The 112,907-nt window shown below is 31.9% G+C and overlaps 4 protein-coding genes across 5 annotated transcripts; 3 read left to right on the plus strand and 1 right to left on the minus strand.

The window, feature by feature from the left end:
* The first annotated feature begins 455 nt into the window (after nucleotides 1-455).
* LOC143073311 (calcium/calmodulin-dependent protein kinase type IV-like) lies at nucleotides 456-16,974 on the plus strand. Its single transcript, XM_076248746.1, has 12 exons — nucleotides 456-620; nucleotides 3,111-3,189; nucleotides 4,090-4,152; nucleotides 5,166-5,248; nucleotides 5,692-5,764; nucleotides 9,868-9,906; nucleotides 10,643-10,694; nucleotides 11,097-11,171; nucleotides 13,419-13,494; nucleotides 13,835-13,952; nucleotides 14,860-15,018; nucleotides 16,725-16,974. Exons 1-12 carry the CDS (start codon nucleotides 529-531, stop codon nucleotides 16,827-16,829), a joined length of 1,014 nt encoding a protein of 337 aa, XP_076104861.1. The 5' UTR covers nucleotides 456-528; the 3' UTR covers nucleotides 16,830-16,974.
* Nucleotides 16,975-23,283: 6,309 nt separating this feature from the next.
* Nucleotides 23,284-44,225, plus strand: LOC143073312 (calcium/calmodulin-dependent protein kinase type IV-like). The gene is made up of 12 exons (XM_076248747.1): nucleotides 23,284-23,431; nucleotides 26,974-27,052; nucleotides 28,763-28,825; nucleotides 31,250-31,332; nucleotides 32,422-32,494; nucleotides 33,340-33,378; nucleotides 34,645-34,696; nucleotides 36,007-36,081; nucleotides 38,792-38,867; nucleotides 40,033-40,150; nucleotides 40,509-40,667; nucleotides 43,341-44,225. Exons 1-12 carry the CDS (start codon nucleotides 23,340-23,342, stop codon nucleotides 43,416-43,418), a joined length of 987 nt encoding a protein of 328 aa, XP_076104862.1. The 5' UTR covers nucleotides 23,284-23,339; the 3' UTR covers nucleotides 43,419-44,225.
* A 9,866-nt stretch (nucleotides 44,226-54,091) lies between these two features.
* LOC143073313 (small ribosomal subunit protein uS11-like) lies at nucleotides 54,092-63,892 on the minus strand. Its single transcript, XM_076248748.1, has 9 exons — nucleotides 63,810-63,892; nucleotides 62,553-62,629; nucleotides 61,017-61,218; nucleotides 60,099-60,226; nucleotides 58,837-58,862; nucleotides 57,912-57,986; nucleotides 56,787-56,852; nucleotides 54,894-55,008; nucleotides 54,092-54,168 (listed from the first exon to the last, which is right to left on the minus strand). The coding sequence occupies exons 2-8, from the start codon at nucleotides 62,617-62,619 to the stop codon at nucleotides 54,901-54,903; spliced, it is 672 nt and encodes a 223-aa protein (XP_076104863.1). The 5' UTR covers nucleotides 62,620-62,629; nucleotides 63,810-63,892; the 3' UTR covers nucleotides 54,092-54,168; nucleotides 54,894-54,900.
* A 236-nt stretch (nucleotides 63,893-64,128) lies between these two features.
* On the plus strand, nucleotides 64,129-75,920 carry LOC143073314 (F-box/WD repeat-containing protein 5-like). 2 transcript variants are annotated; one of them, XM_076248750.1, is made up of 8 exons: nucleotides 64,129-64,221; nucleotides 66,850-67,102; nucleotides 68,213-68,384; nucleotides 69,131-69,323; nucleotides 71,735-71,859; nucleotides 72,819-73,234; nucleotides 73,719-73,931; nucleotides 74,481-75,920. In XM_076248750.1, exons 2-8 carry the CDS (start codon nucleotides 66,939-66,941, stop codon nucleotides 74,692-74,694), a joined length of 1,497 nt encoding a protein of 498 aa, XP_076104865.1. In that variant the 5' UTR covers nucleotides 64,129-64,221; nucleotides 66,850-66,938; the 3' UTR covers nucleotides 74,695-75,920. The 2 variants fall into 2 exon arrangements, with proteins under 2 accessions (XP_076104865.1, XP_076104864.1); XM_076248749.1 differs by having other exon boundaries at nucleotides 66,850-67,098; nucleotides 68,209-68,384.
* Nucleotides 75,921-112,907: the final 36,987 nt, after the last annotated feature.

The raw sequence follows: 112,907 nt of genomic DNA on the forward strand, positions 1-112,907 counted from the left end.
GTTTATTTTTATGAAACAAAGACATGAATATATGATTGAATCATGAATGCATATATATAAAGCACTATATGTTGAGTACAATGTCACTGAATCATATTGAGTAATCTAAGATACGACCAGTATTAATACAATAATTATACGTCACAGGCACTTGTTTCTGTCAATATGGAGTTTACTATCCATACCAGTATGTGTACGGGTAGGGATAGGTAAACCCCATATTGACAAGTGCCTGTGTATAGATCTGTATAGTATACCGGTATTGATTATTCAATGCAATTATCATGTTTTGTCATTTCTTTTGACCAAAGTATTTGCCTGGCTTTCTTTAGTTTGTGATCATGTTTGAAAATAATGAAAATGCCTTTTAACCAATAGCAACAGAAAACCTAGTATCAGTTTCACGTTTTACACATTTTATATTTCCCGCGATTTTTTCTTTTTCCATTCGGAACTTGTTTAGTATCCACGTGATTATCTTGTTGACAGCATCGCAACAGAAAGAAGCTTTCTGAATTTCTAATCAAGATGCCAGAAAAGAAACAAGAATATTGGATACCAGAAAGTATTAAAGACGTATCGTTTGAAGAAAAATATGAAATCCTGACAGAATTGGGAAAGTATGTTTTCTAAGGGGTACAAGGTGCCCGTGAAGAACGTTAGTTACCGCATTATTTACATCTAACGATTACCTCCCTTGAAGGCTTGAAATATGTTTTTGCCCCCAAAATTTGTTTTGTATGGTCAACTAAGCTATAAATGCAGACATGTTAATAAAAAAGACTTTAAAATTATGGTTAGTGAGAAGCGTTTATCCGAATGTATTCAGTGTTACCAGTGATCGTGATGGCATGAAAAAAGGGGGACATTGTCAGTGCATTCATTTTTCTGCTAGTTCTAACTTGACTTTGAAGTGAAGTGTCTAATATTTTAGATATTTCTAGTATGGGAACAGCTTAAAACTATTATGTTAAAAGGACCAGAATATCTGTCTAATTAATTTAATGGGACTAATTAGATCATGCAGAGAAATTTATACACATGATTTAGACAATATTCATTATAAGTCCAGCAACTTTTGAAAATTATAATCGGCTGTGGGCAGTGATATTGCACATTGGTAGTTATTACCTGATTTTACATATCGCATAAACAAATATTACAAATTGAAAATAGAATGTTTTTTTTTTTTTTTTTTAATCATCATTGTTCATGAGTTAGAAAAAAAACCCATGATAAAAGATAAAAATTGAATGATTTCAATTTATTTCATGCCATCATAAAATTCATAGAAGAACTTAAACCTACCATGCCAACAAGTTGAACAACTGGTTGTCGAGCCTTCGACTTTAGTCGAAAAAGCGAGACTAAGCGATCCTACATTCCGTCGTCGTCGCGTCGTCGGCGGCGTCCACAAATATTCACTCTGTGGTTAAAGTTTTTGAAATTTTAATAACTTTCTTAAACTATACTGAATTTCTACCAAACTTGGACAGAAGCTTGTTTATGATCATAAGAAAGTATCCAAAAGTAAATTTTGTAAAAATAAAATTCCATTTTTTTCGTATTTTACTTATAAATGGACTTATTAGTGTTTTTGCGAGGAAACATTACATTCACTCTGTGGTTAAAGTTTTTTAAATTTTAATAACTTTTATAAACTATCCTTGATTTGTACCAAACTTGGACAGAAGCTTGTTTATGATCATAAGATAGTATCAAGAAGAAAATTTTGTAAAAATAAATTTCCACTTTTCAGTATTTTACTTATAAATGGACTTAGTTTTTTTGCCAGAAACAAAACATTCCTTCTGTGGTTTAAGTTTTAAAATTTTTATAATGTTCTTAAACTATCCTGGATTTCTACCAAACTTAGACAAAAGCTTGTTTCTGATCATAAGATATTATTCAGAAGTAAATTTTGTAAAAAAAAATTCACTTTTTCCGTATTTTACTTATAAATGGACCAGTTAACATAACATACAGTCTGCAGTTAAAGTTTATAAAACATTCATTAGATTCATAAACTATCCTGGATTTTTTACCAAACTTGGAAGCTTCTTTCAATCAAAAGACAGTATCGAGAGGGAAATTTTTATTGATGTTTTTCCTCATTTTTGTTGAGTCTGCGATTAACAGCAAAAGTAGGCGAGACACTGGGTTCCGTGGAACCCTTACAAATTTCTTTTAGAATAAATGTGTTTATCTCTGATGCTAAGACCCTATAGGTGAATCAATATTAAGGCCAAATAAAAATATATGTGTGGTTCCAGTAACCCTACCTTCCCTACTTTTTCACATCAAAAATAGCCTACCCTAAAGATTTTATTTTCTTTTTTCATTAAGCACAGTTAAAGTCAGAATGTTGCTCCCATAGACTCAATGTAAAAAAAAACCATAAAATAAAAAAAAAATCCCTAACTACCTACCCTAACATTTTTTCAGATGTAATTGGAACCACACATACTTTTTTATTTGGCCTAAAGCCTAAATATGCCATATTTAATGATCTGACCACGGTAGTGTAACTATACCAATCTTAATAAGTTTGTTTAAAGGAATTTGCTGGCATTTGAGGTGAATGCCAACATTTTTGGGCTTTGTAGAGAATATTACAATAAAAGATTGGATGTGCCAGAAATACTTTATCATATAAGATGTCTGCACCATGTTGATTTATATTTACAAATGATGTCCTTGTAAATGTTGTACCAATGATAAAATTTAGTAAATGTTTTGACATGAATAAATGATGAATAACAACAATTACAATAATTACATGTACAAATATCATATATATCTACTATTTAATAGATTTATTTAAATTGTATTAAACTGGACCCAATTAATTTGTGAACTTGATTCCATCTTTTTAGCAGTCAGATTTAACTGGTACACAATGTAGAAATGGAAATGTCTAACAAACAGTGATTTTGATGAGCTTTTACATGTTTTAATATAGATAAAATTTGCTTGTGTAAAGAATAAAGAGATGGTAGATATTATAGGCACTTCAATACATGGAAAAAGGTACTTGTAGTTTTGAATTTATGTATTAAGAATATTTATGTATGCATGATGCTTTCATTACAAATTTGTATTTTTTTTAGAGGAGCTACTTCTGTAGTGCACAAGTGTAATGATAAAGGAACAAGTAAGGCTTGGGCTGTCAAAATAATAAACAAACGGGTACGTAAATTACAAGATTTTACAATGGTTTGTTGATTATAAGTACAATTTATGTGTAGAGAATTATAGACACAATAAGTTTCACTTGGTTGACAGGGTCAGATGCATTGAGGATTTGTATGTTTTTAAAAAATGTTACAGATTTATTAATCTGTTAATTGGATTTTCAGATGTAAATCTAGGTCTTGCATTTGTAATTAATCTGAAAAATTAATGAGTACTGCTTAAAATTTTGTGGTCAAACATGTTCAAAGCTTTCATTTACTCTTTGTACATGGTCACATGTTGTAAGGTTTACATTATGAGTATTTTTTTCACAACAGTTTTAAGGAGATCAGCAATACATACATGAACTGCTTATAGTTATTGTGGTAGGGATATATACATTGTCTATATTGCAGTTTAACCCTAGACATAATGATAACTACCAGAAAGCCATTACATGTAAAATAAGAATTTATCTTCAATTTGGAATTATTGTTTATTTCCTACATTGGAATTAAGTAAGCTTCTAGATGTACATTTTACAGTCAATATTTAAAAATTCATTACATTATAATACATTTACATGTTCTTCACTTTTATATGCTAGATTTTGATTGGTTATTACATACTAGTATTACAGATAAGATACATGTATATTGTGGATTCATTATTCTTCGGTTGATATGTTTACCCTGAATTCAAATATTCAATTTTTTCTAAATATAATGGCTTATACATTTGTGTATGCAGACTCAGCAAAATCAAGAAATCAAATATTCATGAAAAACCTATTGTTCCTCAATTTAAAAAATTGGTATCCACAAAAATAAATGAATCTACAGCTTCTGTTGAGTTTTGATACTTAACACGTATATATGTTAAATATTTTAAATGTATTGAAATTTATAATTTTAGGTTGACTTTAAAGTTATCAATACAGAAATTGGTATTTTACTGAAATTGAATCATCCAAATGTGGTATGTACACTTTTAAATGCGTGGTGTCAGACAATTTTTGGCAAGAACACTCATACATTTGGTTATATCAATAACAACAATATAAATAGAAACTTAATCTAGCAGACATTACTGTTTTTATAAGGGATGGCAAGGATTACTCTACAATTTCAGACGAAAGACTGTTAATTAACTGTCTATTTTTTGTTACAAGTAGTGCACATGAAAGCATTCCCTCGGAAGGAAAGAACGTTGCTGGTACCACTATAACAAATACTATCCTTAGGATAAACATATGTATGTTGTTATTTGATTTTATTTAGTATTACAATGGGGATATTTCCTGTGGGGTTACTTCCTATATTTTTAGTGGTATGAGTGTGCCACAAAACAGGGTCCTTTTTTCATGCCCTGCTGGTTAGAACAGGGTCACTTTTTCATGCCCTGCTGGTGAGAACAGGGTCTTTCTTTTTTAAGAAAGTATTTGTTTAGAACAGACTGGCTTATTTAACTGTTTAAGATACATTCTAGAACCCGGGTCTTGAACTGCATCTATTTTATACGGTCTAGAACAAGGTATACATTTTCTGAGCATGTATAGAAAAGGGTATGTTTTTCAACATTTTTGTTTAGAACAGGCAAGGATGAATAACTAAGAACAGGGTATATTTTCAATGTTTTCTGGTTAGAACAGGGTATGATTGGGCAAGTGCTGTCGGCACAGTTATACCAGAAAGGATAGTCAGTAACCCCCCTGGGGGATATTTCAACCGAACTAAAGTAAGTGGAAATGTTAAGAGAAATATCTCAAGATGTATAACAGGCAAACAAGTATCCGATTACTAAAACTCTACTCAGGTACTCAGCCTTCCGAGGGAGTACTCGAGTACTCGTTGCCATCCCCAATAAAAACACATGTGCATCATTCATTTGTACAGATAAAGTATCTGAATTTTATCTATGTTTACCTCATTTCCTTTGTTTCAAGTATCTTATACATTTTGCTTGTATTTATATGTTTATTTGCATTTTAGATTAGACTTAAAGAAATATATGAAACACCCCAACATATATATCTAGTGTTAGAGCTAGTGAAAGGAGGGGAACTATTTGACAGGTAAGGAAACCAGATTAAATTAGTTTCTAAAATGAAAAGTTTGTCATTGCTGCATAATGATTGACCTTCCACCACAACAAAAGTTAATCATAGTTGTCATAGATTTTGAATAGCAAGAAAAACAATTAGAATAGTTTTTAAAAACTGGAATAATGCTTCAGAACTTATACAGAGATTTCATAATTTGAGTAGTACATGTGTATTATTTGAGGATTGCTATTGTTGATTTTGGCCTTAAAACCAGGTTTGCAATATACATGATAGATCTGTATGTATCCATAATTTCTATTTATAAAACAAACTTGATTCTATATAATTAACTAATATGCAATTAAACTCAGATATTATAGTATGTTTTTAGGATAGTGACAAGAGGATTGTCTGTAAACATACATTGAAGTATTTATTTTAAAAGTTGCATAACAATTAAAATATGTTTTCAGGATAGTGACAAGAGGATTTTACTCTGAGAAAGATGCAGCTGCTGCAGTAAAACAGATGCTTATTGCTGTACAAGTAAGATAGCCATTACACATAAAATAATCCAGGTCCTTTCATTACAGTGGTACCAAACACCTTGACTAAAATTAAATATTTACTTTGTCCCTTTGGTAAAAATGTAAAATAAAATAAAAAACTTGAACTCCATACTTTATCGGAAAAATTTCATTGGATATATAGCAGTTTGTGACAAACACTGATTTTGACCATTGAGAAGCTTAATATTTCCTTAACAATACAACTTGATTTAAATGTTAAGCTGATTTTTACAGAGTTATCTCCCTGTAGTGTTATGTACCAGCTTGATTAGGCTCCTACTCACAACCACCTGAACTCTATTCATATTAAATTCAAATAACTACATTTAGATTCAATATTCAAGATTTATTAGGAAAACACTCAGACACAGATACATGTGTAACATGAGGTCATACATAATAGCATTATAGAAACATATATACAATGTACAATGTGTTACAAGAGGTCATTAACATTAAATATGACAGAAATGAACATGTGATTAACATAGAGAATAATACATGACAAAATCGGTATCATATGTCGTATCATCCCGAGACACCAATATTAGCCCAAGGGCTTTAGGCCTGAGTGATGATATTGGTTGAGGGTGATACGGCATGTGATACGGATTTTGTCATGTTTTATACACTTTAATCATATTTCAAGGAGAGTTACATTATATGAACTGTTCACTGGGTTACCTTCAGTTCTACTTTTGTCTTGTTTTAAAAGCCTGAAAAGAACTGCTCAATTACTTATCCAAATCACCTGGGTTACCTTACAATTTGCGTGCAGTTGTTTTAAAAATATTTTGTTTATTGTTGTATTTTTATGCAGTTAAGCTGCATTATGCGAGCACCCTAGATTTGTGTTCTACCCAATAGTTGCTGAAATACTTGCCATTATTATTTTCTAGCTGGCTACTATGTTATATATAACTAATTGAACACGTTTTTAATACTTTTTATTCTGGATTACAAAAAATATGACCAGAAAAACCTTAAATGATCGTCGAATCAGCCAAAAGTTTTGAAGTTACACATAAGAAGTAGTCCTCATTAAGAATCCTTGTGTAGTTTATTATGACCTGTGCTTTTGGCTAAGATGTCAAAGAACAATTGTATGAAATATTAAATCACCGAAAATCTCTAAAGACAATAGTTTAGATTTCCCAAATGGCAAAAGTCGTAGGAATATTGTTTGTCATCAATATGTAGTACAACTACGTCAGTAGTCTATTTATAAGTTCAACTGTTTATGCTGTTGGCGGCAATTTCAAATTAGAATCTTTTCAACTTTGAGGCAGGAGTGCAAATTAGCGGTGATCCGAGGTCTGCAACCTTCCACTTTTGCATGCGGAAATTCGACTTGGTTTCAAGCTACAAAAATGTACACCCGACGGAGTCAACTTCCAATTGAAAGAAAATAAGAAATAACTTTGCAAACCTTTTCACCAAAGTCTCTAAATAAACGATCTAAAAACTATCTTCATCATAATTCATGACAGCGATGTTCATTTTGTGCAACCGCTAGCTTTATACGGAATATTGCCGACAAATAATGTGTAAATTCGAGTAAAATCGTATTTGATTGACAAAAACAACATTGTAAACACAATAACAATGACTGCAGTGAAGATAAAATTTACAATATGGGATCCGATTACGGAAGCGGATAAGGGTAATTCCGGGTTCTGGCGATCTTCTACAAAAAAATCCAGACAGGTGACAAAATACATTTATGCATGGTAAATGAATATAAACACTAGAATTGAAAACCAAAATATATGTAAATGAAAGAAAAAGCAGAAAATATTTTATACAGACACTCAAAATTACTTTTTGAAAAATTTTAATGTCAAAATCCAATACAATGTGACAGCTGGGAACAGTATATCTAACAATATATATGTTCATGGTCACAGTATAAATTTTCTTTATCTGTGATAAATGATGATGATGCATGTGAGATGCTTTTAAAGTGTAAACATATTACTGCAATTTTGAAGGGGTATTTTTGTCTCAATTTTGAAGTGTCAATTAAAGTGGCTGGAAGTTTCTTACTTTACTTTCACAAATAATGCAACTATATTATATACATGTAATACTTAAATGTAAGCAAATCATATGATATATAGATGACGTCCTTTAGGCCACTCTACCCCCTCCTGTTTGATAACTTGGAAACGGTCGAGATCCCCACCCCTGAACCATATATTGAAGTTCTTAGTATAGGACAATATAATAAATCAAATAAAATATAAGGGGAGTCCCTGGAGTCACACACCCCCTCTTGTTTGAGAACTTGGAAACGGTCGAGATCCCCACCCCTTAACCATATATATTCATGTTTTTATCAATATGAAAAATCAAATCTCCTCAAATGAAATATAAGGAGAGTCGCTGGGGCCACCCCACCCCTCCTGTTTTAGAATTTAAAAACGGTCGAGATCCCCACCCCTTAACCATATATATTTAAGTATAGGTCAAAATAACAAATCAGATGAAATATAGGGGGAGTCCCTTGGGTTACCCCACCCCCTCCTGTTTGAGAATTTGAAAACCATTGAGATCCCCACCCCTTAACCATATATATTCATGTATGGGACAATATAACAATTCAAATGAAATATAGGGGGAGTCCCTGGGGTCACCATACACCCTCCTGTTTGAGAACTTGGAAATGGTCAAGATCATCACCCCTAAAACTTTAATACTTATTTATGGGACAATATAACAATTCAAATGAAATATAGGGGAAATCCCTGTGGTCACCCACCTCTCCTGTTTAAGAACATGGAAACGGTTGAGATCGCCACATCGAAACAATATATATTCATGTATGGGCCAATATAACTAATTGAATGAAATATAGGGGAGTCCCTGGGGCCATTCTACCCCTCCTGTTTGGCAACTTGGAAACCGATGAGATCCCCACCCCTTAACCATATATATTCATGTATGGGACAATATAACAAATCAAATGAAATGCAGGGGAAGTCCCTAGGGTCACCCTACCCTTCCTATTTGAGAACTTGAAAACCATCGAGATCCCCATCCCTTAACCATATATATTCAGGTATGGGACAAAATAACAAATCATTTACATTTACTTTCGGCAGGTCAGTCAGACCTCACCTTTGATCCCTGTAGCAGTGAACATTTGTCTGATTCGTGTCTCATAACTTTTGTACTATAGAACACAAACTCAGTTTTCTTTCCAGGGAAACCAGTCCATTCATACTATTACATGTTTGCACTAAGTCAACTTGTACTACTAGCAGTCAACTAAAACCAACGTTAACTACCAAGTAGGCAACTGCAGTCATTTCAAACTTGTACCATAAAAATATGCATTGCTATATGCATTGTTTTTGAAACCTTAATAACATATAAATTATTTGCCTTAATAATTAATTCATTAGATAAACGTAAATGTACTATATATGAATGTTTAATGTTGAAGCAACATTGCCACAGTTTTCATAATTAAGTTTGCCTTGGTTTTGGGATTTTGGTTAACTGCCTTCAGCGCTTACAGGGCTTTGATTTTGTGTGTTTTGTATTTTTTACAGTTTCATTTAGTGTGCCAAAAAATATGAAAACTTGACTTTCGTGACGTCACATATACATACCAAACAATGACGTCATTCAATAAATTGCGTCACGCACGAATGACAGTACCTATTTTGAGGAAAAATATTTCTTAAGCTTACATGTACATAAATAAAAACTGACTGTAAAAAAAAAAGAAAAAAAAAGTAGGGGTGTGATAAAGGGTATGCGATAAAGGGTGCACATCAAAGTTGCGCGATATGGATTAAACAGCAGGCTATTTATCACATATTCAAAACTACTGTATTTACTACTCAACATATGATAAAATAGAATAATACTCTTATTATGCCATATCAACTACCTGAAAAAATCTTAAGGATATTGAGGTTTTTCAGTTGAATCACCATCTTGCTGAATTTTCTTGTTCATACTTGTTCATACAAACAAGAAATGGGCCATAATTAAATTACATTTGTCTATTTTTATAGTTGTATAGCTTAAAAACTACTAATATTTATAAATTATTTGTCTTTTTTTCAGTATCTACATCTGAATGGAGTGGTGCACAGAGATTTAAAGGTAAGAATGTTGAGGTGATTGATAGAAGAAACCTTGGATTTTGGAATCATGGGAATTTGATGTTTTGTCTTTAAGTTTTATAGCAAATATATTCTTTATTTTTTGGTATAAAGTGGTTAATTTTTTTTTTTAACATACATGTACCATGAAAAAGCACTGAAATCTTGATTTTGAACCTGTAAATTTTTGGTCATGAAGATTTTTTCAGTTATGATTGTAATGATTGAATGATTTCAATGCCAAAATAAGTTTGTCTGCTCTGTGGTCGGTTGTTGTCGCTTTGACACATTTCCCATTTCCTTTCTCAATTTTATTGATTTTAACACATGTTCTGTAAATTTTATGAATTATTTACCAAAGCTTATATTACTCTGCTTAAATGAAATTTGAATTATTAAAAATATAAATAGAGATGTGATTATGATTGCCAATGAGACCATTATTCACCAGAGTCAAAATTAAAGCCTTCATCAATGAGCAAAACCAGTACCATACATTGAGTTATAAAAAAGACAACAGGGAATCAGAAGTTCAAACAAAAAATAATGAATAGAACTAGACAGTTTGTTTTATAACTTCAGATGCTCTATACTGTATTGATGGTACATTTTATTAATTTGTTAACTAAATATATATCATCATCATGTCTGTGAAATATAATTTGATACATTTTCTGATTATTAGGATTATTTATGATTAAGACTGAACCAATAATTTATTGATAACTCTTTTTTAGCCTGAAAATTTATTATATGAAGATCTCAGAGAAGACTCAGCTCTCAAAGTTGGTATGTAAAATATTATACATTCACTCTAAGAGTGGGGGCTTTATTGCATTCACCTGATTGGCTTGTATGTTTGGTTGTCCAACAAATATTCCTGTCAAGCTTTTTTCATTTACTACTGAACAGAATGACTTCATACTAAGCAGATAACAATGATGAGTTTCAAGTGTGAGCTTTTCTGTGTGTGTTGTAGCACCTATTTCCTGTTAATCAATTGTTTGAACTAGAAGTGGGGGTATGTTTACCAGGACCACTTACTTATTAATTTGAGTTCAAAGTTCAGGATTGGTTCAAAAATAATTTTCTAGCGTGAAGATTCCATGATACAATATTTGTGTCCATTTTTTGGCTATTTTTTTTAATGATTATATAAGATTACTTTATTAATTAATTTGAAATTTTCAGCTGACTTTGGATTATCTAAAATATTAGACCATGAAGTACAGATGAATACAGTTTGTGGAACCCCAGGTTACTGTGGTATGTACTGTAAACAGGAATAGAACTTTTAATTACACAACTGTTTTTTTTCCTGTGAAACTTTTTATAACCATTACTATTCATTTTACTAGGGAAATATTGAATTTTATCATCCCTAACAAGAGTAAAATCTTTCAATACTGAGAGAAAAATAAAGTACAAACGATTTTTATATCATATAAAAAATAATTAGTTCCATCATTACAAACTAATTTTCAGAAGACAGGATACCTAGGAAACATATAAAGATATTTATCATATATGTTTAGTACAAAATACAGCAATTTTGTACATCTAATAAAGGTTCTTTTTTCCTGTCTGTATCACCTACCCTGTATCGCATACCCCGTATCGCATGGCTAAACCAGTATCGCATACCCCGTATCGCATAGCAAAACCTGTATCGCATACCTGGCATGACGTCACAATTTGAATGATGTCAAAGTTTGACCTATGACGTTCAGTTGCTGTATCCTGGCATAGGAAAAAAATGAGTTCCCCCCTAAAAAAAAAATGTCCTATCATTTCAACTAAAATCGATATTTTTTTCATAAAATTATTACCCAGTAACTTTACGAGCAATTTATATATAAAAAAAAACACAATAAGATGTAGAAATATATGAACTTTTATTGTTTATTTGGTCATAATTTTCGTGAAGTTTGTTTTCATTACCTGATGGATTAAACACAAATGCAAATTTTTACGGTTAAAATTTTGGTTAGAATATATGGAGATATGCAAATTTTTCAAGAAATATTGGTCTTGCTGTTCACCTCTTCAGCAAATTAAAATGATCATGAATGATATCATTACCAAATAAACAATAAAACTTTAAAAATTTCTACATCTTATAATTATTTGATAAATGTTAATTTAAGTTGAAATAATAGGACAGTATATACATATCGTTAGTGGATGCATTTTAATACATGGTCTTTAACAGGCAGCACTCCTTTTGCGCCAATTACTGTTTTTCAGGGGTATCATTTGCGCCAAAAAAAAAATTTCAAATGTATCAATTGCGCCAGTTTTCGGAACTCATTTGCGCCAATTTACCTGAACACATATTGATCGTACATATTAAAGATTAATATATATTAAGTATGATTTTTGTGTTATAAATTATTATTCGCTAAATAATTGTTACTCTTGTTGGTGAAAGGTGAGTATAAGTAATAGGATACCATTAAACTAAAGGTATGCATATAAACAAACAGGTAAACACTGATTATAAAAAGTGTTCAGTGACGAATATAAAAGAATCAGTTTAAAAGAAGTCTTTGCGTTGATAACATGAATGTTACTATAAAGAATTAGAATCGAATCGAGGGAAGTCAGTTGTTATGTTAGATTACCCTTAATTTCGTCAGGCTTTTATTAAGAAAAGTGGAGAAATAAGATGGCGATGTACTACAAAAAAAAACTGCAGTGCTACAGCTTACAAATTCTAGCCTTTAACTTCTTAAACAGATATATATGATGTCCAACTGTACATAGTTTTATATTTTAAAGTTAATCATTAAATGGACTTAAAATGACTTTAACTCTGCCAGTGAAAACTGCAAGTCCCAAGCCCGGATAAAGGAAGAGGGAAGTCATTTTTCTTTAAATTGGCGCAATCGTATATTTTATTTTTGGCGCAATTGATACCATGTAATTTTAAAACAGGTGGCGCAAACGTAGCATTGGAGAAAAAAAGTTGTGGCGCAAAAGGACGCATTTTTGGCGCAAACGGATCTCTCCCCTTTAACATATATTGAGAATGTAATAAGATTATAGGGGGCATAACGATGTGGATATTAAGCAAACAAGGATGTCTATTAAAAAATTTCAGCTGGAAAAATACAAGAAAATCATATAGAATAACAATGGAGAATGGTAATGGGGAATGTGTCAAAGAACAACAACCCGACCATAGAGCAGGCAACAGGTGATGTCCACCAATGGATCTTTGCTAGCTTATGATTTCAGATGATTTAAGACAAAAAAATGGATATTCCAAAAATCTGATTCTATTTAAATATATGATAAACAGAATAATACATGGCAAAATCCGTATTGCATGCTGTATCACCACTCGACCAATATCAGCTCTCGGGACCTTAGGCCCTTGGGACTGATGGTGATACAGCATGCGATACGGATTTTGCCTATTGTATTATTCTATATGTATCTATTCATTTATGGTAATATATATGTTCTTATAAAGATTTTAAATTTAAATACTACTTCATAATATTTCAGCACCAGAAGTATTGGCAGGAAAAAAATACACACCAGCAGTAGATATTTGGAGTTGTGGAGTTATTACATATATCTTGTAAGTGACTTTTTTTTAATTACAATTGAGACTGAACATACAGCAGTCAAAAAAGAGATTTTTACACTTAATGACACTTAAGTTGACCTTCTATATTCTATATCAAATCAACAAAACTACAAATTGAAGCAAAAATTGAAGAACATATATACTGCAGCTACTTAGTTACATGCTCCTGGTGATGAAGCCTTGCGTTCCTGGTGTTTTTAAGCTTTTAAATTCAGAAAAATACATTCAACCTGTAGTGTTTTTAAAGTGTTGCATCATTTTCCAAGGATTTAAATTTTCTCATTTTGGTTTTTAGGTATAATTTGAAACATTTTTTCACTCTCCTTTTCAGGTTATGTGGTTATGAACCATTTTATGAAGAATCAGAAAGAGAAGTTTATAAAAGAATACTGAAAGGAGATTATCATTTTGATTCACCATTCTGGGACAGTATCTCATGGAATGCTAAGGTTAAATATCACATTGTAAATTCAGAAATGTTTTGTTCAACAATAAACAAATAAGTGAGATAATCATGTTGCGGTTTTAGGTAATGCTGCTTAAAATTAATAATGTAATTTAGGGAAATTTAATTGATAATTTTCATTTATTGTAAAATTATTGAAATATCCCAAAATTTTCTGAATTTAAAGTAATAATTACATGGTACTCTACTTGCACCATTCTTCCCTTTATTTTGCATTTTGACATTGTTTATTTGCTGATGACTTGTTTTTCATAAGACTCTCAATTAGTTTAAGAGTTTTAACCTTTTAGATTCAATCCTGATTAATTGAATGATGAGAAACAATTTATAAATCTGACAGATTGTCTGAAAGACCACTCTTGAGTTGTATTGCAATAAACACTTTTTTGTTTAAATGCAAAAACAAACTAGTATGAAGAGAGGCTTAATAATTCCTAAAGTCTAAAACTTGTAAAGAAAGTGTAACAAAGTAAGAGTGGAAGGTATTTTTTGCTAATCGAAAAAATTATTCCGAGGATAATTAAGGTTCAGAGGTTTGTAGACTTTGAAACTTATTAATAATAATCTTTATTTGTCATATAAGTAACATTATACTTGTGACATAAACAAAAGTAGCAACAACAATAAAATAACTGAGTTGAACGCACACTTATCTGTATATATACAAGTAAAGCTAACTTAGAGTCCCCTGTCCTCAGCTCTAAAGACTGTTTTATAAAGGAACCTGTTTTTTTCACTTGGTTTATATTAGAAGGATTTAGTAGGACTACTAGTTTTTGAGCATCAGATAGATTTGGAAACATAGGATTATTTATTAATGCAAATATAATTATGTTGATGGGGTGCACAGTTTTAACATAACTTGTCAAATTCTCATTATTTCTATACAGGATTTAATCAGCAAAATGCTCCAACTTGATCCCAAGAAAAGGATAACAGCTGATCAAGCTTTACAACATCCATGGGTCAAAGGATCAGCAGCTAAGAATGAACATATGGCTGAAGCTCAGAATAAGATCAAAGAATTCAATGCAGCCAGAAAGATGAGGGTAAATATATAAGCATCATTAGAGATGCAAAAATATGGGATTTTATAATAATAGCAATAGATAAACATTTTTTACAGATATTCCATATATTTGTGTTATAAATAAAAAATTGAGAAGATAGAACTTCAAATTTACCGAGTTACATGCATACAAATGAAGATTGTAAAAATTGAATTATGACACCTTTTAGCTTTTTATACCTACATATGAACATACTATTTTCTGTGTCAATTAATATAGGATAGTTTTGATGAATTCAATAAAGCCCATTTTTATTTTTATTTATAAAAGTTGTAATTTTCTACTAATGGCAGTTCAAATTATTATTCAAAATCTAAAATCTTGTCTGTACCTTTATCATATCCAATTTTTAGCTAGAAATAAAAAAAAAATTATTATGATAAAATCCAAAATTTCATCTTTTGCTTTATTTGTTTTCTTTAGGAGGAAGGTATGACTTCTAAAACTTGCAGTCAAACTCCTAACTCACCTGATTTAATTTTGAAAAGTTTCCTCTTAACAAGTTTTGAAATTGACACTACCACTGGTGTTATTTTCCTTTGTTTTATACGACACTGAAATTGGTACACTGATTAGTTTTGATTTAATACTTACCTTCTTATTAATTTTGAGTTGATAATAATGGGAGATGGGGAAGCAATTTACTGTGTAAATATATTGTAACTCCAAAAGTCTAATTTGCAATTTTCTTTTTAGGAAAATATTTCTTGTATATCCATGCAGATTTGTCATTTTGACAGATAATGTAATTCAATATGTAACTTTATTCTTCTTGATCTACCAAAAACATAATGTAACTAGTTTCAAGTGGTGATAAATATATACTCTCCTCTTTTCTTTCTTTTTTGTTCCATAACAGAGATTGCCAGAAAGCAAAGTTAAAGCAATAAGTTGGGATCTTGTTCTTAAAACTATAGTTGTTGGCATTGTGATGAACAAATATTTTTGTGTAATTTATCAATAAAGTCTACAGCATTTGGACCTATGTAGAATTTTAAGCTTCTTCTTAACGTATATTCAACTTGAATTAATTCATTAAAAATTATAAATGTATAGAATTTCATAACACCTGTCCCAGATTAAAGTTTCCTTTTTTTTACAAAAAGGAAGAAAGAATTCATTTAAGGTGGTACCTAACACTACAGGGAGATAACTCTGTAAAGTCAGCTAAACGTTTTGATTACGTTGTGTTGTTAAAGGAATATCAAGCTTCTCAATGATCAAAATTGGTGTTTGTCAAACTGCAATATAACCAGTGTAATTTTTCTGACAAAATGGTTGGTTCAAAATTTTTGAAATTTTTATATTTTTGTTTAAGGGTCAAAGTAAATACTTTTTAAAATTTTATGAAAATTAAACGAGCCAAATTAATTTTAGTGAAAGTGTTGGGTACCAGCTTAAAATCTGGCAAATACAAAAATTCAAAATATTTTTAATATTCCTGTATTTTGGAAATGCATGACTTAAATGTATACATACATATATTTGATAAACCATTGACTTTGAATTAAATTTCCTCGTAATTAAATGATATGTCTTTTTAAAATTCTAATAGAACCATTTATTATGTAAGATTTGAAAAATTGCAAAATATCAATTTCCTTTTTTTGATAAATATCTGTTTTTAGATAAAATGTATGCTTTTGGAAGCTGATTTGTTTGGTAACATTTTGTTTTTATTGCAGGCAACAATGGATGCAACGTTATTAGCTGCTCGAGTCGGCCGTGTACAAGAACTCCTCAGTTCAATCAGTGATGTATCACAACAATCGGTGCCTATGGAAATGTAGTTGTATTTGTAATGACTGTGAAATTAACACATTGAATACTTCACAATGGTTTGCAATCATCATATCATGGAAAACGTTGACTCCGTCCAATTCTAAAGAATTTTAGTGTGATATTTGATCATTTATCTGTCAGAATAATATCAAGAGAGAGAAAACTATGTATTCTCTGTCTTAGACAATATAAAGGACAAGGGTTATATTTTTTGTTCTAACATTAAGCAAAAGTAATGGAACCTATTTGCTGATTATCCATTTTGTAAACAAAAAAAATGGTGAATTATGATAATTTTTAATCATAATCCCATGTCTGAAAAAAGGTTGAAATACACTCAAAAGAAATAGTGAATTAAATTTCAAAAATAATTTGGTTTTTCAAAATTCTCCTGTTTTCTATTTGTACATTATTTTGATTTATCCTTTTGTAAATTAAATGGAATAATAAGATCTTGTAAAAAAATAAATATTCATGTATATTTTTAAGAAGATGTTAATTATGTTAGATCTATCCATTTGTACTTATTAACTGCAATTGACAGTAACAAACATCATAAAAAGTTGTTATTTTTGCTTAAATTAAAGCACATGTCATGATGTCATAGTATTGTTACATAATTATAATATATTAAGATTAATAGAAGTTTAATGAAATGTTGTAATCATGGCAAATTTATTCTTGAATATTTCCTAATTGATTTGAAGATGTATACATTATGGAACTACTTTGATTGAACGTGTCTTTTGTAAATTGCAGATTTGATATACATTTTATATTTTATTGCACTGTTATATCGCCTTTGGAGTGATTATTGTTGAAGTGTTCTTCTACAAGAGTGTCTCGGTTTAACAAGGAATAACTACAGTAATAAGAATTTTTTGCCAAATAAACAAGTGATGTAAAAAAAATATTTTTGATTTTTTCAATCAATGGTAGATCCAAACAATTCATTGTCATAGGATGGGGTCGCAACTGCCAGCTAGAGTGGGGATTTTATGACATTTTGTATTTTTGTATTTTGAGATGTCCTTTATTTTTGGGTAGGCCTGGGCTGCATTGTGTTGTATCTACTACACACATTAATATATAAAGAGCCCAAATTATATTCGAAATTATTGAAATACTTATGATACAATAAAATTGTATGGTTTTCTGTATCATAAATGTGCTTTTGAATCTTTTTCAGTAAATTTTTTTTTTGGTAGATTACGTACTTTAATTGCATTTCTACTCAATGATTTTTTTTGTGTGTTTGAACTTAGGTTTAATATTCAGACACATATTTTGCTATAAAGAAGTGATACTTTGTCAGCTGGCAACTCGAAACTGACTAATGGAATCTTAGTGCATCATTTATATAGTTTACTTTGATAATTGTATATTAAAAAACTTTTCAGTAGTTTTTGTACATATCTAACTTTACATAGGTTTTTTTTTAATATATTTGATATTTATAATTGATTTTGTATACAACATGTTCAAATATGTTTTTATTCTGTGATAGTTTGAATATCTTTTTTCTTTCCATTTATTTTTAAAACATTTTTTTTTTTATTGTATTTACAGTACATAGGCAAGAAAATTTAAATGTAATATTTTATTGGAATAAATATTTGTTATCTAGTTGATTTCACTGTTAGTTTAACTATTTAACGAGGAATACTGTGTAAACTGCTATAAACACAGGTGGTGTTGAGTTGATCTTTGTCGTTACTGATGGATCTTTTGTGGAACAGTCATGTATGTCCATGCAGCATTTTAATCTTAGTATCTTTGATGAGTTTATCTGCATAGATCATCAAGAATGACAGAAAGATGTTATTCCAAGTAAACTTCTAATGTTACATTCACAATTTAAACACTAGCATGTATTACTTTACATTTTTGCTTAGTGATGTATAAAGAGTGGGGGCAATAGGGGGTATGTTAACAACACCTCGATTTTGGCAAAAACAGTTAACAAAAATGTAAAAATGCTGATAACAGTTAACAAATTGGGTTGAAAACAGTTAACAGCTTTAATTTGTCTCAGATAACAGTTAACAACACATTGAAAAGGGCCAAAACATGTTAACATAAAAAGGTATTGCCCCCCCTCTATAAATAAATATTCATTTTGAAATATACCATGGAAGAAAGTTTTCAATAGAATATTGACATAATCATATAATCCAGCCAAATTTCAGTGCAATGATAAAACTCTTTATTTCATGCAATGTATTAAACATTCCCACATGCTAATAGACCTTTTCAACAACTCTCGACACCGACTAATGACACCTACAGTTCACAGGTAAAATTGAGGGGTTATCTCATAGACAAAAACGTCTGATTATCATTACAATATATAAATTCGGTTTGGCGGTATATTCAGCTACAGAAGATATAAAAAATATAAAAAGTAAATAAAAATATTTCTCTATCATACAATATTCTTAATACATGTATTTACACGACATTTCATGTTTAATTACACCTTATGTAAGAATCCTGGATTTTGATTGGTTGATAGCTAGTGTATTTTTCACCAATTTAACTGTTAGCAAATGAGTATCCGACTGGACACTTGTAACGTCACGATCATCAATGCGTTTTTGAACATTAACATTCGGTGTAATTAAACAGACATAGCATTTTTTGAGGGGTATTTGCGAAAAATAAAAGTCTTGAGAATGAATTTCCCTTGCCTTACGGCTCGGGAAATTTAACATTCTCTCGACCGGTATTTTTCGCAAATACCCCTCCTTAACATGATATATCTGTTTAGAATTGATTAAAGAATTACTGCAATCTTTCCGCATCCTGATCAGCTTTTTCTTCAACTTTATGATTATGCCGCATGCCAATAAGACTGTAAAAGTTTTTCTGAAAATTTCTGAGAATTTCTGAAACAATATTAATACTGGACTGTCTGTCCGTCTGTTATCACACTTGTTAACACAGTCGAGACTTTTTCAAATGATCTAAACCTTACCCGATGTACATATTCAATTTTGGGAGGGGTAGAAACATATTGATTTCAAAGGTCGAATGAAAAGATCAAGATACCTTGTTAAAGTTGGTGTATTTCCTTCTTGAATAAGGGGAAATGTATCAACATTTAAGCAGTACATACGTGCGTATGGAATTTATAATTAAACATACTAGTTACTATAGAACGTTGTCTATTTATCGTAGAGCCATTCCCCTGTTCTCAAAAATGACCTCTGAGTTTCTTGCAAGAAGCGGGAATTGCTTAGTAATAGAGTTAAATGGGGTCCGTGTTAATCAAGTATCGTTGATTTTATATGTTACACTGTCATTGCTATATTTTATTTTATTGTCAACGGGTCAGAAATTATTTCGCTGTTTCTTTTTTCCTTGACAAATCTTTTCCGGTTTTATGATCTTTAAATTTTTTTTACTAATGATTCTTTTCAAATTTCGTCTATGACCATGCCTAAGGGAGTTTTTTTTTTTTATCTAATTAGATTAGTAAAATCCCGTCGCCTGTTTTGTACGCCTGAAACAAGTCCTGAAAATGTTGATACTGTGTACGGCCTCACACGGTGGAAATTATGCTTTGATTTCATATTTGATTCCTTTTTAGTCGATCAAAGATTTTTGTTGTTTTTTTGGTTTTTTTTATCTGTTTTTTTCTTCTGTTTTTTTTCACCGTACAGAAAATGAGTTAATCGTTGTTTTTTTCCCTTCTAAATTCAAAAATGCCATTTTACTCTGTTGGAAGGTTATCATTGTCACTCAAATAAATTTCAAGCATTAAATCTTTTAGTGATGTATAGTATTATTTTCAATTTTTATTTTTGAGACGACCCCTCACATCTTACCTGTCGTAGTCGTGCTCAACTGTAGGTGTATACAATTGTTGAAAAGGTCTAGTAATATAAGACCAGGGAGACAGATTTTGAATGTGACCTATTTTCATACTGGAACCATCCTTTATCTTCACTTCATTGTGAAGGTGACAAGACAGGGTATGTTTTGATGGAGATTTAAATCAGAATTAGTTAAGAATGAAAACTGTGCAATGTCATAAAAATTACAGTCCTTCAAATTACAGGGCTTATGATCAAGTGGAGTAGTTAATCCACATGGATCACTGCTTGTCAACACTGAGATCGTCAATCGAAACACGTTTGTGGTAAGGTGTGTTTTATTCCAATCTTGATTGACTAGTAATGGCTGTTTTCCTTCTGTCTCTTGCTTCCTCTGCCAGTAAGAATTAACCGCCATGATCGAGCTTGTAGTGCTGAAAGTGGTTAAACACACCAGCTATCAATGGATCAAATTCCATTATCTTAGAAATTTGATATCAATCTTCTTTCAGAAGAGAGCCGGACTCTTCTCAAATGTTAATTACTATTGCTCGTTGAATCCTGATGTCCTTCCTCCACCACTTTGAGATCCAACAGTAGCTATTTACAATATTTATATAGAAATTAAAACTGTATATATGGGATCTATGGGGTTCCAGATGTGTGTAGCTCATGTCAAGGCCTCAGTCAGGATGGTTAAACTGTCCTTGAAATCTTCTGGTGTAGCTGATGTGGCTCTTTCAGGTAGTGTTTCATTCCCTAGTTGATCTTGAAAAGAATGAGTATCTGTACTGGTCTTTTAATTAGAGATTACCAATGATGTATGACATCCTCTGGTCCGTGAATCTCCAGGTTTGTAATATTTAGTTCGGTCAATGTCAACAAAGGACGATCCTTGAATCATCGATCTTAAAGGGGTTCCGAATTAAATCTCTTCATTAGAGAGCTGACATAACCTGGGGATTCGTCTTGTAATCATTGTAAACGAACCTTCTGCTCTCGTCTGCACTTGCTCTAGTTATAGATTGTTTTGCTAGGGGTTCCGAACAGTGGAAGCATATATACTTAAGAGTTGGTCTTACTATAGTGATGAAGGCATTGGCTTTAACATCGCCCTAGGTTCATTCTTTGAGAAACCTTGATGCCTTACCTACTGTCTTTACTAATTGATGTGCGTTTTCCTCTGTAGGTCGTGATAAATGGTGACTCCAAGGTATTTTCCACTTCATGCATCTAAAATGCAAACATGTATCGGTGAGTTCATCTTGTTGGTAGTTCCCCTCAAAATGCCCTTCTCGAGATGAAAATTCCTCTGCCTTTTTGTCTCTTACTCTAGAGAGTTTGTTTATGTCGTCTTGTAGTGTCTGGGAGTCTTTGTTGTTCTTGATCTTCCTTTCAACGAAGCAGTCCTCTGAGAATAACCTTGTCTTAAGTAATGTAGATTGTGTCAGGTCGTTTATGTAGACCAGGAATAAAAGTGGGTATCATAACCCCACCTAGGACTATCTGATATTAGAACTAGGGGTTAGGATGTTTGCCCTTCAAGCAAGATTGGTTGAAAGTCCAGAAAGTCGTCATATTGTGAAGGGTTAATCCTAGTACTCCGTAATTGTGCATTTTCTCGGAGGAGTCTCTTGTGAGGCATTTTGTCAAACACATTATGCGAAACTAGCAGGATATTCCTTTGTTTTAAATGTAGGTTCTTGCCAATTTCATCAAGGGTAATCAGGAGGTGGGTTTCGCATGATCCTTTTGTTCTGAACCCGTGTTGTTGGTCAAAGTGATTCATGATGGTGCTGTTTACAATATGTTCCAACATGTTACATCAGACGAAAGTCAATGTAACTAGTCATTTTTATGCCCCACCTACGATAGTAGAGGGGCATTATGTTTTCTGGTCTGTGCGTCCGTTCGTCTGTTCGTTCGTCTGTCCGTTCGTTCGTCCGTCCGTCCGTCCGTTCGTTCGTCCGTCTGTCCCGCTTCAGGTTAAAGTTTTTGGTCAAGGTAGTTTTTGATGAAGTTGAAGTCCAATCGACTTCAAACTTAGTATACATGTTCCCTATGATATGATCTTTTTAATTTTAATGCCAAATTAGAGGGTTTACCCCAATTTCACGGTCCACTGAACATAGAAAATGATAGTGCGAGTGGGGCATTCGTGTACTGGGGACACATTCTTGTTTTTTAAAGCTTTGTGTTTTCTACTTTTGCAAAGACTGGTGGAATATTAGCAGCCTACCTGTCGTTCGGATGGTTCGTGTGTCCAAAGATTTCTGTTATAGCATCTTCAGGTATGGTGTTAAATAATCAGCTGTTTCTTTGAGTATATTATGTTTGAATTCCATAAGGCCAGTGGCTTGGATATAAACATAATCTTACGTTTTGTTGATAAAAAGGAGTTCAAAGTGACAAATTATAACATGGATACTGTGGTTGAAATATATAAATCGTGTACACAAGAACGTTAACCAATGTAACCAACGTTTTGTCTGTTTTCCTTGATTTGCATTTTTTTGTATATTCTAAGAATAGTAGTATGCTTTAGAACCAAATATCTACCAAACATGTGTTTGACATCCCTTTCAGCGCTTATACACAATTTAAATATTCCCGCGATAATTTCCTTTTTCCATTCGGAATTTGTTTTGTATTCAAGTGATTATCGTGTTGACAAGGAAGCTTTCTGAATTTCCGATAAAAATGCCAGAAAAAAGACAAGAATATTGGATAGCAGAAAGTATTAAAGAAGAATCGTTTGAGGAAAAATATGAAATTCTGACAGAATTGGGAAAGTATGTTTTCTAAAGGATATAAGGTAGAATTAAAGAACCACGTTAGTTACCATACGAATTTCAAAAAGTTATTTATATCAAACGAAGGATTTAAAAGGCTTAATAAATATATGTTTGTTTGTGGTAAATTGAACTATTCAGACATGTTAACAAAAATGAACAAGATTATGATTGATTAAAACAGTTCATCCAAATGGATAAATTGTTGCCAATGATAGTGGTATAACAGATGGAGGAAAAAGGGGGGTAGACAAGTTGTATACATATTGCATTTATTGCATTTAAAGCTTTACAATATTTTCTGTATTTTGCCTAAATGTATCTAAGTGAAGAAAAAGTGTTGTATTCCTACTTTATTTTAATTCTTTACTGATAATAAGCTTATTATAGTTGTCAAATTGATGAACATTGGTTCGACGCATAATCTCGTATTTTATACATGTTTGACATATCAAACGTTCGTCATATTATATCAAAATTTAGTGTTTGACGCAATTTTTGTCGAGCCTGCAACTTTCGTTGCAGAAAGCTCGACATAGGGATAGTGATCCGGCGGCGGGGGCGTTAGCTAACTTCTTAAAAGCTTTATATTTTAGAAGGTGGAAGACCTGGATGCTTCATACTTTGTATATAGATGCCTCATATTACGAAGTTTCTCTCAGTCACATGTCCAATGTCCTTGACCTTATTTTCATGGTTCAGTGACCACTTGAAAAAAAAGGTTCAGAATTTTTGTAATGTTGAATTCTCTCTTATTACAAGTAATAGGATAACTATATTTGGTGTGTGCGTACCTTGCAAGGTCCTCATGCCCGTCAGACAGTTTTCACTTGGCCTCGACCTCATTCCATGGATCAGTGAACAAGGTTAAGTTTTGGTGGTCAATTCCATATCTCAGATACTATAAGCAATAGGGCTAGTATATTCGGTGTATGGAAGGACTGTAAGGTGTACATGTCCAACTGGCAGGTGTCATCTGACCTTGACCTCATTTTCATGGTTCAGTAGTTATAGTTAAGTTTTTGTGTTTTGGTCTGTTTTTCTCATACTTTATGCAATAAGTCTACTATATTTGTTGTATGGAATGATTGTAAGGTGTACATGTCTAGCGGGCAGATGTCATCTGACCTTGACCTCATTTTCATGATTCAGTGGTCAAAGATAAGTTTTTAAGTTTTGGTCTTTTTATCTAATATTATATGCCAAAGGTCAACTATATTTGGTGTATGGAAATATTTTATGATCTATATGAAAGTCCTGCAGGTTTTATTTGATCATGACCTCAATTTCACGGTTCATTGCACAGTGTTAAATTTTTGTGTTTTGGTCTGTTTTTCTTAAACTATAAGTAATAGGTCAACTATATTTGTTGTATGGAAGCATTGTTAGCTGTACATGTCTGCCTGGCATGGTTCATCTGACCTTGACCTCATTTTCATGATTCATTGGTCTTTGTTTAGCTATCTTGGTTAATGTTTAGTTTATGTGGCAGTTGTAATAAAGCTTTATACTTAGGACTATCAACATAATATCAATGATTAGTAAAGAAGGCGAGACATTTAAGTGTGTGCACTCTTGTATTTATCATCGATATGATTTCTGCAGAATTGCATAGGTCATTATAGCCCTAGCTATGTAAAAAGAAATATAGTAAATACAAATGCATAGGCAAGTACGTTGTGTAATCGTAAAATGACGTTTTTCTAGTTCTATTTGATATTCATGATATCATGGCATTGATTAAAAACAGTTACTGTAATGATATTTTGTGGGAGGAACCAGTCAATGAAATGGATCATTAATGTAAAGGTTACAACAGCCTTGCTTCACTTTTCATTGTTAACATGCTTTTCATTTTTGTCGAGCCTGCGACTTTAGTTGCAGAAAGCTCGACATAGGGACAAACAATAAAAGTCAGTTGCAAAAGAGGTTATATTATCTGATCGAAACACAGTAGAAAAATATATAATAAAACACAGACTGGCCCTTACAGAGAATTTATACATCCCAACAACAAGAAAGACACAATAGTACAGATCTAAAAGTGCTCCCTGTTACCGACAGATAGTTCAAAGCAAATAACAAGTTAACAAAAGTAATACAAAACTTATGTATTGAAGACTAAAATATTAGACATTAGATTTAGTGAACCACTCCATTAACAGTCAGGGAAAAATGACCTGCATGGTAAAATGACAAAATTTTACCAATAAAAACTATATTCAAATAACTTAATACAGTGTTCAATTGAAAACCTTTTAAAATAAGAGTCAATTATAAGGTTACCCAGATCGTATATAAATTTCCAGGCTCGGCAAACAACATCACTGTAAATACAGACAACACTAGTATACCGCTGTTCGAAAGTCATATATCAATTTAGACAAAAATAAATCCGGGTTACAAAATAAAACCAAGGAAAACACATCAACTAAAAGAGGAAAACAACGAAACAACTATGACTATCGATCTTTTAAGAAAACATAAAACTGCACAGAAGATCATTTCTTTGATACCTTGTGAAACATTAGATAAGGATTCTAATAAAATTACTGACAACCATTTTTCGATCAGTTTCAGTATTGGAAATGTTGATTTAAGCTTCTATCAAGTATGTGATACATCATTGACTCAAAATTTATTCTTTTAACAATATGATCTATCATAGTCAAATGAAAAGTTTTTTTGTATATTTTAACATGCCTGCTTGACTGGCATTAGATGCTCATGACCTGGTCTAACAAAAAAAATGTTGGCAGACTTGGTAGTCTTATGAGCTGTGAAGAAGTTGAACAGTCCTTGTATACTCTAATTTATTTTCGAATCATCTGTGATAAGTTTGTGTCTTCCTTGAAAAATTTGACTATATGTTTTGTTGAAATCGGATGAAACAATTGTGTCTATCATATGGAATTGTTCAATTTGATTAGCCGATTTTGTCATTTAGTCTTCAAAGATTCTATAAGGCAACATGTGTGCAATCTCCATTGGCTAATGTTGGGGAAACAATTTGTAAACATCTGTCTACAAGTGGCGTTAGTGGCACATAAAGCAATTATTTGTTTGCTATTGAAGAATATGCTTGTCAGTTGTAATTAAGGATTTTCTTACTCCAGGCATAAATTACCTAAACCGTATTTGGCACAACCTTTTGGAATTTTGGGTCCTCATTGCGCTTCAACTTTGTACTTGGTTGGCTTTATCACAAATTTGATCTGCGCGTCATATGAGTCTTGTGTAAACGAAACGCGCGTCTGGCGTTTAAATTATAATTTTGGTACCCTTGATAACAATTCTAGTTCTTATTTTAAGAATCATGAACATGATGAATTGGGGTACTTATATTTCGAGCATGCTACAATTGACTCATAAGCTAGACATGACCACCCAGTTTTAGATGTTTGTCACTCAGATTGTTCTATATTCATATTGTCAATGCCAACTAACCTTTTAGACAATCTTAGATTGTAGACAACAATTTTTGTTTTTTTGTGTATATTCAGACAAAAAAATACTTTCATTCCAAATTTATATGTTTTTAGAGGAGCTTCTTCTGTAGTGCACAAGTGTATTGACAAAGGAACAAGCAAGGAGTGGGCTGTGAAAATATTAACCAAACGGGTAAGTAAAATACAAAATTTTACTAGTTAACAATTTTTATGGACCAGCTGAGGACCATCTCCGGATGCGGGATTTTCTAGCTGCGTCGGAAACCCATTGGTGACCTTCGGATGTTGCCTGCTTTTTGGTCGGGTTGTATCTTTGACATATTCCCCATTTTCATTCTCAATTATATGTTCAGTCATTCAGACATTTTTCAGACTTATCAGCTGAGGTCAATTCAGTAAATCCAGATAATTCGCCTGCAGTCTATAAAGATCTGTTCAGTCATTTTCTTATGTAAACAATGGTGGATTACACCTGGTTTTAAAGATAGCTAAACCTCCCGTTTGTATAACAATCGAATAAAATTCCATTATATTGACAACGATGTGTGAACAAAACAAACAGACACAATAGGTAAAAAAGTCAAAAATAAGGGTACAGTAGTCAACATTGTGTTACAATTTAAATCACTAAAATAAAACAAATGTGTAACAAAGAAGCACAAAATGACATATAGACCAAGCATTTTAGCAAAAATTGAGTAAAAGAATACACAAAACCTTTGTGTCTATTAACAGACTTATTAAGAAGGGATATATTTACGATACTGTTGTCAGATAATTAAAGAGGTACAGGGGAGGGTTGAGATCTCATAAACATGTTTAACCCCGCCGCAATTTTGCGCATGTCCCAAGTCAGGAGCCTCTGGCCTTTGTTAGTCTTATGACTTTTAATTTTAGTTTCTTGTGTATAATTCGGAGTTTAGTATGACGTCCATTATCACTGAACCAGTATACATATTTTTTAAGGGGCCAGCTTAAGGACGCCTCCGGGTGCGGGAGTTTCTCTCGCTATATTGAAGACTCAATGGTGGTCTTCGGCTGTTGTCTCTCTATAGTCGGGTTGTTGTCACTTTGACACATTCCCCATTTCCTTTCTCAATTTTTCAAATAGTACAATAAAGCAATGACGGGATTATAAGTACAGAGCCACGTCATAAATGTATCAAAGACACACAAAAAGGCATACCTATAGTTGTTAATATCTGTGTTATTTTGGTCTGCTGTGGAGAGTTGTCTCGTTGACAATCATACCACATCGTCTTTTTTATGTATAAAGATACAATGTACATTACCTCTTAACAGTACTTGATTGACTGGAAGTCAAATATCTAAACAATACTGAGAACAGACTTTTCAGATGTGGTTAAGATCAAAATTACCGTTTCAGGCGAAAACATGTTTACTAGTGTAGAGAAGGATAAGCATGGAAAGAGCCGCATTGCTTTTGGGGTTATAGTCTAACATGTAAATCTTACAATTTAAAGGGATGAATATATTTTTCTTCGATAGAAAAATCCTTAATTCTATTCAGATTCCCTCAAAAAGTGAAATAACAAAACTACCGAATTCTATGGACAATTTAAATTGGAAAGTGCTGTATCAAATGGCAGAATCAAAAGCTTAAATACACCAAACGGATGGAAAACAGCTGTCATATTCCTGACTTCGCACAGCCATTTCGTTATGTTAAAAATGGAGCATTTAACTTAGTTTTATAGGTAATCAAACTTCTGACCGGTATGACATTCATATACAATTCCATAACATTGACAACAATGTGTATACAAATCAAAAGACATTATAGCTAAAAATATAAAAAGTAGGGGTAAAGCAGTCAAAATTCCGCAAAATACTTTATGTGTATTGAAATTTATAATTGTAGGCTAATTTGAAAATAATCAATGCAGAAATTGGTGTTTTGCTGAAATTAGATCATCCAAATGTGGTATGTTAACATTGAATAATATTATGACAATTTGGAATCCAATCTAGGAGTGTGGCTCTAATGCATTCATCTTGTGTTTTTGTCTTTCTATCTGACAAATATGTCGTTGAACTTTTCTTGGGTCTTACTGAACAATCAACTTCTTATTTACAAAGCAGTTTCACAGTGGTGAATTGTAAAGTGTGAACACTTTTTGGAATCTGCATCAATTCTTTCAATCATATATTTTTATTTTTGTATTGCCTGATAAAGCTATCGCCTAATATAGGAATCATTTTTCTCTTCTTTGATAATTGCTAGCATGACAATTTATGCTAGTCTGCAATAAACTTGTACAATGTTTTCAACAGCCCCTGAATCAAAATGAAAACAATACTTTATAAAGTCCATGTTTCTGCATTGCTCTTGATCAAACGACCAAAGCCTCTTGTTTTCAACCCAAGAATGATAGATTGAATCAGTCGAAGAGCTGTTCGATCAAAAAAAGACATTAAATGATAGCCAAATCCATCTTGACAGTTTTTGAATTGGTAAACGGATTTTTGAAATGTTTGTTATATTAGTAAGTCATTGTTTGTACCAAAGCACTGAATGCTGAGCTGATGATTATGCGTATTCTAGATTCAACCTCACACGGAACCATAGTCAAAGCCGAATATCTGGAAGCCAATGTTATAGAACCGAAACAGTTGAATATGAAATTCAGCTCCAGTGCTATTTTCAAATATTTATTCCAGTGATTTTAGGGTTTCCCATAGCTAATTTCTGATTATATTATTTCCAGAAAGAAATTCTTCATCAGTTTAGATATTGGTGATGTATTTCAATCGAGGTAACGTTATTCATGTTATTCTCTATTTAAAATTGTGATATTTAGCTTTTCAGTATAAATTGTTAGAACAATCTTATTTTACATTTGTTATCCAAATTTGTCATCTATGTTTAGATTTATTGATTGTAAGATGAACATATATCTGACTTGGCGGTTTTATCTGATCTTGACCTCGATTGCATGATTCATTGGTCAATACAATTTGTTTTTGATTTTGTCTAGCTGTCTTAACTATTAGCAATATGTCAACGATATTTGGTGTTTGAAATAATTGCGTGTACATGTCTGACTGGCAGGTTTCATATAACATTGACTTCATTGTTATGGTTGTTTGATTAATTCTTTTTTTCTGATTTGGTTTACAAGCCAGATACTATCAACAATAGGCCAACTATAAATTTGGTGCTAAAATGATTATTACTTGTATTTATCATATGTTTAGTACAAAATACAGCAATTTTGTATATCTAATAAAGGTTCTTTTTTCCAGCCTGTATCACCTACCCTGTATCGCATACCCCGTATCGCATACCCAACATCGCATAGCAAAACCCGTATCGCATACCTGGCATGACTTCACAATTCGAATGACGTCAACGTTTGACCTATGACGTTCAGTTCCTGTATTTCCTGGAGAAAAAATAGTTCCCACTAAAAAAAATGTCCTATTATTTCAACTAAAATCGAGATGATTTTTAAAATCGTTATCCATGGTCTTTAACATATATTGAAAATGTAATAATATTATAGGGGTCTTTACGATGTGGATATTAAGCAAATAAGGATGTCTATAAAAAAACAAGTCATCTGGAAAAATACAGGAAAATCATAATAGAATTGAGAATGGTAATGGAGAATGTGTCAAAGAGACAACAACCCGACCATAGAGCAGACAACAGCTGATGTCCGCCAATGGGTCTTTGCTAGCTATAATTTCAGACGATTTAAAAAAAAAAACTGGATATCCCATAAATCTGATTCTATTAAAATATATGATAAACAGAATAATAAATGGCAAAATCTGTATCGCATGCTGGATCACCACTCGACCAATATCAGCCCTAGGGACCTTCGGCCCTCGGGACTGATATTGGTTTCTCGTGGTGATACAGCATGCGATACGGATTTTGCCATGTATTATTCTATATATACTTGTCTTGCTTGATTCATTTGACCTTGACCTGATTTTCATGATTTATTAGTCCGTTCAACTTTTCATGGTTTTGTCTGTTTATCAAATTCGTTCAGCAAAAGGTCAATTATATTTGATGCATAATTATTAGGTGTACATGTCTGTCTGGTTATGGTTCATCTGACCATGACCTCCTTTATGTTAATCATTTATAACGTTGATTACATTTGAAACTTATAGAAAAAAACCTTTCATATTACACACTTTCAACATAAATTCAATCATTATAAGTAAAGCAGTCGAGAAATTCTAGCATGTGCATTCTTGTGTAGCTATAAATAAAAGCGATGAGTAAGACATTCTTAAAAATAACGTATTTTTAAAACTATTGTCCTACATTCGTTTGTTTCAACTTTGTGGTGATATAGTTTGTTTAATATATATATTATTCATACTTCAGATTAGACTTAAAGAAATATTTGAAACACCACAACACATTTATTTGGTGTTAGAGCTAGTGACAGGAGGTGAACTGTTTGAAAGGTGAGGTAGCCTGATTTTGTGTAACTTTTCCAGAACTTTGTATTTGGAGCATACACGTACGGTTATTACCATATACGTATATAATCATATGGTCCGAACATACGGGTATGTTCAAGGTAGTTATTGATTAAATAATGAACATTGAAACGTTAACCTTTAATACGGTATATAAGGTTCTTAGATTTGCAAAAACATCGGTTTATGAAAATCATATTTTGAGTTCATAAATCATTTGGGGATCATTGTTTTACAGTAATTATTTACCTAATACATTCATTGATACATGTGTATAGTTATTATCCATGTTTCTTTGCGAATGACAACATGTCAACTTGGAATAATAAATTCAAGAAATATCTAATTGAACTTTTTAACATGTAGTCAACTGTTATACAAATGGACGAAAACATCAGGATTAAAAAAATATTTCTAACTTACTGTACCACTAACTGACATGAACTCTGTAGCCTGTCATGGTTTGACCTTGACATAAATAAGCGATTTTTATGAATATCCGAGAAAAAACCCCTGTTTGAATTAAAAACTCAATCGGTCCGGTCCGTTAATTATTTTAAACGTGTACAATATACGCATGGTCTGACCATGCACTTATGGTTCATATACGCATATGGTCTTCAACATAACCATGTTTGTTAAATAAAAATAGACCGGTTAAAATATATCTATGTGTGAGAAATGTATTTTATTAATACACCATGATTGCTCCCTATATTTCCATAATCCTCATAATAACCGGATGAAATGCTGCAGATACTAAAGATATTGAAAGCGTTTACTAGAATTGTTTGAGTTGTTATCCATTCGTGATGCATTCAATGATGTGTTTGTGCTTTTGATTTTGCCATTTTATAGGGCCCTTTCCGTTTTGAATTTTCCTTGGAATTTGGTATTTTTGTTATCTTATGTTTTTTAGGGTTGTTATTGTTGTCTTCGGCTTGGACCTAGTTGAGCAATAGATGCATTTTAGAAGCTGCATTTGTCCATATTTTCTATACATAAAATATATTATTTTTTTTATAATTATATAATATCCAATAGAACTCTGATATTTGTTATTATATTTTTTAGAATAGTGACACGAGGTAATTATTCTGAGAAAGATGCAGCTGCTGCTGTAAAACAGATACTGATTGCTGTACAGGTAAGACAGAAAAGAATAGCCGTTAAGCATATAAGGTCATGCAGATTTCTTGTGCCTTTTAAAATAAGGTGTTAATGAAATTAGCAACGACCATCATCATCATTGACATCGTCATAAAAACCTATGTCATCCTCACAGAGTATATTTTCCCAAGCTTTGCTTCTGTCTTTCTTTTCTTCATTACATTTGTAGTTTGAAATATGCAATATACTTGTTGGTTTAAAATGCATGCTACTTATATTTTCATTATATACATATACCAAGATATTATATTAGGCAGAAGGATTTATAAGTATGAATTTCTTGTGTCTGTTCCATATTATATAGATTAAAAACAAAATATATATGTTAAAGTTAAACCCATAGATAAGTCAGACGCTTTCATTAATAGATTTCTGCTACTCGCAAACACATGTACTTCATACAAGTGAACCATTCAACAACTTCAGAGTACTCCTGGAGAAATCTCTATTTAGTCGGATGACTGCTTAGTTATATCCAGATAGTCAAGTCACAAGTTAATTCTGATTGATTGATCGTCTCTTATTATTTTAGACTCTGTTAAATACTGGAACTTTTAATGAAGGTAGATATTTTTATATATATGATAAACCACCTGCAATCATCACTTTTTATTGTGAAAATTATAACCAAAAGTGATTTTAACTGAATCGTCTTTATAAATTAAGTGTGGCATAATTTAGAAAACATGACATCAATAGTATACGATTGGTGAATGCGTTGTGTTTGATATATGAAATTTAATTTATATTTACTTACTTATCAACTTCCTTAGAGGACATAAACCAACAGCTTTTTATAAGGTTTCTTGTCTTTTTTTTCAGTATCTTCACCAGAATGGAGTGGTGCACAGAGATTTAAAGGTAAGAATGCTCATGTAATTGGAAGGAGATACATTCGATTTCTGGCCCTGGCAACTTTTCTTTTGATGGAACATCTCAAAAATTAGCAACTATCTGATTGCAACTCAAATGTCGCGTAAACACTTTACATTTAAGAAGGTTTGAGTAAACTGTACAAAAGTATGTGATATATAATCTCGCATCATATTCCATTAGATTGGTCGAGTGAAATATCTTTGTAATGAGTCATAACAATAGAGTAAGTGAGTTTGGAAAGCATTTAAAGAAGCTTTGTGCATTACAATGTTTGAACACTAAAAGTCGTGAAATATACATTAAAAATGCAGGGAGTCGGACACATTTACAAACTTTGATGCTCCTGTCATACAAGTGAGAGGTTTAGCTAGCTCTAAAACCAGGTTTAATCCACCATTGTCAACATAAGAAAATGCCTGTACCAAGTCAGGAATATGACAATTGTTTTCCATTCGTTTGATGTGTTTGAGCTTTTGATTTTGTCATTTTATCAGGGACTTTCCTTTTTGAGTTTTCCTCGGAGTTCAGTATTTTTGTGATTTAATTTTTCACAACTCCTTAATGCATTACCAAAAGCCGTTCAAGATTTTACTTTTTGAAACATAGCACAAAAGCATTTTTTTCTGTTTGTCAGTGATTACGGGTATTTAGTCTTCAACCTCTTGAAAATGTCTAGTGGGTCCTAAATGCACGTGTACATTATTTTTACTTCTGAAAGTCTCAAATATGGCCTTACGAATAACCATAGAAATGTCGTAATATAACATCAGAGCCTATCAAATATATACCCATTATTTGTATCTCTTTTTCGTATCACGATCTGTGCAGCGTGATACTTTAAATAATTCTAAATACAGGAAACATATATCGGGCCACAATCATGAGAGAATGCTTAATAATGAACACATTTGTCTTATACAATACATTAATTTAAAAAAAAAAGGATCCTAATAATGCAATATGAATAAATTTATTGGTTTGCAAGAGCCTCATTGACAGTGATTCCTCTCTTCATTGGGTTCAATTTCCTGATTGAAAGAAGTAGGTGGTATAATTCGTAGACGAAGTAGAGTTCTGACTGTTACAGTAATAGCTTAAATTTTTGTGAAAGCCGACATGTCATATTCAATATTTTGAACCCATACTATATCATGTCTGTGATATAGAATTCGAGACATTTCCCCAGGATAAGGATCAATCATAATTAAAACCTAATTTTTAATTAATTGAATATTTAATTGTCTTTTTCAGCCTGAAAACGTATTATATGAAGATCTCACAGAAAACTCAGCTCTCAAAATTGGTATGTTAAAATATGAAACCTAACAATCGGATTGAGTACAAAATTGCATTCACATTGTTCACTTGTCTGTCTGGTTGTTTGTCCATCAAATACTCCTGTAAAATTTTTCTGTTGAAATACTGAACAGAATGACTTTATATTAAATCACCTGCTTGACATTGATGAGTTGTAGTGTTACAGAACTATTGGGATCCTTCAGACCGCTACTTTCTATCTTTCCTTTAATTTGAATTAAAAGTTAGAGTATTCTTGAAACCTCAAAAAACAAAAGTTTCAGAAAAAATTACATGAAATAATATGTGTGTCCTTGGTCATTCAAGTACGGAGAGTAATGTTAGAATTGCTATGCCTCGCTCTGTATTGTCCCTCCTGTATCAGAAAACACATTTAATTAACTCTACCATGATCTTTGGATCACATTTACTTGAAACCCTATAATGCATATATGTACTTAGTATTATGAGTGGAACATTTTAAGATATATGTCAAGTTACGGATTTGACAGATACTTTATGGTTTTACTAATCAGGTTAAAGTTTTGGTTAAAATTGGTTTACCATGGAGTTGTGTTATCAAATATAAACTTTTCCATACAAGTTCTCTTTGGTTTTAAGTGTTGAAAATATATGCTTGGTTAAAGTTTAACCCGTTTTTATTTTTAAAATTCACAAGGAAATGTAAGTACATGAGGGGTATACAGTTCTCTGTGAACACTAACTGATATTTGCGTTTGATATATATAGCAGGTATATCTTTTATTATTTTATTGCTTGGACATAAAAGGTTTTATTTAATTGTAATGAGTTTTGAATGTTTATATATCGTCGATGGGCTTCAAAAGTTATTGTATACGAATTTCAGTTTTTTTGCAGCATTGAATATCTTTTTTTCAAAAATATCAAACGTAGATACCAATTAATCATTTGAAAAAGGCATCTGACAATAATTATTGCCAATCTTAATTGTTTGTAAAATTTTCTTCTGAAGTGTTTTATATGAACTTTGAAATTGATGTATAATGGAGTTGGGAATGAAGGATTTGCAATGTTCTTTCTTTATTTTCTGTGAAAATAAGGTTAATATTTGGTTTATTCAGATATGTCAAAGTTTTTATTTTACGGTCAATTACAAAAATGATAAGTTTATACAAGACATTCTAGAAGAAAATATAACAACCATATTTTCAAACTCTGTTGGTGAGATTTTGTTCAACTTGTTGTTGAGAAATTAGTTATTTACTATATTTGGAAGCCTATCGCCTGTATGACCTTCAATATTCAAATATTATTTGAAATATGATTAATTTACAGCTGACTTTGGATTATCAAAAATATTGGACCATGAAGTACAGATGAATACAGTGTGTGGAACGCCAGGTTACGGTGGTATGTAATATTTACAGGAGTAAGGAACCTTACGTTATACAATATTGTCATATCTGAAGCCTGTGTATTCTATTAAAGTTTTGTATCAACATTATTATTCACTGTTATGCAAAGTGTAAAACAAATGAACCACCAAATCATAGTTCGTCACATCTGGTTTCATACGAAAAACGGTCGAAAAAATATTCCATTGAATTGACAGTTGTAGGTTATTACAAATGTAAATCTACATTTCATTGCAGTAAAAGGTTTCTAGGTCATAAACATAAACCTTTGGTGTTTCAAAGCACCATTTATTTTTTTATTTTGCTATTTTTAAAGAATATTTTGTAAAGGTTAAGGTTACATGGTTACTAAAGCTTGTACACACGTAAAAAAGAGATGAAAATTTTCTCATATGCAATGACAATTTATGTGAAATTTACTGGATAGGATAACAATCTACTCAAGCAAATTTAACGAAGACAACTAGGGGAAAAGCAATGGTGGAAGAGTAAACAGAACATATACGATTTATGTAATATAAAATATAAATAGTTGCAATAAATGACACCTTTTATGCACGTGTCACACTGTCCCGATTTTTATATACGATGGACACCCGAATGCGAAAATTGTAAGTTCGTACGAAGTTTGTCCCGATCTCGTTAAAATACAAAAAAGTGACTGAAGCAAGTACGATGAATAACGAAGTCTATACGATGTTGCCGAAATTATATACGATAGCAAAAGATGGACATACAAAGGTTAACCGAAGACGGGTATTTAAGCTTCATATCTCAGCCGAAGCCTACACGATAGATCACGAAGGCTACACGATGGATTACGAAGGCTACACGATGGATAACGATGATGGCGCGATGGCCATACGATGTCAAAAAGATACGAACAGAATTTCAACAACATATCGTTTCTGTACAAGTCGGCGGGAAATCGATCTTTTTGTCTAATTCTTATAAAACTTAGTTTATTATCCCCTCGCCTACTACATGTAAGTTGCGTGTAGATAAAATTGTTATGGACACTCTAGAACCAAAATGCTCAAAACTTGGTATGGTGTTACTCGTTAAGAATATCTTAAGCGCTATTGACTTTAAAATTCAAAGGTCAAGGTCACAGTGGCAGTTTTAATACAAGGCAATATCACCCTTGTGGACACTCTAAAACCAATATGCTTCAAAAGATTTTAACCACATTTGGTATATTGTTCCTCCTTGTAATGATCTGACATTTTTTACGTTCAAGGCCAAAGGTCAAGGTCATGTAGATGGACTGGTTTTTTCTCCTTAATATAGCATAATACACAGGAAATTGGTTGCTCATTTTTTTAACTGCTGGTTCTAAAGACAATATTAAAGGTATTTCCAGTTACTGAATGTTTTGGTTGATTTCTAAAAAAATAGTTTATGTATCAAATATGCATATTCAATTTACCATTTTCTACATGTGTCATATACAAATATAGTGTCCATATTTGTCCCCAATATGTTACATACGAGGGGATGCCACGCTCGGCATTGCCTTGTTTGGACTGTAAAATGTGTGCACTAGTCTGAATAATCACCCATAATTATGCCCATGTCTACTGATCTATATTAAAGGTAAGGTAATGGGTTCGTTGATCCCTTTTATTCAAAAAGAGCTCTTTCCAGGAGAATAACATAATAACATAGACAAAAGGAAGGATGTGGGGAAAGCAACAAATGCGGCAAAATATGACATATAGAAAACAAAATGGTTATGGAGTAAACATTCGTGTGACAACAACTCAGACGATACATAAAAAATCAAAATAATGAAGAAAAAGTTGGTTTCCCTATATACGTGTACCTGCAGTGTTGGTGTACGAGGCGCGTTTATGATTTTCATTATGTTACTTGATATGAAAAATTGACAAAAAATAATATTTTACTTGTAAAAGTAAATCCTGAGCCTGTAATAGCTGCTCTTCTTGTTTCATTTGAATTAATAGAAACAACGCTGTCGCCTTTCTTGTTCTCATAGAATCATATGATATGAGCTCCATGTTTTGTGAACGTCTTTCTTAACTGTCGTATTAGACTGACCAGTGCATATCGCGCATGGCACTTTAAATGTATATTAGCGCGAAAATTAACTTACATTTAGCTGGATTTATTGCCGTCGTAGTTCCATCTTGTCGCCTTCGTACTTTTATTCGATGGCAACACGACGGGATTACGAGGTCTTCACGAAGTCGTGTTGCCATCGTAAGACCTTCGGGTATCTTCGTGATTCATTCGTGTAGACATCGTAATGTCAAAACTGCCCGATGGAAAAGATGGAAACACGAATGCAATACGATGTGCAAAGATGCATTCCCGGTGACATTACGATGGTGAGGATGGTGATACGAACTCAATACGAACCCTTAACATCGGACGCACCTTCGGGGATTTTTTAACATGTTAAAAAATTTAGAACCCTTCCCGAAGTTGTCCCCGAAGGCTAGAAAAAGTGGCCGATGGTTCTACGATGGTTAAAGATGGCACTACGAATAGCCCGATCTGGATACGATCAGTCCCGATTTTAAAAATGTCCATTATCGTGTTGCCATCGGCGTAAAAATCGGGACAGTGTGACGCGGGCATTATAATATACTCATTTCAAGTAAACAAGATACTCATATATAAATATGGATGTGCTCATGTATGGAAATATCTTCATCAGGTAATTTTACATGAAATTTCAGCACCGGAATTACTGACAGGAAAAACATATACACCAGCAGTAGATATTTGGAGTTGTGGAGTAATGATCTATATTTTGTAAGTTATATATTTCTTATTATTGAAATTGTATTAAATTGTTGTGTCATTTTAAAATATAAATTATCAAAACGTCTCTAACTTCTTAACATAAATCAAACTGCTTCACTGTTTTTACAAAACTTCTATGAAACTACTGGGTCAAATTTAACTTATGATATTGATGTTTCTAATTTAACCAATAATATAGATGTATCTTTATGAATTATTTCCCCAAAATGAAGAATTGATGTTTTTTTCTTCATTTTTGTCTATCATAATGAAAACATTAAAAGTTATAAAGACATTTTTAGGCCAAAAAAAATCTGCAAGAGAAGATCTTCCAAGAATTCAAATGACCAAAATCGGCAGATGAATAATTATTTTTGTCAAGAGAATTTACCTTAAATTACCCCTACAAAAAATGCCTGTACCAAGTCAGGAATATGACAATTGTTATCCATTCGTTTGATGTATTTCATCATTTGATTTTGCCATTTGATTATGGACTTTTCGTTTTAAGTTTCCCTCGGAGTTCAGTATTTTTGTGATTATACTTTTTTTTGGAAATCTATAGAAATTTTTTGTTTCTCTCGATATTGATAGAATTGAAAACTTTACATAGAACTTAGTAGATATATAAGGTAAGAAAATTAAATTAACTAGCTTCAATACAGTAACTAACAATATTATACAGGAATAAGATATCATTTGGTGTGCTCATTTTACATTTTAAAGTATGATTGAAGAGGTTAACCACATGTTTATCAAAGCTACTACAAACATGATATGTGTTATTCTTAACACACACAACAACATATTTTTTCGGCAATAAATAAAGTTATTGGTTGATTTTAAATACATCATGGTACCTGCCATAGCAAATTAAAAAAATACTGAAAAGTGCATGAAAATTATAATTTTTCCTTTTTCGACGACTCAATATCACTAATTCGAACTTATGAAAATAAAATCTTCCTATATGTTGAATAATTGCTGTTAACAATCTAATATGCAAATTTAAAGGATCCTTCTCAATAAATTGATCCCTTAAGTTTCTTAATTCCAGTGTACGCAAAAGATAAAGACATTTTTATCCACCAGCACTGCAGCCACTAAGTCAAGGGTAAACATTTGTAGTTTTAGACTGAAAAATGATTTTTTTTTTATTCACTATCATTTTCAGGCTGTGTGGTTATAGACCATTTTATGGAGATTCCGACAGAGAGATATATAAACAAATACTGAAAGGAGAATATCATTTTGATTCACCATTCTGGGACAGTATTTCATGGAATGCTAAGGTTTGAAATATAACTTTGATATAGAAGTTAATTTCCTCACAAATATTTTGACAAATTCTTTGTTAAATTTGTTTCGTACAATAACTTTAATTATCAAGATTTACCATTCGAACGTATTAAATCCAAAATACAGTTGTAATTAATCACATGTGGAGCAGGCTCTGCTTACCCTTCCGGAGCATCTGCGTTCACCCCCAGATTTGAGAGAGGTTTGTGTTCTAAATCTTTAGTTTTCAATATTGTGTATTGTTATTATTTTTGTATTTTTGTCTTATTCGTTTTTAGCCATGGTATAACTTATAATTTTGAACAAAGACCATTCCAATTTCACATGTCTAATGATCTGGATTTTATGTAGGATTTAATAAGCAAAATGCTACAAGTTGATCCTACGAAAAGAATAACAGTAGATCAAGCATTACAACATCCATGGGTCAAAGGGTCAGCAGCTAAGAATGAACATATGGCAGAAGCTCAGAATAAGATAAAAGAATTCAATGCAGACAGAAAGATGAGGGTAAATATTAAATATCTTTAAGGATGTACAAATAAAGAAATTATACTAAAAAGTAAAATTACAAAAATACTGAAGTACCAAATCACTGGCAAAATCAAAAGCTCAAATACATAAACAGAACGGATAGCAACTGTCATATTCCTGACTTAGTACAGACATTTCCTTACCTTATGTAGAAAATGGTGGATGAAACCTGGTTTCATTTTTCATTTGTTTGACATTCGAATAATATTTCATTCTATTGACAAACGTGTGAACAAAAAAAAAAACAGATGATATAGTACTTATACATCACATGTAAAAATGACAAAAATGTATGATTGAATACATGTGGAAACACAAAAAAGATAATTTCATATTTAAGATGTATTTAGAATAAATGGTAAAAATATACTTTAATGCCTTGGTGTGTCGCCTTTACTTATGTTGAAACCTTTCCGTTTAATAGTTGATGTTAAAATATTGTTTGATGAAAAATGATCTATTGAAACTTATATATAGAATTATATACGAACTAGATATTTTAATCAAAAGAATAATGCAATGAAGTGCATTGTGTGATAGAAATGAAATTTTTAAAAGTTTAGACAGTAGACACATGTGCAGCTTAGCAAACTAGAACCTAACTTTATAGATAAATTGTTAAATTGTTCTGTATATATAAATCGAATGGTTCCTCTTTGTTGTAGTGAAATTTTGATTTCCACGGTTAAAAAAATGAGATATGCCGATCCAATATATTTAGATTCCATGCAATTCCTAATTAAGTTATTGTATCTTTTCAATGAGATTCGTCATAGATTAACATCTGTTGAACAGCGGTATACTACTGTTGCCTTTAATGCTTATTTTACCTTCATAAACTGGATTCATTGTACAACATATCTTTATTAAAATGGATAGCACGTATGCACGTACATTCCTTAATTCTATTGATATATGTGAATTTCAAAACGTATCATATTTTGATAAATTGAATAAAGCTGATTTTACTCAGGATCTCAGTTTTATTGATTGAATTATCTATATAATCTCATAAGAATTATTATTCAAAAAGTTGCTTTCATTTTTTACTGTGTCTAGTTTTAAATGGTGATAATTAAATACTCTTTTTGTTGTGATCAGTCCAGAGATAAAAGTTGCAGGATACATAGAAAAATATTAAATCGTATTCCTATATTTCATGTTTGTTATCCATGTTGGCATTGTCATTTATAACAAATTGTTGGTTCTTATATTAACAGTTTATTCCGCTTAGATAAAACATCGAAAACGTTTCTTGTAGTTTATCCAACATGAACTTAAAAGTAAAATAACTAAAATACCGAACTCTGAGGAAAATCAAACACGGAAGTCCGTAATCCAATTGCAAAATCAAAAGCTCAAACAAATCAAACGAATGGATAACAATTGTCATATTCCCGAATTATGTGGAAAATTGTGGATTAAACTTGGTTTTGTAGATAGCTAAACCCATCAGTCGTATTATATTGACAACGATGTGTGACTTTATAGGAATAAATTTTAAAAAGGGGGGTACAGCAGTCACCATTGTGTTATAATCTAATCACTGCTAGTATATCTAAGTCACTATATCTGCATAGTACAATGTACTTCATAACATATGAATTGACACCAACCAAGTAGTCAGCACGTCTGTGTTTAAAATGAATTTTCATTGATATGGTAATAATTATAAATTAACTGTTATAAAACTTTGAATTTTTTAAATAATTAAGGCTTTTCTAACTCAGGAATATATTACCTTAGCAGAACTTTTGGTCCTCGATGCTCTTCAACTTCATGCTTTAATTGGCCTCTTTAAACTTTTTTGATTCGAGCGTTACTGATGAGTTTTTTGTAGACAAATCATGCGTCTGGCGTAAATAAAAAAATCAATCCTGGTATCTATGATGAGTTTATTTTCCTTTATATAAATAAAGGCAAAAGTAGAACACCGGTGTTCGAAAGTCATATAAAAAACCTGAATCTCATTGAAATAATCTGGCAAATGCAAGAAAGAATTTGATATGTTCCTTTATTTTGAACCTTATCTTTACAAACTAATATTTGATTTCACATTGCCTCCGAATTAAATTTCGTGTAATTCAATGATATTTTGTTCTAAAAAAAAACATTGTTTATATAAGATTTTTTAAAATCTAAATCCCAGTGTTTATATATTGTTTAAATATGTGGTTAAGACAACTAGTATCATTTGGTTTCTTATCGAACATATAAAATAAGACCCCCATATCTCAGTGTATGATAATAAATAGGCATCAGACACAAAAAGCAATGCATAGCAGCTGATTATTTTGCTCACAAATTTTCTCTGGCCTGCAACGAAAGACGCAGAATGCGAGAAATTGATTACAATCCGGGGTGGCGGTCCGGCCACGGTATACATTATTTGTGTACAATTTCAGAGGAAAGGATACCTGGATGCTTCATATTTTGTATGCAGATTAGTGATGAATGATTACATGGTGTACATGTTGTCAGGCAGGGTTCATCTGACCTTGACCTCATTGTTTGGTCCATTATATCATGTTCAATTTTGCTAAATAGTTCTGTTTCTCGTACTATATTGGCATAGGCATACTTCATTTGAGGTATACTTGTACATTTTTGTACAATGATATTAAGGTGTATATGTTCATTTTATTGTAGACAACAATGGATGTAACTTTATTAGCTGCTCGTGTTGGACGTGTACAAGAACTCCTTGGTTCAATCAGTGATATTTGACAGAGACTATGATTTGACAATTAATACATATTTCTAAGAAGCTGTTTATTATGTAAGATCTGCCCAATTGTACTAATTGGCTGCAATTGTTAGTCATAAACATTTTTGTATATTAGCTTCAATTAAAGTAAGTGTCATGATATCCAAGTATGAATACCTAATTGCAACATGGTAAGATAAATGACATTTGATGAAGGATGTTAATAATGATCAATAATGGCAAATATATTCTGGAATATTTCATATTTGGTTTCAAGATTTATAGCTAACGCAACCACCTTGATCGAACATGTCTTATGTAAATTGGAGGTTTAATAATTTTTTCCTTTTTTCCTCACACTGCCATATCTTTTTTAGAGTGATTATTGTTGAAGTGTTCGTCTCCATTAGGGTCTTTTTTCACAAACAATATTTGCTAAGAATGTTTTGCCAAAACATGACTGGGCTGTTTATTCGTTTTCATAACTACACATTTAATCAAGAGTCCAAAGACAATATGGGTAGTTCTACTTTAGATCATGTCTTGGCTGATTTGTTTTGCAACTGCTGCACACATTTTATAAAGAGTTTTAAAAAAATTACAACAAATGTGTATGGTTTTCTTTTTCGTAAATGTCTTTTCAAATCTTTTATGGAAATACATTTTTGGATAATTACATACTTTTATTGCATTTATTCTCCTACATATTATATTTGTTTGAAATGTAAAATATTTATACACAAGCTTTATTATACAGAAGTGTTCCTTTGTCATTTATAGTTGACTGTTCAATTATTGCATTTTCTTGGTACTTTTTAGTAACATTTGTACATATCTATTTAATATACATTTATAATTGATTTTGTATACAAATGTGTTTTACATCTGTGATAGTTTTTACTATTTTACTATATTTTTCTTTCTTTTGTTTTTAAACATTCTAGTTTTATATTGTATTTACAGCATATAGGCAAGATAATCAAAATGTAATATTTTATCTGAATAAATGTTTGTTGATTTCATTGTTAGTATAAATATTTTTGAAAACAGACTCACAGTGTGTAGAATACCTTGTATACATAGAATGTTAAATTGTTCTTTGGATACTAGATCATACAGCTGCACATGAAGATGGTAGAAAACTGTTAACACAAACATATATTCCCTCATAGCTGTTTGCATAGGATAATAATAAGTGAATAAATATTAACATGCCAAGGAAAATAGGTTTCAATATAAATGTAACATTTTCATATTATCCAGCATATGCAATGCAATGATAAACATACTTCTGATTTAATATAAGGATTAACACATTTTCCCATGCTGATTACGTATTTCCGATTTCTACAGTGCATGCATGATCATGTGACAGGAGACACACATGGTAGGTTTTGTGGAAATTTCAAAATCAGAATTGGCACAGCAGGAATCCAGTGCAAAGTCATAAAATGTCAAAATGCAGTGAAGTAGTTTATCTACAAGGATCTTTGCCTTTCAAGAATTTGAAACATGCTCACGTTAAAAATCTAGTGTCAAGGTTATAAACTGGTTACTCCTGGGTATATTCTCCTCTCATGGGTTTTCGTGATAATGCATTACTTCCCGTGTTATCTTTTCCCTCTTAAGGTAGCAAACGCTGAGTATAGTAGGTTAGGGGGGCTTGTGTAAAATTGGTTGAAAATTTTTGGAAGGCGGTTCATTTCCTTGAGTAACAACTTATTTTTTTTTCTACTGGCTCTATTCCTCTCAGGGACATCGGATGCCAATTATTTTGATATATATGCAGCTAAATCAAAAAAGTTAAGGAAAATATATCAAATGAATTGATAAATTTACTGAAACAATTAAAATATGCATAATTACACACAGTTTTTCCCGATGTAAACGCTGAATGAATATGAATATACAGGAGAGACCGCACATACAATTGAAATGATCGAGATGACCTATTCTTAAAATTTTGAAGAAAAAGAAAAGTAAAAATTTTTGACGGATAAGCTAGACAATATTAAAAATAAGTTTATCATTCAGGTTCAAACATTTACAGAAAGTTGTGTTCCGTGTATGCTACTTCATAAGGCATGGTCGCCTTTTTAATGACACCACAATAGGAACTTTAAAAGAAAGCAAGAAATGTCACGTCATAATGTTGGCCATTCTTTTGCAGATATTTTTTTTCTCTCGAGACATTAGAAATCCTTTTTTCACACCAGGCGAGAAATGTGAAAATAGTATTAAAATAAGGGAAAATATTTAATATGATGGACTGCAATTTATCATTGGTATTGCTATAGTCAATCAATTAACGAAAACGTATTTTAGTTAAAATGTCTAAATAATCATGTATAAATCAGGTTCTACACTCGTAGGTAACACTAGCTCACTAGTTATTTAAAACTCTTTCTGTCTAAGAAAATTTAGTTATTGATTTAGGGCTGTATGAGATGCATCTCTAGCTGTTCCTTGCATTAACTAATGACATGTTCTGCCAATGGTTTTCTAATTTTAAAGCTTCTGATGACAAAATGGAGGTACAGTTTGAGAGCGAAAATTTTCAATTTTGATGTTCTGGAATTAATTGGCACTTATTAATGTTTTTATAAAACGTGGACATAAGCTTCTTCAATATAAAAAAAAAACATCTGAAGAAAAACGTTAGGATTTTAAAATGTTCTACATACATTATAATTGAGCGTAGTTTTTGGCAATCTACATTTCACGTTTATACTGAAAGCAGCAGTCACAGTCGAGTACCAGGGTTCAGTAGAACCTCTACTGAATCATATGTGTTGGTCGACTGTCAAAAATTATCTGTTTCACAGATGACAAGAGATATGTTCCAATATCGTTAACACCATCCCGACCACCTTATCCTCTGTTATCTTACGTTAGTGGAGCAGGATCTACCTACCTTTCAGATCACCTAGTTTTGGTGGTGTTCGTGTTGCTCAGTCTTTATTGTTTTGTAACCTGTTGTTGGTCCTTTGTTCTATCTCGATATTGAGTTGTCAGTTTATTTTCAAGTTTGTTATCTTCAGGCTATTTTATGGAAATCAAATTGACAATAGCCATCTGTATTCAGAATTCTCTTATTGTTGCATCCTGTTATCTATTTGTCACATGAAAAGATTTTTCTATGAGTACAATAAACAGATACGATAAAAGTAATGTTATTTCAGTTGGCCAATCCTATCATGTGTTACATAACTTTCAAATGTTTTCTTTATATTACTGTGCATTCAATTATTTTCATCAGTAAGATTTTTCATTGATTCAGGAATATTGTATTTTCAATGATATTTGATTTCCTGGATTTGATAAAGTCTTCCTACAATCCTATAGATAATTGGTACTTTGAGGTATATCTATATATACCAACGAAATTAACAAAAATTTGTATCCCACAACTATTTTAATGATTCAACAGTATATTGAAATTAAATAACTCTAATTTATATCATGCAATAATAGCTTCTCACTCATGAAACTGTAAGCGTATGTTTATCTCTCATGTCTATCCAATAAGCAAATAATAGGGATAGATACTTCCAACACTTCTCAAAAGACAAAACCAGGCAAACATTTAAATCAAAATATAATGCATTCTGGGTAATATTTTCAAAAGTGTACACCAAAACGTTGTGATTGGTTGAAAACGTCCAAAACAATGAAAATTTAACCAATGACGTGACGTTATTTTCATTTTGGGGTACGAACAATGAAATTACCCATAGTCCTTTAGATTCTGAAACAGCCAATTGTCTTTGAATGATATTCCTATCTGATAAAACTTTTAAGACATGCAGAAGTAATAGATAGAGACAATATCAAATTTCATAGAGAAAACATAACAAAAAGCCTGAAATAAATGACAAGGTCCTTTATCAAATTGGTCCTGTAAGCACTGAAAGGAAAAGCTTGCTTTTTATTTATCAGAGGGAGGTAAATTCAAATTTTGCCTTGCATAAATCATTGGTTGTAGTTAATGACTTAAACAATGACAGCATTATATTTTTGGAATAGATAGTAGATTCTTGAACCTTGCAAAAGCTATTTAATCTTCTTGACAAGTATTACATCATTTTGTAACTTGAATATCTGGGCATATATTTCATTGATAAATTTCTGGAAGTACAGTACAATTTTCGCAAAAGCCATCCCAAACTCCATACACCGAGTTTTTTCCTGGTGTGACACCAGGAAACTCCGACATCACTCCCAAAATTCTCGGAGAAATTTGGGAGTATTCCCTCCGACTTCCGCGTAAACCCGTTACCTTTTGTTTATTGTATTAGCGACATCTCTCCCAGTCTGGAGTGACGCGGTGTCACACCAGGTAATTAATTGCCCTAATCCTTCTGATCTATGCCGGCACGCGACAGTCAAGGTATGCAAGATTTCTAATGTAATTAAACAATTGTATTTCCTGTCTATTGATTATCAGTTTATATCTGATTGCTTGAAACAAATGAAAGATTAAAATAAAAATCAAAACGTTGTTGTTAATTCCTTTAATTACTCTGTACATTTAAATCAATTTTTAAAAACAACTATATTTGATTTTGACTTCCGTTTTTTATCAGTAAATAAATATTTAATTTACTAAAAGAGATATAATTGTGTAACAATAAACGGAGACTAACGCTGAATAAATTAGGGTAGTTTAAAGAAAAGGGACACGTCTCAAAGTTTTTTATACAAGTAAAAAAGAAAATATTATTCACTATCTGTTATGCTAATAAGTCTACGCCATTTCCATTTTACGATTACAAAATAAAAGTTTTAAAAAGCAAAAGGTTGTTGTTAATGCTTTCAATTGCATTAAAGTTTTATATAAAAAAAAATCTATACTTGATTATGACCTCGGTTTTTTTTTATCGGTAATTTATATAACTTACGAAAAGAGACATACTTGCGTGAAAATAAACGGAAATTAACGCTGAAGGTATAAAATGTGAGCAAGAAAGAAAATTACGTTTCTTAAAACTTGTATATGCAAGAAAAAAAGAAAATACTTTTCACCATTCCTTATGCTTAATAAGTCTACGGCATTTTCTCTTCACGATTTGTTAGCATTACTTTAGGATAAATAATACATTTCGGCTACAACAGGAATACTTTTATAGCTGCATCAACTCGTCGTTGCATAATATTCATTTACGCACAATGAATGTAAACTTTTGTGTTGTATTTAAAACAGTGATCTTTAAATATTTTTAAAGCAATTAATTGCCGTGGGAAGACGATACGCATCTCAGTGATGAACAGTGCGTAGTTGAACTTGAACTTGACTTTGCTCACAATATTGAATGCTAAAAATAGTGACATCAATTTTGTCCACGAGATTTTTATTTGGCGGGAAATAGCATCATGTAACAGTAAACTCAGGTGACCTTTCTGGATAACCGTGGGAAAATTCATTCAAGGTTTAAACTTGCTTTGTAATGATTGACATAAATTTGTGTGCGTTAAGATTGAGGCTCTAGAAGGTACTTTTACAATTGATTAACCGGATTCTAAATTGTATTCCTTTTCTGAATTAACCAACATATCAGCCTTTTATTTTTACGTTTCTCAGTCAACAGAGGACATAAAACCGGACATTATTTATACGTCCATAGTCAACACTATATATTAATGGTAGATGAAAACATGATGCATGTCGTTCAGTTCCTGATGGGCGTTGGTAGAGATCCTCTGTGAAAATTTGCCGATCGTAAAAATCCGATCCACATTTTTTTTTTACATATTTCTTTCTTGTAGAACACGATCTGTATCTGTATGTATACGTTGAAGATACCAATTCTGGCTTTTACTCAACGGGAGAGAGAGACACCTATTGGCGGTGTTGGAGAGCAGCCTTGAAGCTCTCAACTGTATCTGCGCATACAATACGATCCTCTAGTTGGTTCCAATGTAGTACACTCTTGACGAAGAAAGAGTTCTTATATGGATCGGTGTTGCTTGGAATAGTATCTAGTGCCTTAGAATTGCTCTTCACTGAATTTGTCACATACAAAATTGTCAAATGTTCTGGGTTTGATTTTCCTCTTAGGTTTACTTTTTACAAGAAAATCGTCGGGATTAATAGCTGGGACCAACCCCTCAACCACTTTGTACAGAAATACTAGCCGTTGACTTGTTCTTCTTGTTTGTAGGTTGTCTAGTTCTAACTCGGCTAGCATTTTGGTGACCGACCCCTCTTCTCTAGACCTATAGTCGCCTGTGATGAATCTAGCTGCTCTGCGTTGTATTCTTTCCAATTGATTTATATCATGTTGTGTATATGGGTCCCATATTATGGCACCATATTCCATAGTTGATCGTACTAATGATATATATGCGGTCTTTTTGCAATCTTTTGGGCAGAAGCGTAGATTTCTTCTTAGAAAGCCGAGTGTCGAATTGGCTTTCTTGGCAACATTTGAGATGTGCGTGGTCCATTTTAGGTCTTCTGATATTTGTAAGCCTAGATATGGGTTGTGTTGGACTTGTTGTAGTACATGTCCGTCTAGGCTGTACATCTTCTGGCTTTTATTCTTAATGCTAAGTATATAGCACTTCTTTGCATTGAAGCGCATGCCCCAGTTTGTGGCCCATACTTCTAGGTTTTGGAGGTCTCGTTGTAGGAGTGTGTGGTCATGTTGACTATTTATGTTCCTGTACAGGAGGCAGTCATCTGCGAAAAGTCTGACAGATGATTGTACTGAATCTGGAAGGTCGTTTATGTGGCAGAGGAAGAGAAGGGGTCCTAGAACTGTACCTTGTGGTACACCGGAGTCAACTGAAGCTTCTTCTGATTCCTCCCCATCTACGACAGCTTTCATTTTCCTTTGGGTTAGGAACATCTCCAACCATTTGTTTAAACGCTTTGGAGAAGTCCAGTATAGCTACATCAATTTGTTTTCCTGCGTCGAAGGCTTTCATGAAGTCGTGTAGTGTGACTAGCAGTTGGGTTTCACAGGAATAGCCTGACCTGAAGCCATGGTTTAGTGATGTAAGTACTCTGTGCTTCTCTAGATGTTTAAGTATGTCTACAGATTATATGTTCCAGTAGCTTGCATGGTACAGATGTTAAGGATACTGGTCTGTAGTTTTCTGGTGCATGTTTGTCTCCCTTTTTGAAGACACTTGATATGTTTGCATTTAGCCAGTCTCTTGGTAATGTACCAGTGTTGATGGATTTTTGGAATATCATTGTAAGTCCAGGTGCTAGTTGTTTTGAGCATTCTTTCAATATACGGTTTGGTATGCCGTCTGGTCCTGATGCCTTGGATGTATTCAGTTTTTTCAGCAGCTTTTCGACTCCATCTGTATTTATGTATAAAGGAGGTATTGTGCTTTTTATGTGCTTTGATGTTGTTGGCAGAGTTTTGTCTTTATTTCTTGTAAATACTGAGCTGAATTGTTTGATCAGTAATTCTGCTTTCCCTTTGCTGTCATTGATTAGGTGGCCGTTGCTTTTAAGGGGTGCTATTCCTATGTTGTCCTGTTTCCTTGATTTTACATATTTCCAAAATGGTTTTGAGTTGTTGTTTTCTAGCCCTTCTAGGATTGTGGTATTAATGTAGTTATACTCAGCTTTTCTGATTTGTCGCTTACATTCTTTTTGGAAGTGCCTGTAGTTGGTCCAGTTGTTGGTTTTCTTTGCCTGTTGGTATAGCCTTGTTTTCTTTTTAAACATTTTCCTGATTTTATGATTGATCCAGGGTAGACTGGTTTTAGATCGGATGAGTTTTGATGGTATATGGTTGTCAAGGTTAGAATAAAGGTCTGTCTTGAACTTGTCCCATAATTCCTGTACTGTGGCACCTGAATGATACATTTCAATGATGTTGGTTGAAAGGATAGTCAGGTCTTTGTGTAGATCTTCCCATTTTGCTTTGGAGTATATGTAGCATTTGCGTGGCTTCTTACTCTGATAATGTGGTTTTGTGTCGCAGTCTGTTACAATCATATCGTGGTCAGATATTCCTGGAGCATTAGAGGATGTTTTGATGAGTGACGGGTTTGAAGTCAGCACTATGTCCAGTAAGTTATTGCCTCTTGTTGGTGTTTCGTGTATCTGTGTTAGTGAGTGTGATATGATAACTTCCATTAGAGCTATTTGGATTTCCTCGTCTTGTGCATTTTGGTTTACTGACATGGTGTTCCAGTTTATGTCTGGGCAGTTGAAATCTCCAGTTAGCATGATGGTTTGATTTTTGTTTGAAATATGGTCTAATGATTTATCTAATTCCTTTATGTGTTCCATGTTTCTGTGTGGCATATAGAATGAGCCTATTGTGAGATCTTTTTTGTCTTTCATTTGTATCTTTACCCATTCTATTTCACATTTTGTTACAAACTCTGGTTTTTCAATTGCAATAATGTCGTTTTGTACAAGGATGAAAACACCTCCTCCCAGTGTACCTCGATCATTTCTGTAGGCTGTGTAGTTTTCTGGAAAAACTTCGCTAGATTTAATTGCATCTTTAGTTGGATTTTTTCCAGGATGTTCACCTTTCAGCCAAGACTCTGTGCCGCAGATGATGTCAGGTTTGATGTAGTTGACTGCAGCTGAAAATTCAGATGTCTTGTCCTTGATGCTTCTACAGTTCAGTGTAAGGATTCTTAAGTTTTGTTTCTTTGGTATGTTGAATACGTTGCTGCTGTTTGTTCTGTTTTTGCTCTTATTTCTCTTTGATGTGTTGTTATTAATTGAATTATTTCCTTTTGGACTGCTGGTTTTAAGTGGACTGAATGCATTTGACGTGATTGATTCGAATGTGCTGTTGTGGGTTAGAGGATCATAATAGTTTGAAGTGTTCAATTCGTAACTGTGGAAAGTGAAAGTAGAAACGTTGATGCTTTCACATTTACAGCATAGCCATTGTACATTAGATCTTTGCAGTAGGTCGTAGTCTGCAGAACATAGTTCTATACATGTTTTGTGATGCCAGATGTTACAGTCATCACAGCATACTCCTTCGCAGTTCCATGTGACTGGGTGTTCACAAAGTCCACATGGGTAGATACTTTGTTGTTTTGTTCTTGGTCCCGGGTTTTGCTCTATGTCCCCTGCAAGGAGAAGAATTAGTATTGCCATTGAATAGTTCTTATTTGGCTTAACAGGTAATGTCATTGGTTTACGGCCTGCTGATGACCATTTGTTGTTTAATAGATTTGTAAGTAAGTGACGATGGTCCCATGATTTTTCATTGAAGATGGATTGCCCAATGTTATATATCAGAGTCACTGCTATTATCAAAGTAAATATTTTCATCTTGTAGATTTTTCTATGAGTATCAAGCTTTTGTAAATGTTGGGTTACTGTTGAGGTCTTCAGTTTAGCTCGGAAGAGCCTGTGCTGACTGAAACAACAACAGCAATTACCAACAGTTAATTTGTGCTTGCTCAGCGATCTTCTTTAACCAGGTTTTCGCTAAAAGGTTGTCTGGGTGGATATAATTTCATTTAAATATTCTATTTTATAATTGTTGAAATACTTCTTTTTATATTTCGCCGAGGACTTTTAACGAGCAGTAAAATACGGATTGCGCCAATCCAATTTTATTTTAAATAGTTAAAGATCAATATATAACAGATCATAACGGATAAAAAACACATGATTTTTTTTCTCCATATAATTAAATATTTAAAGGTTGTGATTATTGTGTTGTGTCTGGGCGGCGAATGTATCTCAGTATTTATGAATATAGGGCTGCCACATTGCATACAAAACTATTTGTCTTTACAGTTTCTTTTTTAAATTCAAATATTTCAAGTCGGTAATCTACCGAGGCAGTGAAACATAATATTTTACATTTCAAAATAAATTGAAAGTAACAGAGTTCACTTGTTGATCCGATAAATTAACTCTTGGGTTTAATTTAGATTGGACATATTACCGTAAAAAACATCATTTTGTTTTAAGCCAGTTGATATTAATTATATAATATTGAACTATTAATGAGCCGAATATTGCTCACTGAGTAGGTCATAAAAGGTTCTGATTGTGGTAAAATCGTCTTTGTTGAAAAAACAAAAATTATGACCTGATCGGACTATAATGAAAATAAAAAATAAGTGTTTTATTCGTATTTTTATACGTTTGTACGTTGTATGTCATATGACAATGACATGGGCATATACATACAAGAATAATTATCTTATTTTAAATAAAAATGTCACACTTTTATCTGACAATGAAAGGACATTTAAATAACGTATTTTAAAGCAAACAGGTGCAATCAAGATCGATTAAATGTACAAAGGTAATAAATCTGGCTAATCCGATCAAATCCTTGATCCGATGATGTTGTCACACGTCATTAATTTTCAGTACATCCGATGGGCAATAAACCAATAAACAGCCACGTGGTGTTGGGAGAGAATCTTTGGAGGAAATTGGGAGTATAATCAGTGATTCGCGGTGTCACACCGCTACACTCGGAAATTCGCGATTACATACTCTCTGGGCGTACTGTATTCATGGATAGCATGTATAAAATATTAGGATCAATGCACTTTATTTTGTGTATGTCAAAGGTAGCTATAAAACCTTGGAAGAATTCTATATCAAGTCAGTGTCATATGGTTTTGGTTGCATTTCATACAATCTTTACAACAAAAAAGGACATGATAATTTAATACCATCAACTTTTAAAGCTATTAGTGGTTTAATATCAATCCATATTCAGAAAAGAAAAAAGAGAAAAATACATTTTATTCAATTTCATAATACACATCTATTCTTTGACCTGGTCAGCACAAACTTGTGTCCATCTGTAAAGAAAAACAAAAGTCATATTAATATATAATACATAATAAAAAACAACTGCAAAATGGCAGGCAAATGAAATGGATTTTCACATTTATTTTCAATATCATTTTTGTATCAAATTGGACTCTGGAGGAGGTAAATACACTGTTGATGGAATATGGCATTTAGTTTGAGTCAGATTTCATTTTTTCTAATGTATATCCTAGTGATTTATTGTTTGAAACTTTTTTGCTCCATATTGATCCATTTTTTAGGCATCTGATTCAACAATTACACAAAATAAGCAAAAAATCACGAAACAAAACAAAAATTGATCCCTAATGCAAATCAAAGGAAAATATAATTACTTCAGACAAATGTCATGTCACGTAGCTTTATATGAAGAAATGACCGTTTTGTGATTATTTTTTTTAATTCGTCATATTGTGTGGCTTCAAGGAAATTGCACCTTTTATATTCTGAATGCTAAAACTTAATGATCAGTTTAGGGCATGTTTTTTACCAATGACATCTTGACCTTATTCAATTATTGTATATTCAATCTTCCCAATTACATGCATAAGTTTTAATTTCTATTTTCTATGCTTGTTCAGGTGTATTTCAACAATTTTCTATCAAAACTTTGAGTAGAGGTGCCTTTGGATCTCCAAATAGATATCTCTACATATACCCCTATGAAATCATGTACTACACTGGACGAATTCATACTATAACTTTAATTACTTACCATAGAATCACATTCTTCTTGCCTTTCTTGGTTTACAGCCATTAAATGCTAGTCTTGTTGTATCAGTTATAGAAACAATATTCAACCCAGCAGTCTCTAAGGCTTTTATTGCAGGCTGTGAATTGAAGAGAAAAAAATTCAAAATGATTTTAGATAGCTTTTAAGAGTACAGTGTGTATACTTAGTTATTGAAAAAAATAGAGGAATTGTTTGATTGTTGTTTGGTTTAAACCTAATGAGTACAAAAAGGGAAATGATTGAACAATCAACACTGATAGGGAAAAATTATACTCTTTATATAAACAACAAGAATGCACAGGCTGTCGTAATAAGTACACCTAGTCCAGTCAAACTAAGATTTAACCTCAAACTAATTGCAACAGAAAATGTTTTAGTTCTTATATTTAGCATTAAGCCCTTAATATACACAGAAAAATGTCCCATAAAATCTTACTTGAGGAAAACTCAAAATCAGCATTTTTAATTTCCTATGGAAATCAACATTAGAAGGGGAGATAACTCCACAAAATGAGTTTTTTTTAATCAGTTTTTGGTTGATTTTCTTTAAATGTATGTAAAGTATGATGCTTTGATGGGGTTATAAGTTCGTCTTTGACTTAATTATATAATCTTCTGCTCATGAAATGTACAAAACTGAAGTGTTATGGGTATTTTTCATTAAAGAAATTGCAAATTTGTGGCTTTGTGACCATTTTGAAAAATGTGAAAATTTGGTATTGTTTATATCTGTATATTATATTTTTTCAGCATCTTACTTGTTTAAAGAAACTTTAAACCACAAAAAGAAAAATACATGCTTAATTATTTTTTTTATTAAATTAAAGTTTCTTAATCCACTATTTTCTACATTTGAAAATGCCTGTACCAAGTCAGGAATATGACAGTTCTTGTCCATTCATTTCAGATGCGTTTTGTTATTTGATTTTGCCATGTGATTATGGACTTCCCGAATTGATTTTCCTCTAAGTTCAGTATTTTTGTGATTTTACTTTTTACCCTGACATGTTGAAAAATTTAATCAATGGTCAACTAATGAATTACGAAATCTAGATTGTAGCTTGATAGAAGATATGAAAACACCTTTAGAGTTGTTTGTTATACTCAAATGACGACTAAAATATCAAGAATCAATACATTCTGATGAATAGAAGCAGTAAAGTTATAATTTTGTATAATTTTTTTTTATATTTCTGCCTTTTTTGCAGAGTTATCTCCCTTTTCAATGCAAATCTCCATAGGAATTTTAAATGGTGATTTTTTAAGTCTTCCTCAAGTAAGGTTTTATGGGATTTTTTTTCTGTGTATATTAAGGGTATAATACTAAAGATTAAAACTTTAAAATCTTCTGTTGCAATTACTTTAAGGTTAGGGTCAAATTTATGCTAGATAGACTGGACTAACCCCAATTGAAATCATAAGTATTAGAAAATAGGTGTTTAGTTCCACCATTGTTGAGTTGCAGATTAAATATGAAGTCATTTTTATCAGTAGTATTTGAGAAATGTGTGACAATATTTTTTTTAATTTCGTTCAACAAATTACAAATTCTAAGTTTATAAACAGAGAGTTGGTAACTGACAGATTTGAAAAGTGATTAAACTTAACAAATAACCACTGTTCAGATGCTTACAAAATATGAAGTGATTCTATTCAGGAGTTTTGGAGAAAATTTGGACCAAATATTTTTTTGAAAAAGGGACGAACAGACGGAAAAGGTGATTGCAATTCAGCTACATTACAGATTTTTTTATTTTTCGAAAAAAAATTATGTACCTGGTACCTATAAACCATTAAAGTTTGTAATCTAATTAGTTGTATATGCTGTAAAGAGGAGTAATTATAGTTTAAGCTGTGTTTTCAGTAAATACTTACCAATCTGCCTTGACTGAAGCCTCGTACACAAATTCGAACATTTTTGATGTTATGGAATAATGCTTTCTGAAATAATAAAAGATTTATAATTTTACCAAAACAAAGAGTCTATATTATCCATCATAAAGTCACTTATTATGTTATAAATAAATACATTTTTCTTATTTATCAAGATACTGCTTTTTTTGAAATATTTTGAAATACATATATAACTCAAAGACATTTTTGTGGTGCTTTTATTAATTTTAAAAATGTGACAATATCAGATTTGCAGTAATACCCGCACTAATAAATTCAGTAGCGATTTTCCTTTACAAAATATTTGCAATCATATTAATTAGACATCACATTTTCCAGTTTTATTGATTCACAATAATAAATGCATTCATAATTTCTGAATTGACGAAAGGTCAAATTATGCCAACACATCTGAGTTTTTGGGATGATTTGATCAGTGGTGGATACTTGTTTGATCTGTGGTGGATACTTGTTTGATCTGTGGTGGATACTTGTTGGATCTGTGGTGGATACTTGTTTGATCTGTGGTGGATACTTGTTGGATCTGTGGTGGATACTTGTTTGATCTGTGGTGGATACTTGTTGGATCAGTGGTGGATACTTGTTTGATCTGTGGTGGATACTTGTTTGATCTGTGGTGGATACTTGTTGGATCTGTAGTGGATACTTGTTTGATCTGTGGTGGATACTTGTTGGATCTGTGGTGGATACTTGTTGGATCTATGGTGGATACTTGTTTGATCTGTGGTGGATACTTGTTGGATCTGTGGTGGATACTTGTTTGATCTGTGGTGGATACTTGTTGGATCTGTGGTTGATACTTGTTGGATCTGTGGTGGATACTTGTTTGATCTGTGGTGGATACTTGTTGGATCTGTGGTGGATACTTGTTTGATCTGTGGTGGATACTTGTTTCATTGGCAATCATACTTAATCTCATTATTTATAAAAATAAATGGGGAATGTGTCAATAGGACACAATAATGCCCCCTCTGGCATATAATGTTATAATGGGACATAACTCAAGAACTGTAGAAGTGTGGATACCCAAATTTCTATATTTAATCAGAGTTTTGTGTTTATAAGCATATCAATTATAAAACCTACCTGTGCTATATCAAAGCCTACAGTCTGTGCTGCCACTGTGCTAGATTTATTCTTATTTTTAAAACCCACACTACCCTACAAAATAAAACATGCCATTCATCATAAAGATTCATTTACAAAATTACACTGCAATCTTAAATAAATGTGCAATAGTATTGCCAGTCAAAAAAGTATAAGTCAATGCACAGATTAATAAAAGAAAGATTCTTTTGTGAATACAAGTGTTTCAGGATAAATAACAGGCAGGATATGAATACCAAGGTCAGGCATTTATTACAAATTATGATAGAACTCATTAACAAAAAATGTTTTACAACAATCAGATGGAAAACAAAAACGTACAACCTATGTGTTGGAAACCCTTCCAGAGCACCTGAGATCACCTGAGATCAGCCCCAGTTTGTGTTGCTTAGTCTTTAGTTTTCTATGTTGTGTCTTGTGTACTATTACTTGTCTGTTTTGACCACTAGCAACTTATCTAACAATATTTAATCAACCAGTGCATTTTCCCAAACCTGGCAGAAAAACTGAATTTACAATTCATTGGTTGTTGTGTCTTTAGAAGATTGATTCAAAACAAGTTCAATTGACTAGTAAAATAGCTAAATAAAAAAAAACATTGGTAAATTAAGTGTTTATAAAGGTGAATTCTGACAAATTGTACATTGTTTTTCCTTAAACTTAATAGTTTTATATCTGGACCACATTATTTATTAACTGCATTGGCAATTATCAGGTCTACTCTTTTTATTTAATTCTAAGTTGATGGTTTCTCTTCCTTGGTGTTAAAAATAGTTTTTTGTAAAAATTGATTATGATATACCACATAAAATATGTTAAAATGTAGCTATTTCTTCTCTCAAATTTTACATATCATTGTTTGATTGTTAAAAACATAGACTTATTATTACATGTTGATACTTACACCAGTTGAGCATGTCACTACTTTGTCTAAAAATAGAAAAGAATTGTCAATAAAGAAAAAATACTGTTGACAAGAACCCAAGACTTTAAAACATACTGAAAAACTTATAAACTTGAAAACAAATGTTAAAGTATGGCAAGCTGTTCTTGTCAAAACTATATTTTAAGCTAATTTTTTTAAATAACAGAAGAGATTAATAAAATCTGTGTGTATTTTCCTCTTTTAAAAAAAATCTAAATGTGTTATTTTTATTCATAGTGCATATGTTTATTCTCTGTGTGTATATTGACTTTTTCTAAATCTAAATGTGTAATTAGTAATCATAAGCGTGTGTGTTAAGTGTATAAATCTCAGTGTGTAATGTTTTATCTGAAAACCACTTGTCATATAGCACTTTTGAAAAAGAAAAGTAATTTTTGATCAATAGAAAAGTTCTACCTCTCATTTTTTTCTGATAAGTTACATTATCGTGTCCTGTTTAAAGCCTTGTTTACAATTAACTGAAAAATTGCACATGATTATCTACACCATACTCTGTCTGTGTCTGTTCCAAGTTTGGAGACGGTAATTCAGTGGTTGTATTTTTTTTGCTGCCTATCATATGATATTTGATTTTTCTTCATTTACTATTATGTCAAAACTCAGGCAGTTAGTTTTCTTTTTTCCCCCATTTTATGATTGTCATTTTGGTAGTTTCTTCATTATTAATTGGCCATTTGGTGACCTATTTAGTTACTAGCATTTTTGTTATGTGGTCTCTATTAGAGAATGGTCTCATTGGCAGTCATATGACATCTTATTTTTATATATACACACGTCTTTTTTAATCATGAAATATTGAAAAAAAATTGTGCATACAAATGTTTCTACACAGTAGATACCCCATAGAGGTTTTCAAAAGTTAACATTTATGCTTTTATTTTAGTAATCATATTTTTAAAAGATACTTTGACATACCGGTAACTTGATATTTCTTAGACATTTTTTTTACATAAATAAGGCTGTTAGTTTTCTCCTTTGAATTGTTTTACATTGTACATGTCATATCGAGGCCTTTTATAGCTGACTATGCGATATGGGCTTTGCTCATTGTTGATGGCTGTACGGTGACCTATTGTTGTTAATTTCTGTGTCATTTTGGTCTCTTGTGGAGAGTTGTTTCATTGGCAATCATACCACATCTTCTTATTTTATATGATAGAAGCAAATGGAAAGAAAGGGAATCTGTAACTTAAACTCTAATTAAAGTACCAAATCCTTACTATCTTTAACAAGAGCCATTAAAGTGTTATTGCTTGTGGCTTTAATATTAACAATGGGTATTTCCTTAAATGGTACTCCATCCACTAACATGTCCATATGTGTAGCATTTGGGAACAATTCAGTAGAGCTACAATAAAAAAATATATAATATATGTTACTTCATACTCATTTATTCAAACTATAAATGTAAAAGTGTGTGTTTAAGGTCAAGAAGTTCAGATATATAATTATTGCAAATACATGACATTTTATTTATTTAATTAGATGATGATTAAAAATTAGATTAAAATTTGTGCACATATTTGTTTGTTGTTATAAAAGGTGACATGGGCTACATGTATATCATCCTACTAATTTTTGTTTTGTCCTACATGTACTTTTGACAGAAAAACTTGAAATCATTGTTCAATTTGGTCTGAGTTAAACACATTGAATTAAAATTGGATGTTTGTCTTAAACATATTGGCAAAATTTGCCTTATTTTCCTGTATATTTTCCATTTAGAAAATTATTGACTTGTTTTTCAAACAAAAATTTCTTTATATATGCTATTTATTGTTCACTGTGAAACTTTCTGTGCGTAAAGAATTTGACAAAGTTCTTGATGTCTATAAATTACTTACATGATGAATTACACATATATATATTTAATAATTTAGTATACTGTAAATTCAGAAATTATTGCATGCAGTTATTATTGTGATTTTCTCATTTTTAGACTAAATGCGATTTCAATTTTTGCAATTTTGAGAAAAAATCTGTTTTATTCATATACAAAATTTCAAAATGCGAGTTTAAATTATTGCGTTTGTAACCCTGTCACATTTTTCACAATAATCAAAAAAATCGCAATAATTTTTGAACTTAAAGTCTTGAAATTTTGGGACAACAGAAAAAGTACAAGCCTAAAGAATTACTTATTTAAGTCCAGTGTATTGGAAGCTGATTGGCTTTGTGATATTGATTCTTCATCTGTATATCTAGCAAAGAATTCCTCATCATTTAAAAAATCCAGTATCTCTTCATCAACAATTCCATCTGATTTCTGTGGTATGGTACTGGATGGTTCATCGGTTGGAAACTTATGACAACTTCTTACATTGGTATTCTGTCTCTGAACTGAATATATATATAAAAAATATTACTGATTAATCAAAATAATACCACAACATATTTGCAATTCAATGCTAGGAAAGCTTAGTGAAATGACTTACAAAGTATTGACCAGGATAATATATAAAATTATGGCTGTATTCTAAGTACAATGTATACTATTTAAGTGTTATGGCATATTGTTTGGTTAAAAACATGTTTCTATTCCATTTCAAGACATCATGGTAAAAGAGGACTATAGCTCTATGCACTACAATATCATCCCAGTATGTCAGAGCAGTCATAATCCATGAAAATGTGTTCATTTTCAGAGCTTAGGGCATGTTGGTAAATCAATGTTTTCTTGTGAATTCACACTAAGTGGTGCCAATTTTCAAGGGTCAGAAAGAAAAGTTAGGGAGAAATTCTATTGAGTGTAATTATTTGAGAAAAAAAAACATGTTCTGCAGGGCGCAGCTTAAAACAACTGCAGAGGTCAAACCCTGAACAGTTGGGGCAAGTATGGACACAACATTCAAGCTTGATACAGCACAGCTCTGAATTTCGATTGTGATTAAATAGTTGACACAGCATAGGTTTCTGACACAGAATGAATGTGGTCTAATGAACTCAAATTTTTTTTAATTTACCTATTTTGGCCCAATAACCAAAATCTAAATACATGGCCATGGATTGATTCAGCATATCAAAGAATCCCAAGAATTAAATTTTTATTGTCTGGAAACTAGAAAAATACTTCTTATGACCCCTTTTGGGCCCCTTGTTTCTAAACTGTTGGTACCAAAAACCCCAAAATCAATCCCAACCTTCCTTTAGTGGTTATAAACCTTATGATAAAATGTTATTGATTTCTATTTACTTATACTTAAGTTATTATCCAGAAATCAACCGTCTTCGGACGACAATGATGTGATACCAATAGATACACTGTATACATGTACGACCAAATTTTTTTTAATTTTTGCGGTCGTAAAAGAACCAATCCAAGTGCTGTGAGCACTGAAGGTTTAAGATAATATTCATTTTGTAGAGGGAACTTAAACTTTATCAAGGCATTGCATTGCATTAAGTATTGAAAGGCAATACTGTCAAACAAAGATATCTTCTTTTTTACCATAATAGTAGTTGCATATGAGGGGAGATAACTCCAATTTTAAATATTTGCTTTTACAGTGATGGTCATAGATCTTAGAAAAAATACCCAATTCATGCCCTTTCAATATTGGCAATATTTTGAGTTGAGTAATTTCCCTTAGTTCATTACAACTGTTAGCAGAATAGATAGATTAATATACTTATATCAATTAACTATTATAAAGGTTTATTATAGAAAAATTTACCTGACGGTATAAATAGGCAGGTATATCCCCTTCTAAATCCACCAACCACAGACCTGATTAAAGACATGTTTCACTCACTGAAAAAAAAGAGATTTAGACCATTAAACTTAACTAAACATATATACACATAAATTCAAAGCCACGTGAATTGGATTATTAATTTTTTCTTAAATTTGTGTGTCAACTTATAATGTACATATATAAACTACAAATAACAGGCTATTATTTGAACTTGGAATTATTTTTAATTATGGAATTTGCATAATTTCTTGTGCTTGAAATTTCTAATAAATTCCATGTTTATTTGGTATTATAATGTTTTGAGCAGTTCATAACACTTTTCATACAATGTATTTTGTATAGATAGTGGTGTGCGCGGCACAGTATATTCTATTGAAAATGTACTATCGTCATGATGAATAACGGTAAAAATTCTTGCCAAATTGACGTAATTTTTGGTGCATGACAATAAAATATGCACTAGACAATAAAAAAAATCAAATGATTTTGATGAATCACTTTAATTTTTTCCAAAAATAACTGTAGCGATAATTATTTGAGACCTCTGATGAGAAGGATATTTTAACGAATCACTGTAAAGCTTTAATCAATTTGACACTAACAATAGCTGAAAATGACAGCTTGACGCCTGATGGTAAAGGGCATAACTACCCTCATAAAAGATGCAACTAGATTTACTTCAATACCAATGATTGAGAACAGCACACGTGGACAATCAAAGACAGTTGATTTGTTCAAGGCTCTTTATATATGAGATATATTATGTATGATAAAGTACTGTAGTGAAATATGAGGGGGCAGGACATTTTTTCAGGACGTCGGAATCGGGTGTTTTTTAGCTCTGGATTTCGGGATTGATCCTTTTAGGATCTGGGTATACTTTTTCGAATCTTCGGATGTCAGGATTTAAATTTCTTTAAATTTGGGAAGTCTGGGTTTTCATGTTTTTAAGCCCAGAATTTTGGGATCAGGACCCCTCTAACCCTCCCTCAAATATCTTAGTTCTTAAATCTAACATGCCAACGGTACTCAGTAGGTACATGTAGTTGAGCTTAGGCTGTCCCTGGCCTCAGCTACATGTTTATATGCCTATGTGTTTGCAAATTTATGACTGAACATACTAAATTTGTTTTAAGTATGTAGCTTTTAAATAAAAAAATCTATAAAGTCATCCAATCAGTTTCACATGAGGGTGTAAATACTGTCAGACTTCTGACTAGAGAAATAGAAATAAACCTGTGGCTGTGTTTTGACTTTGATTTCTGAAGGAACGAAAAGTCTAGAAATAGTCCGAAATCTTTCTGTTGGTCTAACTAAAGACAATATTTATTTCTTTTTGTGCAACAGACAGACGTTGTCATAAAAATAGAATATGAATTTTGGTATGTTATAAATATTTATGATTTTTTTTATCAATTATTTTAATATTATTATAAAAATATTGATCATAAATAAAGTTACTGCATTAATATTTGATACAAAATCAATCATTTTATTTTGATACATCTTACCTTCCTGTTTAATATTATTTTTAAAGCTTTGTGGTGAATAGTTATTCAGTTATTACTGTTCGGAAGACGACTGGTTCAAAAACTGGTATCGTGGTGTTATCTATCATCTGATGTTGGTAACGCAGAAACATTTCTTGGTATGAAACTCCTATCTGTGTTAAATCTAGCCGTAGCTCATATATGATTCATATGATATTTTGGACAATATTTGCGGACTACAATCAAACATCATTTCAACCTTCACAACCATCCCCAGAATCTTAGATTCTGTTTCCGCTAGCTCGCATCATGCACGAAATACTTGCCACTGGCACTGGACGTTAAGCAATCAACAACCAATCAATCAAGCTCAGGCCAAATAATAAAAAAAATATATGGTTCCAGTTACCCTACCTTCCTTACTTTTTAGTGTTAATAGTAGACTACCTGAAAGATGTTTTTGTCATTTTTCCAATACATGCAGTAGGCACTGTTAAACTTAGTCCAAATAATTATGACGCTTGCCAGACGTCATAATTATTTGGACTATGTTAAACTTAAAGTCATAATGTTGCTCCCATAAGCACCCTAAGCTTTTGCAACATACATGTTCGCACCCTTTTTGGGTATAGATTGCATGAATTGTAATCAAAACCGTATGGTACTGACTTGATATCTAAATCTTACCAGGCTTTTTAAAATATCACTATATTTTTGAAATAAAAATATAGAGCATTGATCATAATTTTCTATACATCCTATCCAACTGATGATTATCAATGTAATATATTCTCAGATATTTAAGTAACAAAATGATGTTACACTTGTCGAGAAAATTACATCACTTTTGCAAGGTGCAGGAATCTAATATCTGTTCTAAAAATATTAATGATGTCATTGTTAAAAACATCTTTAAAAATTGGAATTATCTTTCTTTGTCCACAATTGTTGTTGAATCTACTACATCCAATGCTTTATACAATACAATATATTTTTTACTTCGCCTTTAGAAATGTTTAGTGCTTTCAAGCATTTTGATTAAATTGGTTTTGTGTTTAATAAGTTTGTAATTGATTGTATTGCTATAAATGTTTTATCATTGTTTTAAAAAGAAAAGTGAGATTCTGACAACCTTTTTTTTTGTGTTGAATAAATCTGAATTATGTTTTGGTTAGTGTAACGCTATAAAAAAAAATATATCATTGTTTTAAAATAAAGTGGGTTTAAATTTCTTACAACGTTTTTTTTGTGCTGAAAAATCTTAAATTATGTTTTGGTTTATACATGTAGTGTATTGATATAAATATTATTTGTTCAGTGTTTCAAAAATGAGAGCAAAGCTGTTAAAAACAATTCTCTTTTGTGTTGTTCATTTAAAAATGTCAATATTTTACACTTTTACTCATACATTGTACCAAACTAAATACATTCAGTATTCAAGTTAAAACCTAAATCATGATTTTTAGACACACACCAATAATTAAATACCAAATTTAGCTGAGAAATACCAATTAGCAGTCATCATACATAAAATAACATTTAATCATATTAATACATGTACAAAAATGTAATAATTAATCCTCAATTGATAAAAAAAAAAAAAGAATCATACGATAATTCCCCAATTTTTATTCAAGAAAATATAATTTTTTTTTGTTTTATATATATATATATATATACATGATATACATGTACATATAAAAAAAAAATCTAATAATTAAATTGAAATTTGAATAACATGAATAAAAATTGGGTGCGAATGTGAAGGATGCAAACATGTATTGGGCACAAATACCTATCCTAACATTTTTTTTAATATATAACTGGAACCACACATGCTATTTTATTTCGCCTCAGCAAAATATTTTGACATTTAGTTACATAATACTGATTTACTAACACTATCCTGGACTTAGTATTGATAATTCCTGTTTACCAGTCAGGGGACTTACTTAAATGAGTGATTTTCTAAATCACTGATTCAAGTAACATTATTTCCACAAAGGTTGGAAGTTAGAGTTGTCTTTCTTTAATAATCACCTATTTTTAAAGTAGTAAAAATTAATCACTAGAAGAAGTGATTTAATTTTATTGTAGCTTTAAATATAGAATACTAATGATCCAGGGACTAATTATGTTTCTAAAATTATCAGAACCAACATCTGTGTTGATAGGATGACCAGGTCATTTCAGGTGATGACCTTGTATTGAATCTAGGATAATGACATAAAAATCACTTGTTGAAGTATCATACCTCAATTTCCTTCCCAAAAATCACTTCTTTAAGTATCATTATTTTAATAACCCCCACTAATTTCAACACCCCCGAACAGTGAAATTTTTATCGCGAACAGTAGAATTTTATTACATAATCTGAAAGATGAAACCTTGAACTTCACAGGAAAAATACTCCCACTGCTGAAAAAAATCTGTTAAAAAAGTATCAGTTCATTATGTAAAGCCATTATTATATCATTTTTTCAACTAAAATAGAATTTGCAGCTAAATGATAGCATTAAAGGCATAAACCTTGCTACTTAAAAGAAGCAAAAAGGTCATTTTTTCAATTTTACTAATGAAAAGATATTATTTAAACCTATGTGTTTAAAATTTTGGTAAAACTACAAAATCACAATTTGTGACAAAACTTTGAATTTGCTACTTAAATAATTGATTTAAAAATCACTTATTTAAGTAAGTCCCCTGACTGTTTACACTGTACATAGTTAATAATCATGATAACATGCATTTTAATTGATTTTTCTTTTATTCTTTTATTCTTGTAGTGTACAATTGTCTACCAGATAATGAAAAGGTTTGAAAAGCCAGTTGGTGTTGATATGACCAGTTAGAAGACCTTTGTCAAGACATTAATATGTGGCAGGACATTCCAGATACATGGTTGTTAGAAATTTTCCAGTATTTAAAGTTTCAAGACCTGGTGAACATTACTGCAGTCTGTAAGAAATGGCAACGTGTGGCTTTAGATGAAACTTTATGGAGAAAGTTAATGAGGAGAACATATAATCTCAAAAGTATATAAACTTTTACTTCACATTTTATGATTTAAAAGCTGGTTTTTAGAAAATGATGCAGTCAATTCTCTTTTACCGTTGACCAGACTTCCAAGCCGCTTTCCGAACTTGGTTCCTTATTTTACATACTTATGTACTATACAGAATTTCATTCTTAACCTGTCCATATGTTTATTGGTATTAAATAGTAATTTGAGCTATTCCTTTGGTATACTTTTCATATCTATACCAGCTTTCGCTTTTATGTGCATGTTTTTACAATCCATAGAAAAATCAGAATATAAATAGATCCTTTTTGTTATGGTTTTGGTATTTTTACATACCAATGATAACGGATCCCTAGATAAAATAGTTCTTGAAAGAATGTTAACCTTTCTTGTAAGCTGAACTTTTAAATCAATAAAAAAACTAATACTGGGAATCATCTTGATATCCATACGAAAGGCAATGCTTTTTAATAAGATTTAAGAAGTTTTTATGAATAAAAAATTAGTAATACGGTTATATTAATGCGGTGCGTATGTCTTTTGTTTACAAAGTTATAGCTGTGCATGTAGACATTCAAAATGTAGGTCAAATATTGCAGGTACCAGTTCAGCTTTTGCAGAAGTTTTTCTGTCAAAAAGACTTTATTTCTTGGAATGTTTTCACCTTTAAAAGAATTGAAAAGATGCAAAAACTCTATGAAAGGAGTAGACAGTGCTCAATAAATCATACCAAAAGTATTAAAGTAAAGTTTTACCCTTTCATCCTTTCTCTGACAACATGGACAACATGGTCTTGTCTATTTTTTGAAACATCTACAATTATGTCCTTACTTTTTCGAGTTTACAACTAAATTTTTGAACCTGTATTGTTTGAGAAAAACATGCCTGTTGTCCATTACAAGCCCATACTTTACGATTACTTGTCCTTCCTTTGCTATTTTCAAAATCGAAAAATTGGATAACTAAACGAAAAAAATATAAAATATTGTAATTTGCACCCCATTTTTCAATAACTATTAATTACATATTTTTTTATGAGCTCCTTCATATACTAAAGTTTTAAGGAAAAACTATATCTACTGCAGAGAGCAAAGATTTTAGAATTGAATCTCCTCCATTTCAGATACAGACCTAGCTCCAGGTAAAGACTCCTGGTACAGTGAATACAAACGATTCTATTATCACACACCAGCAATTGAGAGTGAAGTGCTCACAGATCACACTGATGAAGTATTAGATGTAGCATTTTCTCATAATGGAAAATATGTCTGTACTACTTCAAAAGACTGCACTGTCAAGGTGAGATAAATGTGTGTAAAATATACTGAGCGCATTAAGGAATGCACCATATTCCAAACCCCTTTGATCCCCTTTTCAATATAAATACAAACATATTCTTTCAATACACATGCATTCCTGGAACATTTGGATACATGTTACTTAAACAGTTTTCTTGCAATGTAAATTAACTTTTTTTTCAGTTCAAAAACTTATTATAAATTCAAATTCAAATTCAAATAATTTTATTGCCATATAAATCAAAAACATGATCTGTGACAAACATAACATATATACAAAAATAAACAATACAATATTAAAATACAAAATGTATCAGTTCAAATTATTGTTTTGGGTCTCCCGTCCTCAGTTCTAATGACTGTCTTATAAAGGAAACTGTATTTTTAATTTGACTGTGAGACGTGGGGTTTAGTATTATTTTAAGTTTAAGCATGTCATCTTTAGCAGTATCTTTCCACTCCGAATTGATTTTCATGAAGTCAAAATATTTGTTTCTATAAAAGTTATATTTAGGGCATTTGAGAAAGAAGTGTTTTTCGTCCTCTATCTCATTACAGAATTTGCAATATCTCTGATCTCTAAGGATCTTAAGATGTCTACCCTTTTCTATTAAAAGAGTGTAACTTTTTTAAGGTTATCAAAATTAATCAAAATTTGGACACAATGTTATTATAGCATACACATAAAATTCTGTTATAATAATGTGGTTTTTTTTAGATTTGGGTGTTTATTTTTTATTTTTCAAGGTATGGGAAATTGGGTTTCCAACAACCCTAAAGTATTCAGCAGACTTAAAAGAAATGTTAGAATGGAGTTTAACCCAATATGCTGTGTTTAACAAAACTGATGATTATTTATTGGTGTGTGGTGTTAACATCAATGGACCCTACTACAACGAGTTCTTCATGGGACATGGAGCAATCTTTGACATGACACAAGGTATGCTAAAAATTAGGATACAGCTTTTTGAAACTAACTGAGATTCCACTCATTTTTCAAATTTCTCTGAAGTAAAGTTTAAGATTCATCTATACATCAGTACATGTTGACAAAAATGACTGTGTTTACACCTTAACATTTTCTCTGTGTACAGGCAAAACTACAGTTTGAAAAGTTTTAAAGGCTGGCAGCACCTAGGTAAATAACTGTTACATGTTAAAAACCTTTATGGATTTTGATGAACATTTTCTTTCCTTGCCACAGAAGATGGTAAAATAAACAAACATCTGAGTTCTATTTGATACAGTTTACTAATTTTCACTATTAACAAAATGTAAATCACCTTTGTCATGTTTGTTGTGTTTATTTAATTGTCCCTTTATTGTCCATTTCAATCAATATGTTACAATACAATCATTACCTGAGGGGGACCATCTCAAAAGAGATTTCACATGACTTTGTTTATTTTTATACGACCGCAAAAAAATTTGCGTTCGTATATTGGTATCATGTCGTCGGCGTCATTGTCGTCGTCATCAGCGTCGTCCGAAGACGGATGGTTTCCAAATAATAACTTTAGTATAAATCAATAAAAATTTTAACACAAGGTTTATAACCACAAAAGGAAGCTTGGGATTGATTTTGGGGGTTATGGTCCCTTAGGTTTTGGAATTAGGGGCCCAAAGGGGCCCAAAACAAGCATTTATCTTGTGTCAGTACAAAAAGTTGTGTATAAGTATTTCAAATGTTCTGAAATTGTACCACAATGTTTAGTACAATATTAAAGTAGAAGGTTGGGAAATATTTGTGGGTTATGGGGCAAACAGTCTAGGAATAAAGGGTCAAAAAGGGACCAAAAACAAGCATCTTTGTAGTTTCAAGACAATAAATTGGAGTTATCTTTCTTTGCCCAGAATGGTTGTTGAATCACCTAAAACCAATGTTTTATGAAATCTTCTTTGAAAATTGGAGTTATTCTTTGTCCAGAATAGTAGTTGAACCAACTTAAATCAATCCTATATACAATATACAATGCAATATTCACTTTACTACCAACTGATAGATTAAAGCAGTCTTTACCATTCAGTGATTATAAGCACTTTGATTACCATTCTAGGTTTACAAATGGAAAAATTGAAGAATTTTTTAGTTTCTGTTCTCTTAACTTAAGTTTGTCTCAACTAAATTTAATGAAATGAGTATATAATGCTTAATACCTCCAAACTCAGTTTAAGTTCAATTTTTGGCAGCTTCACTTTTACAGTTCTTGAGTTATGTCCCTTTATAACGTTATATGCTAGCAGGGGCATCATCTGTGTCCCTTTGGACACATTCCCCATTTACTTTTTTAAAAGTTACTATTAATTAATATTTTAACCAAGACTGAATGACATTTTATATTTTAATATTTTATATTTTATGATGTATTTAAATGAGTAGTTATTGTTGCAAACTCCATTAGAAATTTGAATTGAGATCAAGGGGGAGGTGAAACAAAAATTCAGGGGGGGGGGGGGTTCAATTTTTCTCATTTCAAATTTCAGAAAATAAAAAGAAAATTTCTTCAATTATTTATTTTTTTGAGAGGATTAATATTCAACAGCATAGTGAATTGCTCAAAAGCAAAAAAAAGATTTAAGTTCATTAGACCACATTCATTCTGTGTCAGAAACCTATGCTATGTCAACTATTTAATCACAATCCAAATTCAGAGCTGTATCCAGCTTGAGTGTTGTGTCCATACTAGCCCCAACCGTTTAGGGTTCGACCTCTGCGGTCGTATAAAGCTGTGCCCTGCGGAGCATCTGGTTTTTATTACACCATGTTGCAAGGAAAGACAATGTTAAGCTAAATCCATAAAAGTTTTTAACATTTTAAAACACAAAATGAATACAAAATGATATATATCTAGGTGCTGCCAGGATTTAAAACGTTTCAAGTTACACAGTTTTTTCTGTACATGGTGTAAACACAGGCATTTTAGTCAAAGTGTATGATGATGAACCTTAAATGTTTTCACAATTCACTCAAATGACTTTTAGTAAATGTAATATTGCCATTTTTTTAGAATTCATTTCTCTAGAATTATAGTTTGTCATTCATTTAGATTTAATTATAAGAAGTCACCGCACTCATTCTTTTGGATTTCACTATACAAGGTCACAGCACTCATTCTTTTGGATTTCACTATACAAAGTCACAGCACTCATTCTTTTGGATTTCACTATACAAAGTCACAACACTGATCATTGTGTTAGATTTCACTATACAAAGTCACAGCACTGATCATTGTGTTAGATTTCACTATACAAAGTCACAGCACTGATCATTGTGTTAGATTTCACTATACAAAGTCACAGCACTCACTCTGATATTTATTCTGCATTTACAATAGTTTTATTTTTTTTCAGATTTCACTATAATTAGAGTGATGGGTATGAATCCCCCTCATCTGTTTGCTGATTGGGCTGATACAGAAGTTTGTTTAGGTGGATATGCCACAAATCATGATCATCTAACTATTAACTCTTTCAAGGTATGGTATTATCAAGAATGTGAGTTACACATATTTTACTACAAAAGGTTGATTATAGAATGACAAATTGGAGAATTTAAACATTGAAAAATATTTATAGAGTGACCGAATAACACATTAATTAACTGATGTACATAGGTATTTCGGATCTATATAATAATCCAGTTTCTAAGTTCAAACTAAACTGCCTTATTTGATGATTGAACTGGGTTGAAACGATGCATTTTTTACCATACAAACGTAGACACTTGAATATGTAAGACATTCAGATATAAACAGTTCTGTTTGAAATTACTAAAGAACTTGACTAATTGATTTTTGTTGTCTATTTATATTTGAATCTTAAGCTTGTGTAACCTGTAAACCCACTAAAGATATATTTTTTTCACAATTGTCAGGAATAGTTAAATGCCAATATATATCACTGTGAAAATTTCAAACTTGTTTTTGATGAATATATAACAATCAAGTGAAAAAAATTGGAAAATTTATATATGTCAAAATAGACTTAGAAATAAAGGGCTAAATATGAGAAAAATTATCTGTGAAAATAAGTTGCTTGTAAGTATTTTACACTCCACAAGTTATTCCTTCTTTTCAACACTTTAAGGAAGAAACATCCCATTTAATAGTTAAAATTAAACAAATCTAGAATTTGAAATTGATATTTTAAGTCAGAAGAGCATTAGTTAAGAAACAAAATAAGCTAGAAATATTGATAGGTCATGAAGCGTCTTTTCAAGATATTTACTTTACTTGATATAATTTGGGTGTCAAATTGAAAGAAATGAGTCTTACATGAGAAGAAAAAAGGGTGTTATGGGGTAAAATATTTTACCCTGTATAATAGGGAAAAAAAGGAGTTGGAACATCTGACATTAATTACCAAACTCATCTAAGTACATTCTTAACTATGAACTGCTTATGATACTACTGCTTTAACTGCATGTATTTCACAGGTTCCAGATAAAAGGACTAGAATGAACCAGGAACCAGTAAAGCCTCCAGACCCCCAGGAGATATTAGATAATACAGATGGAAATAGACTATGTACATTTTATGCAGATTGCAATCATACTATGAACCTAATGGTAGCTAATGTTCCAATTAAACCAAAACCTCTGATGTCAAAATGTGATATAAATAGAAACGCAAATTCTGTGATATACAACACAGATCGAAATAATAGTGATACATGCATTAAATACTTAATTTTTGTGGCAGGTATTCATGATTGTATAATTTTACACAAGTTAAAGGATGTTAAAACATCTAAAGATTTTGATGAGGCCAATGCTGTACGACCTTTCAGCTATGATGTCATACGAAGACCTGGACAGTACATATCTGGTATGAAGTTGTCACATGACCACAGGTGAGACTAGTTTTTTAGTGTTGCCTTTGAGGATAACCATTGTTGAATCTGAAGTAATTCTATCCCAACATTTCACCATATTCAGACCATTGTATTTTTTCATGACATAAAATTTATTATCAATGTTAGTTTAGATGAATCTTCAATGTTTTAATATAAATGAAAAACAATGGGAGTTGAGACTTGGTTTTATGTTCTAAAATTCATATTTCCTTCATCCAAGAAGGTACAAGAAAATTCCAGGAAATATCAGAAATAATTGATGATTTCAAAATTAGAATATGGATGTTCTTCATGAATTTTATGGTATAAATAATGAAAATTCCCTCAGCCATTTTTAAGATGATTAAAATTAACCCAGAAATAAAGATGTTGCACTTAAATGATACTTACAAGCAACCATGGCATAAAGTGTAGTAACTTTCCAGTTCCCAGTTAACAACTTTAATAGTATTATAAACATATTTTGATATTATTATTTCAGGTATTTATATTTTAATTTCCGTGAAGCAGTCAAAGTTGAAGAAAATGAAGAATGGGAAGACTATTTACACCTGAAGGAAAATCTACAAGTTAATGTTATAGACCTGCAGACAAAGCAGATAATGCCGGATATTGTCTATGAGGGACACAAAGGTTTCTCAGAATACCCAGCATGGTACATCTGTCTGGATACCTCAGATGATATTGTGGCAAGGTTAGGCTTAAAAAAAGTTGTCTCCTTTTATTTGTAAAATTCAACAATGTTCAATAGACTAAAGAAGTTACCAATTACTTTACCATGTTGATGCTGTGAACAGTTTTGAAAGTCACACAACTACAGATACTGTCAAGAATTTTATAAATACACAATTAAAACAGCAACATAACATTATATTAGATTTTACTATACTCACATTCATAACTGGTATTCAAGGTGTTTCAAATATGTTCACTGCATTATAATAACTTATTTAATACCCCGTTTGTAAATGATAGTTTTCAGTATAAGTACTTTTATAAATGTTGGGTTTCTATTTTTCATCTTCATTACAGAGTTTAATTAATTGTGCATTGCAAGTACTCTTCTCTGTTTATACATAAAAGCTAGATATTTGCATGTTTCATATTAGAAAAATTAATGTTAGTTAGATATTACTATCTTTGCTTTTGATTATTTAATGATATAAATATACTTCGCTTTAAATTAAAAATATTGCAATAATTTCTTAATTTACAGTCCTCGAAATTTAAACTTATTTTCCAGTGGAAGTGAAGAAGCTAAAGCCTACCTATGGGATAGATATTACAGATGTTTGATTACTACATTACAACATAAAGAGGGTGTGGTCAATGGTTTAGAATTTAACCCTAAAGACTGTGAGACAATGGTGACATCTGGTGATGACCATACGGTCAGAATATGGAGGTCAAGAAATAGGATGAAGACATTACAGCCAGTTGATTCTTCATATTTATAGAATTATAAAAAATGCAATTGAAATTAAGGGATTAAAGAATAGGACTAGTTCAACATGTAATCAGCCAGATAAAGAGTTAGCAAGAGATTGTATGATAGAATGTTGTCATAGAGATGCTTGGATATTGGATCTTTATTGGTGTTCCAGCTCATTCAGGTGTTGAAGGTGCTGTACAGTGTTTTGACCTTCATTTCCCAGTAAAAAAATAAAAAATAAAACTATTATAATTACAGCTATTCAAACTGTAAATGTTGGAACAAACTATTTGATCACTCTTTTAACTTTAGGACATTTAGAACATTCATAAGTAGAATTTGAATGGAACATTTTTCAAATAGAAATAAATCAACAAAATTCCTCTAGAAATCTTAAAATCTTCTTAGATAATCTGTTGTTTAAATACAGGTTAGGTTTTATTGGATTAGATATATTTATGAATGTTTGAGATAAAAAGAGGATTTAATCTGACAGCAAATGGTGGTTCTTAATAAGATATATTTTATTTTTTTAAATGTTTTTTATTGAGGTAGAACACACAAATATTTCTGAGAATCAAAAAGTAAAAATTTTATTTAAGTACCTCGAAGGTAAAATTATTTTTTTGTTGACTTTGATGTGGATTACTAGATTTAGATTCAGGATGCTGTAAGTTATTGCAGCAATTCAACTTGTGTGTCAGTTTGCAAACGAACATTTATGTTACATGTTGCAGGTACTACTGAACCCAATGAATTCATATTTAGTGAAAATACCAAAATAAAACAATATGACATTTATTTTTCCTGGTTAGAGATTCAGGCTTCTAGAAGCATCTATTTTTCATTGATTCCACATATCAAATGGTTTAACATCATTTTTGTGTATTTATTTGATTGTTACATGTATGTGTTGACCTGCGAATATCATAATATAACCTACAAGAGTTGTTTTAAGTAACATTAAGTTAAAAGGTTAGGTGTTATATATTGTTCATAAATTGATGCAACTGGACAGTTTGTATTTAAGTACATCTTATTATATTTTTCTAATAAATTGGAACCTTTATATGAATGTATGCCAGTATGGTTAATATTATAATGTAAACCAAGTTTCATAGTTTCAGATTGTATATTGATATTATTTGAATGCTGTTTATGATTCTTTTTCAAGGAATGTTTGTTGAAGAAAATTTGTTTATGAATGTCTGTTGACTGTTATTTAATTTGTTAATAAACAGTATAAAAGTATGCTTTTCTGGAAATGATGACAGGTTGACTTGTTATATAAATTTTCATAATATCAGAGGGTAATAAAAGAAGCTGCATAATCCATATTTAAAATAGGGGTGCCTTATGGTTTGAAGTTTCCATCTACCATATTTCAGTTGTCCTTGACATTTCATAGTTCATAAACCTGTAAAATCAATGTTGTTTTGATAAGATTATTGGGAGAGTGAATATTAAGACCAACAATATTTACTTTATATAGATTTAATCTGTAAATGCTTCAATTAGAGTCTATGTCCAGGGGCGGATCCAGCCATTTTAAAAAGGGGGGGTTCCAACCATATGTCCCTATTCAAATGCATTGATCGGCCAAAAAAAGGGGGGTTCCAACCCCCGTAATCCTCCCCCTGGATCCGCCACTGATGTCAGTATTACACTTTGAACCTAATCATGACCTCATTTTCATTGTTAGCTGAATCCTATTAAAATGCAGACTTCTTTTGTGAATAAATCAGTTTCTGTTACTCCAATGTAAAATATCAACATGTTTTCCCCCATGGGACCATATGAGCTTATGCCATCCCTTATTAAAGAATTCCTCCTCTGAAGCAACTGAACCATACATGGGATGAATGATCCTCATGGTATCTTATTTACAAAGTTGGTAGTTTAATTTTAGTCACTCAACCTACATGACCACAATGGCTAGAAGAAAACATTTAAATAAAACTTAAATACTAGTAGGTAAAATAAATTTAACAGAGGACAAACATGCTTTGATTGCAAAGAGCTACCTAATCTCTGTTTGCAACAAAATGATCAGATGACTGAATGAGTCATTACCATTTAAGTCGTGATCCCTTTAAATTTTACCCCCCAAAAAATGTTTTGTATACTTGAAGTTTTACTATAAAAGACGTATTCATAGACTTTCTTTAAAAGAAAATTGAAACCTTTGTTTTATTCAAATCTTCAGAAATTTTCTGCTTTTGAATTAATGTTGTCTTCTGGTGCTCACAACTTTTCTGTATGCAATGACCTTTACAAGACACCTTATTAGAAAATTGGTACCGGTTAATAGCAAAGCACAAATGTGAAAGAGAAAAATGTTATGAAAATGAAGGGCAATAATATAGTATTATGCTTTTCTAATAAAAAAAAAGGGACCAAACATTTAACAACTGTTATAACAAAGTTTAACTTTGAATAATTTGAAACAAATGGGAAATAAACAAAACACAATGTGATTCACCTGCCTGTTTGAGGGAATGTAAGCTGTGACATCAACTGGGCCTGTCACTTTGGATAGCCTTAGTCCTTTTAAGACTTTGTAAACGTCTGTTTCATGAATAGTGATAGTGTCTTTGATAGGACGTGAGTTAATAACGAAGTCAGGCAACGCACTGGTGTCTTCTTGGTGTTTACTGACTGTACAATTATTGGTTAAGTATATAACTGCTTAGTATTTATGTTTCTTTGGAGGAAGCAATCTTTTCAAGGTCTCAATCTATGATGCATCTTGTTTCCGACTTTTTACGAAATCTCTCAAGGTTTTCTCCCTGCTTACAACATCTTCAATCATGTAAGAACTGTGTTGATGTCTAGACGCCTGTATTTGTGCTATAGGGGTTTTGTATCTCTTCTTGTCACATGTTTCACCACAATTTTAGGCCAGCCTTTAAGCTCTCTTCTCTGTTACTGCATGGTGTCTTAGATCTGAGTTCATCCACGGAGGAGAGTGTTTTGTTAATGTGTTCTTGTTGGTACGTGTAGGATGATGGCATCTAAAATCAATTCTTTTACGTTGGCCTAAAGGCTGTTAACATCGTCAAATTCTGTGTTCTTGTGTTTTTCTAAAAGGCTTTAATTTTTCATTGTTATGTTGGATTTTTTCCAAAGGTCATTTTACTTTTTTGCTACTTTGCTCTTTATCAGCCTTGTAAGAAATATCCAATGCTGCCTTTCGGAGAAATATTTAAAGATTATACTTGATGGCTAGTGCATGTGCTACCAACATACCACTTAATCCAAACATTTACCAAGATGCACATGGCACAACTTACCCAAAATGTTGACAGGATCGATGGCCGTATCGATATAAACATTCAACCATATGGAACTTTGAGGTTTCGGGAGTTAAGATGAGAAGCCATATCGGTAACACGATGGATGCTTATTTTTTTAATATTTCTTTTATACACAATTGCAATTAAAGAGGAGACAACGTTCTTGAAAATAATTCTATTTTTTTTAATCATTCTGATATCTATTCTTCAATAATTCCTGTATCCCAACCTTATAACGTCATTAAAAACAACAATACAATTAGTTTGATGCACACATCAACTATATTATCTGGCTTAATTAAGTGCAAGTGACTTAAAATTAAGGATCTAGACTTGTGTATTGTCCTCCCTCTTATATACAGCCAGATTAAGGTGTTTCTCTATATGATTTAATGTTCGCGCCATTGCCCTTCTGATATAAAATTGTTACTTCATATATAAGAATCGTGTGATTTCCTAAATTCATAACACAGTTTGCAAACTTCTTTATGATCATGTAAATATCAGCTGTCTATGAAAGCTTCATACACACGCACTGCAATTTGACTCAGGAGGTTTTTTTCCCAGTCTGTAGATTCCGAGAATTTGATATATTGATATCATTTATCAAATGTGTTATACCAACTCTGACAAAGCTTTTTCACAGTGACTTTGGAAGTAATAATCATTAGAAGAACATCCTTTTATGGTCAAATGTTTTATTACATAGACTACAAATGTTTAGTTATATAGTGAAATTTCAGGATTAATCATATATACGAATACCCGCAATCAACCCCGTGAGACATAATTCATGTCAAATAAAACTTGATGAATATTGTAGAGTAAAACGTTTAAAGTCTCCAACTTATAAAAAAGAAGATGTGACATGGTTGCCAATGAGACGACTGTCCACAGGAGACCAAAACGACACAGACATTAACAACTATAGATCACCGTACGGCCTTCAACAATGAGAAGAGATTATCAATAAATACACTCATACTTATTTATTTTTGTACAGCACATATATCAAATGTATGGAGAGCGTGAAACACCATGCAATAGAAGTGAGGAGGATAAAACTTCCGGAGCACCTGAAATCACCCCCAGGTTTTAATGGAATTCGTGTTGCTTAGTCTTTAGTTTTCTATGTTGTGTCTTGTGTTCTATTATTTGTCGACCCCAAGGGCGACTGGGGTATAGAAATATGGTCACTTGGTCTTCTCCCGACCGGCAGTAAAACGCTTGCTTAAGTGGGGCGTCCGTTTGGATGTGAGGGATGTATCAAGTTCGCAGTCACGTCCGGTCAGAAGGGGGGCGTTAAATCCGATGCCTCGTGTACAGAGAGTGCCACGCTCTTTGCACGTTGAGAACCCTTGCAACAACTCTGTGAGGGGTCCGTAGGTGACCTGTTGCAAGGCAAAATTTCTGTCCCTATCCAATATACCCTCATTTTCCAGTGACAGTCCAAATTTCCCCGACCATCATCCTAGATGGCCTCTATTACAAAAACCTACCTACTAGTATTGTTTTTATTGTGAACTTGGTCTCGTCCTGAATATGCATAAAATATTTGCCACTGGACGTTAAGCAACCAACAATCAATCAATCAATCTATTATTTGTCTGTTTGTCGTTTTTTTTTAACCATGGCGTTGTCAGATTATTTTTTAATTATGAATTTGACTCTCCCTCTGGTAATTTTCGCCCCTCTTTTACTACTTGATGGAACATCAAATGTAAAAGTAGAGAGAGCAAATGAAATTTACTGATATGAACTGATTTTAAGCTTTTCTTTGGTCATCACGTTTTAATCCCACTAGAATTCACTGTTTTTCTATGGAGATGTAATAGAAACGTGCGTTGTTGCCAATCAGTTCGAGGTAGATATGAAAAGTAATGACATACATCTGATAACAATAGCAACCTTCAAGGAGTACTTTACAATAACCAGTATCGGATCCAGTCACAAAGAATAAACCCTGATTTTCATTAAATTATTAAGCATATCTGACCTCAGCTGTTCATTATTTATGTACGTCAAGAAACAGATTTGATGTTTTCAATAACAGTCAGTAACTGACCACAAATTAAGGTGACCTTCAAGCCGTGTTATAACTAAACTTAATTAGGGAATATCCTTGAGGAATATGTTGAGACGTGAACAGAAACATAATTCTAGAGATTACATATCACAAACGAATATATAAGTATTCTGTACTTAAACGAAAATATTTCTTCTCGAGTCGCAACAGAATAAAAAATTTTGAAATTGTTTTTTTTTTTATAATTTTTTTTTTTTAAAAGAGTTGTTTTATATTCCTATTGAGTTGAAAACATTGTTATCAGAATATATCAGTGAGTCTTTAGCCAATTAAAAAAAACACTACAGACTGAAATGTTTTGAAATTTCAGGTGGTTAATGATTTAAAAGCCCTCTACGACTGATTCGCGTTTACTGTTGATTAAGTTTTAACATTGTGACACATAGCTTCCACTGGCATAGGATCCGGTTGGGAGCAAGGAGAACATATACAATTATCAAAGATACCAGGCTTATGATTTTAAAATACGCAAGACTCGCGTTTCATCTATAAAAGACCCACCAGAGACGCTCAGATCAAAATAGTAGAAAGCCAAAACAAGTATTAAGTTGAAGAGAACATCCCATCCATTTTCAAAAGGATATGTTTTATTCTTTGAGATTTCATCTTAAATTGTAACAGGAAAAAAAAAACACAAACTGTTTAGCTTTTGTTATAGCTTCAAACACTATAAAGTAAATAAAACACTTGTTGACTAGTCGGAAAATAATGTTTTTCTCACATTCTGTTTATGCGCATTGATGCAATTAATTTTACAGATTATTTTCCTGGTATTTTTCAAAATACAATTTGGATTTATACCGCTTTTGTTATAATGTTTTGTAATTAAAAGTGTTTATCAGTGTGACACAAACGTGCATATAATTCAACTGCAACGACTAAATAAGATTTGCTAATACATTGTTGTTGTTTTTTTGCTTTGAGTCACAAGTAGAAATCGCATATAATCATTGGCTATCATTTTCTGTTTTTTTGTAGAAAAAAGTTCTTTTGAGTTTATTTTATGTAAAACATTTAAACCTCTTTTGTTATATTATCGTAGACTTTTATAGCCGCAGTTTAAACAACATTTTACAAGCCCATGATCTGAATATATAAATTTTTATAACGTTGATAAATTTGTATTCTGTTAACATGCGGGAATTCTGCAAAATATTCTGTCTCCTTTTGACAGCATTGGAAATGGCTTCTATAAAAGGTGTTCGTTTTATATCGACATTGTATTCATCTTGGATTCAGTCAAACAATGTCAAGAATGGCACTATACAATGTGTCCAGCACATTCGACCACTTGGACAATTAGACAATATACAACTGAAGTTTTTCCTACTTTTAATTTATCGGATAATTCATTTTATTATCAACTTAACCTATGCAATAATCCTATGACAGTCGCAGAACTTTACTCACACGTTGATTTACAAAAATATAAGACAAAAATCAATTTCAGACGAAAACATCAAGAAAGCAAGACAATCATTATCAAGCCTAATGGGAACAGGCCTGCATGGGAAAATTGGAATATACCCCGAAACATAAATAACTCTTTTAATACATATATTTTGCCTTTTTGACATATGGTTTGAAATAGGCAGTATTTTGGATAATATTCAACAGTTCCATAAAAAAAATCATAAAACAAACGTGCACATTGTCTTAAGAAATAACTGACACGTCCATATACATACTAAATGTGATAATACCAATTAAAGCTGAAATGTACATCATAGCTCTAAAACTCATAACTCTAAAACATCACAACAGCCAAAACAGAAATTGAATGGAGCTTAACAGAAAGAAATTAAAATCCCATTCAAGTGAAATCTGATATATACTTGATGTGTTTCCCTCAGTTTTAGTTTGTAACTCGGATTTGATTTTTACTCTATCGATTTATGAATTTCGAACACCAGTATACTTCTGTTGCCTTTATATATAAAAGTCAAGGGAAAATGCCTAAAATATGATTTTCTGACTGACAGAAATTCGTAACATATCTTGTTAGAAAATTCCAATTGAAAAATCTGATTACAAGGTAATTTATACATTGTGGAATTAAATAAATAAAGAAATTACAAAACTAAGGGTTATTCAAGTTTACAACACATAGCAGGTGTCTATAGGATAAAAGCAATCCATCCAATCATTACAACAAACACATTTAAATGTAGATACATTCACATAATACCTATCAGAACAAACATCACAACAAGAAAAAACAAATTACGGTCAAATTGAGTCAATTTCAATAGATGTGAGGTAACTGCTACCTGTGAAATTTATGACAAAGAGGACGAAGCTAAGGTATACTTTCTGGTCTCATATACTGCACTCGAACCGGAGAGAGAAAATCTTTTTAAATTAATACGTATATAAGCAGTGTCGTAGAATGTTAGATTTTTTAAACATTAATTTGCATGTAAACTTAACCCCTTTAATAATTTGATACCTTGTGAAATACTCTGCCCGCAATCAAACTAATGATTGTATGTAGCATATTAGCTCTTATGATGAACCTGTTTGGAGAACACTTATATATATATATATATATATATATATACATATATATATATATATATATATATATATATATATATATATATATATATATATATATATATATATATATATATATATATATATATATATATATATATATATATATATATATATATGAGTCTGAAAGATTGTGTAACAATACCGATAAATAGATGGAAAACAAAACACTAAAAAGTGTTGAATATCATTGCACAAAGATGGAAAAACTGAACAGATGATATAAATTATACAGTAATTGCAAATATTTCGGCTCAACAAATGGCCTTCTTCGGTGACAAAAGTTTTAACAATAATGAGATATAATGTATAAGGTGTAAACATAGATCACTAATAATACAGGTAAGTTTTGGTCGATTGATTTTAATCCAAAATCCTGAATATAATAATATAAACACTAGACTGTAAATTTAATTATTGCTTTCTATTGATTCCATCTGGATGGAGGACACCCAGTGTTTTTATCCAAAACCTCTCCCGATTTTCTCTTTGCCTATGTTGCCATGTACAATCCTGTTCGATCACAAGGATCTTCATGTGATCAAAATCTTTCAGATTGTGATCTGGTAACCTGAAATGTTGGCTGACAGGAATATACGGTTTTTTTGTGAGGTCACTCCTGTGGCCATTGAGGCGTTTGTGAAATGGCTGCATAGATTCACCAACATATTGGAGACCACATCTATGACACTCAAGAACGTAAATCACGTTTGAGCTTTTGCAGTTGACATTGCAGAAGATCTTGTATGTCTTTTCTGTGGTCTTACTGTGAAATGTTGATGAATGCTGCAATTGGTTGCAACATTTGCAGCGCTTATCCCCACAAGGCTGACAATTACCTACAGTATGGTTCGGTTTGGAAAGGTCAGCACGGACAAGTATATTTCTCAGGCTGTTAGGTTGTTTGAAGGCAATCATGGGAGGCTCAGGAAAGATTTTGGATAACTTCGAATGTTTCTCGATTGCTGTCCAATGATCACGAATGGTCTTGAAACTATTTCTCAGGCATGGATGGTAGGTGAGCACACATGGGATTCTTTTACTTTTCTGTTTATCTTTGTAAGTTAGCAGACTGCTTCTGGGGATGGATTCCGCTTTTCGAAAACTATTTTTGATGTTTTTGTGTTTATATCCCCTTCTTTTCAAATGTCCTTTAAGCTGCCCCAGACGTTGTTTTGCAGTGTCTAAAGATGCAGGATTTAAACCCTCTACCCGCCAATACTACTCTTGTCACTATGGATGTCACCTCTCTCTATGCGAATATTCCCCATGCGGATGGTATTGAAGCATGTAGAGAAGTTTGGGACTCTCGATCTCTTAAAATTCCACCTACTGATTGCTTAGTTGAAATGCTTACTATGGTCTTGAAAAAGAACAACTTCACATTCCAAGGAGAACACTATTTACAGACAAATGGCACTGCTATGGGTACAAAAATGGCTCCATCTTATGCCAATATATTCATGGGTAAATTTGAAAAGCAACTGCTGGAGTGCTCCATCGAAAAACCGCTTTCCTGGTATCGATTTATTGATGACGTTGACATGAAATGGGACAAGGGAGACCAAAAATTACAAACTTTTATAACAAATGCTAACAATCAACACTCTACCATCAAATTCACCCATGAAACATCTAATTCCACCATAAACTTCCTTGATACATCTAGCACCCTCTCTGTAGGTATAATAAACACAGATATATACTCTAAACCTACAGATACTCATCAATACTTGTCGCCTGAAAGTTGCCATCCTCCACACTGCACGAAGAGCATTCCATACAGCCAAGCTCTCAGAATAAGGCGAATCTGCTCCTCTGAAGACACTGCAAAACAACGTCTGGGGCAGCTTAAAGGACATTTAAAGAGAAGGGGATATAAACACAAAAACATCAAAAATAGTTTTCGAAAAGCGGAATCCATCCCCAGAAGCAGTCTGCTAACTTACAAAGATAAACAGAAAAGTAAAAGAATCCCATGTGTGCTCACCTACCATCCATGCCTGAGAAATAGTTTCAAGACCATTCGTGATCATTGGACAGCAATCGAGAAACATTCGAAGTTATCCAAAATCTTTCCTGAGCCTCCCATGATTGCCTTCAAACAACCTAACAGCCTGAGAAATATACTTGTCCGTGCTGACCTTTCCAAACCTAACCATACTGTAGGTAATTGTCAGCCTTGTGGGGACAAGCGCTGCAAATGTTGCAACCAATTGCAGCATTCATCAACATTTCACAGTAAGACCACAGAAAAGACATACAAGATCTTTTGCAATGTCAACTGCAAAAGCTCAAACGTGATTTACGTTCTTGAGTGTCCTAGATGTGGTCTCCAATATGTTGGTGAATCTATGCAGCCATTTCACAAACGCCTCAATGGCCACAGGAGTGACCTCACAAAAAAACCGTACATTCCTGTCAGCCAACATTTCAGGTTACCTGATCACAACCTGAAAGATTTTGATCACATGAAGATCCTTGTGATCGAACAGGATTGTACATGGCAAAATAGGCAAAGAGAAAATCGGGAGAGGTTTTGGATAAAAACACTGGGTGTCCTCCATCCAGATGGAATCAATAGAAAGAAATAATTAAATTTACAGTCTAGTGTTAATATTATTATATTCAGGATTTCGGATTAAAATCAATCGACAAAAAACTTACCTGTATTATTAGTGATCTTTGTTTACACCTTATACATTATATCTCATTATTGTTAAAACTTTTGTCACCGAAGAAGGCCATTTGTTGAGCCGAAATATTTGCAATTATTGTATAATTTATATCATCTGTTCAGTTTTTCCATCTTTGTGCAATGATATTCAACACTTTTTAGTGTTTTGTTTTCCATCTATTTATCGGTATTGTTACACAATCTTTCAGACTCATATAATTTTTCCTGTTTGTGTAGTATTGTCAATTTTGATGATCCAATACCTATTAAGTTTACTGGTTGGTAGATTCTTATAGACTCTATATATATATATATATATATATATATATATATATCATCAATAGAATAATGATAAAAGTATGTACACTACACAACTATGTCAATATATTCCTTTACCAGTATCACACACAACTTCTACTTAGCTTAATTTGTTTTTCTTTCGATTTCTATATATAACCGGCATATGCAAAGGTACAAGCTCCTTAATAAAAGATAGAGAAAACGAAAGAAAAGCAAATTAAGCTAAGTAGAAGTTGTGTGTGGAGTATGAATAAATTTTATTTAAAAATCATCTAAATTCCTAAGAATTTATATGTGTGATACTGGTAAAGGAGTATATTGACATAGTTGTTTAGTGTATATACTTTTATCATTATTCTATTGATGATTTGATAAAATAACTTCATACTGAAAGTGTACCAGCATTAACATACACAGATGCATCATACAGATTATGGTATAGATTAATATTTCATACTAAGTTGTTTAAGAATAATATAATTGATTGAAATGTATTCTGTCGGACTCGTCTGTGTGAAAGAAAGGCATTGAAAGTGCATGCACATTTCAAAAGACAATATCTGCCATTGAACCTGATCCATGCAGCAAAAATAAATTATACCCTAAATACTCCCATCGACATAATCTATGTACCAGTTGAAGAGAGATGTCAATGGACAGGTTAATATTTCATTTGTGGTAATCTATAATACAAGGACTCACAATATTTTTTGTTCTGCCAAAACATTCCCCCTAATTTTAAAAACAGTAAAATATTGTGTATATTTTTTGTAAGAACCTTAAACAATATTAATAGCAGGGGACAAGCACTTAGCACGAAGAAACACATAACAACCACCATTGAAAAAAACATAAGATGCAAAATTCGAATATCCAAGATGCTGAATGTTATTTGTATAAAGGAGGGAGCTATCTCACATTAAAATAGAATTGGAAAATCTACATATGCAAACTCACAACACAAACACGACTGTATGCAAACTCGGAAGCTTTAAATATTCTTTTAAAGATACTGTGGATTCATTTATTGTCGTGGGTATCAATTTTCGTGGATGAAGGAAAACCTGCATATTCGTGGTTATTTATTTTCTTGGTTTTGCCGAAGTCTTTATACAAGCCTTTAGAAAATTTTTCATTCATTGAACATTTAATTTCGTGGTTCACTTTTACCCACGAAATCCACGAAAATTTGTATCCAACGAACAATAATGAATCTACAGTACCAGATTAGCCAGGAAATTTTAATTTGACAATCTTGAAAATCTACTGCATGAGTTATCTGTAGGTTTGTGTGAATGTATTCTTATATATAAGAAAGCATACACATAAAAAAGTGTTCAAGTATCCAAAATACCCTCAGGCAGACAAGATTTTGATAATTTAGAAAAGGGACATAAACTAAAACGTACCTGATTGTAAACCAAAACAAACATTTAGAAGCATACAACATGATTATTTTAAAACATAACGCTTTTTTGCATTTTCTCTGTAATAGATAATGATATTTCATAAGACGCATTATAAATGACATTCGGAATCACAGCGTAAACAGACCATTATGGGGGAAAGGTCAATGTTTACATATAGAAACCATTCAATATACACTACTATTTATCCAATATACAACTTCAAATAATACAAGCAGAAGAACAAATTATTAAAACTTCGATCAGAATAACCAGTCTGGGATAAACACACCATGATTACCAGGATTTGCGCCAGACGAGCGTTTCGTCCCTAAAAGAATTTATATGAATTGGAAAATTCATTCAACGCTTTTACATCCACAAAAGAATTTCAAAAACGTTCCATCTAAATTGCTTACCCCAACAAAAATAACAAAAATATTAAATCGTATAAAATTTCTATGTAAACTTCAACAGAGAAGAACTTTAAATGGACCAGTTTTAACTTTTTTCAGAATATGTGTTTATGCTGCTCGATTTTAAGGTGCCAACAATTTTTTTCTTTTTTATTCTATTGAGATAAGATTAATTTGCAAGAAAAAAATTTTTGTTTGTGATGTATATAGTTCTGGTAACTATATAGTAGTTAATTGGAAAAAAAATAATAAGATATGGTTAGATCTCATCTCTAATCATTTACAAAACTCGATTGGCGGTTCGAAATAAACTCATCATAAATACCAGAATTGAAGTTTTGTACGCCAGACGCGCGTTTCATCTATAAAAGACTTATCAGTGACGGTTAAATACAGGTACATATTAATGTTGGTGGAGTTAAACATGTTAAACATGTTGGTGAGCGCTCAATATTTCATTTACTTTAGAAAGTTGGACATCACTACATTATATGAACAAACTGCAAACAATATTGTCGGAAAGGACTTGACTCCTCATATGGACTCAAATCAAAAGTAGCTACTAAATAATAAAAACAAACGATGCTTAATACCCATCGTAAACCGGTAGTAGTTGCAGCTATTTAAACTAGTTAAAAGCCAATAACAACTAATAAATAAATCATTTGCCCCCATACTGTGATGTCTGTTCTGTTCCTTTTATAGTTGATGTGTTTCACTCGGTTTTAGGTGGTTACCCGGATTTGTTTTCTCACAATAAATTTATGACTTTCGAAGAGCGGTATACTACTGTTGCCTTAATTTACAGAATGGTTCTTCCTCAGAAAGAAGCAACATCTAATGAACCTTGAGAACGACTGTATTCATAAACGTTCAACCCATATACAATTCCTTAACTTAAAATCCTTAATTATCATTGATCAACTTCAACATGTTCAAACTATAGTTGAAAGTAAAGCCAAACAGATTTAAGTCACAAGTACTGTCAAATGTATTCTGTAAATGTTTATTGACTTTCATTGACATCAAAGAGTGTTCAATAGTAATTTGACAGAAATAACACCACCAAAAACATTTATTGTATTACAAGTTTTCTATCACATTCATTGATTTCTTCGCACAATCATTGAAACATATTAAACTCAAAGTCTACGGGAAAATCAGAGACAATTTCTCTATTATTGCTTTGTAAATTAGGAAATTTGTCATGTCTAATGTAGAAAAGTAACTGCCAAAGTGTGTCAAAATTCTAACTGGAAACAATATATTTAAGGAATAAATATACATAACAAAGTAACAAAAACTGAGAACTCCACGGTAAATTCCACAAATACTGAGAGAACTCCACGGTAAATTCCAGAAATACTGAGAGAACTCCACGGTAAATTCCAGAAAGGGGAAGTCCATAAAAACTGAGAGAACTCGACGGTAAATTACAGAAAGGGGAAGTTCATAAAAACTGAGAGAACTCCACGGTAAATTACAGAAAGGGGAAGTCCATAAAAACTGAGAGAACTCTACGGTAAATTACAGAAAGGGGAAGTCCATAAAAACTGAGAGAACTCCACGGTAAATTCCAGAAAGGGGAAGTCCATAAAAACTGAGAGAACTCCACGGTAAATTACAGAAAGGGGAAGTCCATAAAAACTGAGAGAACTCCACGGTAAATTACAGAAAGGGGAAGTCCATAAAAACTGAGAGAACTCCACGGTAAATTACAGAAAGGGGAAGTCCATAAAAACTGAGAGAACTCCACGGTAAATTCCAGAAAGGGGAAGTCCATAAAAACTGAGAGAACTCCACGGTAAATTACAGAAAGGGGAAGTCCATAAAAACTGAGAGAACTCCACGGTAAATTACAGAAAGGGGAAGTCCGTAAAAACTGACAGAATTTATCAACCAACGGAACGAATCGAAAAATTGACATGAAAAAACCTACCGAGAGATAGGATCAGATAGGAACAGATTAAAAACATTAGAAGAGAACATGAAGGTGTTATGGATTGAAGATTTGAAATGATCATACAGTGCCATAGACTCACGCAAATTACTGCTGTTATATACCCTTCTCTTATCCTGCAAAAACTTAAGGATATATATGTTTTATTCGATAGAAGAGGGGCGAAAGATACCAGAGGGACAGTTAAACTGACATATCCAAAATAAACTGACAACGCCATGTCTAAAAAAGACAAAGACAAACAGACAAATAATAGTTCACAAGACACAACATAGAAAAGTACAGACAAAGCAACACGAACCCCACCAAAAGTTGGGGGTGATCTCAGGTGCTCCGGAAGGGTACGCAGATCCTGCCCCGAATGTGGCACCCGTCGTGTTGCTTTTGTTATGGCAAATCCGGTAAAAAGTCTAATTTTGGTTGGTCACATTCGTGAAATGGGAAGGGGTTTGTAGTTAAGACGTAAGGAACATGTCCGATATCATTTGTGAAACGGTTATTGCATAACGGTCAACCAACTCGTAATGGCGTCCGTAAAATTTACGAAGGGATGATTTCAACTTCACCATTTGGAACTCTTGGTTTAATAGCTTCCTTGTGAGCAGCAACCCTCTACTTAGGAAATCATGATAGAAAATACAAGTCCGGGAATATCGTATCAAATGGGAGATATATACTCCGCATACAGGCGATGCTGGAATGTTGATACATAGAAATGGAAAGTTCACAATTGGGAAGAAGAAATCATCTCTTTTGTCGTATTTTTGTTTTTTATTTCAACCGATCATCAGTGTCAATTTCTAGATGTAAGTCAAAATTTTGAATCATTTAATGAGAGAATATTATCTATATAGCGGATGGTAAAGTTAAAGGATATTGCTGCTAACTTCTAAGTCCCTGTATGTAAAAGTGGTACCGTTTTTCAAGATTAAAAAGTGCTGTCTCAAGTTGTCTATATAGTTCATAGTACGTATTCTCTATATTAATTGCCTGTATTTATGTAGTAAACCTAACATGGGGATCTTCCCGTGTCTTCATTTGGACAACAGTTGTTTTATTTCGTTGGACACTTAAATTCGTGGTTAATGACATCAAGAACACCACGAAAATTGGTAACCCACGAATAAAAGTACTTTCACAGTATGCAGGGCAGAGTGATATACTTTTGTGTGTTCACTCTCAATTCAAATTAATCCTAGATGTGAAGTAAATGGGTTTTTTTTACATGACCAAGCAATAGTCAACCTTTAGTTTTTGTTAAGTTTTTTTTTTCCAAATTTTTCCCTAGAAAAAAAATCCTTTATTGAGCGATTTCTACTTTCGTGATATCTTTCTTCTATAAAACTTTGGCTTCAGTTTTAAACAAAAAAAAAATATCTAAAGGACCTTTTCCACAAAATCCTTGTTTTTCGATCGTTTGATGTGTTTGAGATTTTGATTTTTCCGTCTGAAAGGGATTGTTCCTATTGAATTTTCCTGGGAATAACATATGTTTGTTACTTACTTTTTCTATATGTTCATTTGAAACTATGAAATTATTTGGGTTCATTCTGTATTTGTGGGATACCAATTGTTGTGGCTTTCATAAGTACAGGGAACAACGAAATTTTCAACAAATTACAAATATTCTATAGTAATAACTTCGAGAACACCACAAAATGTACTATCCATGAAAATGCCAGTTTTCAATATTATAAATCAATGATGAAATAAAGTTGTAAGGTTGCAGTTTCAGTAGTATACACTCCACTTTTTCTTGAATTCATAAAATTGAAGTAAACTTAACACACAAGCTACTATCAGCAATGGTATATAATGCATGTAAATGTTAAAGAAATGTTTAAACATCTGGATATTGTCACTGATTAATCTATTTCTATCAGGCTAAAAAGGCATAGACACACATAATTTTACAATATATTGGACAGTTTACATAAAGTTATACACTTCAGACACTCTGTAAAGTTACTATCAGCAGACAGAAAATGTTCATAGTTATTCATGAATATAAATGGTATGAGACTGTTTTAACCTCCTGATATGGTCACTAAATATATCTTGGCTTTACTGTCATCTGTTGTAAAGCATCCTATGTAGAGTTGTCCTGTTTAAGTAAATGCAAGAGACATTGGGAACAGTATGTTTATGTCACTTGTATTATACCGTGTCATCAGCAGGCCAGCATTGTTCAGGATATGAAGTGTATTTGTACCTGGATCAGCTACAATAACATTGTCTCTAGGTGTTGTCACAATGTCTCTTGGTATGAATTGTCTATCCTTGTTGATCTCTTGGTCTCCTGTATAAATATTGATTATATCACCACTCTTTCCTAACACTACCAATCTGCCTCTGTCATCACTTACTCTATCTACAACATGCATATTTCCATTACTGGTACTGGTTATTCTCTTGGGATTGGTAAATATAGTCTTTTTATATTGATCATGTTCCTACACTCTCTCATGGTTTCCATTCTGATTCATCAGTATTACAACTCTTTTTACTTCTTTAGGGAAGTCTTTATTAACACCTGCTACTAAAACTTTATTGTCACTGGTGCAATGGATTGCTGTAGGAAGTAAATGTGACACATTATATAAGGAGTCTGTTAGTGTACCTGTATTACTACTGATTTCTTGGATGATTGATCCCACAGTAGTTACCAGTAGATTACTTGATTGAGTAATCGCCATACTAACAACCTTGATATTAAAGTTGGAAAGTATGTTCAGTTTGGTTCCTTCAGGTTTTATTCTCTGTAGTACTTTTCGTGGTAAGTACATATCCACAGTGAATGATCACCACAACAAGACATACACACAACTCCAGAAAGTTCAGTCTGATATTGTTTATTGATGTCAGTTCTACATTAGATGGTTGTCCGACAACTCCAGAAAGTTCAGTTTGATATTGTTTAATGCTGTTCAGTTCTTCAACAGTCTGTTGTACCACATCTTTGATGTTTACTACCTGATGATCCTTGGCATTTTGGAATTCTGGATGTGCTTTTTCTTTGCAACGATTGCACAGTAATTTACTACAGTCAATACACTTCCACTTGATTGATCGATCAGTATCACATATTCCACATTTGGCTGGAGCTTGACTTCTTATGAGAAACTGAGAGAATGCCATTATTGTTAAATATTCCTACACTATTTATTTATGCTTAAAGTAAAATAGAACTAATTAGGTGTTTGGTGTAAATCATACTACTTTCATAAATCATGTGCATTGTTTGAAGATTTTTTAAGATGAAATAATCAAATTGAAATTTATATAATTCAAGTATAACTAACTGTTCAATGGCATAAACAATAGTTTTCATTGTTAAATTAAGATTTAAAATACTTTTTCTATTGTATCTATTCATTTTTGTCGAGCGTTCGACTTTAGTCGAAAAAGCGAGACTACATTCCGTCGTCGTCGTCGTCGTCGGCGTCCACATATATTCACTCTGTGGTTAAAGTTTTTGAAATTTTAATAACTTTCTTAAACTATACTGAATGTCTACCAAACTTGGACAGAAGCTTGTTTATGATCATAAGAAAGTATCCAGAAGTAAATTTTGTAAAAATAAAATTCCATTTTTTCCGTATTTTACTTATAAATGGACTTAGTTTTTCTGCGAGGAAACATTACATTCACTCTGTGGTTAGGGTTTTTAAAATTTTAATAACTTTCATAAACTATCCTTGATTTGTACCAAACTTGGACAGAAGCTTGTTTATGATCATAAGATAGTATCAAGAAGAAAATTTTGTAAAAATAAATTTCCACTTTTCCGTATTTTACTTATAAATGGACTTAGTTTTTCTGCGAGGAAACATTACATTCACTTTGTGGTTAAAGTTTTTAAAATTTTAATAACTTTCATAAACTATCCTTGATTTGTACCAAACTTGGACAGAAGCTTGTTTATGATCATAAGATAGTATCAAGAAGAAAATTTTGTAAAAATAAATTTCCACTTTTCCATATTTTACATATAAATGGACTAAGTTTTTTGGCCATAAACAAAACATTCACTCTGTGGTTTAAGTTTTTAAAATTTTTATAATGTTCTTAAACTATCCTGGATTTCTACCAAACTTAGACAAAAGCTTGCTTCTGATCATTAAATATTCTTCAGAAGTAAATTTTGAAATTTTTTTTTACTTTTTCCGTATTTTACTTATAAATGGACTTAGTTTTTCTTCAAGTTAACATTACATACAGTCTGCAGTTAAAGTTTATAAAACATTTATTAGATTCATAAACTATCCTGGATTTTTTTACCAAACTTGGAAGCTTCTTTCAATCAAAAGACAGTATCGAGAGAGAAATTTTTATTGATGTTTTTCCTCATTTTTGTTGAGTGTGCGATTAACAGCAAACGTAGGCGAGACACTGGGTTCCGTGGAACCCTTACGATTTTTTCATTAAAACAATGTCCTTTGATTCAATTAATTGATTTTTAGATTTTTTTTGTTAAGATTTTATCATAGACAAACATGAGTTTTAACACCCAGAAAGACATGGGAACCAGACGAAATATTTTTAATATGAACTTCTTCCATAATGATGTTTAAGCACACAAAGTTTCAATCGAATCTGATGACCCCCCTTGTGGACTGTTTTGCATAGTTTTATGGGAGACTGGGTGTTAAATTTACAACATGTATAAATATATCTAAAGTTAAGACTTTAGTTATGGTCCTTCTATTATAGGTTTTATATGCCATCACTTGGCATCAGTAGTCATCCAGTGTAAACTTGTGCAATATTTTCTTCTCTGAAACTACTGAACCTATTTCAGTCAAACTTAGTGTGAATGATCCTTTTGATATCGAATTTAAAGTAAACATATTTCTTATATAAGTTTTTCAACATATATGATTGCGATGACTAATATAAAACCTTGGGTAACTATATTGTCTTTTATCTGGAAAACCATTATATATAGTAACATAAAATCTGAGGAAGGGACAAAAAATGTCCAAATATCTACCGGTCGGTAATATTTATCTTCGTGATCCAACTACCCCATGAAAGGAGTTATATCAGTAAATGAGGATTTTTGATTAATGTGGATTCATTACTAGTCCCCTACCAACAACGTCGAAGGGAACTTTAGGTTTGCACTCTGTCTGTCAGTTTGCCTGTCTGTCAAATTGGCTGGCTGGTTTGCTGACCATCCGTTAGTTCGGCAACTCAGTTTTCTTTTTATCCCTCATTGATGGGCATGATTTTTTTCTGGTCCGTGCGTTCGTTTGTTCGTCCGTGCGTTCGTTTGTTCGTCCGTCCGTCCGTTCGCCCGTTTGTCCCACTGCATTTCAAAGTTTTTAGTCAATGTAGTTTTTGATGAAGTTGTAGTCCAATCAGCATCAAACTTAGTACACATGTTTCCAATATTATGATCTTTCAAATTTAAATGCCAAATAAGAGTTTTGACCCCGTTTCTTGTCCATTCGTTTTTGATGCGTTGTATTATTTGATTTTGCCATTATGGACTTTCCGAATTGATTTTCCTTTAAGTTCAGTATTTTTGTGATTTTACTTTTTATTTCATGATCCACTGAACATTTGTCTATGTCTTTGTGATCAATTGTGTGTTGAGCATTGTTTTTAAGTTGTGTATTGTCGTCTGTTTTTGTAACAAACTTTCATATACGTTTGACTGTGATTCACGTTATGATGACGATCGTGTTTTGAAAAATTGTGTGTTGACTTTTGTCGTTGTGATCAATTGTGTGTTGAGCATTGGCTTTATATGTTGAAATTAGCGCTGAATTTGATTAGATTTCAGCTGAAGTATGTCTCTGTGATTAACATGAAGCACATCAATTTGTCTTTATTATGAACTGTGTGCTGACGTCTGACTTTGTGATTTATTTTTTGCTGACTTTTATCTTTGTTTTAAGTTGTGTACATTGTGCTGACATTTTTCTGTACGATGAACTTTGTGTTGATTATTGGTTTGTGATTTTTTTTTTATTCCTGACGGTTGTCTGTATGAAACACTTTGTGATGAGGTTTTCTTTCTGACTTATTGAACAATGACCTTTGTATCAATAGAAGTAGATTATCTTTGTACGATATAAAAAATGAGATGAAGTATTATTCCAAATAAGATAACTATTCACCAAAGTACAAATAAAGAAGGTAATAGCAATAATAGTCAACCCTTCAACAATGAGAAAACCCCATACCTTATAGTCGGGTATAAAAGGCTCCGACATGAAAAATAAAGGCAACAGTAGTATACCGCTTATCAAAAGTCATAAATCTATTGAGAGAAAACAAATCCGGGGTTACACATTAAAACGGAGGAAACACATCAACTATAAGAGGAAAACAACGATACAACAGGAAACCTGGAGTGTAACAAAAACAAACGCCAACATGCATATACTATTTGATAACAACTGCCATATCTAACAATGACTTAGTACAGGACATTTAAAACAAATGGTGGGATGAACACAGTTTTATGGCTGATGATGCCTCCCGCTTATCTGGCAATGTTAAAAAATATCGCTATAATGACAATACTACGTGGCAGAAAAACAGCACAAACACATGCAAGAACACTCATCACAGAGAAACGCACAAATGATATAATGGTCGACACAACATGCAAACCGCAGAACAACAACGAAACCTTCCATCAACGACAGACAACAAAGGACATCACAACCAGTAACGCACTAACGTAACGATTATGAAATCTTGACTTCATACAATTATTTTTACAATACCATTCCAAACAATTATCATGACAATGACAGGACTATACAGGCTATTTTACAATGATTTGGACTACAAACGATAAGACATATTACATTATCCTACCGTAACCACAATTGAAAATAACAAGAAAAAAATTGGATGTATAAAATACCGAGACGGGTCGTAGAGCGATGCAAATTCACACTAGGTAAAACAGTTATTTTCGGGAATAGGTCGTGTTCGGTACTTAGCATGATGGGTTGTGTGCTGACCTTCGTCTTTTCTAAATAACTTTTTTTCACCTTTGTCTTTTTTCTTTGTGCCAATGTCTGTTCTTGTGTTTAATTGAGATTTAATTGTATACTGACGTTTGTATAGGTGAATAACCGTATGATTGCAAGAAATCTGGGTGAACCATGAATGCTGACGCTTAAACGTTTAAAAAACAACCGTAATAATATCAATATATTTAAAGATTATTTTCACGAGTCAGAAAGTCTTGATTCAACACGCTTGAAAGCTCATGAAAAAATCGTAAACTCGACCATTTGTTTAAACATTACTTGAAAGAGAATTGTGTCTTTGCCACTTTTGTCTTGTTCTTGTTCTTGTTTAGTTTTAGGAAGTATTTCATATTTAGCGACAAACATTGCCTTTTACTGAGATATCTGCATTGCTTATTGACACTTTAGACATTGGAAATCAACCGATAAATTAAAAAATTAAAAAAAAAAACATTAATTTGAATTTTAAACAGCTCAACAGCACTAAACCAATAAAAGAACAAAAACAACAAGCATCTTAAAATCTGAACTGATATTTATTAATGCTAAAGTAAGACTTTTTAAGCAATTAGATAACCAGAAAACATCGACCAATCACGTCCAAGCATATGTTCTCCCCCTTGTTGGTCTTTCCTTATGAAAACCCTGTCTCCTTTCTTCAGTTTTAAGACGGCGTTGGCAGTTCCTGTCGAGTAATTGTGGCCAAAGAGTCTTTCTTTTATAGCATCATTGACCCATAGCTCACAATGCAAGTATTTTCTACTGTATGACATTATTGTAGCTGATATCATATAAAGTCCGTCCCTTGGTGTCGTAAATACTCCAGTACTAGGCGAGTAGTGTCCACCAACATTCGTCTTCACGGAGTCAAATTTTATGAATTGATTTGGAGACGGAGTAAAATCCTTCGATAAAGTCGCAGTAAAAGCTGGAATAGACGTTGGACCTGAAAGTATAGAATAAAGACAATAGTTATGTTAGTTTAATTAGTAAACTATAGTGTGCGATGATTACCCAGGGATAACACATCGAAGATGTCAGGCTTAAACTTCAAAATAAATGGTGAAAATCATTCATTTCCTTGGCTACGAATTTTCAAGATTTTAGGGAAAAGTGTTTTTAATGGATATTGTATTTCGTGGTTTTGACAAGTTTGGTAGACAAACCTATAATTTAAGGTAATTTTCTCTTCGTTGAAATCAAAAACATAATTCATTGTTGTAATGTTCTGCATGCAGATGTACGAAAAACAAGAAGCGTTAATGATGTGCTCATGAGAAAGTAAGTGAGTGACAAAACAATAGGTCGACACACATTTTCTACAGACAAGTGTTTATCATTCTTAGTAAAATATTATCAAAATATATCTTTTAATCAATATATCAAGCCAGCAGTGTATTGTACTTTTTAAGCAATAAGAACTTAATTTGAAACCGTAACACTACTCAAGCAAATGGTTCAAATCATTCAAATATTCGCCTTTGAGCGTTGCTGATGAAGGTTAACACAGAAAAGCACTTCGAACACATATTACTCATTATATTTTTATTATTTTCAAAAACAAAGTAATGCGCAAAAAAAATATATGGCCAAACTTCATTCAATGCAATTGAAAGTAATGATATAAGATTAAACTTAAGATATGCTTCAAACATTGCAAATCGATAAGAAGTGCAAAATGCAAATGTAAAAGAAAATGAAATACTGGATGAATAAATCATTTTGAGAGATTGTATTCGAGACGTTTCGTGCTGCTCATGTTTTTTTTTTAAATACACAAATCTAATTTGTCAAGTCAATCGTTACGGATTTTAACAATCACTGTCACACATCTATCCATGTTTTGGGGTTGATTTTAATATGCACAATCACTTCTAACCTCGTGACCGATGTTTTTAATCATTTATTCACACTACAATTTGACAATATTAGATCAAAGGTATTCACTAACTAACTATTTTAAGGTTATTTAATTAAAACCAAACAATAAAAACATAATTATAACTTTTATTATACACAAAGACATAATACAAAGGCCAAGCATATTTTGCTATCTAACTCAAATTATTTTTTTATTAGTTTATTTCTTGAATTATTCTATCTGTATTGTGTAGAACAATGATACTGCTAAATGTACAACAAACCTGGTCCAAAGTCGTCTCCACTTTTCTTTATTTTATAGATAAGGTTTTTTAGATCTTCAATAATCTCTTGTTCTGTTGGATAAAGGAAAACAATCACAGCTTAATAAATTCAGAAAAATATGACAATACTGTATCAACGCGTTTGCCAATATTATTATTGAAGAAAGAAAGAAACAAACAAACAAATGAAATATATGTTAATTTAACAAAAAAGTGTAGCGATTTTCCTTAATAATATAAAACAAATTGCAGCTTAAATGGTGTATTAAGAAGAATAAAATTGAGAAAGGAAATGGAGAATGTTATTTACTAATACATTCGACAAAAAATGACAATGCTGTGTAAACGTGTTCGCTTATCTTATCATGGCAGAAACAAACAAACAAACAAGGTAAATGTTAAATTCAACAATTTTATCGATTCTGCTTAATTTCGTAGAATAAGGAGATGTTGTAAGATTGCCTATGAGACAAATATCAACCAACGTTCAGATGAAATGGATGTAAGAATATATAGCCAACCGTACGTTTTTCGACAATTAGAACAAAACTCGTACCCTATAGTAATCTATAAAAGGCTGATTATAAGTTCATAAGTTCATAAATTGACGCTAAAGTTAATAATAGTGATATTTCTGACGTATTTTTAGTCTTTCTGTTAGATTCGTGTGTTTGAACTTTTTATCAATTTAAAAGAAACTATCTATAGTGATTATGGAAATGCGAGATATACAAGTCATTAACTCTGCAATAAGATTTAACAACATGTAGACATACGTCAGTTGTTATGTAGCAATATAACTGTACGACCCTTTTTCATTAATTTTTTATTCATATGTTATGTAGACGAAACGCGCGTCTGGCGTATAAAATTATAATCCTGGTACTTTTGATAACTATTAGCCATCTAGCTAATCTGGATAGCTTTCAGTATATAAAAAAGTTACAGAGCCAAACATGACGTACGCAATGATATCGATATTGCATTCATAGTTCCGTTATAATAAGCATGCTTATTAATGTTAAGAGACGTCAACAGGACTAACAATTGACGAAAAAGACATGAAAAAGTAAAATAACAAAAATAGCTAGTTCCAACGAAAACCCGTACTCAGATGGGAACCAGTATAATACCGGTACATAACAGAGTAATCCTGTTTTAAATTGTCTGAAGCCAGCTTAGACGACACTGTGTCTTTTATCTTGTGTAAGCTGATAGTGGGCATTGTTCCAATCTAAGAACAGACCTTTCAAACTGATTTCTTTTTTAGTTTGTTCTTAAATTGTGCTGTTACATTACTGTCCAAGTATATTTGGAAATACATTTTACACAAATGCGCTTAGAACAATTTTTTTCTATTATTTGTATCTTTCTTTTTTATCATTTGACTGTTAAAATAATAATTGATCTATACTTACTATTGCTTAGAACAAGATTTCCATTCCAAATCAAACATGCAATGAAAACAGCAAAATTCATATCTGCAGTTGTATTATCTCAGCTCAGACAACAAAACATAAACCCTTTCCTAACCACGAAATAATTTATTTGAGGTATAGAAATGTAGCAGCTGTTACGGAATACAATATGATTGCATGTTAACTATGGACATTTCGTGATGCAGAAAATGTCAAATTAACAGCTGGATTTTGTTAGGATACCTGTCCAACGGGAACATAGTGTAAAAATAAACCAAGACTGAAGCATTTTCTAGATTTGGTTTGAATTTTCAATTTTCATATCAAAATGTACATGACATAGATTTTTATGTCTTTTAAAACATGCATTAATATCTTGACAATTTTACAAAACAAACGACTCCAAATCCTTTAAAAAATTAACATGTAAAGCTTTTGGTTCATTCGTTGTCTACAACTACATGATTTTTACAAATTAATCATAAAATTTTAATAAGCTGTTAGTCGAAAAACGTGAAAAATTGTGCCGGTATGATTTTCGCCGATTCTTTCCGATTTTGTTTAGCATCTAGCCTTTGTCACTTTATCAGTATTCGCAAATAAATAAATCTCTCAAAGAAATAAAAAATTATAAACAGACAAGAGAAAATGTCTTAATATGCCTTGATTGTTAAAGCTTTTATGACCTTTTTGTACAGACTGTTCTCTAGAGATAAGAGTGAACTCATCATAAATCACCGTTTAAGGGTTAACAAAACCTTCAACTTACACAAGAGTCATTATCACGTAATGGAACAAGACTTAAAGTGCCAAACGTCATACCACATGAAACATAAGGTACAAACATGATTTACGTATACACTTTACGATGTATAATCAACGTTGTTGATACGCAGACACAAGAATAACACTGATTATCGGGAAATTGGTAAATTATCGGTGAGATCATAGAACTTAAACTGCCAATTTCTGTAATTAACCGTTTCTTAACTGAGTTTTCAGAAGACCTTCCTTCCAGAATGACATTTCTTGCATAGGTTTTAAAAATTTGAAGATAACTCAATATCTATATTTAGTTTTTTATCAGTATAGTTTTCAAAGAAGGCTTACCTATTATGAAACCAACTGCTGTAGCATATTTTTGTACCAAGTGCCTTAGAATTTTAAGAAGTTTTGTATGTATATATTGGTGATGTGCTCCAAGCGATGTGTGTTGACATTTTGAAATACATTATATCGTAAAAAAATACGTATTCTTTCGTTTTATTAAATTTTGTATACAAGTATTCCAAGAAATAACACAAAAAGCCATTAACATGGACTTAAAAGTAAGCAACCCGGATAGTTAAATATTTAAACAGTGTATTTCTAATTCTTTCCTATTTTTTGGAAATTTTTGAAATTCAAATGTGACTCCACTCTTTGGCTCGATCTGTCCGGCTTACTCGGCTGTGAATTCTTATGTGCTGGTTTAGGTTGTGTAATGTGTTCATTTTTATTCTGTAGTTAGTCACCACTTCGGTGTTATCACGTATATTTATTACATAGTCAAATTTACTGTTTGCAAAAGTATGGATTATTTTAAATACTAAGGATTTTTCTATCCCAGACAGAAAACCTTAGCCGTATTAGGCACTACTTTTTGGAACTTTTGGTCCTCAATGCTCTTTGACTTTTGATCCTTTTTTTTTATCTGAGCGTCACTAGTTAGTCTTGTGTAGATGAAACGCGCGTCTGGTGTATTAAATTATAATCCTGGTGCCTTGATAGCTATTATTCGTGAGTTCTCTGTCCCATATGTTCTCCCATTTATAGGCCTCGATTAAAAGGAAGAGTAAGAAAACAAAAGCAAAAGAGCAACACAATTTAAAGAAACTTAAAAAAAAAACAGACCAGAAAATGAATAAAAAAAGTAAAATCCAAGGTTCCTTATTCTAGAGACAAATAAGTATTAACACTTAACAGTAATTTTAAAACCATTGTGTAATGGAATGACTGAAAAAAAGTTTCACACGAGAAAAGGTGTCCAGAGCATTCCTGTATTATCACGATATCACTGATATATTATCTGTATTCAGTATGTAATTATAATGCTTGTTCCTCGCTACTGACATGAATTCGATATCAAAGCGGATTACTTTCAGATTTTAATTACAAAGGCTTAAAACTAATACATAAATATAGAAAGATTTGGATATATGACTGGATAGTATTATTCGTTCTTACTCTTAAAACAGAGGGGCGAAAGATACCAGAGGGACAGTCAATATACCTATCAACATGATAACTGTATACAAAGCAAGTGAAATCAACACTGAGAATCAAGATGAAAAAAATCAAGCACAAATGAGTCAATGTACCTATCAATTCATGTTCAATAGATATTTAACTGAAATAAGTATTAAAAACACCCCAACTGACAACGGAAATCAGAAACAAAGGAAAGACATACTTTACAACGGACAAACAAATAGAACAACAGTACAAAAAACTTAAGATTTAGCAACACGAATCTAGGTAATAGCGAACACACATGCTCCAGAAAATAAGTGAAATGTTATCTATATTTGTTTGCTTAAAAGAATATCGTGATGCACTTGTCGTAGTTTTCAATATTGTTTATTGTGCATTTCAGTTTTGCAATGCTTGAGGTGTTTATATTGTTAACAGTCTTGCATATCCTAAAACATATTTCTATTTTAAAATTCTATGTTTCGTCAAGTTTTAGCGTAAAACTTTAAGACGACCGAATTCTATGATTCGTAGGGTCGGATACAAGTCAATTACCAATCCGCGATAGCGTAATAACATATGCCCTTATATAACTTATCTACATATTCTATAGGAATAACGCAGCTGATAACAGTAGTGGAATAAGGAACGGCTTTCCCTTTAAGAGCACCCAAAATTCAGCTTTGTATTATTTTGTTCTGTGGGGTTCATGCTGCTTAGTTTAGTTTTCTTTATTGTTTTTGTTGTCATTTTTGTCGTTTCGTCGTTTTATTGTGTTTTCTTTTGTATTGCTATGACAGATTCTCGAATTATTAATGTTTAATGCAGTCTTCTTATCTTCTGCCATGTTTCTATCACATGTTCTTCTGGAACTCAAATCATGAAGATGTAATAGCGTTATTGTGTTTCATTGTTTTTCTTTGATATAAGCAGAATGTATCTACTTAAAATGCTATTTAACAAACAAAAAACGAATAATTGTTTTTCGTTTTCAATAGCCAACTGACGGACTGTGTAGACAAGAAATTGTAGATATCGCGGGTTTCTTGTAAAATAGATGAAATCATTTAGATATTTCAATGTTTAGACATGTGATTATTTTAATTTATTTTCAATATGTCATGGTCTTATTTATCCCATGATGCAAATCTACAAGGAGAGTCATTCAATTAGTTAAAGTTGATTTAATTTTTTTTTGTTGCTTTGTTTCTGTTTTATTAAGCAATCAATTGTTTCTAATAAAATTGAGAATGGAAATGGGGAATGTGCCAAAGAGACAACAACCCGACCATAGAGCAGACAACAGCAGAAGGCCACCAACAGGTAATCAATTTTATATATAGAATTTTAACGGACGAAATAGTTGCTGTTCTATAATAAAGAAAAATGTTCTAGTTTAAACTGGGCACTTAATTTTTGTGCGTTCAAAGAGCATCTGTAGATTTACCTATACCAGGACACCCAAAAATAATCAATTCGAAAGCAGTCAAGAACGAAGTCCTTCGTCGTGCAGTTTTTTATTCGACTTCAACTTTATCACACGCGACATTCAGAAAAAAAACCCAGACATTTTTTGTATCTTTTGAATATGCTTTTCCTGGAATAGTTTTTTCCGATCTATATGTGTATTTCTGAGTATCTTCAAATAATGACTCTCTTTGAATAACAAATGTATATAGCCTAAGATGTGTTACAAAATTCCAACGGCAACATCAATATGCTAATTACAAAATACAACTAATTAGATCAGTAAGATGAATAACATATACACAATCATTTTAAAAAATAGTGTCGTACAAAGCTATATTACAACTGACTTATGTGTAGTGTTTTTAAACTGTATTGTAGGGTGAATGGTTTGTATATTCCACATTTCCTTTATAACTATAGATCGTTTCTTGTACATTGATAAAAAGTCAACAAGTCTTCTTCACTTCATCAATATCCGCTGATATATATAGATTCTACCACTGCATCGAGTCTAATACGATATTTATCCACTCGAGACAGTTAAATTTTCAAATTTAAAACGCGAGGCTTGCCCGAGCATTTTAGATATTTAAAATTTAACTGTCGAGAATGGATAAATATCGTATTATACGAGATTTGGTGGTAAAATCTGTTTCTCTAATGATTTTCTAACATTATGCAGGCAAACTTATTCCTTCTTTTCGAATGATCTCCAAAAAGATGTGTTCTTTCTATGTGACGTCATCAGGCATGGTCGCCTTTTTTTATGCCGTCACAATAGGAAATTCAGAGAAAAGCAAGAAAATTCGACGTCATAATCGGATTTTAACCAATGAAGTACTGAGATCAAACGAACCACACGTTGATTAAATTTGTTTATACAATGGGTGCAGAAAGGGATAAATTGACGAAGAATTAGAGAAATAAATCTATCAAAGGAGTCAAAATTAAGGAAGGAACAAATGGAAATGTACTCACTTTTTCTAATTGTCATAGCTTATATGACTTAATTGTAGACTTAGTCCAAGAGATAAAAGTTTTCGTTGATATTCAATATTTTTAATTAGAAAATCTAGATTTTTTATTCTAAAGGCAAAAGCAAATGCCAAGTTCTTTTTTATTTGTTCTGTTATGTTTTTTTTTTTGCAATTCTATGCATTTTCGAAACCATAGGATACTGACATAACAGCAAAACATTCATCCGGGAAAAGGTCTCAAAAGCATTTCGTTACCTTTTTGAAACCATAAAACTAATTTTTTATTCAGGTTTGAATCTATTGCCATCGAACTACTTTAAGACCGAAAAGATATTTCAATATACTAGTGTGTAAGATACCCGTTCTATCAATTTTATCATAGCGTTTATCACCATTTGCAAAAAATTGAGAGAAGAATATTTAGAAAAGTTTCTTGTAAATTTCATCAAGTCCAATAAGGTATATCATACAAAGTATTAAGAACACAAATGAACAAAATCAAGTGCAACTGAGTCAATATAAAAAAAGAAGATGTCCACCAGAGACCAAAATGACACAGAAATTAACAACTATAGGTTACCGTAAGGCCTTCAACAATGAACATAGCCCATACCGCATGCATTTGCATTCCTTAAAATTAACAAAGAGAATAACACTTTATAGCTTGTGTGAGCCTCCAAATCTCTACTCTAGATTTCAAACAAATTTGTTCGTTGGAAGTAATACTATCATAAATGTTTGCAAACGACTAACACGTTAGACCTAAAGGGAACGCAACGAAAATATAAAAGAAATATAATGACTCTTTCAACATACTTATTTGTCACATGCTCCACGTGCTCGATACAGTCTGTGCTGGTTGTTTATAAATGGTGTGGTCCTGTAAACGTCGGCAATGGACTCGAAAGATAATAAGCTTGTGATCAACCATCACTGAATAAAACATCTTTCGTCTCTAATACGTTTAATAGACTAGTATTAGATATTAAAAAAAACATGCAAACATTAATTAGTTTAATATATTATAACACTGCCTCCGTGGTGCTAGAGTCGTCCACCAGAGAACACAGGATCACAAAGAAAAAGGGAGTTAAAGGATCTATAAAGTGTAAGGTTCGGCGTCCGATGTTTACCGTCGGACCAAAACACATTACAGAAAGTGAAATCATATATTTGTGTTTCTATATAATTCTCAGTTATGAAATAAAATGTCTGAATAAAATAAAGTTTCATATTTTATTAATATCAAAAATAATCCACGCCGGAGAGAATGGGTCTTGCAGGCTCCGTCACTGGTCTAGTCAGGTCCCCGGTAAAGGTTGGTCTAACATAGACACAAAAAACTAGTACATGTATATAATTCAACAGTCAAGTAACAAGGTTGTCACTTATTTTGTATATTTCTTTAATCTCAATTAAAGGATAATAACGTCCTTCTACATTACAGAAGACAACAACTTAGTATAACAAATTAAATGACATATTAATTATGTCAAAACCGCAAACAGAACTCTTAATGTGTACCTTCAATAGCTCCGTCACTTACACTGTCACCGTAACCGGTACCCGTATATAACACCGTCACCGTCACCGTTGACCGTATTTGTCACCGCCACCGTCACCCGTATTTAGCACCGTCACTAGCACCTACAATCTAAAATTAAACAAAAGTTAACTTTAAACGCTTGTCTGTATTTCTCAGACATAGTGAAGCTTCTACTAGACCTTTTCAACAATTGTATACACCTACAGTTGAGCACGACTACGACAGGTAAGATGTGAGGGGTTATCTCAAAAATAAAAATTGAAAATAATACTATACATCACTAAGAGATTTAATGCTTGAAATTTATTTGAGTGACAATGATAACCTTCCAACAGAGTAAAATGGCATTTTTGAATTTAGAAGGGGAAAAAACAACAATTAACTCATTTTCTGTACGGTGAAAAAAAAACAGAAGAAAAAAACAGATAAAAAAACCCAAAAAAACAACAAAAATCTCTGATCGACTAAAAAGGAATCAAATATGAAGACGAAGCATAATTTCCACCGTGTGAGGCCGTACACAGTATCAACATTTTCAGGACTTGTTTCAGGCAAACAAAACAGGCGACGGGATTTTACTAATCTAATTAGATAAATAAAAAAAAAACTCCCTTAGGCATGGTCATAGACGAAATTTGAAAAGAATCATTAGTAAAAAAAATTAAAAGATTATAAAACCGGCAAAGATTTGTCAAGGAAAAAAGAAACAGCGAAATAATTTCTGACCCGTTGACAACAAAATAAAATATAGCAATGACAGTGTAACATATAAAACCAACGATTCTTGATCAACACGGACCCCATTTAACTCTATTACTAAGCAATTCCCGCTTCTTGCAAGAAACTCAGAGGTCATTTTCGAGAACAGGGGAATGGCTCTACGATAAATAGACAACTTTCTATAGTAACTAGTATGTTGAATTATAAATTCCATACGCACGTCTGTACTGCTTAAATGTTGATACATCTCCCCTTATTCAAGAAGGAAATACACCAACTTTAACAAGGTATCTTGATCTTTTCATTCGACCTTTGAAATCAATATGTTTCTACCCCTCCCAAAATTGAATATCTACATCGGGTAAAGTTAAGATCGTTTGAAAAAGTCTCGACCGTGTTAACAAGTGTGATAACAGACGGACAGACAGTCCAGTATTAATATTGTTTCAGAAATTCTCAGAAATTTTCAGAAAAACTTTTACAGATACACATTTATTCTTATTGGCATGCGGCATAATCATAAAGTTGAAGAGAAAGCTGATCAGGATGCGGAAAGATTGCAGTAATTCTTTAATCAATTCTAAACAGATATATCATGTTAAGGAGGGGTATTTGCGAAAAATACCAGTCGAGAGAATTTAAATTTCGCGAGCAGTAAGGTGAGGGAAATTCATTCTCAAGACTTGTATTTTTCGCAAATACCCCTCAAGAACATGCTATATCTGTTTAATTACACCGAATGTTTATGTTCAAAAAACGCATTGATGATCCAGTCGGATGGAGTATTTTTTGGCAAATACCACGGCAGAGAGAATAAAATAGGCATATCCTTTTGGCAAATACACCAGCTGCGTTAAAAATGAACGAAATTCATTTGCTAACAGTAAATTGGTGAAAAATACACTAGCTATCAACCAATCAAAATCCAGGATTCTTACATAAGGTGTTATTAAACGTGAAATGTCGTGTTAATACATGTATTAAGACTATTGTATGATAGAGAAATATCTTTTTTTACTTTTTATATTTTTTATATCTTCTGTAGCTGTATATAACCGCCAAACCGAATTTATATATCGTAATGATATTCAGACGTTTTTGTCTGAGACGACCCCTCAATTTTACCTGTAAACAGTAGGTGTCATTAGTCGGTGTCGAGAGTTGTTGAAAAGGTCTACTAAAGTAACAGGCTATGGAAGAAGCGTATCGATAAAAGCTTTTCTTATATCACATAGCGATATTGTCTAATATCAATTGTAAATATGAAGACATTCCATGCGGAAAATGTTGTTTTCGGCAACGAAAAATTAAGAATATACTTACTTTAAAACTTATTGTTCAAATATAAACAACAATTGAGTCTAAATATACATTCAGAAGTTAGTTAGAAGCTAAAGTTTATGTCCGTGTAAAATTTGAAGTGCTGTGTTTTTCTTATATACATAAATAAACAATGCGATACTTTTAAAATATCAATGCGATACTTTTAAAATATCATAGCGGTGTTTTTGTTATATCAATATTAGTACCGATTAGTATTAATATTAGACTGTTGTACCCATATTTTGACAATTTTACCTATTATGTCTGTTTTGTTCACGCATCGTTGTAAATATGACAGAATTTGACGAGACTGTCATACACGTGAGAGGTTAAGCGCTATAAAACCAGGTTCAATCCTCCAGTTTCAAAACTTGAAAATGCCAGTACTGAGTCAGAAATATGACAGTTGTTATCTATTCGTTTGGTGTGTTTTATCATTTGATATTACCATTTAATAAGGGACTTTCTGTTTTGAATTTTCCTCGGAGTTCAGTATTTTTGTGATTTTACTTCTTAGTATAGTATTGTATTTAAACTTAGCAGTTTTAAGACCATTGCTTAAATTCAAATTGTTTTTTATTTGTGTTCTTAACATTTTTTTTAGCACTCATTGAAGAAATGAATTATAAAAAGCGATACGGATTGTTATTTTGCACTAAGAAAAGTTCGCGAATTTATACGGTCGGTTACTAGCCAAAAACGAAAGTCAAATCTCTGTGGCAACAATACATCGGAATACCCTCACGGTCATAGCGATGTAAAAGAGCGTCCACGCGGCGAGTTGAATATTTTCATAGAGATAGATATCGATTTACCAACGGGAAAAGTCTTTGATATCCAAAAAGAACTGGTTTCCTTCTCAATATCTTTTTCTATGTTAATAATAAATACATTTTCTGTTTGACAAGATTTTGATTTTCGTTGTATCTGAAGTTGTCCAATTAATAGTCTGAGGCTACTCAGTTGATATCTTCAAAGTTCGGAACATCAGCATTTGTACATTTTAGTTTGTTTGGATTATTGATTTTACCATTTGACTATTTATTGTAATTTGGAGCTGTATTGGATTGGATTGTTAAATGAATGTTTCATTTAAGTAATGAAATTTTTTGACTATTTCGATATTACCAAGGTGGATAGGCTATAGCAGTGTGACCAGTATATTATAATCTAATAGGTCGGTAGACGTATGTGCAACCGCATTTAAATTCCGCCATTGCATCATCACTTCAAATAGAATTATAAAAAATAAGATGTGTTATGGTTGCCAATGAAACAACTGTCCACAAGAGACCAAAATAACACATATATTAACAACTATAGGTCACCGTACGGCCTTCAACAATAAGCAAAGCCCATACCGCATAGTCAGCTATAAAAGGCCCCGATAAGACAATGTAAAACAATTCAAACGAGAAAACTAACGGCCTTATTTATATAAAAAAAATAAACGAAAAACAAATATGTAACACATAAACAAACGTATTACAGGCTCCTGACTTCGGACAGGCACAAACATAAATAATGTGGCGGGGTTAAACATGTTAGTTAGTCGGTTAAACCATGTGATTGAAAACAATAGACTGAACAGATTATTAACACTTTCAACTATCAATAAGCGTTAATTTTGTTACAGTTACGAAATTTTACTGATATTGATTCTAAAACATTAAACCGGTCATGATCTAAGTTTGTGAATTATGTTTGCAGTTTTCTTGACATGCATTGTGACGTGTCATCGTATTCATTTTATATTAGAAAACTATAGCAGTTATATTAGAAAAGAATCGCATTCATAAATTTTTGATATTAAAAAATCATTGCTATGATATAAGACAGATATCGCATTGATATTTTAAAATATAGCAGTATCTTTGACTTATGGGTGATTTTGGCCTAGCAAACAATTAAATTCATCTCAATTGCATTCCACTGAATTTACTACATGATATTTATAGAATGTGTACATCTACAAATGATATATCATGCATTTTTGTTTCATTTATTCAGCAATTCAATTTTCTCGTTTAAATACATTTTGCTTGTTATTACATAAAATAATTCATGGAAATTACACACCAGACGTATGTCGTGTTAAATGTCACCCTGTTTTAAGAAACGAGTCATTACTTTAAACCGAGAAATATACCTTTCTGCGTACAAATGATAAAATTCGTCTGAAATTTCCCACAATGCAACTCGTTGATATAAGACAATATCGCTCGTTGATATAAGAAAAGTTTTTATCGAATCGCTTCTTCCATAGACTGAGTATGTTACATCCCATTCTTTGTCAACCCAACACTCCGTCGTTTCTGTTGTTGTTTTTTTATTCATACTTTCGACTGACCACTGGCAGAGCTTGTTACATATTGTTTACTAATCGGCAACCATGGATCACACAAGGGAAATTCCCGTAATGTTGATATGTTTGTAAACATGGATGATGGATTGATCTCCATCAATGAATATTGGTTTTGACACTAAATTTATAAGTAGATCATTAGAACAGTGTTATTTGAGTTTATAGTATAATAAGGTAACTACCACGAAAATATGGAATCAGTACGTGAAATAAAACTTCTTAACAAACTAACCTACACAAATCTGTCGTATCATGGAAACAACAGGCAAAGTAACAAATTACAAGTCTTACATTACTTGCAACATTAGACATCTCACTTACATATATCGTTTATTCAACATTTCAACGGGGACATTTTTTATAAAAAAAAAAGTCTTCATAATATTGAAACACAAACAATTCTATCGTTAAATCTCAAGCCAACACATATGATTTACAATTTTGATAATATCTGCTGACAGTTAATATTCATCAATTGTTCCCTGCGTTGCATTTTGTTTTTTTAGTTTTTGTTCCAAAATTGAGTCAATCGAAACAGGATATATGCTCTCGCTCTAAATGAATTCGTAACTCTAACACATTTATATTTATAAAATACACTCACATCCAATTTTAAAGTAACTTATTTCTGTTGCTACTAATTTCTATTATTAATCAGATTAAATTCTATTAACTTCACAGGAAAGTTTGTAAAGTTTACCATGGAAAAGTACATTGAGAACCATCATGTTCACACCTTAATATTTTGGACAAGATTTCATTATTATGATGCGTTCTCCGTTTTTTTAAGTTATTACTAAAATACTAGCTATTTCAAGGCATTAAGGAAATACTCATGTAAATGATATTACATAAAAGATTTACAATTTTGAGTGATTTTCAAAATATCAAGAGAGAAGTTGCATATTATTAGTTTAACAAAGAAACGAATTTTATATGATTATTTACAATATGTAGCCTAAAAGCAAAAGGGACCTCTTAATTTGCACTTTCTGTGTGAGTAAATGTATTGATCTGGAAGCTATCTCTTTGAATAAAAGAAGAAACTTACAATTATGTGTGAGTTTTGTAGAGCAAACAAATGTTTTGAACTGGTTGCTATTATATGAATTACAATTAAAATTACACAACCATTAACAAAAACTTTTAAGATAATAAAAAAATAAAAGTCTAAATCAAATACATTTGTGATAAATTTCAATTTGATAACTTGTTAAAAAGAATAACACGGTAGTTGTGTTTCGAGATATGTTTGAATGGCGTTACTTTCTGTCGTTATGACCTTTAACTGGCATTTCAATGTTGAAGAAATTACTAGATTTATTCGTTTATAATGTCAATAGCCTTGGTCATGTCAATCTAGCATGCTATTTTAAGTTAGGTTGATAACAATTGCTACATTCCTGTCTATCTTTATTCAATCAACTTAACTGTATAGGCATACCATCTACTCCATTTGAAATTTGGTGGATAAATGACTCATTGGCAAACATACCACATGTTTACCTTAGCTTTGTATGTTTTTTATGACGTTTTCTTAGTGGTTTATGGTAAAAAGACCATTGCATCAATACGAGTAACTTTATGATGATGTTTGATTTTTAAATTATCTTTGTACGATATTAAAAAGGAGATGTGGTATTATACCCAAAGAGACAACTCTCCACCAAAGTACAAATAAAGAAGATGTACGCAATTGAAGACAACCACACAGCCTTCAAGCATGAGAAAACCCCATACCGTATAATCGGGTATAAAAGGCCCCGACATGAAAAATAAAGGCAACAGTAGTATACCGCTTATCAAAGGTCATAAGTCGATTGTTAGATAACAAAGCCGGGTTACACACTAAAACCGAGGAAACACATCAAATGTAAGAGGAAAAAAAACGGTAAAACTGGAGTGTAACAAAAACATACTCCAACATACATAGAAAAAAAACTATTTGATAACAACTACCATACCAAACAATGACTTGGTACATGACATTTAAAAAAAATGATGGGTTAAACCTAGTTTTTTGACTGGAAAAATCGCTTTAATGACAACACTATGTGACAGGAAAACAGCACAAACACATGCAGGAACACTCATCACAGAGAAACGCGCAAATGATATAATGGTCGACACAACATGCAAACCGCAGAACAACAACGAAAATCTTCCAACAACGACAGACAACTAAGGACATCACAACCAGTGACGCACTAACGTCACGATTATGAAATCTTGACTTCATACAATTATTTCACAATACCATTCCAAACACTTATCATGACAATGACAGGACTTGACAGGCTATTTTATAATGAATTGGACTACAAACGAAAAGACATATTACATTATCC

The sequence above is a fragment of the Mytilus galloprovincialis genome, chromosome 4 (genome assembly GCF_965363235.1).
Source record: "Mytilus galloprovincialis chromosome 4, xbMytGall1.hap1.1, whole genome shotgun sequence".
NCBI classification, from domain to species: Eukaryota; Metazoa; Mollusca; class Bivalvia; order Mytilida; family Mytilidae; genus Mytilus; species Mytilus galloprovincialis.

Bases quoted from the DNA above. Each gene is read 5' to 3' on its own strand.
- LOC143073311 (XM_076248746.1), top strand. From the start codon at position 529: ATGCCAGAAAAGAAACAAGAATATTGGATACCAGAAAGTATTAAAGAC. The intron at 13,953-14,859 runs GTTAAATATCAC...ATTTCTATACAG, and splicing joins GTATCTCATGGAATGCTAAG to GATTTAATCAGCAAAATGCT. The intron at 15,019-16,724 runs GTAAATATATAA...TTTTTATTGCAG, and splicing joins ATGCAGCCAGAAAGATGAGG to GCAACAATGGATGCAACGTT.
- LOC143073312 (XM_076248747.1), top strand. From the start codon at position 23,340: ATGCCAGAAAAAAGACAAGAATATTGGATAGCAGAAAGTATTAAAGAA. The intron at 34,697-36,006 runs GTATGTTAAAAT...ATTAATTTACAG, and splicing joins AAACTCAGCTCTCAAAATTG to CTGACTTTGGATTATCAAAA. The intron at 38,868-40,032 runs GTAAGTTATATA...TATCATTTTCAG, and splicing joins GGAGTAATGATCTATATTTT to GCTGTGTGGTTATAGACCAT.
- LOC143073314 (XM_076248750.1), top strand. From the start codon at position 66,939: ATGTGGCAGGACATTCCAGATACATGGTTGTTAGAAATTTTCCAGTAT. The intron at 68,385-69,130 runs GTGAGATAAATG...TTATTTTTCAAG, and splicing joins CAAAAGACTGCACTGTCAAG to GTATGGGAAATTGGGTTTCC. The intron at 71,860-72,818 runs GTATGGTATTAT...TGTATTTCACAG, and splicing joins TAACTATTAACTCTTTCAAG to GTTCCAGATAAAAGGACTAG.
- LOC143073313 (XM_076248748.1), bottom strand. From the start codon at position 62,619: ATGTCTTTAATCAGGTCTGTGGTTGGTGGATTTAGAAGGGGATATACC. The intron at 58,863-60,098 runs GTAAGGATTTGG...TTCTATTTTTAG, and splicing joins AATGGCTCTTGTTAAAGATA to ACAAAGTAGTGACATGCTCA. The intron at 56,853-57,911 runs GTAGGTTTTATA...TTATTATTTCAG, and splicing joins TAGGCTTTGATATAGCACAG to AAAGCATTATTCCATAACAT.